We start from the raw sequence: 132,379 nt of genomic DNA, 5'->3' as shown, positions 1-132,379 counted from the left end.
CTGCAAATTCATGGCCAAAGCTGGCATCAGGCGGCTCAGCAACCAGGTCTGGCGTCCCTGAAGTTATCGGCTGGTGACCTTCTTTCTGAAATGAAGAGTGCTACAAGGGAGTGTAGGGGGAGAAGAAAGGCCAGGTGCAAAGGCTAATTTGTACGGAGTCAGAGAGTGATCAGCTTTGTGAAGGACAAGTCCAGCTACAAGTGTTTGTTAGTAGTAATAGCTAAAGAATAACCAAGATTACTTAACTCTTTCAGGCCTGTTTATATTGTTTCCCCAGCCTGTTCATTGTTTCCTTATTTTCCTTGTTTATCAGAAAATTCTCATGTCTATTTTTCCTGCAACAGGGTGAAGGGAGGAGGGGTGGCCTGCTTTCAGTCACCAGTGCTCAGGAGCTCCGGGAGGGAGGCCAACGTGGGTGGTGACGCCCCTCCCCCGCCATGGGAGCCACGACCCACGCTCCCTCCTACACTCCGGAGCCTGTCACTCTGCAGATGGGGAAACTGAGGCCCAGAGCTGGCGGCGAGGTGGGAGTAGGGGGATCCACCCCGGCACTCCGCGGGAGGCAGGGAACACAGCGGCTCGCACCGAAGGTAATCGATACCGCAAAGCTGGCTGGAGGGCTCCACCGGGTCTGCGCTCCACCGAGCCCCCGGCTGCTCCTACCCCCGCAGAAGCGGCGAGGCCGCCTCGTCGACCCGAGCCCGCTCCAGAAGGTGCCTCCACTGTTACCCGGGCCCGGGGACTCCGCTGACCCCCGGATTAGGCCTCCCGGATTAGGCCTCCAGACCCCATTTAGCCCTCCCAGGCCGCCCCCGCCAGTTGCCGGGATCCGTCCCCGCTGCCGAGACCGGCTCCGGCCGCGAGGGGGCGACAAAGCCCGCGCTTCGGGAGTTGGCGCGGCGGGTCGTCAGACCTCTCGGGGCTCCGCGGTGGCAGGGAAACCAAGAGGCCTGAGCCAGGGCCCCGCCAGGTGCGGGGAACTCCGGGGCGAGCTGCCCCCACGGTCCCTGGGCGCCGAGTCCTGGCCGATCCCGGGCGTCCCCTGTTCCACGAGCCCCAGGTGATTTCGTTTCCTTAGTCCTGCGCACCCAGACCGCGCCCCGCCGGGGGCCGGGTGGGGGGGGTAGAGCCTTGGTCGGGAGTTCGGCGGTCTGACACCCAGCCCACCCTGCCTCTGCCTCGCTGTGTGCCTCCCCTCTCTGCTCCATGAAGGGTGGGACAGGAGTCTGGATCGTGGCCTAACCCCTGGAGCCTGGGCTCAGGCTGGCCCCGATGGTCCCTGGTCTCTCCTTCAGCCCATCAGCTGGGCATCCATCACCGGGTGGGTGGTGGGTGGACTGACCTGCTTTGACCCGACTGCCTCCCCTCTGACCTCAGCGTCCTCATCTGTCAGCTGTGCTTTCCAGGAAGGGCTGGGGAGTGGTTCAAGGCCTTCCCTGTTCCTCCCACTTGGACTGGCAACTCTACTCTACACCAGGAGCCTCCCAAGGAGGCACTGGCTGGAGTTCAGAGGCCAGCTGACCTTGGGCACCAGGCTGTCAGGGTGGGCAGTGAGCCATCACCAAGCACAGCAGGCCGGCCACAGGCCTGGCTGCAGCTGATACCAATGCAGTCCCAACATGTACTTCCTCTCTCCAGGCTCCATTTGCTCACCTGTAAAATGGGGACATCATGACGACTGACCTGCCCCCTGCACAGGCACTGCACCCTCAGGCCCCAGGTGTGTCTGTTGACTGCCCGCACTGAGCATCCTAAGGGCAGGTACTGTGCCCTCTCTTGATCTCCAGACAGACCCTGCCTGTGGGTAGGTGAACATGAGGGGCTGCAGCCTGACTGAGTGTGGAGGGCAAGGCCTAGGGGCAGCCCCTGCAGGCTCTACCCCAAATCCAGCTTCTCCCTCCTCCTCAGAGCTGGCATCCACTCCAGTTCTGGGTCACATTTCCAACTTAACGATTCAAAACTAAGAAAGAAAGAAGAAACCCCAAGCAACAACCAGCCGAGCAGCCCCTCCTGGCCACCCTTTGATATCTGAGGACTGAACAGTAGAGCTGATTGCGGATAGGAGGTTTAAAGGCATCTTAATTAGAAGCAAAGAATGTCCTCGGGGTTGGCTGTTCTAAAAATACAGCTGTGCCCACATCTGGAGGGGAAGGGTGGGAGGCGGGGGTGGGGATGGCGGTTAGACAGAGTCTGAAGTGCTGACGCCTGCATTCCCTGGTGGGGGAGGCCCCCTCCCAGCAGGGCCCATGGTGGGGGAAGAGGGGAGGACACCAAAGTGGTGGCCAGTCCCCTGTGGCTGGGCCACCTGGTGCAGGTTTGGGATGGAGCTGAACAGGCAGCCCACCCCTTCCTGGGCCCACCCTCACCCCTTCCCCATGCCCTCCCCACACCCCAGCCTCAGTTTCCCCAGGGGCCTGGTTAACGCCCGCTGCTTCTTTCACCAGCCCCCGCCTGACACAGGCACAGCTTCTGACCGGGGAGGGGATTTTTCCTGGGTTTGATATTGAGTGCTACTTGTTACCTTTTGTGAACTTGTTGCTTGTTTTGTTCGTGTCCTCATTCTAAACAAATGAGGTACTTTTGTACCTAATCTTGGACTTGTAATTTTGCATTTGTTTTCTTAAAGAGGCCCTAATACCTCACACAGGTGAAGGGCATGCGAGGCTGGGAGAACATCTTGAGTGAAATGTGGAGGCGGGGCTTGTGGTGGTATCTGGGGCGGGGGGTGGGGTGGAGGGGTACAAGGACGCAGGGTTCCTGTCCCAGGGTCTGAGCGAGCACCTGGCCTGGGGCTCAACCTCCCCGGTATGTGAGCAGGGCCTGGGCTGCTTGGCAGGGGTGTCGGGGGTATAAGCCAGGTGGGAGATGGGGGAGCCCAGGGCCTTTCTGAGCTTCTCCATCCACCTGCTCTGAGCACTCAGTCACTTTCTGGGCAGGGCTCCCAGAGTGGTGGCCCCTGTCCTTCCAGGTCCTTGCCAGACCACAGATGGGAACTGCCTGATGATCTGGCAGGCAGGCTATGGGTAGGAAGACCGTGGGACAGTGTGGCCTCAGGTTCCACACGGACCGGATCCCACGTGCATCCCCGGGTGTGCAGGTGGGCAGCAGACCCGTGTGGGACCACACAGTCTTTTCACTGTATCTCCATGAACTCGCATCCCCGGCCCTGCCATTTGGCTGATTCAGCCAAGCAGATAATTTTCTTCCAAAACACAACCCCACAGCCACACTGAGCTCGAAAATAGCTGAGGTGGAGGGGGCGGGGGGGGGCACCGCCAGCTGCTCTGGGGCTCTGGCTGGAGGTGGCTTTGATGGTCAGGTAGTGGCCACAGCAGTGAGTGGAATGAGGGGCAACTGATGAGGGTCATGACAGCCGGGCATTGAAGGTCAGGCTGGTCTGGCAGCTGGGGCTGGGGAGGGACCATCTCATCCAGCCACTGAGGGTCAGAGATAGAGAAACTGGGGTCCAGGCGGGGAGTCCCACACCCCAGCTACTCAGCAGGGGAGCATCCAAGGAGCAGAGTCGCCTGTCAGAGACATGGCAGGAGCCCAGAGGTGGCAGAGAGGTTTTTGTCTCTGAACCACAGCTGGAGAAGGGTGAAGGAAAGGAGCTGGGAGGGCAGGGCTGGGGAGGCCAGGGAGGGCTTCCCTGAGCGGTCCTGTCCCCCCGGGACCCCTAACTCGGCCTGTCCCAAACCAACAGGGGCTCTCCCTCCCAAACCTGGCCCTCCCCTACATCTCAGCCCCCTCGCCAAGCACTCACTAAGGTCTATGCCTTCCGCCTCCTTGACCCTGTCACCCTTGCTGTCACGTGCCCACCACTGCAGGCCGCAGCCATCTTCCCCTCTGACCCCTGCTTTCTCCAAAGAGCCGCCATCTGATCCTAACCTCACCTGGGGCTCTTCACTGCCCTTGGGACAGAGACCATCACCTACAGGGCCTGTCAGCCAGTCTCTCATCATATGCAGCTCCTTCCCTGCCTCTGTCCCTCCATGCCATCTCAAGACATTTGCACAAGCTGCTCTCCTGTCGGGCCTGGCTAATGCTTACTCTTCCTCTATCCTGACTGCCTCCTCCCTCCCCAGCCCACCCAGAGACCCTCAAATTCCTGGAAAGTCGATTCTGCTACCAGGCTCAGAAGGCCAGGCCCAAGTCGCCCCCTCTGCCGGGCAGGCCTGACATAGCCCACCTGGATGGTTTGTTGTTCTTATGCTCCGGTCACGAGCAGCTGCTGCCGAGTGAGTTCCGGACTCAGTGCTAAAAATATCCCATGACCCAGACAGGAAGGGCCACCGGGGACACAGCTGCTCCTGGGGTCACTGGCTGGAGCTGCGGTGAGACCCACCCACAGCAGTTGGGGGCGTAGTCCATATGCTGGGAGGGGGTGGGCACTGAGCTCGCAGCCCCTGAGGAAAGGCCCCGCGAGGGGTGCCACATGTTATCCACAGGAAGACACAGTGCCTCCAGCACTCACCTTGTTTCTGCTTCTTGCCAGCTGTTACCATGGGCACGTGCTGCTTTCGGAATAAAATACATCTAAAATTTGAGTGTGTGGGGCCCTAACAGAAGGTAGGTGAGCTCTGGTCCCTTCAGGGAGGGCTTCCTGGAGTAGGGGGCATTTCTATCACCCTCTCTCCCTCTCCTTTTAACAGAACATCTAGGCTGGTAGGGAGGGAAATGAGTGACTGAGTAAGTCAGATCTGGGCTGTCCCAGGAGAGGGATGCTGAATAAGAGGTGGGGAAAGGACTGGAGGGTTCCCTGTGGGGCCGGGGAGTGGGAGTCAGGGTTGGCTCCAGGGTTTGGGGTTGTCATTGGGGTCTCATGAGGGTCTCTCCTGGTGTACGAGCCCTGTGAGGAAGAAGGCCAGCTTGATGGGCACGCAGCAGGTGCTGTCCTGCCTGTAGGCACTGGAGAGCCTGGACAGAGAAATCAGGGGTCTTCGGGTGTCCCCGGACCTGGGCACCTGTCCCCAGACCTGGGCTCCTTGCTCGGTAGCAGGCAGGGTCCTGAGGCCAGCGAGGTGGCTTGGAGAGCAGGCCCATCTTCACCTCGCCACAGGCCCGCCTCCTGCCATAGTCCTCAGCCCAGGAAAGAGGAGGCGGCCCCTCGGGCAGGCCTGCTGCCCTGCTGCTCAGGACAGACAGATGGCTACACAGCCATTAGCATCCAGCACCCCGCCTGCCTGGCTCACCCAGGCCTTCTCTCTGTAATTAACTGTCTGGAGGTGCCAGGGGTCGGAGCAGCGGGCCCGGTGCCTCTCGAGTGGCCTGTCCTGCGTCTGACACTGGATGTGAAAGCCTGGACTGGTGGTGACAGTCTGCCCCAGGCCCTGCTCTGCCTCCTAGGGGCCTCAATCCCCACCTGAGCGTACCCTGGGCCTGAGAAGGGAAGATGTGCAGTAGAACCCCGCAGCTGCTCCCAGCATGTCCCGCCCCCACCCTGGGCTCTGTCTCCCAGGAATGTGCTTCTCCAGCCCCAAACCCGGCTCCTGCCTTATCAGCCCCATCGAAGGGGAGAGACAGACACCCCTATCACATGACGGCCCCTCCGTTAGTCCCAGCCTGACCCTGAGCGGAGGGCCAGCCAGTGCCTGCTTGCTGAGGGCCCGGAGGCAGGAATGCCTCCCCTTCCCCGTGCAGACAGGAAACCCGACACCCTCGCTGGCTCCTTCAAGCCTGGCAGGCGCCCGCCCTGATGTCTGAGGCCCTGGATCCCAGCCCTGCAGCCGCACCTCCACCTGGGTGGGATCCCACCTGGGTGGGATCTGCTCCGACGGTGTCACCTCGAACGTGACCTAGATCTGCTTTGCTGGAAAATGGAGGCTGTCTGAGGGGGCCTTATCAGCTTGCTCCCACCAGCCTCTCAGCCCTTGGTCCAACTCCTGCTGTATCAGACTGACCTCTCCTCACTCCTGAACCCAATGCACACCTCCTTCGTGCTCCCAGCCTCTCCCTCCCCGCCCCTCCCAAGTGGGCCTCCAGGTGCCACTCCCCAGGGGACCCCTCTTAGCCCTCCTCGGATCCACCTGAAATGGAGTTTCTCTTTTCCACCAAAATAACAAGGTATCTCGGCTGGTTCTCCCCACTCCAGTCTCCCTGGGGGACTCAGGGTCCAGCGCAGGGCTTCCCTCACCTGCCACACTCGAGTCCAAAGTTGAGCTCCCGGTAAAGGTCCGGGCACCTTCCTCTCCCTCATGGCCGCCATTATCCAGGGACCTTGGCGTGGCTTCCCAGGCCACGACTCCCAGGGCTTCTCACTACCTTGTCCCTGCAGCCTTTTCCTGGTTCTGCTGCAGCCTCCCTGGTCTCCCTGCTTCCCTGGCTGTCTGCCTTCTCTCTCTAACTAATGAAGGTCGAGCTGCCCAGGCCTGGCCTCGCCCCTTGGGCATCTCACGCAGGCCCAAGGCTACAAATGTCATTGGTCTAATGAAGGCTGCTACCCACACTTGGACAGCCTGCCTGACATCTCCTCCAACACCACACTTGGGTTTTTCCACACGGATGTCATACAGATGCCCCAAACTCAGTGAGGCCAGAACAGGACTCTCCATCTGCCTGCCTTTCTCCCAAGCATTCTCCAGCTCAGTAAAGGCCACCGCCTTCCATCCACCCTGCAGCTCAGGCCTCAAAGTCACGCTTGACTCCTCTCTCACAGCTCTGTCTAGTCTGCTGGCAAACCACATCCCGCCCCTCCTGGCCTTCCAGGCTCCACCCTGCCCAAGCCACCAGCGTCCCTTGCATCATACCTTGCTCACCGATTCCTCTGGCAGTCTACCGTGCTCACAGCAGTGACAATCAAACATCACCTCTTCACAGAGGATTCCCAGATCACCCCACCTGGCATGGGGCACACTACCCAACCCTCCAGTCTCCACTTGGCTGATATTTCCGTTAGCGCGCTGTCCTGCAAACACTATCTCTCATCTTAGCACAAGACCATGACGGCCTGTCTCCTTGGCTACACCAGGAGGGCAGGAGGGAATGGCATCTTTTGTTGGCCTTTGTGTCTTCAGCATCCAGAACAGTGCCTGGCACATGGTCGGTGCTCAATAAATGATTGACTTTGTTCATTAGAATGAATAAATGGAGTTTCCCTTTTCCATCAAAATAACAAGGTCCTCTCCAGCCTGCCTCGTCACCGGGGCTGCAAGTCCCGAGCCTGGCCCCTCCTCCGGCGGCCTTCGTGGGGCTTCCCAAGGAGCCGGCAGTTTCAGCAGGGCCTGGACGTGCGGGGGGATTTGGACTCGCGGCTGAGCGCCTCCTTCGCTGCTCTTGTTCCCGAGGGAAGAAGGACGGCCCGGGTCGCCGGCCAAGCCAGGTGGATCGACATATCAGGGCGCCCGAGCTCCGGGTTCCGCCCCGCCCACGCCCCGCGTGGCCCCGCCCCTTTAGTCTCCCGGGGCCTCCTCGAGCAAGCACTCCTAGCCTCGCCCCCAGGGTGGCTCGTGGGTCCTCGCTATTGGTCCTCCCCTAGTTTGCCGCGAAGTGCCCTGTTCCTCATTGGCCACATATTCTCCCGCGCCGCAGCCGCAGTCACCACAACAAGCGCCACGTGCTCAACCGTGGGGCTTGCTCATTGGCCACGAGTCCCGACCCGCCCACGCCCCCATCCTGCCCCAGGCTTCCTGCTTCCTCCTCCTATTGGTTACCTGTCCCAACACCCCTCCCTCTAGCCCGGGCGCGCTGCACCTCAGATGAGGATTGGTCGAAGACAGGAAGGCGGGGTTTGGAGGCAGGTTAAGAGCGCTCGGCGGTGGGGCCACGCGTTCCTGAGAAGGTTCAATGGCGTGGCAGGGGATGGCGACCGAGTTCCTGCAGGTGCCGGCGGTGACGCGGACCTACACCGCAGCCTGCGTCCTCACCACCGCCGCCGTGGTGAGCCGGGCGGGCGGGTATCGCCATGGTTACAGCCCTGGGGTTGCCATGGTTACGGTTGGACCACCCCCCCCCCACCCCCACCCCCCCCGCCGGGGGGCAGTTCCTGACGCCCCCTGGTTCCGCAGCAGCTGGAACTCCTCAGCCCTTTCCAGCTCTACTTTAATCCGCACCTCGTCTTCCGGAAGTTCCAGGTGAGGCCGCCCCGCCCCTTGCACCTGCTAGCCCAGCCCCGCCCGCCCCGCGCCTGACCGCCCGCCCCCATGCAGGTCTGGAGGCTCGTCACCAACTTCCTCTTCTTCGGGCCCCTGGGATTCAGCTTCTTCTTCAACATGCTCTTCGTGTATCCTCCGCGGGCCTGGGAGGCGGGGGTGGGGGTGGGGCAGCGGGAGCGGGGAAACTGAGCTCCGCTGGGAGGCACTTCCTATACGGACGCCGCAGGTTTCGCTACTGCCGTCTGCTGGAGGAGGGTTCCTTCCGCGGCCGCACGGCCGACTTCGTCTTCATGTTTCTCTTCGGGGGTGTCCTTATGATCGTATCCTTCCGGGCTCTGGAACCTCTGGGCCCAGCCTGTGCTGGCCCTGGGGCCCGGCTTGAGCGCCGGCTGGAGAGGGACAGAGTCGCTTCCAACAGTTTAGGCTGTATTGAGCGTGCATCGCGTGCTCAGCTCCAGGTGCCAGGGCTAGGTCCAGTGCTGTACCCAAAATGCCACACGGTGGGGTACCCGGGGCTCTGAGCCCTGAATGCCAGTATCCAGGAGGAACTGGGGCCAGGAATGACCAGTAGTGGAGCCTGGGGTGAGGTGGAGAGGCAGTGCAGATCAGGTGGCCCCTGGAGGCCACAATGTGGCCTTAGATTGGGAAGAGAAACCAGCCAGCAGGAGGGTTCCAGGGGTTTAGGAAGTCAGAGGGGCCCTGGGCAGGGCATGAGGCCTTGACTCTGGCCCAGCTGCTGGGGCTCCTGGGCAGCCTCTTCTTCCTGGGCCAGGCCCTCACAGCCATGCTGGTATACGTATGGAGCCGCCGCAGCCCCCGGGTGAGGGTCAACTTCTTCGGCCTCCTCACCTTCCAGGCGCCATTCCTGCCCTGGGCGCTCATGGGCTTCTCAATGCTGCTGGGCAACTCAATCCTCGTGGACCTTCTGGGTGAGCCTGCTGTCCATCCAGCCTTCCCCAAGCAGGCTGTCAGGGACCTGAGGGTCTGCTTGGCCAGAGCCCCCCGTCCACCTGCCCTGGACCTCTCATCTGTCCCCACTGCCTCTTCCTGCCCTCACAGCTACCCTGTTCTTCCAGCCCCTCAAACAAGCCAGCCTATTGGTTTTACTTCTTCAGGCCTCAACTGCTTGCTGGTGCTTGTGTAGGTTCTGACCCCGGTGGGGATGGGTGGGTCAGGGTTCCTGCTTCATGGCTCCCATTCCTCCCATGTTCTCAGGCCTGACCCCCTCCCAGGACCTGCCCTCTTCTGGGCCAATCCTGGCCCCACCCTGGGCTGGCAGTCTGTGTAGGACATTGGTCACCCGTGCTCTGGGGCCTTCAGGGCTGCACTGGCCGTGGGCTCTGGGCTGTGGAGGGTGGCTTCAGCAGTTGGTGGCTCTCCCACAGGGATCGTTGTGGGCCACATCTACTATTTCCTGGAGGATGTCTTCCCCAACCAGCCTGGCGGCAAGAGGCTGCTGCTGACCCCTGGCTTCCTGTGAGTGCTAAGATGACAGCCCTCCCTACTCCCCCCCAGATGGTTCCCTACCCCATGGGGGAACCCCTGTTGGCTGAAGCTCAGCGTGGGCCCCTCCCCACAGGAAGCTGTTACTGGATGCCCCAGAGGAGGACCCCAATTACCTGCCCCTCCCTGAGGAGCAGCCAGGACCCCTGCAGCAGTGACCCCACCCAAGGCCAGGGCCAGTCCCAGGGGTCCATCTTCCTGGCCTCTGGCAGGACTGCATTCCCCCCACAACCCTGGCTTGTAGCACAGCTACCTGTCCTGGAGGCTGGGCCATGCCCAGGGCCCACCCGAATAAACAATGACCTGCATCCTCTTCACACACATCCTCCTGCCTCAGCCGGCCACACCTTTCCATGCAGGGTAGGTGCTGCTGGCCTTGACCAAGGGCCACCAAGCCTGACCTGCTCTCTCAGACCAAGAGCAGGTGGTAGGATGGGAGGCCCAGAGAGGGTCCAGAACCTACCCACAATTGCCCAGCAGAACTTTGAGCTCTCATCCCCACCCTGACTGTGCCTCAATCAGCCTTCAGTGAGGAGTGTCAGATCTTGGTGGCGGGGCCAGGACTGGGCTAGCTGGCCATGCTGAACCCATTCTGTGGTGGCTGCTGCCCGAGGGGCCCTCAAGCTGATGCCTCCCTAGGCCCCTCCTGTCCCTCACCAGCAACCCACAAGGGGAGCTTTGCCTCATTTTCCAGCTAAGCAGCTAAAGGACTGGCTAAGTACCCACAGGGCCAAATGCAGAAAGGGGGCAGGCCCTTTCTGTGACCCCAAAGCCTTAAGTGTCACCTTAGCAGAGTCCAACGGCTGAGGCAGAGACCTCTGGGAAGCTCTGCCCCTGCCATTTTCAACTGAGGACGCGGAAGCCTCCTCTGGCCCACAGCTCACTTGCATCAGATGACCAGTCCCCATGGTTTATTCCTGGATCGTCACCAGCACGAGGGCTCCTCCAGCCACCAGCTGTCACGTTCACAGATGACAGAAGTATTCGCCATAGAATTGGACCTTGACATTGTAGTGAAACCTTTGGAGCAGCAGTGGGCTCAGCAGTGGGCAGGTGGCCAGCCTGGCCAGTGGGCTGAGGCAGGCAGGGTGTGTTCCACCCACCAGCTGGGGGCTTGGGCCACCTCCCAAGCCTGAACACACACCTCAGCAGTGGAGCCCACTTGTCTCCAAAGCCAGCTGGGCCTGGAGCCTTCCTCTTTGTTCAGGGCCTTCCAGTGAAGCCCAGCTGTCTCCTTGCTTGGGGTCCAGCAAGTTCCACTCCTGGATGAAGGGCAGTGGCTGGAGTACAAATTCTTAGGACGTGCTCACGAGGCCCACCACCACCCCCGCCCCAGCCCAGACACCAGGCCCATCTCACCCCACATCTCACAGCAAGAACCTTCAGAGCTCTGCCCCTGCCCAGTATGGGGCTTGGGCTGGGTACCGGGTGCCATGGGGCCCCAGCCATGCTCCGGGGAGCAGAGCAGTCCTGACCCTCAGCCCTGCCAGCAACTGAAGGTGCAGGGTCTGGGTCCATGGTCTTCAGTTAGACTGTAGCTGTGCCTGGGTCACCCTGTGGTGCCTGGCCCAGTGAGGAGGCCCCCATGTGCCATCCTCCTGGGTCCCACATCCCAGGCAGAGTGGGGACCCTTCCACATTACAGAAGAGGATGCAGAGCTGCATCACTCTTCGAGTTGGTGCCAGGTTGGGTGTACTGCTCCTGTTACTCCTCACAACCTGCGCAGAGGGAGGGGCTGGCCTGGCCACAGCATCAGCTGGGGGTGGAGATGGGGCCCAGTCCACCTGTTATGTGTGAGGTGCTAGGAGGTGTGGCGAGAGCAGTGCACACCTGCTGGAGCTGAACAGCTGGGCACAGGCACCCGGGCTGGCAACACGCCCTCAACGACCACACAAGACGGGGCCTCTCCAAGGACCAGAGAAGCATGCGCCTGGCTGGGGGCGGGGCTGTGGCTGATGGGGCAAGCAGCCCTGCCTGCTGAGCCTCACCACCTCCTCATCCCTCTGGGACTGCAAGGACTTGCCGAGCACAGGTGGGTGGGATGCCGGGGCCAAGGGGAATCAAAACTGCTCTGAGTCAGGGCCTTGCAGGGCTGAGAATAGAGCCACGGTCCTGCTAAGGCTCAGCTGGGGACATGAGGCAGAGGAGGGTGAGGGTCCTGCCCGCAGCCTCGACCACATGTCCTGACCACATGTGGTCTCCCCCATTCTTGTTTTTATGCCACCACTTTGAAGAAACGAAACAGGACCTGACGCCTTTTATTTAAAAAATGTTGCTTGCCCTGCCTGGGGCTCCTATACAAAAACAAAACACAACCCAAAACGAGGCTTCTTCCTGACCAGAGACGGGCGGTAGGGACTGGAGCTCAGCAAAAGGAATGTGTACCCTGGGGTGGATGACCAGGAGGCCCCTGCCCCATGCTCCTCAGGATGGCCGGGCTGCCCCCTCCTTGCCAGAAGATGGAGGGGAGACGGTCCATTCTTCCAGATGCTCCGTGGGAGCCAAGCACCACTGGGTGGTTACCAGGCCGGGGCAGTGTTGGCCAGACGCCTCATCCGCCTGCAGGAGGGGAGAGGGCGGTGACCCTGGGCAGCTGCCCCTCCACCAGGGATCTCTAGGGCAGCCAGGGGAAGGGGCAGAGACAGGATGTGGTAGGTGGGATCCCCAGCCCCTCCCTCAGCCTTGGCCTGCTACTTGGGGCCCTGAAGCTGCCCTCTGTCCCACCCACCTCTCCAGGGGTCCCGAAACCTGGTCTAGGCTGTGGTCAGACCGACCCAAGGGCTACTCTTGTCCCCTGCAGGACTAGACTGGGACTCATCATCCAGGGGCCTGCTGGGTCTTGGGAAAGGCGACGGTCCTGTCCTGCCTGAAAATGGGGCTGGGGAGGCACCTTGTGTTCCTGTCCTGGTCGCGGATCTTCTTCTCCATCTCGGCATCTGTTAGGGTCTCCAGCAGCGGGCACCACTGATCAGCATCGCCTGTGTTCCGGATGGCAATCTCCACCGTGGGCAAGGGGTTCTCACTGTGGAAGACAGGAGGAAGTAGACAGTTCACAGAGCAGCAGCCGGAGAAGCTCCAGAAAGCACTGTCCACGCCCCACGGGCAGCTGGAACGCTGGAGCCTGGTGTCTGTGCCTGGCCCCCAACAGGGCGGTGGGGGTGCTGCGGCCCAGTGGACACCACGACAGCGACTCCAGGTCTGCATGCTGGGGAAGGGTCCATAGGACAGCGTTGCAGGGCCAGCTGTTCCCACTGCACCTGTGGGGAGGGGGAGGGCCATCACCTCGCTCAGCGTCCACGAAAAAGGAAACCAAAGGAGTCCACCCAGGAGTCCAGATGCCGCTCACTGAAGGCCACTGCCCCTGATGGTCCCACACACAGCTCCTCAGCCCGTCATGGGGCCCAGAACCCACGACCCCTGACTTCTCCACCTTGGGGTCCCTCAGAAACGTCTCCGACTCCAGCTGAGGGCCATCTGCACACCCTCTGGCTAAGTGGACTCAGCGGTTGGGGGGTCAGCCTCAGCGAGGCCACCAAGGCTGGGGGTGCCTGACCGAGCTGCCACCTTTGCCAGGAGGGCCAAGCCCAGGCTGCCCGGTGAGCCTCAGCACAGCCCGAGCCCTGCTCCCATCTACCCAGAGCCCTGTAGAGTCAGCTCTGGAGGAGGGAGAGCAGGGGGGCCCCAGGGAGGTGCCCGGTGGATGATGGCACAGAAGAAAACAGGCCCCTGGCCTTGGTCTAAACACCTCATCTCGAAAGTGGGGACAATGTCCTTGCTGTGAGGGCTTTTAGAGGATCACTATTACTAAACATCCAAAGTACGTCCACTATGTGAGGGCCGGGTGCCACTCCCACAGCCCCCGCCCACCCCCCTCATGCTGCCCCTCGGCCTGGAGTCTCAGGGACCGCAGGCGCACGGGGCACAGCCCAGGACTGCCCTGCTCCCCTGCAGAAGTGGGGCTCGCCTCTTGCTGCCACAGCTTGGCCCGTGGGGTCCATGCCCATGAGGCCCAGAGCTGGAGCTGGTGCTGGTGACTCAGAGGCCTGTGGCTGGGCCGCCCCTCCTCGGCTGCTCCTGACAGCTGCTCCCCAGCCGGGTGGCGGTTTGGCAATCCCAAAACCATCCGGCCAAAGACCCAAACATCATTCCTCACCTCGAGGGCTCCCAGCCGCCTTCCTCAGGAAGGGGCAACATGAAAGTCGCCAAGCCCACGCGGAGGGGAGCCAAACATGTTTTCCTCTTAAACAAGAGCTGGAGCGTGGGTCCTGGAGGCCCCTGTGTTTACCTCCCCGTGGCTCTGGGAAGATTCCACCCTAGTGGGTTTGTTCTAAAATAAGAACTGCTTGAGCCAGGCACGGAAGGATGGGCCTGGAGCCAGCAGGCCCCATAGGTGTTGCAGGAGACATGCAAGCAGAGCCGCCCTGACGCCCTCAGAATCCCCTCTGAGGGGACTGTGCTTCCCGGGCCTCAAGGCCACCTGGGACCCTGATGTTCCCACGACCTGCGGTGTCCAGGCAGGGAGGCCATGGCTGAGGAGGCAGAGGACCTGGACGTTCATCTTCGATGTGACCTCACTTTTATGACCTCACGAGGTACAAGAGGCCAGCTGAGAAGCATGACTGTGCCCGCTTGGTAGAGGAGAACAAGGCTGCGATGGTGAGCAACCTGCCCACAGCTCCTCAGCTGGGAGAAGGGGGCAAAACTCGACGTTGCCCTCCTGTTTATGATCAACTAACTTTGGATAAGGGGCCAAACCCACTCAATGGGGACAGAGCAGTCTTTCCAACAAATGGTGCTGGGACAGGAGCCTGGATCAGGCCACTGTTTCTTAGGTATGACACCAAAAGCACAAGCAACAAAAGAAAAAATAGATAAACTGGACATCATCAAAATTTAAAACTTTTGTGGGACTTCCCTTAACCCTTCCAGTGGTTAAGACTTCGCCTTCCAATGCAGTGGGTGCAGGTTCAATCCCTGGTCGGGGAGCTAAAATCCCACATGCCTCTCGCCAAAAAACCAAAACAAAACAGAAGCAATATTGTAATGAATTCAATAAAGACGTTAAAACAATGGTCCACATCAAAAAAAAAAGAATTTTAACTTTTGTGCCTGAAATGACACTGTCACGAAAGTGAAACATAAACCCACAAAAAGGGAGAGAATATTGCAAATCATGTATGTGATAAGGGACCTGTAGCTAGGATATATAATGAACTCTTACAACTAAATAATAAAACCAAATAACCCAATTAAAACTCAAAAGACTTGAATGACCTTTCGTCTAAAGAAGATATACACACGTCCAACAGCACATGAAAATATGCTCAACACCATCAGCCATTGGGAAATGCAAATCAAACCACACGGAGATGCCACTAGGGTGGCTAGGATCAAAGTCAGATAACAAAGGCTGGCGAGGATGTGGAGAAACTGGAGCCCTTGGTCCGCTGGAGAGAATGTAAAACCGCGCAGCTGCTTTGAAAACAAGTCTAGTGGTTCCTCCAAACGCTAAACAGAGCTACCACGTGACTCAGTAATTCCACCCCTAGGTACATACCCAAGAGAACTGAAAATAGGTGTTCAAACAAAACCTTGTGCACAAATGTTCACGGTAGCATTACTCTTAACAGCCAAAAGTTAACAAAACCCAAATGACCATCAACTGATGACTGGATAAATAAAGTATGGTCTGTCTATATGATGGAATATTATTCAGCCACAAAAAGGAATGAAGTTCTGATACAGGCTCCACATGGACGAACCCTGAAAACATTATGCTAAGAAGCTGGCCACAAAAAAACATATGTTATATGATTCTATTTACGTTAAGTATTCAGAACAGGCATATCTACAGACGGGAAGTAGATCAGCGGTTGCCCAGGACTGCGGAACTGTGCAAACACACAAAAACTCACTGAGTCGACACTCTAGGTGGTGAACGAAAACAAGCCGGCCAGCCCGGCCATGGGGCCAGCGCAGGGGCTGGAGCCCCAGGACTAACCTCTTCTGGTGGCTCTGGTCAGCCAGTCCACAACGACCCTGGTGCCTCCCAACCCTGAGGCTGTTCCAGTGACAATGCCTCTGTCCCCCACCGGGCACAGCTGCCAGGCTCTCTGACCCTTTGCCTGTCCCCAGCTTCCTCCAGCCGCTCCTGCCCTGGCCACCCGCTGCCTCCTCCCTGGCCCACACCCTCTGGCCTCGGTGGCCAGGCACTCGCACCTCCTCTGCTGGACAGCGCACTGGTTCTCCCCTGTGTCCCCAGCCAGGGCGGAGGGCTGGCCTGGAGGAGGTAGAGGAACTCTGCAGGATGCCACCCCCCTCATAGTCTCGGTGACCGTCTGACACCCTCACACCCTCTGCCCAGCCCTCCCCTGGGGAGCCCTGCCCCCTCGTCACTGACTCTTGTCTCCGTTCCGCTGGTTCCAAGACATCTGTATGTCCTTCTGGTTCAGCTCTATCCTCTAGCAGCCACACGCCCGCGTCCCCCTCATGCTCACTGCCTGCCTCTGCCCACATCAGGCTTGCCCGGCCCGCTGCCTGTTCTCCGCACTGGTGCCCCAGCTCACTAGCCTGTGACTAGCCTGCTCCACTGTCGCAGAGGAGGGCACTGCGGCCAGACACCAGGCTGGACTCAGTCTGGTGGAGACAGCCAGCACTGGCTCACAGGAATCCAGAGAGCTTCCAACAGGGGTGACGGGGCCCAGAGCTTAAAGTCCCCTTGAGGAGTCATGCGACTCAGCAGCTGCCAGGCTTCGCGTAGCAGAAACCAGGCTGGGGCTCCCCGTCCAGCTCTCTGTGGGCCAGGCAGGCCCTGGCCCCGGAGATGCAGCGAGCCCCTCTCCTTTCCCCAGGCAGAGGCTGGACAGCAGGGAAAGGCTGCTACTGGTCTCCCGGGGAGCTCCCGAGGTGTGGGGAGCGCAAGGGGAGAACGCGGGGTGGGGTCAGGAGGCAAAGTTCCAGGCCCCCTGCTAGCCGCAGTCCTGCCCCTGGATGATAAAGCCTGACCCCGCACTCCCCTTCCTGTCCTGCCAGCTCTCCGAGCACCCCACTGCCCAGCCCAGACCCAGCACACGCGAGCCCACGAAGCCTGGTTGGCTGGGGAAGTGCAGCAGCCCTCCTGATGCCAAAGGAGGCCTGTGGCCGCCTCCAGACCACCAGGCAGGCCGCACCCACCCAGCTGGCTGGGCCAGGCTGCTGTGGAGGGGGCATGCTTACCACAGTCCCCAGTGGGGCGGCCCTGCCTTTGATCCTGAGGATTTGAAAGCTGCATCCTCAGTACCAGAGTCATTCCCACCCACACAACGGAACGTGTTAACTAGCTGCTGAAATGGGAGCACTCCATTCCAGTCCTGACCTGCACCCCCCGGGGCCCCCGGGGGCCTGCTCTGGAGCTGCAGGTCGCACTGCCGACAGCCCGGAGCCCCGGCAATCAGAGCAGGAGGGATGCGGCCTCGTGTGTGGACACCCTCCAAGTCCCCCTGCTGCACACCAGTGAGATGTGGGCTCTGACTCAGCATTTGGTGATGAGGGACTCCCAGGACCTCAGGGTTGACTCTAGGAAGCAGGGCCACCCCAGACTGGCCCCAGTCCGGTCGGCCTCAGCTTGCATGCCGTCAGTGGACACACACCGCGACACCGTGAGCAGACCTCCCATGGGATGTGGAGTGTGGGCCTGTACCCACATCTGTGGAGCAGGATCCCCAGTTAGCGGGGCTGCTGGAGGTCATGGGAGGCCACGCATGTTATGTCAGCCGGGACGCCCAGGGCCTGAGGCCCTGCGGGTGTTGGTCATTCCTTCTCTCTTGCTCAGAGCTACAGGAAAACTGAGAAGGCTACCTCGTGGGATTTCTGGGGGAACCAGCTGATACAAACAGACTCATGCGCTCCCTTAGCTGTTTCGTCTCTTCAAGGCTCTTCATCTTTGCTCCTCTGCACCACCTTAAGGGGTGGTCCCTCAGTAATGGCCTCCAAATGTGGACGGTGACAGCTTGACGAGCAGAATAAATCCTAACATCCTATTTTGATGCAGAGATACTCAGCGCCGCCCCCGCTGGCACCCCATCCCGCAGAGGAAAAGGAGCTCAGGGGACAGGGCTGGATGTGACAAACAGTCCTGCTGGTGGGCGAGCTCTGCTATGTGGTTAACGCTCGCCGACTCCTGCCCCGGCCAGGCCCGCACGGCAGGGCCACCAGGAACAGGAAGGCCACATCTATGTCATGAGAAGCCCTGTCCCCCGGTCCACCCCCACCAGCACCCATGACACTGGACCAAATGCTATATTTACACTCCCTACCCCCCCCCGCCGCCCCGTCCCCAGCAGCCTGAACGCTACTCCCTCTTCCACAGCGGCACCCAGTACGGGTCCAGCCGGCAGGGGCGCCCACCACCTGCTCTCTGACTGAACAAGCAGCCTCTTGACTCCCCTCCAGGGAAGGCAGCATGGAGTAGGCCTTGTTTGAGATTCAGTGCCAGTCCATCAGACGACCCCGACCGAGGAAGGGTCTGGGTGAGTGCAGGGAGGAGGTGGCGTGTGAGGGCAGCAGGGGCTGTTGGCGGCAGAGTGGGTGAGGACAGAGGGGCAGACCCGCCGCCTCCTTAGATCCTCCTCTGTGATGGGGGATGGGAGAAGCCAACAGAGGCCGTTGAGCCCGCAAAGCTGCTCTCGGCCAGACGGCATCATGAGGCTCCAGAAAGTCCCAAAGGCATCACCACACACAGGGGGAAGCCTTGTCCCCAGAATGGTCTGCAGAAGGAGGAGGAGGCACCTGTCCAAGACCTACCTGAAGGCGTAGGTCTTCTGATGCCAGCTCAGCTGTCCCCGGATGCTGTACGCGATGGTGGTGACGAACTCCCCGCCCAGCCCCAGCTCGGAGCACAGCTTCAGGGCAAACTTCTCCGGCGAGTTCTCCTTCTCTGACATGTCCCACTCGAACTGGTCCACCAGGGAGATGTTTCCCACGTGGATGTTCAGCTGGGCCAGAACCAGGAACACAAGTCAGAGCAGGCAGAACTGCATCCCCCCTCCAGGCCCATAAGGAAGTGGGACGGCTGCCCTTATCCCTCTGGCTGCAACTCCCCATCCGCAAACGGGGCTGACCCCACAGACCTCCTGGGCGGCCAGAGAGACTGTGGTTCAGGGCCTGGCACTGTCACCCTCTAGGGAGGGCCCCGGGCACCTGAGTCCCGCCTTGCCCCTGTTCCCACCCCCTCGCTCCCTGCACTGGCCGATACCCTCTTCTCTGCCCTTCTACCGCACCGCTCTGGACCTTTACAACGTGATAAACACTGGTCACTCATCAGATACTATCCCCGAGCCCTCACCTGAGCCAGCGCCCACCCCCCTACTCTGTCTCTTCACGGAACATGCCCCGCTCTGAAATCATCTGCTATGTGCGCTCACAGACTCACAGCCCACATGGCACAGGCAGGGCCTGGGCGTGTGGGGGTGGGGGGCGGCGGGAGCGGAGGCCATGCTGGTTCCTGCGCCTCGCTCCCCAGAGGCATCTGTGAGACGTGCCACCTGCAGCCACAGCCTGTGCCCCAGGAGCTCCCCACCCTGACTTTTCACCCCACAGATGACCTGGGCCTGCTCTGAAACTGGGCATCAGAGACTCACAGGAAGGACAACTCGGGGTCTGGCGGCATTCACTGGGCATCGTGTGGAGACCCCTGCCCCTGCTGTCCAGCCCTCTACCAGCCAAGCAGGCCACGGTGCACCTGCCCCTTCATACTACTGTCCCCAGGCGCTCAGCTGGGCTTTTAAGATTCGGATCGGGACTCGTCCATGCCTTCAGAGAAATGTGAGGCCCTACCACCTGACCTGTGCATGAAGTCCTGCACGTCTGGGCCCCCTGCACGGCACTCCACTCTGCAGCCGAGGCCCCGCCACTCCCACCTCCAAGCCGCGCCCTTGCTGGGCGACCAACCAGGTCTGCGGGTGAGAATCGGAAGAGCCGGCCCTTCCCAGCAGGAACCACGTGTCTGGTGAGCCACGTCGGCACAGCAGGACTGGAAAGCGAAGCAGCAGCAGGCAGCCCGTGGACACATCACACGGGACCAAACCGCCCTGCGCACCACTCGGCCTGGCCATGAGGGGTGCCACGCAGACCGGTGCCTGTGTGTGCACTGCGCCGACTGCTCATCAACGCTATCGTTTATTAAGAAATACATACTCCTGCCGACCCAGGAGGCGCACAGGGGACGCACAGTGGGAAAAACAGACACAGAGTCATCTTCATGGGTTGACATCCAGTGCGGGGTTAAATACGTGAATGAGGGGACATCAGAGGTGTAGGTGCTGAGGGGAAGAGGGGGAGGGGCAGAAAGTGCAGTCAGCGGTTAGCCAGGAGCCCCAGGAAGGCCGCCCGGTGGAGGGGGCATTTTAGGAAGAACTGGACAAGCTGAGAGAGAGCAGGGTGGGTCTCCCAGGGGAGGGTCTGGGCAGAGCAGGGCCTGAGGCCTCCACAGAGGATGCAGGAAACTCACAGAATGGGGACTGGGAGCCGTCAGGGGGGTGGGGGGTGGTGAGGGGCGGCTGGACTGTGGGGCCAGGCCCCCCAAGCAGGCTCCCCAGCTTCAACCTGTATCACCCACATGCCATTCCCTCCCCCAGAAAGGGCCCACCAGCCCCCCAGAGTCTGACAGCTCCACCCTCAGCTGCACTGAGCCCCACGGCCCTGGAGGGCCAGGTGTCCTGGTCGCGGTGCCAGCCTAGGCTTTTGTTCCACCACTCCGGGAGCACCTGTGAGCGGCCGCCCTGAGCTAAGGCGCTGCTCTGTGAGGAGACATTGGTCAGATGTCATCCTTCACTGTGTCCCAGAAGCAGCCGGCTCCTCTGGAGTCTGTGACACATGGGAAACCCTGGATGTGGCCATCAGCGTGCTCGCCTACCAGGTGGCACGCTCCCCCAAGGTCACAGTGCCCACGAGGCTCTGCCTCCCCGGCAGCAGGCCTTCCCTGACCAGCTGTGTCCGGCCCCAATGCTGGCAGGCCCTCACGACCCCAACCAAGCAGGACCCCGACCTGGGGATGGTCTCCCAGCAGCCTACCAGCCGACACCATCCCATGGGTGGGGATTATAGGTGGGTGTGAGGGCCTGAACGGACCCCACGGCTGAGAGCTGTTTAGTCACCAAGAAAGCCTCTGATCAGGGAGCAGGTGACGGTCCCAGGTGGATTTTCAACTGCCTGACAACTTTCTGTATGGCTGCCCACAAGCCCCATCAGGAAAATAAAAAGATGACACTCAGTTACAAGAAAATGTCAGAGAAGCCAGCTGTCAGACTCACAAGGACCCTCCCTGTGGCTGATCTCGCCTATTTGGAACCATGCAGTTGGGTGTAGCCAACTCTGCAAGTCCACGTCCCCACCATGGTTACAGGACAAAGATGCAGCACAGAGCGGAGTAGGGACCACCCTCCAGGGGCCACAGGCTGCGCACAGGAACACAGGTGTTGGTCCCACAGCTGCAACCCACACATCCCCACTGCTTCTCTCCCAGGACATCCCCCTTCTTTCTCACCCGTGCCCTTTTTCTGCTAGTTGGCCATAATGAGAAACTGAAGCAGGTTAAGAAAAATAAATTCATATTTCTTTTAAAAGAAATTAACTAGCAAGGAGGTTGAATCAGTAATTAAAAACCTCCCTACAAAGAAAAGCCCTGGACCGGATGGCTTTACTGGTGAATCCTACTAAATGTTTAAAGAAGAACTAATACCAATCCTTATCAAATCCTGCCAAAAACAGGATGGACTTGAGGGGGAAGGGTAAGCTGGGACGAAGTGAGAGAGTGCACGGACTTATAAATACAACCACATGTAAAACAGATAGCTAGTGGGAAGCAGCCGCATAGCACAGGGAGATCAGCTCGTTGCTTTGTAACCATCCAGAGGGGTGGCAAGGAGATGCAAGAGGGAGGAGATATGGGGATATATGTATATGTATAGCTTATTCACTTCGTTATAAAGCAGAAACTAACACACCATTGTAAAGCAATTATGCTCCAATAAAGATGTTAAAAAAAAAAAATCCTGCCAAAAAACTGAAGAGCAAGGAACACTTCATAACTCATTGCCTTGATACCAAAGCCAGGCAAAGATACTACAAGAAAGGAAAACTATAGACCAATACTTCTTATGAACATTGATATGAAAATCCTCAACAGACTTCCCTGGTGGCACAGTGGTTAAGAATCCACCTGCCAATGCAAGAGACATGGGTTCGAGCCCAGGTCCGGGAAGATCCCACATGCCACAGAGCAACTAAGCCCATGCGCCACAACTACTGAGCCTGTGCTCTAGAGCCCAAGAGCCACACTACTGAAGCCCGTGAACCCAGAGCCTATGCTCTGCAACAAAGAGAAGCCACCACAATGAGAAGCCCGCACACCGCAATGAAAAGTAGCCCCCACTCGCTGCTACTAGAGAAAGCCCACACGCAGCAAGGAAGACCCAATGCAGCCATAAATAAATTTAAAAAACTAAATTCAACAAAATACTAGCAAAACTGAATTCAACAGCACATTAGAAGAATTACACATCATTATAAATGATAAAACAACATAAATCAATTATAAAAAGTGGAATCTATTATGGCAATGCAGGGATGGCTCAATAAGAAAACCGATCAATGCAATAAACCACTTGAACAGAATGAAGGACAAAAACCATATGATCGGGGCTTCCCTGGTGGCGCAGTGGTTGGGAGTCCACCTGCCGATGCAGGGGACATGGGTTCATGCCCCAGTCCAGGAAGATCCCACATGCCACCGAGCAGCTGGGCCCGTGAGCCATGGCCACTGGGCTTGGGCGTCCGGAACCTGTGCTCCGAAACGGGAGAGGCCACAACAGTGAGAGGCCCACGTACCGCAAAAAACAAACAAACCAAAAAAACCCATATCATGTCAACAGATGCAGAAAAAAGCATTTGACAAAATTCAACACGCTTTCGTGGTAAAAGCACTCAATAAACTAAGAATAAGTGGAAACTATGTCAACATAAAATTAATACACAAAAAAATCAATGTAAATATCACACTCAATGGTGAAAGAATGGTAACTTTTCCTCTAAGATCAGGAACTAGCCAAGGATACCCACTCTTGCCACTTTTATTCAACATAGCATTGGAATTTCTAGCCAGAGCAATTAGGCAAAAAAAAGAAATAGAAGGTATCCATTTGGAAAGGAAGAAGTAAAGTTATCTCTGTTCCCAGGTGATATGATCTTATTTGTAGAACACCTTAAAGATTCTACCAAAACACTATTAGAATAAATGAATTCAGCAAAGTAGGAGGATACAAAGTCAACACACAAAAATCGGTTGCATTTCTACACACTAACAATGAACAATCTGAAATTAAGAAAAAAATTCCAATTACAATAGCATCAAAAAGACTAAAATATTTAGAAATTAACTTAGCTAAGGAGATGAAAGACTTCTACAATGAAAACTATAAAACACACTGAAGGGACTTCCCTGGTGGTGTAGTGGTTAAGAATCCACCTGCCAATGCAGGGGACACGGGTTCTGAGCCCTGGTCTGGGAAGATCCCACATGCCATGGAGCAACTAAGCCCATGTGCCACAACTACTGAGCCTGCACTCTAGAGCCCGTGGGACACAACTACTGAAGCCCATGCACCTACAGCCCGTGCTCCACAACAAAGAGAAGCCACCACAATGAGAAGCCCGCGCACCACAACGAAGAGTAGCCCCCATTCTCACAACTGGAGAAAGCCTGTGTACAGCAGCAAAGGCCCAAGGCAGCCAAAAATAAATAAATAAATAAATAAATTTAAATTTTAAATTAATTAATTAATTTAAATACATGCTGGGGCAACCAGTGGTTGAAAGTCCATCTGCTGATGCAGGGGACGTGGGTTCGTGCCCCGGTCCAGGAAGATCCCACATGCCACGGAGAGGCTAGGCCTGTGAGCCATGGCCGCTGAGCCTGCGCGTCCGGAGCCTGTGCTCCGCAACGGGAGAGGCCACAACGGTGAGAGGCCCGCGTACCGCAAAAAAAAAAAAAAAAAAAAAAAAAAAAACACAAAAATCATGCTGAAGTAAATTAAACACATAAATAAATGGAAAAACATCCCACGTTCATGGATTGGGAGACAATATTATAAAGATGTGAAGATTGCCCAAAGCAGTCTACAAATCCAATGTAATACTTATCAAAATCCCAACAATAGAGGGCTTCCCTGGTGGTGCAGTGGTTGAGAGTCCACCTGCCGATGCAGGGGACACGGGTTTGTGCCCTGGTCCGGGAGGATCCTGTGTGCCATGGAGTGGCTAGGACCGTGAGCCATGGCCGCTGAGCTTGTGCGTCTGGAGCCTGTGCTCCGCAACGGGAGAGGCCACAATAGTGGGAGGCCCACGAACTGCCAAAAAAAAAAAAAAAAAATCCCAACAATATTTTTGCAGAAATAGAATAAAATCTATTTTAAAATTCATATGGAGGGACTTCCCTGGCAGATCAGTGGTTAACACTCTGTGCTTCCACTGCAGGGGGCCTGGGTTCGATCTCTGGCTGGGGAACTAAGATCCCACATGCACAGAGTTCAGCCAAGAAAAAAAAAATTCATATGGAATCTAAGAACAAAGGACGTCCAGCCAAAACAATGATGAAAAAGAACAAAACTGGAAGACTCACACTTCCTAATTTCTAAACTTACTGCAAAGCTACAATAATCAAAACAGTGTGTTACCAACATAAAAACAGACAATAGACCAGTGGGACAGCCCATAAATAAACCCTCAAATATGTGGTCAAAAGATTTTCAACAAAATTGACAAGACCATTCAATGAGGAAAGGATAGTCTTTTCAACAAATGGTTTTGGGAAAACAGGATATACATATGCAAAAAAAACGAAGCTGGACCCTTACCTAACACCATATGCAAAGATTAACTCAAAATGGATGGAACATATAAATGTAAGAGCTAAATCTATAAAACTCTTAGAAGAACACAGAGTGAAAGCTTTATGACATTGGATTTGGCAATGATTTCTCGGATATGCCACCAACGGCATACACAATAAATGAAAAAATAGACAAACTGGACTTTACCAAAATAAAAAAATTCTATGCATCAATGGGCACTATCAACAACATAAGAAGGCAACCCACAGAATAGAAGAAAATATTTGCAAATCACTTTATCTGAAAAGGGATTGCTATCTAGAAGACCCAGGGAACCGCTAAAGCTTAACAACAAAAACCTGATTCAAAAACACAAAGGACTTAAGCAGCCTTAGAGGATAAACAAATGGCCAATAAACACATGAAAAGATATTCAAGGTCACTAATCAACAGGGAAATGGGCTTCCCCGGTGGCGCAGTGGTTGAGAGTCCACCTGCCGATGCAGGGAACAGGGGTTTGTGCCCCGGTCCGGGAAGATCCCACATGCCGCGGAGCGGCTCGGCCCGTGAGCCATGGCCACTGAGCCTGCGCGTCCGGAGCCTGTGCTCCGCAATGGGAGAGGCTGCAACAGTGAAAAGGCCCGCGTACGGTAAAAAAACAAACAAACAGGGAAATGCAAATCAAAACCACAATGAGATTGCTTCATACCAAGCAGGCTCTGCAGCAGGCAGGCCTGGGCCCAAACCCCAGCTCTACCACTTCTCAGCAGGGCAGTTGGGGGTAGGTGGCCCCACCTCTTCACTTGTAACACAGCATCTTCCCCCAGGATGGTGGAGGTTACTGAGACAGTATGGGGTGTGCTTGGCGCAGCCTGCCCACAGGAAGAGTGTGGCAGTGTGCTCATCTTACTGTAGCCTTCCCTGCTCTACCTGTCAGCTGGCACAACCTCCTTTGTACCACCCAGGCTCTGCTCCACACCTGGCAAGGCCACAGCAGCACCCCAAATGCACCCAGAATGTGATACCTTACTCAGAAGCCAGCCCACACCTTTCCTGGGATAAGCTGCCTGAAGGACAGCTTTCCAGAAGCCCTGTCCCTCAGCATGAATCCCAGACAGGCTTCTGTTGAAGCCTCCACGTAGCTTCAGCACCCCATGACCCCCACCAGTATAAGGAAGGCCCTGGTGCAGGGCAGGGAGCTGCCTACCTTGATAATGACACGCTGGTCTGACTGGTCCTCCAGGATGCTGTCTGTGGGGTAGGACTCAATCTGCTGTCTGATGGCGGAGGCGATAGCTGGTACGAACGTCAGTGGGTTCAAATCCAGGTCATCACAGAGAATTTCTGAAAACATCTCAGGGGTCATCAGCTTCTCTGAAATGAGGTGAGAGGTATGGATTGCTGGTGGACTGCAGGGCCTAATGTCACCGTGCTCAGCCCTGACCTCCCCCAGCCTGTCCTCCTCTGCCAACCCACCTGGATGAAGATGAGCATAAAGATGAGGACGATGGATCCTCCCAGACACGGTAAGGAGAGGAAGCACAAGACGAACACCCCGCTTCTGGCCCTCAATCCATACACACACCCCCCCTACACCTCGGGAGGTGGTCAAGACCCTATGTGCTCCCCAACCCCAGGCTCCCCGCTCCCGGGCTTAGGACTGCACGGCTCTGTTAGTTCTAACCAGTGAGCTGTCTGGGGAGGGGGGAAGCAAAGGCACTTCAGAGCTGACGTGCCACTTCCTCACCTCTTCCAACCCAGGCAACCAGGGAAGCCCACGTGGAGACACAGGGCGAAGATGGCCTCAGAGGAAACCAACGTTGCCAACACCCTGACTCAAGAACTGGGAGGAGATAAAACCTGCTGTTATGCCCCCCAGGCTGTGGGACTTTGTCACCGCGGCCTGAGCTAACACAGGTTCCTTCTGGACAAGCCACTTGGAAGCCAGCATCCACTGGAAGACGGAGCAGGTGCACGTCTATCCACCACTTCCTCCACAGTGGAAATCCCCCAGAGATCACCTGGGGCTGCGTGTGGCTTTTTACAACCCCCCCACTGAGTTTCTGACTCTGTGGGCAGCACACACACTCAACAAGGCGACAGCGTGGGGGTGGGTACGGATCCTGGATCCTGGAGATCCAGGCCTCAGGGGTGAGCTTCATGGGGACTGTCCACTACTGGCCGGACTACAGCAAGGTCCTGTGCAGTCAACTGTTTTCCCCAGACCTGCCCTTTCTCATAACCCAAACTTCAATGACCACGTGCCAAACTGGGATGAGCCACAGAGAAGGGAAAAAAAAGAGTGAATTCCTGGGTTTCCCTGGTGGCGCAGTGGTTTAAGAATCCGCCTGCCAATGCAGGGGACACAGGTTCAAGCCCTGGTCCGGGAGGATCCCACGTGCCGTGGAGCAACTAAGCCTTGCGCCACAACTACTGAGCCTGCGCTCTAGAGCCCGCAAGCCACAACTACTGAGCCTGCATGCTACAACTACTGAGGCCCACACGCCTAGAGCCATGCTCCGCAACAAGATAAGCCACTGCAATGAGAAGCCTGTGCACTGCAACGAAGAGTAGACCCCGCTCTCTGCAACTAGAGAAAGCCTGCACGCAACAATGAAGACCCAATGCAGCCAAAAATAAAAATAAGTAAAATATATAAATTTATATATATATAAAAAAGGAATGAATTCCCTCACAAGCACTCGGCATGATTCCATCTTCAAGAACGGGGTCTGCTGGGACTTCCCTGATGGTGCAGTGGCTAAGAATCTGCCTGCCAATGCAGAGGACACAGGTTTGAGCCCTGGTCCGGGAAGATCCCACATGTGGCAGAGCAACTAAGCCCGTGCGCCACAACTACTGAGCCTAAGCTCTAGAGCCCATGAGCCAAAACTACTGAGCCTGTGTGCCACAACTACTGAAGCCCACATGCCTAGAGCCCGTGCTCTGCAATGAGAAGCCACCACAATGAGAAGCCCACACACTGCAGTGAAGAGTAGCCCCCGCTCACTGCAACTAGAGAAAGCCCGCACGCAACAAAGAAGGGAGGGAGGGAGGGAGGAAGAAAAGAAAGAAATAACTAAATAAATAAATAGAATGAGGTCTGTTTAACAGACAACTGACCCCACTATTTCACTAGCCCAGAAGAAGAGCTAGAGACCAACCCTCCTCACAGCACCATTGTGCCAGACCTGAACACTCAGCCAGCCTACTATTGATAACGCATACATCCAGTTTTGGAGAAGCAGCAGGAAGCTAAGGTGCTCAGGCCAAGCATCCTATGAGTATATTGTGCAGAGGATTTTAAAAGTTAACTTTTTTAGTCTATGATCGTTGTAGATTCAGATGCTGCCTTGATTACTGCAGCTCCACACCAAGTCTTGGGATTAGGAAGACTCATTCCTCCTACTTTCTTCTTTTCCAAAATTGCTTTAGCTACTCTAGTTCCTTTGCCTTTCCATTGAAATTTTAGAACAATTTTGTCTAAATCTACAAAATGTCTTGCTGGGATTTTCAAAGAAATTGCTTATAAACTTGCATATTAAAAGGGAAGAGATATGGAGATATATGTATATGTATAACTGACTCACTTTGTTACGAAGCAGAAACTAACACACCATTGTAAAGCAATTATACTCCAATAAAAATGAAAAAAAACTAAACTTGCATATTATTTTAGGGAGAATTAACATCTTGAATCTTCTGATCCATGAACATAGTTGTCTGTCCATTTATTCAGATCTCCTTTAATTACTTCCATCAGTGCTTTATAGTTTTCAGCATACAAAATGTTTCCTGAAACAAACTATATGTTTGTAAGATTTACATCTTTTTTCTTAACTGAGTAACTCTAAATAATAACATATTTTTATACTGGACATTTGAGTGTCCACGTGTTCACTGACAGTATATAATGTATAGAAATACAATTGACTTTTGCATGTCTATTTTGGGTCTTGTGACCTTGCTAAGACTCAGTTTTTAGTTCTAGCAGGTTTTCTTGGTAGGTCTCTTGAGATTTTCTATGTAGATAATCATGCCATCTACAAATAAAGACAGTTTCATTTCTTCCTTTCTGAAGCGTATGTTTTTTACATCATTTTCCTGCCTTATTACACTGGCTAGTACTTCCAGCACTATGTTGTCTATTCCCAATTTCCTGAGTTTTTATCAAGAACGAGTGCTGGATTTTGTTAAATGCTTTTTTTGTATCAAGTGATATAATCAAGGGATTTATTTATCTTTTCTAGTCTGTTAATATGATGGATCACACTGACTGATTTTCAAACAATGAACCAGGTTTGCATTCCAGGATTTGAACCCAAAGCCCACACCCTCTAAATCTACTCCACAGTGCTCTGAATGTCACAATCAGAGTCCAGGGTCCCCCTGACGGGCAGCAGGCAGGAAACAAGACTGTGTGCAAGATGGTGGGTTGGCCACCACATACCGTTCATGTTCCAGGTAAAGGCGTCCCGCAGCTTCTGCCCGTCTATCTCCATGTCCAGTCGGATGGGAACCAGCACCTCGGGCTGGGACGCGTTCTCATGGATCACAGCTGGGTCGTGGTCGTCAAAGCTGGAAGGGAGGCAGCAGCATGCTCAGCAAGGGGGACTGAGGTCCCTGCACCCAGGGCCTCCCTCTCTGCACCACTGGTCACTGTGACCTAACCAGAGGGGAAACCCTGCTTCTTACAGGGACTTGTCCACTATGGGCTGAGTCGGCAGAGACAGTGCCAGCAGGGGTCCACGGACACGTGGGATGGGAGGGGAGATGCTGACTTGGGCAGCAGGACAAGATGGAGATGTCCGAAGTAAGGGAGATTTAAGCCCCAAAGCATGTAGGACTTTCCCAGGAAACTGTAGGAAAGGAAGGGTACTCCCAAAAGTGGAAGCCCTTGAGCAAAGGCCGAGGGGCAGGAGAGTCAAGAGCTGCTGAGGGAAGGAGGGGTGCAGATGGGGCGGGGGAGCAGTGGGAGGATGCTGGGAAGCCACAGGGGTCCAAGTGCCCACAGTTCTCCATCTCCAGCCTCGAGCCCGAGGGAGCCCCAGGAAGACTGAGAGCAAGGCAGTTCTGTGCTCACACCTGCATTTTAGGAAGACGAAGCGGGAAGATATGGGGTGAGGGTGGGCGCAGGAAACCCAAGGATGGAAGACCGAGGGTTGAGAACTGTTCTCAGAGAGCTGGGGGCACAGATGACAAATAAACAAACAAATGAGGAAAACACCCCCCTCTCCCCGCCCAGACACGAATGCTCTAGGACAGAGTGGCCATTCTAAAAGGGGAGGACCACTCTGAGAAGTGACATTCAAACAGGGATGGGGAGGGAGAAAAAGGAAGGGGGAGGAGGGAAGGAGGAGGAAGAAAGGGATGAGCCTGCAGATGCTGGCAGGAAGTGAGGGAATTGCGAGGGCAGGAGTGCCTGGGCAGCTGAAGAGCGCTGAGGAGGCCACTGTGCCTGAGATGAAGGGCGTTAGGAGCCAGGGCCAGAGAGCGGCAGGCACCACCAGGACTCTGTCACGTGGATGCTGGTGTGACGGGGCATCTAGAGGACCCGCCCTGGTTGAAGGGGCACACGCCCAGTGGGGAGCTGGCCAAGGGTGGTCGGATTCTGGACACTTGGAGAGCTGAGCAAGTAGAATTTGTGGAGACTGGCTCTATGCTGTGAGAAGGAGGAAGGGTTCCAGGATTGTGGCCCAGGCACAGGAAGGACGGGATTGCTGTGTCCTGGGCTAGAGAAGCCTGCAGGCAGCCTGTGCTGGAGGTGCCTGGGGCGGCATTCAGAGGACAGCTTAGTGGGCAGGAGCTTGAAAAATGGCCCCCCAGAGACATCTATGTCCTAAGTCTTGGAACCTGTGACTGTCACTTTACAGAGCAAAAAAGGAGAGGGAGCCTTGTCCAAGTGGGCCCTAAATTACATCACAAGTGTCCTCACAAGAAAGAGAGGGAGAGGGAGTTCCCTGGTGGCCTAGTGGTTAGGATTCCAGGTTTTCACTGCAGTGGCCCAGGTTCAATCCCTGGTCAGGGAACTGATATCCTGCAAACCACGCGGCACGGCCAGAAAAAAAAAAGAGAGAGTGATAGAGAAAGAGAGGGAGATTTCACACACACAGAGGAGGCCATGTGACCAGGGAGGAAGAGACTGGAGTGATGCTGCCACGAGCCAAGGAACGTGGCAGCTGCCAGCAGCTGGAAGGGACCCTGGAGGGAGCAGGGCCTGGCAACACCTTGATTCCGGCCCAGTGAAACTCCCGGCCTCTGGAACTGTGTGAGAATAAACTTGTGTTGCTTCAAGCCACCCAGTTTGTGGCGTTCTGTTCTGGCACCACGGGCAACTAAGCATCGAGTCATGTGGATGGCAGAGAAAAGGTCCAGGGACTGCACCCAGGAACGTTACCTGAGGAGCCGGGGGTGAGCGCAGGCAGAGCCAGGCTGGACCATGCAGAGGCCAGTCATGCTGGACGCTGAGGGAGACCAGCCCCAAGGAGGAGCAGTGCAGAGTTTCTGGGACAGGAGGTCAAAGCAGAGCGTTTTTCTGGGGAGGAGGAAACTAAAACATGCTGGAGGACCTCAGTGGAGTCAGAGAGCGAGGCCCACTCACCACAGCGGGAACGTCCTCTTCTTGTCCCGGCCCATGCGGTTCCTGTTGATGGTGGTGGAGCAGGGCACGGCGTCCAGGTGGTGGGAGCTGTTGGGCAGGGTGGGCACCCACTGGCTGTTCCTCTTAGCCTTCTGTTCCCTGGGAGACATGGAAATACCTCCGCTCAGTCTACGAGCCGAAACTGCCCACCAGGCATCAGGTCGTGGTCAATGGATGCCCACTGCGCCCCTGCTGGGCCCCAGGTCCCAGTGGGGACCTCTGTGCACCCCAGACTCCGCGGGTGTCTATTCCCTAGGCTCCCACCAGCACCTGCTCCTGGGTTAGGGGAGGTGCAGAAGGGCCCCAGCCCAGTGCCTCAGCCATGACCCAACGTGCTACATGCTGACCCAACGTGCTACAGCCACACGGAAGCAAAGTCCCTTCTGCCAGGAGGGGACTGTACAAGAAGGCTGCCCAGTAGAGCAGCCCTGGAGCAAAGGCTTAAATGCTGATTCACGGTTCATGGGTGGAGGAGAGGAGAGCATTTCAGGAAGAACACAGAGGGCAGCAGGGCTGGAGACACAGAGAGGGTCCTGATTACAGGGGCTGGCGTGCTCTGCAGGAAACGGATGCACTCAGCAGGTGGCTGTGAGTCGCTGGAGGTTTGAAGCAGCCAGAGACTCAGACTGTTATTTTAGACATGCAGTCCAGGCTGAGACAGACTAGGCAACGGCTCTGGCCTCTGGGCCTTCAGACCAGTAGAAGTGAGAAGACACATTGATACATACTCTCTAGAAAATGATGCTCAAAGTAATCCAAGGAACCCATGTCCCAAAAGAGCTCACTCTTCTCTCCAAATTACAAGTTGCTTTTACTACTAGGAAAGTACCAAAAGCTGACCGACAGGAGTGGGTGGGCTCCCACATTGCTCTGCGAGCCCCTTCATCACCCTCGGGCCGTGTCCCTAGTAACCTGGGAGCAACGTGAGGGCAGCAACTGTACGTAACTGACCTTTCCATCCCCAACCTCTGTACCATGTCACCTTCATGATTTTCCGTAACCGCATCGCTTGAAACAATGGCCTGCCCCCCGCCTTAGTGCTCCCACCATCTCATGCACCTAAACGCATGTTTTCTTGAAAGCTGAAAGCGTCACGCAGGTATTCTGCACGTCTCGCTCATGTGAGCCAGGTTTCGGGTTGCTGCAGGGTCTACTTACCCACAACACATCGTGTAACCCCAGATTATTTGGGTGTCTGCATCTTCGCTCACACAGCCTTTCCCTGAGGCAGGACACTCAAGGGGCTCCCTAGTTCCCTTTATAATTCACATGCCACCAATAGCATCTCTGTACTTATAATGGTTTTTGTTTACGGTATAAATTATTTCCCTGGGACAAATTCCCAGGGGTGGAATTAATAGATCAGAGACCAACAAAAAACTTTGGGGCCGCAACGCCTGAGGCAGAGCCGCCACGGTGGGCGTGAGTGTGCCCACTCCATGACGCCCTCCCCGGTTCTTTATGTTGCTAGTTATTTTTTTATTCTGCATTTTTAAAATCACACCCAAGAACAAACATCATTCCCTGTGTTTGTTTACTCCTGTGCTTCAGTGTGGATCACACTTTACCTATTTGTCTACATAAAATAGAGAAATACTTGGGGTATCCAAGTTTTTCTTATAAATCTAAATGAACAAACTCTACAAGGTAGCAACTTCCCAATTTCTCCCGTTTAACTGTTAGTGTAAATGCTCTTTCAAAGGATCTACGTTGATACGTTCAAATCTATTGTTTGTGTTTTTTGTGAGTTGATCTGGGCCGCTAATTGTTCTGACAGATTAGTGAATCCCACTTTCAAAGCATTTCTTAATGACTCTCCAGAACCCAAGACTTGACTTATGTTTCTTAGAAATTCCAAAGTCAGAAAAAACTTCGAAGCCTGGCTAAGATGATCTGTAAACACAATGGGTAAATTGCTGAAAAGTATTTTGGCTCCAGGGCATGAGAAAAATACCCGTGGGTGTCCCGAGAGCGAGCCGAGCCTGGGGGTGCAGTACCTGAGGTAGGTGGGGGGTTCCGTGCTGATGGATACGGCCTTGTACTTCTCATCGTTGCCATCCAGAATCTCTTCCACCTCGGAGGCTTTTAACAGAGTTACGCTGGTGGCCAGGGTCGTGTATCCATGATCTGCAACCAGAGATGCGGCTGCGGTCACCCTGCGGGAGGGCAGTGAGCAGCAGCAGCCAGGAGATGCAGCGCACTGAGGTCCTCACATGCAGGAGGTGGGAAAGCGGGTGTCAACCTCACTACTGCCCAATGCTGGCCTCTTCCAAAGGGGCGGTCTGGACCCTGGCTTTCTCTAGAAGCCCTCCCAGGTCAGCACTCCCTGGATGGACGGGGACTAACGTGTCCCGGGAGGAGCACTGGCTCCAGGCACAGGGGACGCCCATGGGCAGCTCAGCCCACGGGGCCTCTCGGGGAAAGGAAGGCTCCAGAGTGACACCGCCAGTGGGAAGAGGTCTGACACCGCTGCAGTCCACGACACGAAGCAAGGTGGAGATGAAATGAGGGATGAGAAACATTTTTCTTTTAAAACAAGAGCCCAGAGAGTTGGAAAGAGCTGCTGTACACCAAACAGGAATTCCTGGCCCAGCGCCAGTGGATGCGAGCTGCCCGGGAGCGGGGAGTTCTAGGCAGTTCGACCACAGCTCACCTAGGAAGCCTGGTGGAGAGACAGATGGTTACAGGAAAGAGTCTCCCGAGTGCGAGGCCAAAGAGTCGCCAAGGCTTCCAAGGGGCAAGCGCAGCTGGGGACGCACTGGTTAGTGACTGGCGCTCCACTGGGGCGGAGGGAGGACCAGGGAGGCTTTGGAAAGCGCGGGAGGGAGTGAAAAGTTACAGCAGCGCATAGAAAAGCAGCTCCGGCTCCTGCATTAAAAGAACATGGTAGACGAGACCAACGCAGGGCCTACAGACATACCGGCACGGGACAGACTGTAAAGCGCACATGCACACACGCAGGGACGCAGGCACACGCACGCAAACGGGCACACGCACGCAAACGGGCGACGCGCACGCACGCAGGCACACGCACACGAGGCCCGGGCCAGCTCCGCCAGGCAACCCTGCCAAAGGGAAGGCAGCTTCGACCAAGCCCAGAGGCACAGGGCCTCGCCCCAGCTCAGAGGTGAGGAGCACCCTCTGCCCGCCCTCCCGGGTCGGGTGGCAGCGCCCCACAGCCCCAAGCGGGACATGCACACGAGCACCAGCGGACCGACTGCCAGAACCAAGTGCCACACGATGGATGTGCGCTGGGAAGCGAAGCGGTGAAAGCCCGAGGGGAGAGGGGGCTGGGGCGGCCCCCCGCCGCCCGGGCGCATGGAGGGTGACGATGGCAACACGCCCGCGGCATATGGTAGAGCATCACAGCATTCCTAAAACGTTTTCAGACCAGTGGTCTTCACAACACCCTCTCCGCCCTGGCCCCGCCCCCTCCACCTACTGCCCGCTGCCAACACCTGACCCTGACCGACCCTGACCGACCCTGACGGAGGACCACCCGCTCCAGGGGGCCCCCAGGACACTCCGCCACCCTAAGGTCAGGGCTGCCGTGAAGACGCTCCGGAGTGAAAACGTTTTATCTTCATGACATAAGCGAGTGGTTTTGAAACAGGTTTACAAACCCTCGTGAAGACGCACCCTTAGTGTTAGGTTTTGTTTTTTTACCATGTGACGATGCAACTATTTTCTTCCTCTCTTCCACAGTGGCTAGTCGCCTCCAGAGCGAGGGGTATCTCTTGTACAGAGAACCTCGGAACATACGGAGGTAGTTTCCCACCTATGAGTAAAGCGAGAAGGCTCATTATGAGGGTCGCAGCTCCTCGAGGAAGGGGAGGGCCCTGGCTCAGAGGCTCTGCTGGATGAGTGACAGACAAACACACCTCGACTTGGCCCCCAGGCCTCCAGGCGCCAGGCTTCCAGCAGCAGTAAAAATACATTCTGCTGACATCAGGGGTTCAACAGCAGTTCGTATCTGGCCTACATCTGTTCCTCTGGCAGGGGTAATAACATCTGCATCCTGACGACAGGACCAAATTCAGAAAGGCCTGACCAGACACTGGGGACGCAGGCCCCCCGAGCTCACTAAGCAGCTCGATGTGATTCTGATTTTGGACTAAGGATCTCTGGCACTTTCCAGAAATGCAAGGCCTCTCTGACTTTCTTTTATCTTAAGACTTTGATATTTTTACGATGTAATAAAGACCAAAAAGGTCTTTTAATTTTAGACAGATGCAGGATAATTTCCCCCATGGCCTTTGTTGCTTTGTTTAGTAACAAAACTCAAACCAGAAATACCAAAGGAATTTTCCAAAGAGTTTAAAATGCACTTATCAGCAGTCCTTAGATTGCTATATAAATCATTACTGCCCCAAACAATAGCTTCAGTTTGCCTGTACCAAATACTCGAAGTACGGCTTACTTGATGAAAAGAAATCTAGTCCTAAAGTTTTTATAGAGAAACTCCATTGTTTCACTGACTTTTCAAAAACGAACACTTGAGTCACATGGCCAGGGACAGCAGGTGGACTGGGTGCTGGCTCCACCTGTGACCAGGCATCACTTCCCTTTTCTGGGTCTCCCTGCTTCTCTGTCAGACGTTCATCAGCTGTGAGGTTCACCCACGAAGGACCACTTCTACTACTTTCCCACTTACCTACCCCATTATAGTATATTTATTTTTAAAAAGTTTCTCCATTTTCCATGAATCAAAGATTTACATGATGCCCAACCAGGGCTGCCGAACAGTGCAAGAGAAAGTGGCCACAGGGTCACTGGTGCTCCCCACTGCAGGCACAGACCCATGCGAGTTATTTGGCTTGAGTGTGGTTACCGTCCAAGGGTAAACACATAGTTTCCATTAGGTTTTTGAAAAGACACTGACTGTAATGCCCCCACTACTACTTTGCAGGTCCTGCAGACCTCCCACACTCCTAGGCCCTTCCCAAGGTCCCTTCAGAACTTAGGAGACCAGGCCTGCCTTCCTGGGTTTTCCCTGAACCAGCCTTTGCCACCTCTGGACTCGGGTTTCCCAAATGGAAAACCAAGCTGTGGTTATGAGGATTTCCTAGGATCCTCTTAGCAGTGACTCTGGCATGGTGACAACGGCTGCCTGCAGATGGCAGGAGAAGGGTGACACGCTCACTGCACCTGTGGATGCCCTCCCAAGGCTGCTACACCCAAGTGTGTGGGGGCGCTGAGGGTGTTGCTCTGGCGGGCCCACCTCTCTGAATATGGTGCCTGTTTGCCAAGGGCAAGGGGCCTGGGGGTCATCCACCCAATGCTGTCAGAGGAGCTGCTGCTTATCAGTAGACAGCACTCTGACCCTGAACCCTTCCCAGGCCTCCCAAGGCCTGATGATTGTTAAGCCAGGCCCCAGAAAGCAAACTGCCTCTCCCTTCTCCCATGTGGTCTCTATATACTGTATCTCAGGACAAACATTCTCACTCAACAGGGCTGAAAGAGAAGACTGCAGTTAGCTGTCTAGAATCTAAAATGTGCTAAGGGGAAGATCTTAGAGACCATCTAGTCTAAGCATCTCATTACATACATGAGAAAAGTGACACACAGGCAGAGCTGGAACCAGGCCTCCTGACGTTCTGCCCACCTGGCTGTGGGCTCCACCTAATAAACACAAGCTTGATTTTCAAAAGTACCACCGACTCAGGGTCAATGCTCAACTGACTGCTCTTCCTGCCCGTTAGATCAGGTAAAGGTTTCTTTCTTTCTTTTTTTTTCTTAAATTAACTACTAATTTATTTTTGGCTGCACTGGGTCTTCGCTGCTACGTGCAGGCTTTCTCTAGTGGCAGTGAGCAGGGCCTACTCTTCGTTGTGGTGCATGGACTTCTCATTGCGGTGGCTTCTCTTGTTGCAGAGCACAGGCTCTAGGCGCACGGGCTTCAGTATTTTGCAGCACACGAGCTCAGTAATTGTGGCTCGCAGGCTCTAGATCGCAGGCTCAGTAGTTGTGGCTCATGGGCTTAGTTGCTCCGCAGCATGTGGGATATTCCTGGACCAGGGCTCAAACCCATGTCCCCTGCACTGGCAGGCGAATTCTTAACCACAGCGCCACCAGGGAAGTCCCAGGTAAAGGTTTCTTTAAACAATCTGTCCATCATCACAAACTGAAACTCCTCCACTGCCTTTGTGCCCACCAGCCAATGAGGACCATTCTGAGCTATGGCAGATGGCAGGCACTGGCTCCTCTCCTCAGCACAGCTAGCTTTGAAGAGTATTTTTGTGATGACATGAAAAATGTGTTGCATCCTGCCCCTTGTGTTTTACAAAAACTGGTGAAAAAAGGAAACACTAAGGTTCTGATGCTACTGAAAACACTGGTCTCATAACTCAATACAACTCAGACAAGTCAGGAATCACAGGGAGTCCTGGAAGCCTCAGTGTGACCATCATGAGGCTTAATTCATTCACACTATGTTCAATTGTGATGGAAAAAAAAAACATTGTGGGGGAAAAAAAGAAAAAAAAAAGGAATGAAATGTCTAATACTGAAAACTGCTACAAGGAGAAGCAACCGCTGGCATTTGTAACTGCTTTAACTCTCCAAGATCTGCACTTAGCTCATTACATGAGGAAGACACTACTGCTTGGTGTTTGCACATCTAAATTGCATATCCATAATTGAAAAATATATGTGTATGTGCATGTACACACACAGACCTGGGACTGCCAAAAAGCCTAGTTTGAGGCAATCTGGAAAAACTTAATATACTTGGTATAAACTACCAGTGAAGAACCAGTTGTAGGGTTTTCCTAAAGTCAGTTAACCACATGATTCAACAAAGTGCTGAAAAGTTACTTTTAGTTAAGGATTAAAGCATAAGGCTCTTTCCCCTGTACTAACTCAGAGTTAGTTCAAGATATCCGAAGTGTCAAGCGCTTCCGAATTGCTGATAGATCTAACTCGGGGGCTGCGGCCTTAGCCATCCAAAAGCAAGTATCCTCCTCCCAACCTGTTTCCTCACTGGTAATCAAAGGTCAGAACAACTCCCCGCCCACCTCAAAGTTCACGAACACGAAGGGAGTGAGCCCTCACTAAGCCCCGTGTTTCGAACATACGATTTCAGGATCCCAGCTCCAGCAGTGTGGGACAGGTGCGCGTGAGGGGTACAACATCTCCCCCCACGTGTCGCAAGAGATAACACCCCGTTTCTATGTGTCCGGCTGGAGCAGTGAAACTCAGCGTGGCCCCGTGGCCCCGGGACGCCGCAGCCCTGGCAGCCGGGGGAGTCCGCGACTCCGCAACACCGGTGGGTGAACCGAGCGCGGGGCTGGGGACTGCTCAACCACGCCCCGGTCAAACCGCGCCCCCAGACACAGACAGACCACGCCCCACTGGCCGGCCGCGCACGCGCGCGCCCGCCCGTCCGCCGCGATGAATGGAGACGCGCGTTCCCGGCGCGCAGACCCGCCCCGAGGCTCCCGCGGGGACCAGGCCGGCCCGGGGCCCGAAGAGAGAGGACGCGCCGCGGGCTACCTCAGAGCCGATCATGTAGAACTCGCCGTCATCTTCCAGCTGGAACTTGACAGGCTTCTGCCCGAAGGTCTTGCTCAGCGCCATCATCATCATTGCGGCGGCAGAGTCGGGCGGCCACGATCGGGCTGCGAGGGTCAGGAGGGCTGAGGCGGGGCCGGGGCGCGCCGAGCCCAGGGAAGCCGAAGCCGGAGGCGAAGGGCTGGCCGAGCCGGGCCAGGTGCTTGCGCCGCCGCCGGGCTCCTCCACCGCCGCAGCAGACGACGACCAGGCCGCACTCAGTGCGCAGGCGCGGGCGTTGACGCTGACGCGCGCGCCGCTGCCGCCCAAACAAAAGGCCGAGCGCGCCTCCGCGTGCCCCTTAAAGGAGTCTCGACACGTTTCTCTTCCTCCCAGGCCGCCTCCGAACTGGAGGTACCAGGGAAAATTTCTCACGGACAGAAATAGCAACCGCGGCCCTGACTCAGGCGGTGGTCTTCCCAGTCTCACAGCTGGGACTGTAACTCAGCCCAGTGAGGAGGAACGAGGCGAGGCCTGAAGGCCTGGAGGAGGCCAGAAGCACATATGCCTCAGTTTCCTCGGCCCAAGAACTCAGTGCAGCTGAGAGGATAGGAGGGCTCAGGGACCGCTATCCCAGCTCCGGGCCCACACTGTTCCTGTGGCTTTGGGGATGGGGTTGGCAGGATTTCAAGGCCCAGGTGGTGTTTGGTTTGGCTGGTGCATCCTCTGAGTGCTGGGGTTGGTGGGGGCGGGGGGACCGTCTCCATTCCCTCCTTAACTCTGCGCTTTATGCTTACCACAAGCCGGGTGCACTGAAGCCAGACAGCCCTGCCCTGGGGCGCTTACAGCTGGAGCGGGGCCTGACACACTGGAAAGCATCAAAGCATCCGTGTATCCGGTTGAACAATTGCAGTAGGTCAAAAACGGCCCACTGCTGACAATTTCCTATGGTTCCATCTGATAAATGGCAGCCGTGGTAGGTGCCACTCCGAAGAACATTCGCGTGGGGCTGGGTGGCAGGCGAGGAGACCCTGGAGAGTTAGGAATGGTTGGCGGTGGTAACCATGAGTTTTGTTCTGTGTCTTGACAGCGGCAGGATAGGGGCTGGAACGTGGCATGATCAGAAAGAGTGACCACCACTTGGTGGATGAGGGTATGAGGGGCCATTGTGGAGGCAGGGAACAGATTATAAAGCCACTCCAGGCATCCAGCAAGATGAGGAGGAGCCCTAAGCAGGGCACCCGGCCCCGAGGACCAGGGGCTTGGGGGTGGGGTGGGCTGCAACCCTGGCTCCCAGGGCAGAGCAGGTTCCCAGCCAGTCCTCCCACCTCCCTGGCCCAGCTCTCCCCCCATCCTGGCCTTGCAGTCACAGAGACACCCCAGGCAGGCAGGTAGAAAATGACCATGTTTAATGACAGTCCTCAGTAAAAAAAAAAAGAAAAGCCTTTATACACACTGTACACATTTACATGGCTTTGGAGGGCTTGGTGTGGGGTGAGGGCTGGAGAGGATCTGACCCGTGATAGGATTGAGGTATGTTGGGGCCTCCAGGTCCCAGGGTCTCTGGCAGGAAGCACCCCCCTCCCCAGCTGCCTGGCCCTTGTGCCCTGGATCCTGGGGAACAGGTCTCCAGAACCACCAACTGGAAGGCAGCCAGTTCCAAGCACCTACCAGAGCTGACTTCTCAGGAAAAGACAGAAGGCACAGTGCCCTGGGACCCACATGCCAGCACCCTGTGTTACCCCACAGCCAGGACAGTGAGGGCTCCAACTCCCCCAGCCCTGCTGAGGTGCTACTCTGAAGAATGGGGACAGAGACCCAAGGCAGCTGGGTTTGACTGTGACCAGCACAGGTTGGGTGGAACTGGCCTGAGGCCACCCTCACCCTTAATGCCGGAGCCTCCCTGCCCAGTCTGAGGCAGTCACTGGCAGTGGCCACGACCCGCGCGGCCCTTCCTGCAGTCCTGATGGCAGTGCCCGCCTCCCCCCCCACCCCCGAGTAGGCACGGCTCCGTGCCGCACCAAGTGCCCACAGCCACAAAGATGGCCAGCGTCTCCAGCCGATGTCAGTGTCCTGGCAGGGGTTAGGGGCCCTGAGGACATCCAAGCCATGGTTAGCGGAAAGTATTGGCAGGCTCGGTACACCCAAAGAAGTCGGGGCCCACGAGGCGGGGGAAGCCCTCCAGGGCCTTCACCTTCACAGGGTCAAACTTCCAGTAGAGGCGGCCGCGCAGGAAGTAGGCATAGCCTGAGGAGACAGGAGGGTCAGGCGGGGCGGGTGGACACAGGGGCAAGTCCCAGTGGGCAGACCTTGGCCACTGCTGAGTTCCTTGAAACCTGTAGACCCCAGGGTGTCCCTTCCAAAACCTCCCTTTGGGCAAGCCCTTCTGCCTGCCCCAGGGTCTGATCTGAGCTACCACCCAGACTGACAGAGGCCAGAGCCTCGGAGGCCCAACTCCTGCCCCTCAGGAAAGCAAATCCCGCCCCTCTCACCACCTCTCCTGTGCCTTGAGTCAGATGGGGGACACTGGCGACCTGGAGCCCAGGAGCCCGAGACCACTACAGGACAGCTCTCCCGGCAGGTCCCGATGTGGGGGAGCACAGAAGCAAAGGGGGGACACGGGAGAGAGCGCTGGACTGTGAGTCCCAGATCTAGTGCTTCAAGATCACAGGAGGCAGGTGGCTCTTGGCTAGAAGCAGGGACTGCCTGGGTGGAGGTCCTGGTTCTGTCCACCTTGGTGGACCCGGTTAGGTACCTCACCACCTGAATCTCTGTTTGCTCTTCTGGAAACTGGGTTCATAACAGATGCTACATCGGGAAATCGCATGAGACATGTACAGAGCTCAGCACTGTGCCCAGAGCCTCATTGGCCCTCAGCAAGCAGCAGTTATTACTTCAACAGGCACGACCAAGGGACCTCGGCAAGTCCTTGTACCTCTCTGGCCCTCAGTCTCCTCATCTGCAGCACAGGGGTCTAGTACTGCCCTGGCACGAGGAGGGGGTGGAGAAGGAGTTCGCCAGGCAGAGGACCCGCAATGAGAGCTAATGCCCAGCCACCACCGGTGGGAGATGCAGCCACCACCCCGCTTCCCCCAGCCACCCCACCCCCAGCGCACCGTCAGCATCCTGGAAGGCAGCGTCGATCTCAGAGGGCACCCCTCGCCAGTCGGTGGCCCGGCGGGGCACAGGGCTGTCCACACGGCGGGTGCTGGGGTGGAAGCGCCAGTAGTCTCCGCCTCGGAAGAAGTAGATCTTGTTCTTCTCGGGGCCCCAGACCAGGGCGGCGTGGACCAGGGACCCCAGTAGGCCCAGCTCAGAGAGGGGCGCGGGGCCCAGGACTGGCTTCTCACCATCGTATACCCAGTATTGAGCTCCTGTTAGAGAGTGGAGGCTGCAACAAGCTGCCCAACTGCCACATCCAGCCACTGTGGACCCGCCCAGCCACCACCATGGCCACGGACTTTCCCAGCCTCAGTTTCCTTGTCCATAAAACATGAAGGCCAGCAATGCCTGCTTGGCACCCCCCACCCCCAAGTAGGACATTGGGCAATGCAGGCACTGGGAGGTACACGTGGGGAAGTTTACTAGAGGCCGCCTGGGCTCCTGCTCCTTCCCTGCACTTGGCTGCCCTGGACAGGCACCTGCTGCCCATCCCTGGGCCCAGCCCTGCCACAGCAGGCCCTAGCTGGGCCTTTGTGAAGTCCCTGCTGCCCGCAATGCTCCAGGCTCTCGTCTCTGCCAGACCCAGATCACATCCCTCTCTGCCTTTTCCAAGCTGTGCCCTCATGCAGGTCACTTCACCACCTCTGAGCCCCGGAGCCTCATCTCTAGACCAGGGGTAATGATCACACATGCTCCATGGGGTGTGATACCTTCAATTCTACTCCAACCTCGAGAGCCACTTCCTCTAGGAAGCCTCCCAGCTGTGCCCAGAGGAGTGAGCCATACTCTTCCTTGGCCCCAAGAGTTCGAGGCACACTCCATCTGTTCATCATGTCTGCCGTCTGTCCCTACCCTTGACCATGATATTCCTGAAGTGTGACCTCCAGCCCCCACTCACCTTGGAAGAACCAGATGTGGCCCTGGGCATCCTCGAAGGCTGCATCCACGGAGGTGGGCAGCCCCTGCCAGTGGCGCGAGGCCAGCGCAGGGTAGCCGGGCTGCAGCTGGCCCCCGCGCAGCCGCCATACAAAGCCTGCCTTGAAGAAGAAGAGTTCGCCGCGGATGGTGGCGACCGCATCAAAGGAGACCTGGCAGGCATCTGGTGGGGCATCTGGCTGGGGTAGGAGAGAAGGGTCAAAAAGAGCCTGCACTGGAGCCACAGAGGCCAGCAGTGGGGGTCGGGGCTGGAAGCAGGGCCTCACCTCCTGCCTCCCCACCCTCCTGGGCCTCACCTCCAGTGGTGCAATCTCGTTGGTGTCCACCCCGGCCCCGGGGCCCAGGTCTGGGGGCCTAGAGGTGGGGGCTAGTCGAGGCCGGCCGTAGAGGTGCTGGATGCCCCTGCGGTCATCCGGGCTGAGGCTCAGCGGGTATCGGAAGGTGTAGAAAGGGGACATGAGGGCCTTAGCAGCTGTCGTGTGCTGCAGCCCGAGCACATGGCCAAATTCATGGGCTGCCACCTGCAGGAGGTCTGTGCCTGGAAAAGGGAGATAGCCCAGCAATCCCCGAGCTCCTGCAGCAAGACACTGAGCTGCGGGCCCAGCTCAGGGACCTCGGCAAGTCCCCATTCTCTATGATGTTCAGTAGCCCCATCTGGAAAGTGGGTCCCCAGCCCATACCCTGGTTGTCCCCGATTGTCCAGGTCTCGTCATAGTCGAAGTGGACATCCCCTTCTCGGTGGGTCTTGGGGAAGAAGGCGTGGGCCAGGATGCCCCCAGGTCCATCAAATGGCAGGTTGTCCCCATGCCAGTACCTGCAGGGGAGTGGGGGCAGAGTCAGTGGCTGCTGATGGGTGGGGCTCATTCCTAGAGGGGTCCCCGGCCACTGGCTCACCTGGTGAAGTCGATCATGATGTCAGCGTGGCCCTCGTGCACCTCGGTAAAGGTGAGTGGCGTCACATCACTCCATACCTGTAGGGCCTCTGCCACCGTCTGCCGCACCTGTTCCCGCACCAGCTGCCATGGGAACCGGAGGATCCTGGGGGAGGAGCAGGGGCCTGGACCTGGCTCATGGGGCAGCATCAGCCCCTGATGGCTGTTGGGCCAGGAGTTGCCCCTGGATGCTGCTCAGTGGGGGAGCAGGCATGCACGACACAGGCCAGGTGTGCCCTGGGCCTCAGGTGTGGCACACCAGTCCCTCTGCCACATGGGCACATCTTTGTGTGGGTTTGTGTCCTCAGGTGCCCATGAGTATCTGCATTGGGTGGAAAGAACACAGGACCAGGAGCCCCGAGGCCCACCTTCTAGACCTGACTATACCGCTCACTGTGGGGAGACCTTGGGCCCTAAACCTGCCCCCTCCTGGTTCCCAGCTCCCCACCCAGGACATTTCCGGAGCCCCCAGCAGTCTCGGCTCCAATGCCTCGGGGCACCACACCAGTATTCACACCTTCTCTCCCAGGATGAGCCCCGCTGCATCACCCTGAGGGGCCTCAGGTCACCTGAGCTATTACCTGTCCTGCCACTGTTGCTCCCTACCTGCTCGGATCCCAAGTTGCAGCGATAGATATGAACCCGGTGTGGATAACACCTAGCTCGCTGAGAGGAGGGGCCGTGTCTGCCTCATTCACCACAGAATCCCAGGACCTGGCCCTTAGTGCATCCCCACAGAGGCTGCCTGGCTGACTGAAGGCTGTGTCCCCACATGTCTACGGTGTGACCAGGCATGTGCTGAGACTCCTCTGCTGAGGGAGGGCATGGGTACAGGGGGTACCATCTGTGTGGGCATCTAAGTGTGGGTTTGGGGTGTTGACCCAGGGGGCTCAGAGGCCAGTGGATACACCAGCCTGTTACCATGGGGATCTGGCACAAGTGTGTCTCAAGAAGCAGGGTGAGGGCGGTAGGTGGAGGGCGAGAGCCTGCTTGCAGCCCCTGGCCCTACCTGTAGGTGAGGTCCGTCTTTTCCCAGCGCCCGCCCGACAGCACGAACCGCTTTTGTCGGTTGTGGGCACTCGGCCCATCCAGCGGGTCAGGCACGCCGCAGCGGGGAGGTCTGGGGCCGGCGGCAGGCTGAGGGGCCTCCTGGGCAGTCGGGGCAGATGCCGGGCTGCTGGGAGGAGCTTCACGCCAGGGCTGTGGACCCCTTCTCACCGGGTGGCGGCGGTGGGCATCCTGTGCAGGAGAGAGGATGCAGGGACCCGCTCAAGCCTTGGGTCCTGGTGGCCTATGGTCAGAGGTGTGGACGGTCAGCGCACCCTCACTTGACCCCAGCCGGCCGTGTCGATGGCCAAGCTGAGGCCGTCACGCAGCAGGGCCCTTTGGCACAGGCTGACTGGCATCCAGATGCTGATTCCAAGGCCTCCTACCGCCTCCTGCCCCCTTGTGGAGGGCCTGGGCTGCCAGGCACCTACTCCCGCCATTTGGGCTGGTGAGGACTGGGTCGGGGTGCAGCCCTGACTGTACTCTTCACACACACCCAGGAAGGGACCCCACAAAGCTTCCAAGGAAAGGCTAGGCCCTTGTGCTCTCCACCCCCCCAGCAGATACCTTTCCACCTACCTTTCTTCCTGGGTGCCCCCGGCCCCCACTCTGCCCTCTCCAGTTACGTGAGCTGGCTCCTGCCCAGGACAGCCACTGCAGCCACTCCCCAGCGTGGAGGGGCTGCAGTCCTGCCTCAATCTGCTCACCTGACAAATGGGGACGATACTTCCCCAGAGCGTGCATCTGAGGATGAACCAGGCAGTGCACACAAAGTGCGAAGGGCACCGGGAACTGAGGTCTGATTGCTGGGGGCAGTCTTGCTCACGCCCTGCCAGGGCTGGGTACACGGTGGGGCTAGATGTGCTCTGTTTGCCCCCTCCCCGGGGGTATGTGGGGCAGACAGTTACCAGACACCCAGCCCCACCGTGCCAGAGCCCATGGACCACAAACAGTGATTCTGACCTGGAGCTCCCACCCTCCAAGAGTCCCAGGATGGAGGTCGCAGTTCTCATGCATGGAAAAAACAGAAGCTCAGAGAGGTAGAGAGACCCAGCGGGGTCACCCAGCAAGGGCATGGCCGGGCCAGGTGAGGACTCTAGCATCCCAGGCAGGGGGCAAAGGCCCGGCTTGGGACACAGTAAAGCTGGGGGAGAGGCAAAGCAGTGCCGTCTGCTGAGAGACTCAGCGCCTGTCTAGTCTGGGCCTGTCTGGTCAGGGCCGCTGTGGCCTCCCCACAGCCATATTTGGGGCGGGAGCTGGGCCACCCAGGCCCCACCCTCGGCCTCAGCCTCTGGCGGCTCTCCCAGGCCCTGGGTGCCCCAGAGCTCTGGTGAGCATCCTAACCCCCCCAGCTCCCGATTCCAGAGCCACCAAGAACTCAACAGCCTGGAGCCACTCAACCCCCAAGGACTCCCCATGATGTAGGGGTCCTCTAGACACCTGGAGCTTCTGGGGTGTGAGGCCCTGGGCCAGTTTTCCCCATTTCAGAGTTGCTTCTTTTTTTTTTTTTTTTTTTTTTTTTTGTGGTATGCGGGCCTCTCACTGTTGTGGCCTCTTCCGTGTGCTCTGGACGCGCAGGCTCAGCGGCCATGGCTCACGGGCCCAGCCGCTCCGAGGCATGTGGGATCTTCCCGGACTGGGGCACGAACCCGTGTGCCCTGCATCTGCAGGCGGACTCTCAACCACTGCGCCACCAGGGGAGCCCCAGAGTTGCTTCTTGAATGGCTGATCACCTGACAGAGCCCAGCCATACCGAGTGTGCCAGTGCTAAGTACTGATGGCTGTCGCAGCTCACCCGTATCTAGGCTAGGACGCTGCCAACTGCTCCACGGACACGCTCTCAGCCCCTGATGGGACCTCCCACCATCTCTGCAGTCATCATCCCCATTTCTCAGGTGAGGACCCGGAGCCCAGAGAAGTTAAACAACTTGTGGGGGACACAGCTGGCAGGTGGCGGGCTGTCTGCACTCACAGCCCACCCGCTACTTGCTACTCTGCTCTGCTCTTCAGGCTGGGGTCACCCTACCCCTGGAGGAGGGACACATGCTGGCCTCACCTTGGTGACAGAAGAGAAGGAAGGGGAAATGATTAAGTACCTGCCACTTCCCAGGCACTCTGGAGGCAGGTTCACTGAACCTCCCCACCCCCATCCCCGGCATAAGTTGGGGAGGATACGCATGCCAGGTCTCACATCAAGGATGTGGACCCCAGACTTATGTGACGAGCCATGACGGCCTGCACCTTCCCCTCCCCAGGAAGGTCTAGCCCACAGACCTCCAGGATAAATAGATTCCTTCCCCCCAACCCTGGCCAGGATCTGAGGACCCTCCCCAGAAAGGCCAGGGCTGCGTCGTTCCTGGGAGCCCCAAACAGCCCAGAGCCCAGCCTGAAAGCTCTGTTTATGCCCGTGAGCAGAAATTGCTCCTCTCCTCTGCCCCACCAGTGAGGCCTGAGCAGCCAGCCACAGAGGGAGGGTGGGTGTGCCTTCCTTTCCTGCTCCCACGAGGCACCAACTCCTCATGGATCCCCCATGAGGACCCCTGGATCATGGGACTGTCAGTGCAGCAGAAAGAGCCACGGGCTGAGATTCAGAAGGCCCAGTTCTGTGCTGTGGAGACCCTGGATGGAGTGACCCTGGGCAAGTCACTGTCCTCTCTTAGCCTCGACTCTCCTATCTGTCAAATGGGAATGGTGCCATGGCAAAGGGCTAAATGACCTCCATCTGCAATGCCCGCTGCAGCATCTGGCGCAGAGAAGAGCCTCTTCCTGGTCTGGCTTCTTGCCCCGTGGGCCCTCCCCTCCCACACCTGGGAATCTGCTCCACCCAATTCCCTACAGCTCCCCTGAAGTTTCCAGACTTTAAATCGTAACAAAGGAGTTGCAGCTAGAAGGGAGCTCTCAGGCCTAGAGAGGAAAAGTGACTCGTGCTGGGTCCACCCACGAGCCAGGGGCCTCTTGCTCCCCGCCCACATCACGTTCATTGGTACTGGAGAGCGAATGAGCAGGAGGCACTAGGATCAAGGCCCCTGGGCAGTGGGGTCTTTTTCTTGGAGCCCACCATTTAAGGGCTCTTGGCCTCAGTTTCCCATTGCTGGGATAGGACACATGCTCCCTGCCCTGCCGACATCCCGCACTCTCTTCCCCAGTCCTTTCCGGCCTGGGGCCAGGGGCCCTCCCTAGCCGCAAGGCCTGGCAGGCAGCAACCTGATTCCTCAGATGGGTGTGCCAGTGCCCCCAGGGCAGCTGGGAGGCAGTGAGGCAGGGGGGGGGGCCATAGACCACGCCTGGCCTCATCTACAGCCCTGGGGGATTGGGGAGCAGGTGTCACCCCATTTCCCAGGGGAAGAAACAGAGCCCAGAGAGGTCAAGGTCTTGGCTCAGGGTCACACAGCAAGTCAGCCAAGAGCTGAGCCTAGACCTGGGGTTCATGCCTCCCCACCCATAGCCCCCATCCCCCCAGCTCTGGCCTGTCTCCAAAATCCACATTCCTGAGAAATGCGCCTCTTTGGAGAAGGTCTGCCTCCTCCTCGGCCAGCTGCCTCCCTCAGCCTGCCCTGGGGAGGGTGCCCAGCTCCTTCACCCCACCCTTCTCTGGCGGGCACCAAACCACAGCCTCAAACATACTCGAGGAATTTCTTGGGGAACTCAGCCTCCTGGCTGAGCTAGAGGCTTGGGGTCAGCCCCTGGGTCAACCTCCAATTAGGAAAATGGGAGGTACCTAGCAGAGGGGAAGTGAGGGAAGACCCCAGACTGGAAAGTGCTGGGTCTGTTTGCTGTTGGTCCAGCGGGACAGTTACTCATAGCTACTCTCTCTACTGTGGGCAGGAGGTGACCCTGAGGGGAGGGCATTTGGTTAGACTGTGAGGAAGGCAGGGAGCATCACCACGCCATCCTACGCCCCTCTGAGGCTCAGAGAGATCAAGCAACCTGCCCAAGTCACACCGCTAGTGGGGAGGCAGGTCCATCTCCCCCCACCTCCCCCGCTGGCTCCAGAAGGGAAGGCAGCGTCCACCCCACTGGGCGGCGGGTCTTTCATCAACCCTGAAGGCTGTGAACTGGGATGGATAAATATTTACAGAGCTTTTCTGGCCCTGCCAACAGCAGTCCGGGGATAAACACATCGGAGGCGACCCCAAATGCTCCCTGCATATCTGCAGCGTGACAGACAACGGCCCAGCTCAGACCCAGACCCAACTGACACCGCACGAGCGGCAAAGTAGCAGCTGCAGGTGACGTCTCCAGTGTGCCTGGCTGAGCCCTCTCCTGGCCTCACCTCATATACTCTTCAGCCCAGCAGCGGGCACTCTTGCCTCCCACCCACCCAGACAAGACTGGGGTCGGGGGTGCTGAGGCTCCAGAGGGCTCACCTAGGGTCACGTGGTTCAAACCCAGGTCTCTCCTATACCCGAACCCCATGGATTCAACAGCTACCCAGTGTGATTTCTGACTCTGCCCCAAGGTCTAGGGGACCAGGAGGGGCTGGGAAAGAGGCAGGGTCCCTGGACTGGGGTGCCCACCACCCCTTCTGTCCTCTCCTGCTCCTATAGCCAGGGCAGGGGAGGGCAGAGCTGGCGTGGCTGGACAGAGGGGCCCAGACTGGCCAGACCTCCCTCCTCACTGGACTCTACCTGCCACCTCCCTAATGCTCCCATCCCTGCCTGGGCTGGCTGGATGCTCAGCTGGGCATCTGAGTGGGCTGGGTACCCAGCGGGCTCTGGGCCTGCAGTTGCCCAGGCTGTGACACCAGGCCCACCTGGCCGCCCCTGGGACTGGTCCCCCCAAGCGCCAGCCGGAGGGGAGGGTGCAGTTTTCCCAGGCACACACAGGCTGTCACACATGCCGGGCCCTCCTTCCTCTCCAGATCACACCTTCCTCTCCCTTCCCTGTCTGACCCTACGCCCTGCTCTCTGAGGGTCTCGACTCCCTGCTCTCGGCCCCTTCTTTCTCACCCAACTCATATAACACACACTAGCTCTCACACTCATGCTGCCTCCTGGCTCCACGCTCCCCAATATCACCACTCTCAGGTGCCAGGCGGTGGCGCCTCCTCCAGGCTCAGTCCCCATTTCCCCGGCAAAGGCTGCCCTCCCCAGCGCTTCCTTAACCCTCCAGCCTGGAGGTGTGCTCACGGAGGCCACACATCTGGAGGCTGACGCCAGTCTGAGACCTGCTGGGCTTTGTCCCTGCAGTGAATAGGGGGCCCTGTAGCCACTCCCGCTGTACCTCCCCCAACACACACCCCAGTATCTCGGCCGGGCCGCCGAGGAGCAGGTCCCAGAGCTGGGAGGGGGGTGCGGAGTCCCGCTCACCAGCCTGAGCGATCCCGGCGCAGGCTCCACTTGCACACCTCCAGGGACGGGAAACTCACTATCTATCACGCCCCCAGGGACCCAGACAACTTTTCGGGTAACAGGCCGCGCCGGGCCACCCCGGGCATCCCCGTGGGTCCAGCTCGGCCACCGGGCCCAGCCCGCGTGCCCGGCGCCCCTCGGTGGGGGGTGGCCAGCCGGCGGCGGGCACTCACCGGCGACCGCGGGGCCCGGGCCAGCAGCGGCGGCGGCGGGAGCAGCAGCAGCAGCAGCGGGAGCAGGAGGGCGCGCGGGGCCGCGCCGCGGAGCCGGGCGGCCCAAGCCATCCGCCCCGGGGCTGCTGGGCCTGCTGGGCCGCGCCGGCCGCCGCCCCTTATAGCCTCCGCCCCGCCCCCGCCCGCCCGGCCCCGCCCCCGCGTCTTTTGTTCTGCACTCGCCCCGTGCTGGCGGCCAGGGTGGGGGAGGTGGGCGGGGAGGGCTGGCCAGGCGGGGGCCGGCCCGCGGACCCAGTCCTTCCCGGGCGGGCCGGCCCTGCGGTCTCAGGGGCCTGGTGCTGGGGGACCCTGGCCAGCCGGTGCTGCTCCGGGCCTCAGTTTCCCCGATGCGGTGGAGAGTCTGAGAGGCGCCGCGTTTCACTCCTCCCCCTCCTGACCAGGCCACCTTTGGAAGGCGCATCCCTAGCTGGTCTCCCTGGGGGCCTGACCTCTGACCTCCTGTTAGCCTGTGACAGGTGGCGGTACCCACGGGCAAGTTCTGCCACTCCTCAGAGCCTCAGCTGATCCATCTGGAAGATGGCACTATAGCCCCTGTGAGGAAAGGGATATTAAAGTGTGCCCCAGAGGAAACTGAGGCATATGGAGGCGGCTGGCCAGGACCCCAGCTTGGCGCAGAACCATAGACAATTATAGATGGGGAAACTGAAGCCCTAAGAGGGAGGGACGAGATCAGGCTTTTCCAAACCAGCAGGCAGGCAGAGGGGTCAGAAGGCCCTCTAGCTGGTCAGCTGGAGGGAGGGTACGGTCAGAAAGCCATGGGGGGCAGTGTCTGAGTGGGGCACTGGGGGCCCAGGCTGCCCCTTGGTCAGGGACTAACAGGCTCCTCTGGCCCCCTCCGGCCCAGCTTCCTGAGACCGAGGATAAGTAGGTGAGAATCAGAGGAGGGGGTGATGACCACACTCTGGAAGGGATCCTCCAGGCTCATATACTCTCTGTGATGACCAGGGACCTCACCAGCTTGCCAGGCAATCCGCTCCATCATGGGCAATGCTGGGGAGCCAGGACACAGGCGGTGGCTCCCGTCCTGGCGGGCGGGGTGCTGAGCTGCCTCAGTGTGAGGCTGTGGGCACCCGTCCTGGGCCTAGGAGGCGGTGTGGGGAGGGGGAGGAGAGGGACACTGGCTGACTCAGTCCTCCCTCCGGGTTCCAATCCGGGGAGCCTTCACAGCTTCTCCAGAGAGGCTCTACAGAGACCCCTAGAGGGCAAGGAGAGGAAAGACAGCAGTGATTTTTACTACCTGGGCTGTTTGCCATCTTTTTCTTTAAAGTGATCTACTTTTAAAAATTGAAATGCCTACTTCAGCCTCATTTTAGCCACATTGGTCAAGAAGTCATAGATTTAACGCAGAGCGGTTTGGTCGTTAGTCGGAGGAGCTTCTTCCATTAGTTCGGAGACTGCGGCTCTTCATTGGGCAGCAGGAGCGGTGCGGCTGTCGGAGAAGCGGCGAACTTAGGCATTGGGTGAAAGAAATTGGCCCGAACCAAGCAGACTGCTCGTAAGTCCACGGGTGGCAAAGCGCCCCGCAAACAGCTGGCCACTAAAGCGGCCAGGAAAAGCGCCCCCTCTACCGGCGGGGTGAAAAAACCTCATCGCTACAGGCCCGGGACTCTTGCGCTTCGAGAAATCCGTTGTTACCAGAAATCCACCGAGCTTCTGATCCGGAAGCTGCCTTTCCAGAGGTTGGTGAGGGAGATCGCCCAGGATTTCAAAACCAACTTGAGGTTCCTGAGTGTCGCCATTGGTGCGCTTCAGGAGGCTAGTGAAGTGTACCTGGTGGGTTTATTTGAAGATAGTAATTTGTGTGCCATCCACGCTAAGAGAGTCACCATCATGCCCAAAGACATCCAGTTGGCTCGCCGGATACGGGGAGAGAGAGCTTAAGTGAAGGCAGTTTTTATGGTGTTTTGTAGTAAATTCTGTAAAATACTTTGTTTAATTTGTGACTTTTTTTGTAAAAATTGTTTATAATATGTTGCATTTGTACTTAACTCATTCCGTCTTTCACTCAGGATGAATGCAAAAAGTGACTGTTCACAGATCTCAGTGATGTGAGCACTGTTGCTCAGGAGTGACAAGTTGCTAGTATGTAGAAGGGATGGGTGATATTTCTTGCTTCTCATGATGCATGTTTCTGTATGTTAATGACTTGTTGGGTAGCTATTAAGGTACTAGAATTGATAAATATGTACAGGGTCCTTTTGCAATAAAACTGGTTATGACTTGAAAAAACTCATAGATTTGATGAGCTAATTGTATGTTTTTTTCCGATACACATGAAAATATAGACAGTAAAAATATTTGTGTAAAAAAAAAATATATATATATATATATTTGTGTAACTACCTTAAGTGGTCTTGAGTGCCTCCAGGGGAGCATGGCCTTGCTTTGCGGAACCACAGTCCACCTGTCATGGGAGCTCAAGTAACAACCTCCCACGTTGTAGGCCGCAGTGGAGAGCCATGGTTACAGCAAGCTGGGCTGGTCACAGAGGGCTTCCTACAGGAGGAGGACCCTGATCAGCCTAGGAGGGCCAGTTTGGCAATAGGAACAAGTGGTCAGTGGCTGCATGAGCAAAGCGGTGGAGGCTGGACCAGGCCTGGCATGTCTATGAGGAGAGAGCAGCCACCCTTCACATGCTTCCCTCACCTCGAGGCCAATGGTCACCCCTACTGCAGAGAGGAGAAAATTTTGGCCCAGGCCCAGATGAGGGTCAGGGGAGGGCCCTGCTTCCCAGGCTGGCTGACAGGACTGTGTGGTTGGGACACAGTAGAGACATTCTGAGCCTGCCAGGCACTGCCCATGTCCCCTGCGTCCCTTCTGCCCCTTCCTCACAGAGGGGACTCCTCTCCCCACCTGGGACCCCTCCCCCACGATTTTGCTGTGGGCGATTTCATCCTCCCCACAGTCCTGGTGCTGGGAGGACTCCCTCGGGCATAGGGGACAGTGATGATGGGGTGGTAAAGAGGTCAGGACCTCTCCCCGCTAAGGGTAGCAATAAAAGACTATGAAAACCTCCAGTTCCCGAAGGGCTGGGAAGCGTCTTAAATTCGGCATTGCCCTGCCCTGGGCCTGGAACCAAGGTGGTAAAATTCGAGGCCACAGGATTCAAACCCGCACAAACACCTCTAGGTTACGGCCTTTGGGAGGGACACGCTGCATAAACGCTGTAGGGGTCTGGCGCTGCATCCGTGGGGCAGGGGGTCGGGTTGGGTGGAGGGCCACGCAGGGGGCCTCGTCGCACCCCAGCGGGGGCTGCCCGCGCCCCGCAGTGATTTTGCCGGGAAGGAGTCCGAGAGCGGTCCGGACGCCCCCTGGCGGGAGCTCTGGGGACCTTCGAGGAGGGTGGGTGCTTCTTCCCCTGCCCAGTCCACCCGCGACCCTGAGGCCACGCCGGAGCCAGCGAGCCCGGTCCGATAGGAGGGGGAGGAGCAGGGACCGGCCTCCTGGTGCCCCACTTTCCGAGCGCGGGAGAGCCCCTAGCTCCACTCCCAGAGCTCCGCGGTGGTCTTTGAAGGGCCAGGCTTCGCTCCTGCGTACGCCCTCGGCGCCCTGCGACAGCGGCCCGTGTCCCCAGGGCGCACATAGCTCGGGCCAGGAGCTGGGAGGGAGCAGGGTCACCGGCAACGGGTGCTGCCTGGAGAGGCCGGGTGACCCGCGAGGGTGCAGCCTGGCCCCGGGTCCCGAGCCTCCGGCCGGGGGCGTGTCCCCGCGGCCCCGCCCCGGCCCCGCCCAGCAGCGCCGGCCGTGACAGGCGCCGCCGCCTTCGTCCCCGAACCGGAGCAGCAGTCACCGTTGCTGTCTCCGACTCGGTTCAGCCGGTCCCACCGCCGCCACCATGCCCCGGGGGAGCCGCAGCATGGGCGCCCGGGCAGCCAGGTGGGAGCGGGACGAGGGCCCGCAGGGTGGGGTCTGGGGAAGCGCGGCCCCCAAGGACGTGACAGCGTGACCTTGGCGGCTGCTGCGCCATCTTGGCGGGGGAGGGGCGGGGGTACCGCAATCAGGCGTCTAAGACGGTGGTCGTCCACCCTCCGGGAGGAGGAGAGGGTGGCTCTCCGGAGCTGCGGGCCCCTGGGGCCGCCGGCCTGGAGTCCGGCCGGGATTAACCCAGCTTCTTCCCATCCCGCAGCCGCAGCGCCGCGCCCCCTGCCCACCCGCCCGCGCACCCGCCGCCCTCGGCCGTGGCCCCGGCCCCCGCCCCGTCGGGCCAGCCCGGCCTGATGGCGCAGATGGCGACCACGGCCGCCGGAGTGGCCGTGGGCTCGGCTGTGGGACACGTCATGGGCAGCGCCCTGACCGGAGCCTTGAGCGGGGGGAGCTCAGAGCCCGCCCAGGCTGCTGCCCAGCAGGTGAGCAAGGGTTCAGGGGAAACTGAGGCCGCCTTCTCTCAAGGCCACTGAGCGGGGAGCTGCTGGAACGTCCAGCGAGGAGTGTCCAGGGTGTCCAGAGCTGCCTCGGCCAGGGACTGTGCCCAAGAAGGGTCCTATTAGTCGCTCTGCTGTTGGTCTCTGGTCACAGGACGGCTCTCCCTGCCCCTCCCCTGACGCCAAGGTCCCTAGACCCCGTGGACAGACACCAACCAGCCCTTTAAAGATGGGGAAACTGAGGCCCTTAGGGTCTCAGAGACTGGCCCAAGGTCACCTAAACCTAGTAGAAGGGAGGGATGTTGAAGTTCCTGAGTCCGTGTTCTCTCTCCCAGGTAGACCCTTCCTGTAGCCCCTGCACCCAAGGGTGAAGGGTAGCCAGTGACTCTGGATCTGTTCCCTGCTGGCCTGTCCCCCACTGGGCACCCCACCAGTCCTGAACCAAATTCTGGCTTAGTGGTGGGGTCGGGGGTAATGAGGATCAGTGTTGCTGAGCAGGAAGGTGCTAGAACTTGTGGGGGTGGGGCTCATACTCTAGCAGAGCACTGGGCTTTTCTAGAACCTTCTCTCACCTCCCACCCCCACCTGCCAGCATACCTGTTATGAGGCAGCTGGGAATGCTGTCTGTACCAGCACCAACTGGGTGGCTTTGAGAGGGCTGTGGGCTCACCCTGTTTCAGGGATGGAGCAGCTGAGGCTACACAGGGCAGGCTGGGCCTGGAAGGGCTGGGGGCGTTAGGAGGGGCAGCTGGCACCCCCGGCTCTGGAGTCCTCTTCTGGGTGCCAACCCCAAGCTGACCTTGCTGCTTCCTGTGCTGTAACCTCAGGCCCCGGCCCGCGCTGCCCCGCAGCCCCAGCAGATGGGGCCCTGCGCCTATGAGATCAGGCAGTTCCTGGACTGCTCCACCACTCAGAGCGACCTGACCCTGTGTGAGGGCTTCAGCGAGGCCCTGAAGCAGTGCAAGTACAACCACGGTGAGCTGGGAGGCCCTGACCCCTGCTGGGGCGGGAGCGTGGTCTCTCCTCCTGTACCTTCGGCCTGACCTCCACCTGTGCCGGCCCTCCCTCTGCAGGTCTGATCTCCCTGCCCTGAAGAGACCGGTGCAGATTCAGGGGCCAGCCCTGCAGCCACTTTCACACCTTCACCGACAGCAAGACCATGACATCAGATTGTACCCACGTAGCTGAGACTGGGAGTGAGGAGAGGGTTTCTCACCCCACAGATGATCCAAGACGAAAATGTGCAATTAATAGTTTATGTTAGATCCGAGCCTGCTGTGTCCACTCTCATTGGACTTTCTGCGGGTGGGGGAGGATGAATGGATGTCTCACTGTGGACTGGGATGCTTCACCTTCAGCTGGTGTCCTGGGTGGGGAGGGTGACCTTGTAATCCTGTGTAATCTGACAGCCTCGGGCAGTCCAGACTGGGTGGTGAGGCATTAGCAGGTGACCATAAGCCTCAAGGGCGTCTGACTCCTGGGGCTGGAATCCCTGGAGGAGCGTGCTGTCTCCTCTCAGGGACCCCTGCCCCTCCACCCTTCTCATCTCTGCCTCTGGATCCCTTTCTCCGCACCCACACCTTAGGGGCCCCGCGGCGGCCTCATGTTCTGTCAGTGACCTTGCAATTTCCCAGAAATTCCAGATTCTGCAAGAGGAATACTGCTGGGCCTTTGCACCTGATCACACCAGGCAGAGGTCACGGCCAACCCCCTTGGATCTGAGTCCAGCTCGGCCGCTTGGCCGTGATGTGCCAGGTCACGGGGCCTGCCGGAACAGAGGTGCTGGCCCTTCGGACGCCATCGCACACTCTGAGCTGCTGCCTTCACTGAGCTCATGCAGCAGCTCTGCACTGAGCACCTGCGGTGCGCCAGGCCCTACTCCACATCTCCCCGCCCTTGTGCAGGCATTTAGCCTCCAGCGGATGGTGGGGACCTGTCGCTGGATATAGTGTCTTCCATCGTGTGGGTGTATGTGTGTCTCTGAGGGGGTTGGCATTGGGGTCCACCTCTCAGCGCACACATCTGTCCCCTGGGAAGGGGTCCCATATCTGGGTATGAGCATCCCCCCAGGGATCCATGTCTCCTCCTTACCTGGCTCTCGGCCCCAGCTAGTGGGTCCCAGGCGGCAGGAAGCCCACCCTTCGGGGCCGTGAAGGAGGGCCTTGCTCCTGGTGGCCACGCAGAGTGCCGGCACGCCTTCTCCAGCCATCGCCCGGGGGAGGGGAAGGCCCGACAGCCAGCGCAGCTCTTCTGGAAGGCCCCAGAAGCCCTGCCTGTGGGGGACTGGTGGGAAGGCACATCCTCCCCCTGGGGCTCTCCTGTGACACTCACCTGCCAGCTCTGGACACCGCTCATCCAGGTTCTCCAGGAGGGACTCATAGCAGGTGGGGGCCCCGCCCTCACCCTCTGCGGAGGGAAGAAGGCTGATTCCTGGCTGGCCTGGTGGTCCACACCCCCACCTCTCACTCTGGACCTGTTTGCTGGCCCACAGTGGGGTCAGGACAGGGCATTGGATGGGAAGTTCAGGGCTAGGTCCTGGCCAAAGCAGGGGCTCGGCAGGGCTTGGGTGGTCTGTGGCTGCTCTTCCCCATCTTATATTCCAGCATAGCTGCACAGGGGGAATCTGGGGCCCCACTTACTGATGATCTGCACTAGGACATAGATCCCACGCTCCTGCAGCAGGGGGCTGCCCATGGAGGGCGCCAGGGAAGGCCCCTCCTCCAGTCCCTCAGCCAGGTTCCAGGTGCCCATCCTCAGCCAGGAGGGCTATGGTCACTGGGGGAGCAGAGAGGGAGGCAGGGCAGGGCTGGAATCCCTACCTGGGGGCCCTCAGAGGTTCTCCCAGCACCCCTCCCTGCCCCCTCACCATCTGGGGGCATCTGCCCCCTCTGCCTCAGGTGGGTGATGAGGAGCACCAGGCTGCACTAGGGGTTCACCAGCTCCCAGCAGCCAGCTGTGGGAGAGGAGCAGAGGTGAACGAATGGCACCCTCTACTCCCCCCAAACTGGGACCCTCTGCCTCCCTCCCGTCTCTTCCCTACAGAGCAGGGAATGGGGCTATGAGATTAGGGGCTATGAAATTAGGAACGTACCCCCTTCCATCTCCCAAGATGTCGGTGACCGGGGTGCACAACTTCTGTCTTTCTCACGCGACCCTCCCCTCCCACTTCAGCCCCACCTCCGGCACCTGACAGCCCCTCACCCCCTACCCCGCACCAGCCCCGCCTCCACCAGAAGGTCAGGAATCTGCAGCTGGGGCTAGAGCTTTAGGTGCCTCATGCCCCCTGAAGCTGGAGGACCACTGACCAGCTAAGGGATGGAGCAGTTTGAGCATTTGCTCCACGGCAGCGGCTTGGTGGCTGCGTGGCCCGTGCGCTCCTAGAGGAGCCCACATGCATTTCCCAGGACCCAGCCGGGGTTTCCCCTCAAGGGACTCTCCGCGGACGCTCCCATCCCTTCCCATGTGTACCCCTTCCCCACGCCGCCTCCCCACTCTCCCTCAAGGCAGAGGGAATGTACCCCCACCAGTCTTCCGGGACAGGGGACCCTCCCTTACCTCCAGACATCACCGTGATAAACATGGCTGCGGGGGGAGGAGACAGATGTGGGGGCTTTGATCCCCCAACCCCCAACTTCCTAAGGAAGGAGCTGGGGCTGAGATCTACCCCATGTGGCGCCCTGTGGGAGATGTGTGTGTCGGGGATGGGGGAGTGATGGGTGGGTGGGTGGGTCCAAGTGCAGCTCCCCGCTCAGCTGCCCTTGGGGCTGGGCTCCACCAGCCCAGGGGGTCCTTGCAGCTAGTCCAGGAGACTTGGCCTCCTCTTCCTCCCGCTAGCTAGATCAGAGTACAGAGAAGACTCAGGTCCTCCCAGCTTCCAAGCTGGTCTCCATGGGAGTGGGAGCTGCCAAGAGGTCTAGGCAGGAAATGCCTTCCCCCCAGTATCCCGGTAACGGGCTCTGGGGAGGGTCCAGACATTCCCTGACGCAGGGCTCTAGTGGGGGCTGGAGCCTCAGCGCCCAGGGATGTCCAGAGACCACATCCCCTCACCAGTAGAGACAGAGCTTCCAGGCTGAAAGCAGGGGAGATTCCTAGGGGTGGGGTGCTGGCGTGGCTGTAGCAGAAGCGGGATCCTCACCAACCTCACAGGCTCCCTATCAACTCAAGGCCCCCTGCCCTGGGCTCACTCCCAGCCTCCCTCTCTTCTGTCCTTGTTTCTTTCCCTTCTTAGTCAAGTTTATTGAGTTATGGTTTACAGACAGTAAAATTCACTTTTGAGTGAACAAAACACTTTTGAGTGTTTTCCAGTTGTGACAAGTCTCACAGAACCACCACCAGTCTGGATACACAACATTTCCATCACTCTCCCAAATTCCTTCATGCCCCTTTGTGGTCACCCCAGCCCCTGGCAAGCGCTGCAGTGTTCCCTGCCCCCACCTCTTCCAGACTGTCGCGTCCCAGAGAGGGAAGCAGCAGACAGTGCGGAGCCTTTCAGGTGCGGCTGCTTTCACCTAGCTCCATGCGTGCAGGATTCACGGGGTAGTCAACCGGTGTCAATGGGTCCTTCCTTTCATCACCCGGGAGGGTCCCACTGCCTGGAGGTGCCGCGGTCTGTGGATCCACTCACCTGCTGCTGTTTGGATTGTTTCCCGTTTTGGGTGATTATGAGTAAAGCCAGTACAGACACTCACCAGCAGGTCTCTGGGTGAAGAGACGTTTCCATTTCTCTACTGTAAACCTCAGCAAGAGGGATTGCTGGGTCCTCTGGGGAGAGTATGTTTAACTTTGTAAGAAACTGCCATTGTTTTCCAGCGTGGGCAGCGTTTGCATTGCCCCTCTTTCCGTCTGGTTGTGGTTGGGCCTCTGGACTCATGGCGGGTCAGGATACCTCCTTCTTAGCTGCCCTGCCACTGCTCCCCGGTGATTACACTATTCATCCACCCTCTGCAGGCAGAGCTCAAGGCAGGAGGCAGGAGGAGGCCCAGATCCTCCCCGCAGCTCATCAGCATCACTCTGCCTCTGGACAGGACTTGCCTCAGTGCTCACACCTGTAAAGCAGTGAGAGGCACCGCTCACGGCACCACTCGCACCGCTCACAGCACCACGGGCAAGTTAGCGTGAGGACGGAACGCAATTAACCCTTTTGAGTGCTACCTGGGTGCTCAGCCTGCAGCAGGCGCTCAGAGGCAGCACTGGGGAAAGCCCTGGGGCAGCGTTTCCCAAACTTACAGGCAGGGCACTTTCTTCCAAAATCTGGGGACCCGTGTCCTGCAGAACACAGCCCAGGAGTGGCTGCAGCCAGATTCTGGAAGGAATGGAACTCCCGGCCTGGACCCTCAGCTCCAATGACCACCCCTCTTTTCCGAGGGGTTTGTCTTTAGTGCCACTGAGGAGGGATCTTTTGTCTTGAGTGTCATGGAGGTGCTCTAAGGAGGTGTTAGGACTGGAGTGGGACCCACAGTGGGAGCTTTGTAACCTTCCCCAAGCGAGCTCTCAAGGCTACAAAGTAATGTGAGCACACTGCTTTAACTTGTTTTATTATTTTTTAGGTATTTGGTAAGGCCAGCAGATCAGGAGATGATTGCCATTGAGAAGCTGGTTTGTTACAGTTCCCAAGTGGAGGAGGCATGACACCCCATGGTGCGGGAGGCCACATGGGAAAGCACCAGGGCTGGTCAGGAGGCAGAGAGAGAGGGGGAACTCTGGGCGGGAGCCTCTATCGTGGTTTCTGAGGGAAGGAACAGTGAGGTGGGGTGAGCAGGCTCAGGGTTGGCTGTTTGGAATAACTTCATGCTCTGGGGCACAGGAACCGTCCCTGGTTGTCTGGTACTTACTTGTCCTGGGTGACAGGGCAGGAGGGCAGTGGCCCAATGAGAGAGCCCCGTAGGGGAGGTGGTCAGGGGAGTGTGGACTCAGGAATGGTTGGTTTGCATTTGAAAAGTGTTACTGTCTCTAGGAACTGGCTGACCCTGGGAAGGCCTGTCCCTCCAAGGTCAGCAAGGCCCCAGATGTCAAAGCATCAGGATAGAGAATATAAAAGGCATGATTAATACACACAAAGTCCTATCTATGTTTTTGTTTTTGTTTTTCTTTTCTTTTTCTGGCTGCAACATGCAGCTTGTGGGATCTCAGTTCCCTTACCAGGGGTTGAACCCAGGCCACGCAATGAAAGCCCAGAATCCTAACCACTAGGCAACCAAGGAACTCCCACAAAGTCCTATCTTTGCATCTTCACAACACTTGGACTGGCACAATGCTCGTCTTTTGTTTCCAGATGAGGAAACTGAGGCACAGAGAGGGGAACTTGGCTGAAGTTGTGTAGTCAAGAGGAGGAGGATCTGGGATTCAGGTTTGAATCCCAACGCGGGTTGAATCCCAACCAAAGTCAGCTCCCCTCGGTTTGGCAAACTCTCTTGCCCACAACAGGAGTGCAGATAGGTACAACCATGTCGGGAACCCTGGTGGTATCTACTAAAACTAAACAGAAAGGGGACTTCCCTGGTGGTCCAGTGGTTAGGACTCTGCGCTTCCACTGCAGGGAGCACGGGTTCGATCCCTGGTTGGGGAACTAAGATCCCGCATGCTGCGTGGTGCGATGCGGCCAAAAAAAACACAACACTAAACGGAAACGTTCCCTGTCCTGGGTGTCTGTCCAGCAGAAACCAGAGCTCAGGTGCACCAACGACACAGGCAGGAATGCTCGCAGCAGTTCTCCTTGAAATAGCCAAAGATGAAAGCACCCGAATGGCTAGTAACAGGAGATGGATAAACTAACTGTGGCTATCCACACAGTGGCTTACACACAGCTGTGACAACGAATTAAACATTGCTGCACACACGGATGACTCATAATGTTTAACAAAAGAAGCAGAAACAAAAGAGGACACACTATCACTCCATTTATAGCTGACGTTCTACAGCAAAACTGATTAACCACAGAGTCCCACTTGGTTACTGTTGGGGGCTAAGAGGGTGTTACTGGCAGGGGAGGCGAATGAGGGAGCCTTCTGGGGTGATGGAAATGTTCTAAATCTTGGTCTGGGTAGAGGCTGCAGGGATATATATATATAAAATCATTGAGCCATACATGTAAGATTTGTGCACTTGACCGTATGAGTTATACCTCAGTGAAGAGCAGCCACCTGCTCTAACTGCACATGTGGATTTCCGGGCTTCTGTTCTCAAGAAGGCCCTGTGCGGCTGGGATGCTGACGTTTGGGAAGATAAGGTCTGGCTGCTGGGCCCCAGCACCACCCTCCCACCGTGTCAGTGGGCTGATTTGCATGCCCTGTCGTGGTCCAGCAGCCTCCCCAGTGTGCCCTGAAGCACCTGGAGCACGCCCAGCGCAAGCCCAACAAGCGACTCCCACCTGCCTCCCTGCCTCTGGCCATGGCCTGTCAGCATCTGGCCCTCCTTCTGACTGGGGTCCTCCTAGCAGGTGAGCCCTCCCTGGGCCTTGCTCACCCAGGGGTGGAGTGGGAAACAGCACACTGGCTCTGGAAGCCCCCTGTAAGGAAGCAAATCCATGTGGTCAGTGGGGAAGGTTTTGGAAGGGTCCTTGAGGTGGAGAGGAGAACCGGCCACAGGTGGCCCTGCCCCAGACTTGAGGCAAGTCACTTCTCTATGTGGGCCTCAGTTTCCCCATTTGTGAATGACCAGATTGCTAGGGTCCCTTTGGACTCTGACTCTTGGGGGTCTCAGAGACTCATCACCTTTTGAGTTTTTCAGAGGGGAAGCTGGTGTGGGCTGGTTCCTACCCCACAGGGCCTCAGGGACAAGCTAACCCTGAGAAGGTTCTTCAGCAGCCAGTGGCCGGAGGCTGAGCCAATGGGTAGTAACAGCTCAGGAGGCTTCTTGGGGGGTCATCAGTCTGTAGCCAGGGTTTGGACAAGCCAGTGTGACCAAAGTGATAGGGGTCTGAAGGGCAAGGGACGAGGGTGGGCAGCCCAGAGACCACCAGCACACCCTCTGAACTCTAGATCCTTAGCTGAACATGGCTCCTTGGGAACATGACACTAATGGGGGCTTAGGGGTCGCCAGCTCTGTGCCCCACCCAGTGATGATCCCATGGCACCGGGCTGTGAGCTTTTGGGAGAGGATTCTCCTGGGAGTCTGACCAAGACTTTGTGGGGCAGGGGCAGGAAGGAAGGGGCCCAGGCAAGACCTGAGTGTGTCTGTCTCTCTCAGCCTCCCAGCCAACCCTCACCCAGCCGGACACACTGCTGGTCTTCCCAGGCCAAGTGGCCCAACTCTCCTGCATGCTCAGCCCCCGCTATGCCACGGTCGGGGACTACGGCGTGTCTTGGTATCAGCAGCGGGCAGGCAGCGCCCCCCGCTTGCTCCTCCACTACCGCTCAGAGGAGGACAACCACCGCCCCCCTGACATCCCTGACCGCTTCTCGGCAGCCACGGATGCAGCCCATAATGCCTGCATCCTGACCATCAGCCCCGTGCAGCCTGAAGACGCTGCGGATTATTACTGCTCCGTGGGCTACATACCCTAGGGGTGGGGTGTGGGATGAGTGCCTTCTGTCTGCCTCCCACTTATGCTCCTGACCTTGGGACCCTCCCTTTCTCTGAGCCTTGATTTTCCTCCTTTGTAAAATGGGTTAATAATCAACATGTCAACAGTAACTATTCTGAGGGCCATGAGATCCTGGCTGAAAAAGTGACTGTGAGATGCAAGAGGGAAGAGATATGGGAACATATGTATATGTATAACTGATTCACTTCGTTATAAAGCAGAAACTAACACACCATTGTAAAGCAATTATACCCCAATAAAGATGTTAAAAAAAAAAAAGCTCAATAAAAAAATAAAAAGAAAAAGTGACTGTGGTTGGTCTGGGAGTGTGGGGGTAGGGATTCTGGGGATTTTTGCAGAAGGGGAAGCACCTGAGACCCTTGGGTGGGGCCCCACCTCCCTACCAGCCCCCAGGGGGCTCAGAATGGTGGCTCTTGCCTTCCTGTGACTGGAGGAGCTGGAGTGAGAGAAAAAATAACCAGCCCTTGCTGGTCCCAGCTCTGCATGGCTGGTTGTGGTCCAACACACACAGGGTCAGTGGACTGGGTCCCTAGGAGCCCCTGCCTACTCCTGGATGGGGCTAGGAGGCACATGAGGGCCAGGACGGAAGGTGCTGAAGACAGGTGGGCAGATGGCAGGGGGAGAATGGGCAGCAGCCATCCTTGGGTAGAGGGGCAAGTCTTGCCACCAGAAGCAGAAGTGAGCTCTGGGAGCGGGGTCGGGGGCTGAAGAACACACCCCGCTTCCCTCCCGGTTCCCCTAAGAGGCGCCACCTGAACGGAGGCCATCCCTCAGATGCAGAGGTGGGGTCCACAGAGGGTCCCGCCTAGGCTCCCAGCCATCTCCTGGGCCCTCTCCGGGCTCTCCTCATTTGTCTCTGCGGGGACGAGGTGAGCAAGCAGGACCAGAGCTCCCCAGGAAGGGAGGGGGAATTGCAGCAGGACCCCGGGCCTGCGCGGGATAACGGGCTCCGCAACCCTGAGCGCACCTGCCCTTCTCCCGGCGACACAGCCGCCTCAAGGCCTCTGGCCGGCCCCACCCCCAGGACAGGTGCCCAGGAGCCGGCCGCCCCTCCCGGCCTCAGTTTCCTCCTCTGCGCTCCCGCCAACGCCCGCCCAGCCGGGACGCGCTCGGGGACGGCCCGGAGCCCTGAGTCGACTGGACGACCCCTCCCGACCCCAGTCCTGCGACCCGGATCCCGGCGTCCAGGCGGAGACACGTACTGCGTGGCGGGACCAGCGAGACACTGGCCTCCGCGCGGCCTAGAGCGGTCCCGGAAGTGCCGGGGAGGGGGCGGGGCTCGGGCGCTCGGGCAGCCGCGGGCTCCGCGTCAGCAGCCGCAGCCGAGCGAGGCCACGGCCGCGGGCAGGAGCAGCTCAGGTGCGGCCCCGCCCTGCTCGCCCGCGGCCCCGCCCCCGCTCAGGTGAGCGGCCCCGCCCCGGCCTAGGTGAGTGGCTCCGCGGCAGCCAGTGTGGCCACCTCTCCCTCCGGTGGCGTAGGTGGGGGCGGCCCCCGTCCGTGGAAGCAGGTGCGGGTCCGCGGCCGCTCGCTGGCCTCCAGCCAGGAGGCCCTGACTGGCCCGAGGGTCGGCCGGGTGCCCAGGCCCTGGGGGTCTCAGGAGGATGGAGTGACGGAGGCAGGAGGAGCCGGGGAAGGCCAGAGAGAGGTGGGAAGTGTGGGGTTCCAGACCTTTGGATTTTCGGTCCCAAAATATTTAAAACATCGTTGGTCACAGATAAAGTATCGCTAACTTTTTCAACACAGTGGAGACTTCAGCGTGTAGCTGGTACATAGTGGGAATGGAAAACCCCCGAGGAGGGAACCTCGGAAACACCAGGATTTAGCAGGTGGGTGGAGGCACAATATCCAGATACAGAGAAAGAGGGGTCAGAGGGCATGAAAATTTGGGGGGGAAAAGAAACCAAGGGGATGAAGTGGGGCGTGGGAGTGGGGTAGGTTGGCCAGCAACGTGGGTTAGTGAAGGGTGGGCTCGTATTGTCACATCGTCCAGTTTTTCATGAGAAAACCTACTGAGTTTTAAATATTGGCAGCTAAGTCAAACAAAAAGGAAAAGCCTGACTCTTTGAGAGTCAAACACAATGTGTCTGTGGCAGGATCCCCAGAGTGCCAATTTGCAGTCTCTGAAATGAAGGGTTTTGAGAGGGATGTCTTGGGGAGGCCTTCCAGAGGGGAGAGGAAGTGAGGACCCAGAAGAGAGGGCTTGGCTGTAAGGAGGTCATTAGATGCTGGAGCTGAAGTCCCAGCTGAAACTGGAAACTTGAAGTTTGTCTCCGTGCCAGACACAGTCGTATGATTTTCCTTGGCAACATTCAGCATCTTAGGAGGAGCTGGCAGAGGAGGTGGGTAGTTAGTGGCAGGGCAGGGAGGTGAGGAATGTGATGCTGGTCAGCGAGCTGGTTGAAGTGATGCCCATAGTTAGACCCACTGTAGTCTAAGCTAGATGGGGAAGGGGTGGACCAGGGTGAAAATGGGACGTGAGGTTTGAGGAGGTCGGGTGAGGCGGGGGGGAGTGGAGACTGTGGTTGTGAAGAGGAGTGGGAGTGATCACAGGCTTTTTTTAAAAAAAAATAAATTTATTTATTTATTTATTTATGGCTGCATTGGGTCTTTGTTGCTGTGCACGGGCTTTCTCTAGTTGCCGCGAGTGGGGGCTACTCTTCGTTGAGGTGCACTGACCTCTCATTGCGGTGGCTTCTTTTGTTGCGGAGCACGGGCTCTAGGCACGCGCGCTTCAGTAGTTGTGGCGTGGGGGCTTCAGTAGTTGTGGCACACGGGCTTAGTTGCTCCGCGGCATGTGGGATCTTCCCGGACCAGGGCTTGAACCTACGACCCCTGCATTGGCAGGTGGATTCTCAACCACTGCACCACCAGGGCAGTCCGACACAGGCTTCTTGAGGATATTGCAGTTCTGTGCTTTTTTTCACACCTGGCCTTTCTACTGGCTGAAAATTCATTAAAAAAAAAATTCTAAATAGGAATGATTTCCATCATGACTATTCTGATTAATTTAGTATGTCTTTTTGAGGCAGTTCCTCTCTGACTTCAGTGTAAGGATGATAGTACCTTTGTATGGAGTCCTGAGGAGTACATGAGATATGCTTGTAAAAGGTCTAGCTGTGCCTTGCACACAGTAGTTGCTCAATAAACTCGAGTTGTCATCATTATGGTACCTGAAGAGTTTCCCTGGAGGTTGCATAGCAGTTTGTGGATGGGGTCCTGCGGGGCTCCCTCTGGGCCCCCACAGTGGGTTGGGGGGCTGAGTGGGGTGTTCTAGCCTCCTTCCTTGTCCCTCTGAAAATACCCCCTTCGACCGGAGCAGCTCTGCTTTTGTATGTTTCATTTATTCATATCTCCCAGGTAATTGACTTATTTGAATAAAGAGTACTTTTGGCAAAATAAAATAAAAGTGTGGGGCTTCCCTGGTGGCGCAGTGGTTGAGAATCTGCCTGCCGATGCAGGGGACATGGGTTCGAGCCCTGGTCTGGGAAAATCCCACATGCCGCGGAGCAACTAGGCCCGTGAGCCACAACTACTGAGCCTGCGCGTCTGGAGCCTGTGCTCTGCAACAAGAGAGGCCGCGACAGTGAGAGGCCTGCGCACCGCAATGAAGAGTGGCCCCCACTCGCCGCAACTAGAGAAAGCCCTCACACAGAAATGAAGACCCAACACAGCCAAAAATAATAAATAAATACATAAATAAAAATTTAAAAAAAATCCTTTAAAAAAAAAAAGTGTGGTAAGCAGTTCTAACACAAACACAAATAACTTTTCCTCCATTCAATCATTTATTTATTCAATAAATGTGTGTGTAATGATTGAGTGGCTGTGCTGGGAGCTGGGGATTCCAATATGGCGGAGCCCCGGATTTGCCCTTGGGGAGCTCGCAGGCGGTGGTGGGGAAAGTCCTGCCATGACATTTGCCTTCCAGGTGGTGAGTGCTGTGATGGACATATGCCCCGTGCTCCACGGTCACCAAGGCCACGTGCCCAAGATTGTCAGAGTCTGAGGGTGCAGGGAAGAGGGGACATTTGAACTGAGTCTGGAAGGATGAGCAAGTGGCCATGTGAGAAGAGTGGGGACCAGTCAGGAGGAAGAAACAGCAGCATGTGTGAGCGGTGGAGCTGGAAGTTTGGGGATGTGTGGAAGGAGAAGCAGGTGACAGGGCCACATGGCCGGGTGTGGAGGACTTGGGCTGCTGCAAGCTCCTGAGAAGGGGGATGCCATGATCAGGACTGTGTTTTGGGCGTTTGACCTTGGCATCCACGTAGAGAACAGGCTGGGGGGAGGGGGGAAGCTGGAGGTAGGCAGCCAGTGGGGAGGTGAGTCACACGGAGGCCTGAGCTGCCCAGTGGCAGCGAGGAGAGAGGGAGAGACCCCTTCAGTAAAAATGGGAAGTGGACAGGACGGGGTGTGCCGGCGGGAATGAGAAGGGCTGACTCCCAGGGCTCTGGCTGGGGCTCTGGGCTGGAGGCCTGCAGCCGACCGACCGTAGGAGTGTGTTCTCTCTTTCCCAACAAGACCCCAGCCCCAACCTCCTCTGGTAGCTGGAGTCTTGCCCCTTTTTCAGAATGTCTCCACTTCCTGTCCTTGCCCACCTTTCTGGACACCCTGAGCCTTTAGAGTCTGGACACCACAGTGTGTCATTGTCTGTCTGTCTTCCTTGCAGTTGTTTCTGGTAAGTCAGACTTGTCTCTTAACTCAGTAAGGACCATCTCAAGGGCAAGATTGTGTCTTTGGTTATATCTGCCTTAGACTCTGGCACCTACTAGGTGCTTGACTTGCTGACTTGACAGTGTCTCTTGTTTTCTTTTCAGAATCTGAGAGCAGTAAGTGTGTCCCAAAGAGAAACAGTCACTAGGGGTGAGCCCGGACCCACAATGGATATTCCCCCGGCAGCCAAGCTGGGTGAGGCCTTCGTGTTTGAGGATGGGTTGGAGATGCAGACAAACCTTTTCCCGGAGGAGGACCCGGGGGACCCTTTTCTTCAGGAAAGGGGTTTAGCACAGATGGCTGTCATCTACAAGGAGATCCCTCTGGGGGAGCAGGACGATTATGAGGGGAATATCAGTCTGTGCTCAAGCCCCATCCAGCATCAGAGCATCCCCCCAGGAGACAGACCCCAGGACGATGAGCCGTCCAGCCCAACCTTCCTCCAGAAATCAGACCTGAGTATGTGCCAGATAACCCACAGCGAGGAAGCGTCTGGTAAGCCCGATGGGGAGACGGCGGGCAGGGGGGACTCGGGACCCGAGGGGCCTCACAGGACTGCACAGCCAGCCAAGCCCTACGCGTGTCGCGAGTGCGGCAAGGCCTTCAGCCAGAGCTCACACCTGCTCAGGCACCTGGTGATCCACACGGGGGAGAAGCCCTACGAGTGCTGTGAGTGCGGCAAGGCCTTCAGCCAGAGCTCGCACCTGCTGCGGCACCAGGCCATCCACACGGGGGAGAAGCCCTACGAGTGCAGGGAGTGCGGCAAGGCCTTCCGCCAGAGCTCTGCACTCGCGCAACACCAGAAGACCCACACCGGGAAGAGGCCGTACGCGTGCAGGGAGTGCGGCAAGGACTTCAGTCGGAGCTCGAGCCTCCGGAAGCACGAGCGCATCCACACCGGGGAGAAGCCCTATCAATGTAAGGAGTGCGGGAAATCCTTCAACCAGAGTTCGGGCCTGAGCCAGCACCGGAAGATCCACACGCTGAAGAAACCGCACGAGTGCGAGCTCTGTGGGAAGGCCTTCTGCCACCGGTCCCACCTCATCCGGCACCAGAGGATCCACACAGGCAAGAAGCCGTATGCATGCGAGGAGTGCGGGAAGGCCTTCAGCCAGAGCTCCAACCTCATCGAGCACCGCAAGACGCACACGGGCGAGAAGCCTTACAAGTGCCACAAGTGCGGCAAGGCCTTCAGCCAGAGCTCCTCGCTCATCGAGCACCAGCGCATCCACACCGGCGAAAAGCCCTACGAGTGTGGCCAGTGCGGCAAGGCCTTCTGCCATAGCTCGGCCCTCATCCAGCACCAGCGCATCCACACGGGCCGGAAGCCCTACGTGTGTAATGAGTGCGGCAAGGCCTTCCGGCACCGCTCGGCCCTCATCGAGCACTACAAGACCCACACGCGGGAGAGGCCCTACGAGTGCAACCGCTGCGGCAAGGCCTTCCGGGGCAGCTCGCACCTCATCCGCCACCAGAAGGTCCATGCGGGGGACAAGCTCTAGAGGAGGGGCTGGTGCCACGGCCCGTGCCTCTGCCAGCTGGAGCCTGGCCCCCCGCTCATCTGTGAGGCCTGCCCGCCTCCCCAGACCAGTGCCTCCTGGAAATGCCCGCCCACCCTGGTGGCAGGGTCCGGCCCCCCGTCTGCGGCCCTGGCCCAGCAGGGGGACTGGGTAGGGTGGGGAGGGAGGCCAAGGGCCGGGGCACCAGGGCAGAGCTGGCTCTCAGTTGTCTCGTGCTCACCTGTGACCCAATGGGGTTTAGTTTTGCCCTCTATTCGCTTTTTCCAGAATCCAGAAGAAGAATAAACGTCAGAGGGAGAAAGTGGAGTTAAACCCATGAAAATGTCAGATGAGCTCTAACATCAGGCACTTTTAGAAGAAGTAACCGTGTTCGCGGTCCAATCAACTGAAGGAAAATGGATCCAAAGTAGACGCGTCAGCAGCCCACCTCGGGCACTGGTGGGGACGGCCAGCTCAGGTGACAGAGCAGAGGGAGGGTCTGGAGGACTCATCTTGGGTGTGGGGGTAAGGCCCCCTTGTGCTCTCTCAGCCCTTGACGTGGGTTAGCTGAGGGCGGTTCTGGCCGGCAGCTCTTCCAGGAGGTGGAGGCGTGGTCCTGGAGGCCGGCGGAAGGTGCAGCCTGGCTCTGGCTCTGGCTCAGCCCGGGCAAAGGCTCACTGCCCACCCGGGGGTAACCCTCCACCAGACCTAGGGCCCCAACCACAGTGTGCCTTGGACATCATCGGGGCCCGTCTCTGGTCGGTGCTTTGCAGCCTCCCCTCCACCCTCCAGTGCAAGGGGATAGAAGGTGATTCGGTCAGGTCTGGGTTCAAGTTCCAGTTCTGGCCCCTCCCTCACCTTGGTGACCCCTTCCGTGAGGTGGGCATATTGGGACTGGCCACATTCCCCTAAGGGCTGGCGCAAGGCTCCTGTTCAGAGTGGGACCACGCATGAACGTGCTTTGTCGGCTGGCGATTGAGGATGGAGACCCACAGTGACCGCTGCCCCACCTGCAGGGGAGGTGCATCCCTGTCTGGTTCCTGACATGGCAGGGACCCCCACTTCAGCCAGGCTTTCCCTCCCTCCCTCCCTCCAGCTCGTGTCCTGGGTGCGGCGCCCTGGGCACGGTGCCCTGGGCAGGACACTTCCTGCACGCCATCCCCGCAGCGGCAGTGTGTCTGCGTCCTGTCCTTCTCTCTGTCCTCCCCACTGGGGGTTGTTTAATGGGGACCATTGTCTGCGTCCTGCCCTGACCAGTTCAGTTGGGCATCCCCAGAGGTGGGGCTCCGACAGTGGCATGTTTTTAAAGCTCCCCAGGTGATTAGAAGGTTCCCCTGCATAGCAGGCTGTGAGCCCATGCTGGCTCCCAGGCAGCCCCAGCATCTCCCAGATGGCATCGTCCAGAGCAGAGCTTGAAGGTGGCCATCCTGTCTCAGATCTCTGCCCACCACCCCAGGGATGGGCTCAGGCAGTGCCGTGTCTGGTTGGTTGGTAAGCGTTTGTCCCAGGCCTTTGTGTGTCCACGAGGATCTTTAGTTCTGGCTCCCCGGGCTCCTCAGAGCTAGTGTGGGGAGTTCGCAGTCAGAGCTATTTTGAAGCTTTCTGAGTCTCTGGCTGAAATCGCACGAACCCATCATGGTCACACTAGTTATTTCAGCTTATGAGAAGCTCAGCTGGGCAGCTGTGTATAGTTTAGATGAATGAAAATGGGAAAGCCATAGTGGTTACTTCTTAAGTGGAACTTGGTAGGCCAGAGATGGTAAAACGACAGGTCTGTTGGGCTGGGAAGATCGGCTCTGTCCAGCTCCTCTCTGCTGTGTGAGTCTGTGGAGCATTGAACCAGCTCTCCAGGCCCCAGCAGAGCCTCTGCATGAGCAGGTGGACCAGCCCGACCGGGCAGTGCCAGGCACTGTCTGCAGGCAGCCTGCACGGATGGTCTTCGGTCACCAGTGAGAGTACTGACACCCCTGCTCAGTGCAGGTGGGACATTATCCCCCCAAGATCTACCTCCTCACCCCCTGCTGTCCCCGCATTCAGCCTCAGCCTTGCCAGTTGTCTGCTTCCTACCTTTGATGTCTGTCCCTGCACACTGTGCACCAGCCAAATTTTTTTTTTCAGGCATCACTTTGCACATGTCACCACTCTCCTTAAAACCAACCTTCAGGGGTCTTCTGCACGTAAACCCCCATTTTAGCCAGCCTGGGTTACCCGCGCGAGCAAGCGTCTCGGTGTTCCCACCACGCCCAGATGCACCCCACTCACGCCCAGCTTCTCAGCTCATTTATGCTGTTCTCACATTTTTGAATATGCACTTTTTCTCTTCCTCCCCCACATTCCCCTTTCTTCCTTTTGACTATGTAACATGGAGATTAAGACCCCCTTTCTGAAGGGTTGACAGACTCTCACAAAACCATGGTCAGACCAGGCAGGTACTTTCTTTGTAGGAAGTGTGAGCAGAACCTTGTTCTTTCAGTTCAAATTCTTTCACTGATTTCTTATGTATTTTTATTTTTTAATTTTTTTAATTTTTATTTTTTGCGGTATACGGGCCTCTCACTGTTGTGGCCTCTCCCGTTGCGGAACACAGGCTCCGGACACTCAGGCTCAGCGGCCATGGCTCACGGGCCCAGCCGCTCCGCGGCATGTGGGATCTTCCTGGACCGGGGCACGAACCTGCGTCCCCTGCATCGGCAGGCAGACTCTCAACCATTGCGCCACCAGGGAAGCCCTGTATTTTTAAATCTTTTCATTTATTTAGGTTCTCAAACAGTGTGATGTTATAAGAGATCATCTTGGTAATATTTTAATCATCCTTGAGTTTAGTTGTTTGTTTTTGTTGTATTGTCTTACATTTTTTCCTTCTTCTAGTTGTTGAGTGTCGAGCTCCAGTTCTTGGTTCTGTTTACTAATTGAATTGTTTGTCAAAGTACATGTATTCTGCTCTTTTCTTTCTTTTTTTTTTTTGACTTAATACTTTACATTTCTTAAGATTATTTAGATACAGTTAATCATTTTTAATATTTCTAGTAAATGGGGGTACTTTAGCCTATGATTTTTTTCTTACAGTTAGAGCTTTTTCTGCATTCCGTAATGTTGACATGTGTTGTCTTTTGCTGTTGTCCTTAGGACTTTCCCTTTGGCCCAACTATTATTATTGTTATTGTTATTATTAATTTAATATTTCCCAGTGATGACTGCTGAGGTTATGGCTTTTACTTCTTATGGTACGTAGTGGTGTCAGCATTTCTAAGTGTCCATAGAACTTCTCTGGGCCTGAATATATTATCAGTTTTTATAAGACATTTGTGTACTCTCAAGAAACGTGTTTTTACTCCATCAGTTCTATTTGTTAAATCAGTTTTTATGTTACTTTATTCAAATCCATACTCTCTCTAACTTTACTTCAGAGTTCTTAACCTGGGGTCCAAGGACTGCCTGGGAGTCCATGAGCATGCAGGGGTTTCAGAGGTCATGGAAGCCGGGCATTGAACAAAGCTGTGTGGATATGTGCGTGCATAAATTATTCTGGGAGGGGGGTCTGTAGCACTCACTACATTTTGGAAGGGCTCTGTGACCCCAGAGTAGGTAAGAACACTCATTTACCTAGTCAAATCACAGTCTGATTTTGTGTGTTTTTTTCTTTACGTATTTCTATTTTGCTTTAATTTCTGTTTCTTTTTTATGTATGTTGTTGCTTTGTGAGTCGTGCAGTTATCTTCTTAAGAAATAGGCAGGGTACAAATGATCAAGTAATTACCATGTTTGGGGCATATATGTTTAATAGTGACATATCGAAAAACTGTGCCTTTTAGTGCCCTCTTTGCCTCTTTTAATGCTTCTAGCTTCAACTTCTCTTTTCCAAATATCATAATGGAAGCCCCTTGCTTTTTTTGAATTTGCATTTGCATGAGAGTTTATTTAGCTCGGCATTTTATTTTTAAAATTTGTGTACATATTTTGCTATATATCTGTAACTTATAAACAGCAAATTGTTGGATTTTGTTTTCTGATTCTTTCTGTAATTCTCATATAAGTTCTATTATTAACATTATTGTTTAGAGTAAGGCATAAATTATCTTCATCTTAATATTTTAATATATATTAACTCATATAACCCAAAAAGGTCATGCTCATCTCCCCCCCACCGCCGTCTCTGTGAGTTATTATCCACGTGTAGAGCATCACTTCTGGGTAGACTAGAGGTCTGCCATTGGGCACACCTGCTCCTCCTGGTCTTCATCAGTGCCAGGCTCTGTCCTGAGCCCCTCTTGCAGCCACATCCTCTCGCTTCAGTGTCCTTGGCTGTGATGTGGAGGAATGATGTTACCTCACAGCCCCGTGGGGCTTGGAAGACTGAGGAGTGCAAACCTGTGTGGAAAACTGAAGGTGTAGGTGATTATTACACTCTCAGTATTGTGAAATATTCCTTTGATTTTCTGTTCTTCTTAATCCGAAAGTTTGTTCAACATAACTTAGAACACTACATTGTGCTTTACTTCTTAGAAATAATAGGGGATGCAGCAAAGAGCTAGACGTCAGGCCCACCCTCCCTGAGGGAACCCACACAGTCATGTGGAAGAGAGGTGGGGACCCTGATCTTGTGCCCCTCTCCCCATCACCTGTCTGTCCCAGGATAGTCCCCTCAACTTTCCCCTTTCTCCCCTGACTCCTCCCGTGGTAGAGGCAGAGGCTCCAGAAGATGGTCACTCTGGCCACTCCTGTTGCAGGTGGGAACCCGGGGCCAGTGGTTTACCACAGGTGCAGTGGTTTAGTGTCAGATCTACCGGCAGCCATGGGGAGGAACAGTTCAGATGTGATGCTGGAGCCCCAGCCTGCTGCTGCCGGGACTTCTTAGAGGCCACAGTGGGTTCAGTCACCACGGGCCAAGGTGGAAACCAAATGGCCTCTCTGCTCAGAGTCGCTCTGCTCTTGGGGCCAAGTGGATGCTCACCAGCATCACACATGTCTGGATGTATTTGCCATCGACTGACACCCACCTTACAGGGGGTGGGGAAAGGCAACCCCCTTCTTTTGGGGGAACCCCCTCTTCAGTATCTGATAACCAGGAAACCCAGTCAGGAGGTGGCCTGGGGAGTGTGGAGTGGGGTGTCTTGAGATGGACCATCCCTCCTGCACCACAGGCCAGACGCTCTCCCAGTGGCCAGGATGCCGGTGGGGCCGTGTGCTGGAGACCCTCCCATGTCCCACCCCCCGCCCCCATCTGCCCTGGTGGGCATCTTTCTCTGTCACTCACCTTCCTCGGCTCCTGCTCGCTGGGAGGTCTCTGCCCTCTGGGGTCCAGAGCACCAGCTTGAAAGGCTCTCCCCACACCTTTCAATCCCTGCTCCCTGTGCTGCCACCCTCAGCCAGGCCAGCTCTTCTCGCAGAGATGACAGGAGCACCTCTGTCCTCCCCAGCCCTCACTTGGGTCTTCCAGCTCCTGGACCCCAGAACTGAGAGGGGGTCGTGAGCCACAAACGAATGCGCTCCCTACATAATCCTCACGTGGCCTCATCTGGAAGAGGGAGCAGCAGCACTGCATGGCTCTGGACTGGTCTTCTCCCGGGACCACAGGCACCCCCAGAGCGAAGAGCTGTCCTGGGCACGTGGTCGGAGGTGGTGAGGGGGCCAGTTCCCCTCCTGGAGGCTGGTGGGGCCTCATGGGGTTTTATGAACTGGAGCCTCTACCTCCTGCCGGCGGCCCATCCGCATTCCCAATGTGGGCCTCGCTCCCGCCATCCTCCCTTCTACCCGCTGTGCCCTGGAGGGGAGTGGCCTGCAGGTGTCATGGGCAGCTGCGTCCCCCGCTCCACCAGCACTGCCTCGTGAGCTGGCAGCTTCTTCCTGAGTGTCAGCCGCGCTCTTCAGCCTCTTTCTGTCGCCCGTTGTTTTCTCTGGTCTCGCTGATCACAACCAGGGTCTGGAGACCCCTCCTTCTCTACCTTCTCATACACCTATCCCCCCAAGTCCTGCCCACAATGTCCCTAATGCCACTCCCTCCTCTTATCTCACTGCACGGCCCCCTCCCTGGCCACCCACCCCCGGCCTTTCTCTCCACCTCAGCGGGAGTGATCCTTCTGCCCTGCAGCCTGATGGGGTCAGCCTCTTCCACAAACACCCACCCTGGTTTCCATGGAAACTGGTGTCAAGATGCTTCCCGATGATCGGACACCTCCTCCCCACCAGGAGCTCCTGTGTTCCGAGCAGGCCGTCATCCTCAGGGGACCCTTTCTCATCTGTAGAAAGAGCCTGAGCCAAAGACGGTGGGGTTCTCGCCCAGGGTCAGCAATTCTGAGAGGGCCAGGCCCCCTGATCCAACCTGCCCCAGCCCTGTGCTGCGTCCTGGGTGTCAGATGCAGTAGAGCTGGGGAAGGAGGCTGAGTTTAGGGTCAGGGCCAGCACTTCAGTTAGTGGAGACTGAGAAGAGAGAAAGGGTCCAGGAGAGGGTCACCCTCTTTTTTTTTTTAATCAACATATAGTTGATTTATAATGTTGTGTTCGTTTCAGGTGTACAGCAAAGTGATTCAGATAGATAGGTATAGATAGATTCTCATTCAGATTCTTTTCCATTATAGATTATTACAAGATATTGAATTTAGTTCCCTGTGCTCTACAGTAGGTCCTTGTTGTTTATCTATTTTATATATAATAGTGTGTACCTCTTAATCCCAAATTCCCAATTTATCCCTCCCCGCCTTTCCCCTTTGGTAACTATAAGTTTGTTTTCTATGTCTGTGAGTCTATTTCTGTTTTGTAAATAAGTTCATTTGTATCATTTTCTTGACCGCATATAAGTGATATCATATGGTATTTGTCTTTCTCATTCTGAATTACTTCACTTAGCATGATCATCTCTAGGTCTGTCCACATTGCTGCAAATGGCATTATTTCATTCTTTTTATGGCTAATATTCCATTATGTATATACACCACATCTTCTTTATCCATTCAGTTATCTTCAACCATTGCCTTCCAGCAGGGGGGCATCCAGTGGGGTTGATCTAATTGAAGGTTTCCTACCACTCCAGCCCTTTGCTGGGTGTCAGGCCAAATGACCTGAGTTTGTGACCAACGGTTGAGAAGCCTATTGTCCTGTGGCCACTCAGAAGCTGTGACCCACACTCCTGGGCTGCATCCTGTGCCCCACTGAGCTTAATTAGCTAAACTGGGACTCCTGTTCCTTATCTTACATGTGGAAAATCACCTCGAAAAAGCCAAATCCAACCTCCTTGGTAATAGTTTGTCCGGGAATGTTGGTTTTAACTACTGCAGGCCACACCTCCACTGCCACCTCACCTCCCATGAGATTTCTCCTATGAAAAGCCCTCAAACAGACTGAGGGGTGGTCATTTTTGAAAAACATGACATTGGGGTCACCCTTGGGAGGCCACCCCGAAGCAGTAGTTCTGCCCTTTAAGCTGTCGTGAGGCGGGTGGGGAGAGGACAGGATTTCGTCCCCTCCTGACACTTGGAAGCAGGAAATGTTTGGGGGGACAGAGAGTTGAGTGTCCAGCCTCACTCTCACCAGATGTGGGCTCTGGGAGAGGTGAGGGTAAAGGAAAACTGGTTCCCTCCTTGCTGACGTGTAACACAGCCTGTACATGCCTGCGGTGTTTGCAAGAGTGTTTGTATTTAGTCCTAAGCGGTCACAGCTTCTGGGTCCTTCGGAAATTGATTTCTTTTATACATCCCTGGACAGGCTTCTCTAGCTTCACTGTCCTGGGAGCAAATCTCACTAATCCTGGGAGACCTTGCCCTGCAGGTTGCTGGTTGGAGGGGAGAACTTCTGCATCCTTCTGTGTCACCTCTCCCCAGCAGCCATCCCAAAGGAGCTGCCTGTGTTCTCACTGCTGATCCACCCCTCTGGTTTCACCCCAGTGTGGATGGGGCCGACCTGTTGGGTCCCCACCTCCTCCTGCTGTTCCCTGTGGCCGCTGGCTGTTAGCATGTGCAGGACCGGGACCTGGAGCATCACCCATCAGAGCCCAGAGGATGGGGAGTGGAGACGAGGAGTGAGCCCAGGAGTTTCGAGGGACCAGAGGCAGAATACTGGACTGTGTTCTCCAGGGAAGGCAGTTTTCTCAAAAAATCGTCAATAAGGCCAACCCAAACCATCAGCCTTATCTGTTGCAGAGGAGTGGATTTCTCCCTTTGGCTAATGGTGGTTGATTTCTACCTGGACCAGGGTATTTATGTTTGAATTACAATCTTACCCCCCTTTGCGCCTCCAGGGATCTGGAAAACAGGCCTGGGCTAGACAGAAGCTTTCTAGAAGATTCACTATTGAAGGGATTCAAAGAAAAACCTTTGGTGGTCAGCGATCTGTGGGGTATTGGGGGGGGGGTCAAGTGCTAAGTGTAATGGCTTAGCTATTTTTACGGGACCAGATTCTTTGTGTCCATAGCGCAGCTGGCCAAAAGGCTTAAACAACCAGAGGTTTGCAGCAAAGAGAGGGTTTATCCGCAAGGCAGCCAATGAGGAGATCAGAGAACACTCTCAAATCTGCCTCCCTGAAAGCAAGGGGGCTGGGTGTTTACGGGATGGAGAATCAAGCAGCAGGGCGGTCTGAGGTGTGGGGAGCGCGGGGGAAAATGATTAGAAAAAGGAGTAGGGACTGTGGTTCTGCGCAGGTGTAACCAACTCCCGGCCTCTGCACGCTCACAGCACGATCTGGGGGCGGACTTTTCACGGAGCGGACCCTCGCGCACGCCCAGTGGGAGGGTCAGGGGTCCCATCCAGTCTTAGCCAGTTCAGCTCCAACTAGATGCAGCTGACGACTCTGAGTTTCTAGAAAACAACCCGGAAGATATTTTATCATTTGGGCTACGTGCTTGGAGTACATGCAGGTCTTAAAACGGCCTTGATTAGTGACGGCAGGTGGAATGGATTTGACTAATCATGACCCACAGTTTCGCTATCTCAGGGGCTGCCCTCATCCCCCACCTATCCTACCATAGGTGGGGGCATAGGACGCTGAGATCTGGGACATACTTACGCTAAACAGTCAGTCAGGGTTGCTGAGCAGACCCGGGGCCATCCTCACGCCAATCATTGGCTCCTGTGCCCAATAAAAGGGAAAGAATGCGGGAAAACAGGGAGGCGGTTTCTGGGCCTTGAGCTTTCCTCCAGCACCCTCTTCTGGCAGAGCCAGGCATTGCACGCGCTGACCAAACCTCGGTGTCCGGCTCGGAGGCCCCATCCTTGTCCCAGAGATCTCACCCTCTCCCCAAAATGAGGGACACCTGCTCCCAAGAGTCGTATGCACAGCCAACTGTGTTAATTCCTCCTGAAATTCAGTCACAGTTCCACTGAATATTCTGCTAACCTCCAACAACTCCTACATAAAGTAACGCTGAGAAGAAAAGAGAACGTGGTTGATAAATACACAATAAGGAGCAAAGAAAAAAGACGCAAAGTCACCGCCGTTCTCCTTTTTCATCGCTTATGAATAGGGTTGCCAGATAAAATACAGGATGCCCGCACAGTGAATAATTTTTTAGTATAAGTATGTCTCCAATATTACAGGGGACGTACTTAAACTACTACTTGTTGTTTTCTGAAATTCAAACCTAATCTACCTTTTTTACAAGTTTTGTGGGGCAGTCCGCAGCCTGGATGGGATCGGGCGGTCTCTGGCGTCCTCTAGCGTTGAAAGGTCTCAGCCTGGTGTTTTGGGGTAGCTGGCATTTGTGATGATGTGACCAGGTGAATATGATCGTCCTTTATGAGGAAGCACGCTTGGAGCTTGTTAGCTGAGGGACCAGAGCAATCAGCCTGCACCCGTGCCCCCAGCCATCCATTTCTCCTTGGAAAATAGGAAGATGTCACGTAGACCTGGAGCTGGGTGGAGAGGGTGCCCTGTGTTCTTGCTGCACCTACTTGGAGTGGAGGTGCCATCAAGTTGTGCTGGGCGCGTGGGGGAAGGGAGGAAACAGGTCATTTCATGGGTGAAATGTTACAGACTCTCACTGCTCTTGCCAAGTTTTGGTAGACTTCCTTGAATAAATATTTCATTTTTTGTATGCCCTTAGGTCCATTTCCAGAGACTTTAAAGATATAGAGGTTTAAAGATATTTAAAGACTTTAAATATTTATATACAAAGATAATATTATTTCTTAAAATTTATACATAAATTTAAAATTAATATATAAAACATATGCATATATAATTATAAATACACAATTATAAATATATAACTATATTTATATATTATTATAAATTCATAATAGAAAACAAACATAAATATATAATTATAAACATAAATAAATATATTATTATAAGTATATAATTATAAACACAAACATATTTGTATATTATAAATATATGATTATAAACATATATTTAAATATTATTATAAATATGTAAATTAAAAAATAATTTTCACCACTTTTGCTAGAGGCGGGTCTGTGGAACTCTTTGTGTTGCTGTTCCAGAAGTGGAACTCTCCCTCTCCAAACTGGCTTTTGAAATGACCAGGAAAGAAGTGAAATGTATAAGAATTGGGAAGATAGCAGCAAAATTGTCATTCTTCACAGATGATATGTTTAAGTATGTAGCAAGTCCCACAGAATGTAGATAAATTAACAGAATCTATAAAAAAGTGTAGCAAATTTCATATGCAAAAACTTACTGTATCTCTGTTAACAGCAAATGGAGAATAACATTTAAGGATACATTTTACAATTCATTAAAAATATCAGTTTCCTAGGGATGAATCTAAAGAGATGCCCAAGTCATTTGTTTATGGGGAAAACTCTACATACAACTTTATTGAGAATATTAAAACCTATTAATGGGAGGGAGAGAGAGAAAGGATATCCATGGATTGAAAGTTCAATGTGGTAAAGATGCCAGTTTCCCCCAAATTGATTGCTAAATTCCCCCAGAACTGGTTCAAGGTGCAGAATTCCTGTACCTTTTTTAGGGAGCAGAAGCCAAAGAGCCGATTCTAATTAAGAGACGCTCAGATCCTCTTGACAGAGAGGAGCGCTCTCCTTCGTCCTGGCCACCTGGGCAGTTTCAAGGTCATGGCCAGAAGGACTTGGTTCGCTGCGTCACCCACTCAGAATTCTCCCTCTCTGTCTGAAGAGGCGACCTTGGTGGGGGGGGGGGGTCCCCCCCATGGGCACACCCGTCCCCATGTATGGGTATGGGTAAATACACTGTGTAATCCAGTCAATGGAATATTATTCAGCAATAAAAATAAATGAGCTTAAGTCATAAAAAGATATAGAGGAACATGTAATATGTATTAATAAATGAAAGAAGCCAATCTGAAAATGCTACCAACTGTCTGATTCCAACTATATGACATTCTGAAAAAGGCAAAATTATGGAGACAATAAAAAGGTCATTGGTTGCCGGGGTTTGGGGGTAAGGAGGGAAATACTCTGTATGATACTCAAGGATAAATACATGTCATTATACATTTGTCCAAACCCATAGAATGTAAACTATGAATTCTGGATGATTATGATGTGTCAATGTAGGTCCATCAGTTGTAATAAATGCAGGAGAGATTGATAATAAAGGAGGTTATGCACGTGTGGGGGCAGGGCACATGTGGGGGCAGTATGTGGGAAATCTCCATGTCTTCTGCTCAATTTTGCTGTGAACCTAAAACTGCTCTAAAAAATAGTGTTTTTTAAAAAATCAATTGACCATGGATGTATGTTTTTATTTCTCACTCTCAGTGCTGTTGCATTGATCCATATGTTTATCCTTATTCCAATACCACACTGTTTTGGTTACTGTTGCTCTTGGTAAATTGGGAACTGTGCTTCTTATAATTAGGATCTACCCACCCACCCAACTATTCAACCATCCATTCACCCATCCAACTACTAACCTACCCTCAAACACACCAATCCACCTACTCAAATACCCATCCATCAATCAACCACCCCTCTCTCCATCCATTTACCCACCCACCCAACTATCCATCTATACATCCATCCATCCATCCATCTCTTCCTTCCTTCCTTCATTCAAACTGTTTACTGAGAACCTTGAAGTTACCACGCACTACACTGGGGATGAGATTCAGAGCCTGCAGACCCAGGAAGAGGCCACATCCCTTGGGAGCAGCAGCTTTTCCTTTGTCAATGAGGGTCCTGGAAGGAGGAGGTGAGATCCCATGGGATCGGGCCCTCCAGGATTCCAGGACCCCGGATGGAGCTTGGGGAGGATGTGGGGAGGCAGCCATGGGGCAGCATCAAGCCCAGGTGGGGCTGGGAAGGGGAGAGGGCTGGGAGGGGTGGGGGCCTCTGCTACCCGCTCCTGCGAGCTGCACAAACATCTGACTACAGCCCTGAAACTGCCCTGTCCCATCGTCCTGGGCCACACCTGGCCCTGTTTGTCACCAGTCCCACGCCCCATTGACCATGGGCTAAGCTTCTCTTCCCCTTACTTCTCCCCTTTTGTCACCCTGAGTTCTGTTTAGGTCAAAGTTAGGGTTAGCTTTGCCTGGGGATTTCCAGGGTTGACCAGCAGGGCCACCAGAGCTGGGGAGGTGACCTACTCCATCCCCTTTCCACCTCGGGCCTCACTGCCCCCAGGCCTGGGGCCTCCCTGCTCAGCCCCTTCATCCAGGAATCCGACAGTTTTCTTATAGTTTCTGGCCCGCAGGGCCCCTCACCCAGCACTCCCTGAGCAGAGGGAAAGGCTGGGGCCCAGAGAGGGGAATCATCTTGCCCAAGGTCACACAGCATGTCAGAGGCAGGCCCCAGGCAAGATCCCAGGAGGTGACAGCAGTGGCTGGGGTGGGTGAGGGTCACCATGGTCCAGGCACCTCACAGGCATCGTCTCCTTTAATCCCCAGGCCCACCCTTTGGGAGAGAGACTTGTTATCACTTCCTGTACAGATGGGATGAGGAAACAGCCCACAGAAGGAAGCAAATGGCCCAAGGTCAAAGGCTGAGAAGGACTGCAGGTGAGGGGGACCCTCCTTGTCCACCCTGGGGTCTGGGCTCCCCCAGGCCCTTTGCCTCCAGCCCTCCCTCCTTCCAGCCATGGGGTGGGGGTGGCCACTGGGTCCACTCTCGGGCCTCCTTCCTGTTCCCCTGACTCGGGTCGGGGCTGGGGGGTGATGGGGGAAAGTTGCCCACGGGAGGGGTCTGGGGCCCGGCAGAGGGCAGCTCTCCATCCGGGTGCCCCTGTGTGGCCTATTTCCTGTCCCTCAGAGGGGAGGCCCCAGGTTGGGAGGGGGAACACCGGGGGCTGGCTCTGTCTCGCTCTCTGGGCTGTTAATCATTTTGGGCCTCGGTTTTCCTACCTGTGAATGGGACGGTGATGCTGGCTGTGAGCCCCACGGAATGTGGAAGTGGCTCAGCTGGGTAACTCGTGTTGCATGTTTCGTAAATGGTTCGGGACAGTAGGCCCTCAGTAGCCTCAGGGCGCAGCTGCCTTTTGGAATCTCAGATCTGGTCAGGACTGAGGCCTTCAGGGCCTCTGCCCCCTGCCTCACCTCTTCTGAGCCCCGTCCCTGTCCCTCTGCTGGGCTCCGGGGCTCGGGACACTCCGGCTGGCCTCACTGTGTGCGGCACAGAGAACCGTCCCCCCTGGAGAACTCCCGGCCCACCACCCCCGGTCCCTCCCTGGGCCTGCTCCCCGCACCCTCTGCTCGTCCCTTTCTGCCTGGCGTCCAGTCTGTGTCTGATTCCTCTTCCTCCCCAGGGCAGGGCCCCGCCGTGTGACACCGAATGCAAGGGCTTGCTGGGCGGTGAGCAGGGTGGTGGGCCAGGCGGTGCGGGAGACAGGAGTCTGGAGTCTCCGAGGTGGAGGGGTCAGGGTGCTTCACTGGGGACCTGTGTGCGCCAGCTGCGGGCTGCTGCGGCCCGCCCCCCCACTCCCGCTCTGTGCCTTTGCTCGTGCCGACACCCCGGGAGGCCCTTCCTCCCTCTGCCCCTCAGCGCTGGGGGTCCAGCTCCCAGGCCCTGTTCTGAGGTGGCTGAAGCTGCTGCTGCTCCCCTCGGCTGAACCCCCAGGACCCCGGGATCCGCCGTCCTTGTCTCCCCGCTAATGTGTGCTGGTGGGGGAGGATCTCTCGGCGCCATGGGCTCTGGGCTGGGCAGGGGCGAGTTTCCCTGTCTTAGCTTCACTTCCAGGACGCGACCTGGGCCCACAGGGGTGGTGAGGGGCGATGGGAGTGAACACTGGCTGATGAGCTGACTGATCAGTGCTGGGGTGAGGGCCATACTCCCCCAGGCTCTCGCGCGGGGGCATTCGGCCCCCGGGTACTGCACGGCTCATGTGTCAGGGGATGCGATGTTATGGCTGTGGCCTGTGGCCTGGCTCCCGACGTCCCTGGGCTGGGGGACCTACTGGCAGTGTCCCCTGAGAACGAGCTGGTGGAGTCAACCCTGTGGAAGTGATTCGCTGTCTTTGAGGGTGAACTCAGGAAACTGGCTGGGTGCTTGTCCCCCATCTCCACTCCCATCAGGACCTTGGAGCCCTGGAATGTCCTGGGAAACTCTCTGATTGGAGAAGGACAGGGGAGGAGAGGAGAGAATGGGAGGGTCAGCCTGGAGGGTGGATCAGGGAGGCCTGTAACTGTGGGTGGGGGTGAGGTGGGGAGTCAGGCCACCCACAGGGCAGGAGGCAGCTGGCCTCACCACGCTGGCCCATCTGTCACACCTCTTGCCCTCTCTTTGACCTCAGCGTATCGACCAAGCACAGGGCAGACTGGGCAGGGAACAGGGCACCCAGTGTCCAAAGGCCCCTCCTTCCATGGTGAAGCAGGCACGTTCCAGGTCTGACTTTGGCCTTGACTGGGCCAGGCCTGCCTTGCCTGGGACATGAGTAGCTGAGAGCCCCACACAGGCCAGGCCCCCAGGAGGCCCGACGGAGGCTTTTTGGATGGATGGATTGATGGATGATGGGTAGATGGATGGATGGGTGGATGGCTGGGTGGACAGACAGATGGACAGATAGATGGACAGACAGATGGATGAGTGACTGACCAATCTGAGGTCCTGTCCATTGGGGAAGGACTGCAGGAGGCCTCTTGGGGGACATCTGTGCTCTGGGCTCCTCGTTATTACCCCAGACCCAGGGCTCCCAGTGCAGTGATTGTGAGGGTCCCCATTTCTCCCCCCTTCCCCGTCCTTGGCCCAGTCCCTCCCCCAGAAGAGTCCCAGGTGTGGGGACAGCAGGGAAGGTGTGACTGCAGTGCCCCATGTCCAGCCCTGGCCAGCCCTGCCCCCCGGGCTCCTCTGAGCCCCGAGTGTCTGGCTGTGTCCTACGTCAGCCGCAGCTGCACGCCCGGCGTTTAGAGAGGTCCCTGGGGACCCTGAGGAGGGGGTACGACCTGCACAGACACAGATTCTGGAACAGAAGATGCCCCTTCTGATGGTTGATTGACGTGATCTCTGCCCGGCTCAGGCCTGGGCGCAGGGGCTTGGGCAGCCTGGGTGCTGTGACGCAGGTCTCTTCTCCAAGAGAGTTGGTGGAAGCTTCCAGAACTGGAGCCACTCCTCCCCCCAGCCTGGGGAGAGGGAGGCACCTGCTTCCCCGGGCTGGGCCGGTCGGCGTTTCCTGGCTATTTCGGGCGTCAGGGCCTCTTGGTTTCACCAGGCCAGCTGCGCAGGGGTGAGGGTGGGGCCCATGGGGAGCCCAGGGGTGCTGGCCTGAGGCCGGCTGGGCCCGAACAGGCCGATGCTAATGGCAGCAACAGTCACCCTCAGAGACCAGTAAACGTCCATTTTCCATGTGACCGTCCCTCCTGGACCCCAGGGAGCGAGTTTCCACTATCACCAGCCCGGCTGCATGGCGGGGACACAGGCCCCAAGCCGCCAACCCAGAGTCAGGGCTGTCCTGCCCCCTGGCCACCTCCAGGCTCGGCCATGGCCCCTTGTGAGGCCCAGTCGGGCACCCTCAGCCCTCACCCTGGTTGGTTTTTCCAGGGCACGAGCCCGTCCTGCACGACACCACTCCCTCTCTATAGGCTGCTTCCCTGTGCCCACAGGAGGCCCAGCAGAGCTGAGTTGCCACCGCCGAGGTCCCCACACATCGTAGGTGCTCAGGAAAGGGCTGCTGAGTGGTGGCTTTGCCCCGGGCAGTGACCACAGCGGGCCTCATCCACGAAGGGCCTTGGTCCACACTAGTGCTGAGCTGGAGGCCCTGTGTGACCAGAGACCCTGCGGGTGGGCTCACCAGGCTGCTCTGGGGTCCCACCTTCCCTCGGAGAGCCGCTCTCGGCCGGCCCACCGCAGCCTTTCCGTCCTCCTTAGGGAGCCTGTTTGGGGTCTGGCTGAGGCTTCCTCCTTCCTCCTGGCACAATCTGGAGGCCCCAGCATGTCCCCAGGAGGCCGGGCCCTGGGCGGGCAGGGATTGTCCATCCTGGTGAGGACCGGAAGGGGATCCAGACTCTGGTGCCCAGCACAGCCCCGGGCACAGAGAATGCTCAGTGGACGCCAGCTCTGACGTGACATGTCCCCAGGCCAGGTGCTGAGGAGCAGAAGGGACCTGGGGGGTTGAGTGGCCACAGGAAGAGAGTGTCACCCTGACCTGTGTGGAAACACACGCATTGCGGTGCCCTGGTGAGTTGTGCTGACCATTAACTACTCTGTCCCCGGAGTGGACAGAGGGTGTCTGATGACCCAGCCCCTCCCCTGGCCTCTGTCCTGGTTACCCCAGACAGTCTCCCTGATTCTTGCCTGTCACCTCCTCTCCCCTCCCCCAGGGCCCCAGCAGTCACCTTCCCTCCCCTCCCCCAGGGCTATTCCTGGCTCTGCTGTGAAGGAACCACAACCCCCCTCCCCCATCAGTCAGCTCCTCCAGCCTTGGCCTCCCACAAGGAAGCCCCTGATAGAGAGCACTGCCCAGGGTCGCACAGCAGGCAGGGCAGGGCCAGGACAAGCCCCCTCCCCTGACCTGACACTCTTTTCTATTAGACCAGGGGTCCGCCCAACATGCCCCCATCCCCCTGCCACCCAGTGCCCTGGGGCCACCAGTCCACAGGGGCTGTCCCTGCTCGGAGCTGAGCAGGGCAGGCCTGGTGCATCCCTCATGGTCAGTGTCGCCTCTGTGAAGTGGGCAATGGCAGCCCTGATGGGGACTTTAAGGCTCCCTGAGGGGCTCTGATGAGCCTCGAGACGTGCTCAGTGCCGGCTGCTGGAGGATCCGCCTTGTGGGGCCAGGCAGTGGATGAAATCTTATCTCAGGTGTGCGGGGAGATGCTCCCCGGGTGGGGAGCTGACCTGGGTGATTGAGGACACGGTGGGGTCAGCGGTGGGCTCTACGGGTGTCCCCCCAATGCATGAGCTGTTCCAGGGCAGGTGGTCCTGTCTCCTTGCTCCCAGCACCAGCCCACAGCAGTGCTCACTGACGGTTTGCTGAATGAATGAGTGAGTGAATGGATGAATGACATGTCAAGCAGGGCTGAGGAGCTGTGGAAAGAGCTGGGGGTGGTGGGGGCAGGTCAGCCAGCAGCTCACCCTGTAACCCTGGGCAGGTCCCCCAACCCCCATCCCGCTGACAGAGCCTCAGTTCTCTCCTCTGTGAATTGGGCCCACAATACCCAAACTGCTTTGCTGTATGGACTCAGAGGGTCCATGAACCCCCTCCTGCCTGCCCCTACCTGCACCGAGTCAGTATAGATTGAGGAGCCAGGGTTCCCCCACCCCACAGAGCCTTAGGATGCCTCTGACGTCCAGAGGCTGTGGGGTCATGTGCTCAGCACCGTCTCCCGGCTGGCACAGCACAGCCTCCTCGGGGGGGAAGGTGACCTCATGAGGGGGGCCCGGGTGCCCACCGTGTGTGTGGCCCTGAGTGCCTGCGGGACCTGGGCAGCTGCCTCAGCTCTGGGAACCTCTGTCTCCTCATCCATGAGGTGAGGGGGTGGTTAGCACTCACCTCCTGGGGAGGTCTGGGGGTCACAGGAGGTAGGCAGCACCCAGCTGGGGCTCCAGCCTCGTGGAAAAGAGATGACACCTGCAGCAGAGCTGGGGACGGTCAGTCCCACGACCGGGCAGAGGTGGGGTACGGAGGAGGGTGAAGCCGGGTCCCCGTGGACACCCTATTGCCAGCAAGCCTGTTACCAGCTGCGCTGAGCAGGTCTGTGGCTGGCAGCTCTGTCCTAGGCGCCCAGGCACAGGTCTCATTCCTTACCCTGACGGGAGGTGTGAGAAGCTGCTTCCTGCTGCCCCTGGGGGTCGGGAGTGGGTGGGAGATGCCTGGCCAATCTGAGATTGGTCAGCCAATCTCAGATTGGTCAGCTCCTCTCAGCCCCCACGTGCTCAGCCCAGACTGGCTGAGGTTCAAGCATTGCCCACGTGAAGGTCACGAGTGGAGAGCTGAGTGCGGGTTATCAGGGAGTGGCAGGCCTCTGTCAGGTGGATGGGGACAGGGACTGTCATGCCAGCAAAGGGAGCAGCGGGAGCAAACTGCAGAGGCGTGAAGCAGTGTGGCCTTTGGTGACAGAAGCCCTTGGGCTTAGAGTAGGTGTTGGTGGGACACAGAGGCAGCAGAAAACGAGTCTGGGAGTGTGGGAGGAGCAGATGCCAAAGGGACCTGTACTGGGGGCTTGGTGTTTGAACTTTACCCTCAAGATGCTGCTACTGGGCCAGTCTGGCCCTGGGCCAGACTGACCCTTCCGGTGGCAGGGCACAGTGAGCCCTCACCTCCAGGAACTAGGACCGAGGCGGGGCCTCCAAGAAGACAACACCCTTTCTCGGCCCCTCCCCCAGTGCCCTGACCCAGATTTCTGACCCAGAGGAGGGGAAGGGCAAGAGGAAGCCAGCCCCTCCAACCCAAGACCCCTGACCCCCATGGTCCCTCTTTGGCCCTAACAACTCTGTCGCCTTAGGCCATGGGTCCCAGGGCCAGGGACCTGGGTCCAGGTGGGCTCAGAACTCTCCAGGTGGTTTGATGCCTGGCTGGTAAGGCCTGGAGAACATTTAACCGGGGCGGGAGGGAAGCAGTGCCCCAGAGCAGAAGCTAAGATCAAAGTCCCCTCCCCATGAGCCCAGGAGGAGAAGGGGCCGCAGGAGGCCAGGGAGGAAGGAGGCGGAGCCTGGGCTGGGAGGCCCCCAGGAGTGGCCCAGCCCAGGGACCAGGCAGGACACAGAGGGAGAGGAATGTGGGCGAAGGTTCCCGAGTCAGTTATGCTAACAGCCATACTGGAAAGAAAGGACAAGCCGGGGGCAGGGAGGTGTGGAGGGTCCCCACCAGGGCAGGGAGGGAGGGCTCATCTGGAGGTCACCAGCCATGGGCAGCTCCGGCCAGGAAGGTGGCAGGGGGTGGGCACGGCCTTGTGCTGGAGGAGGAGTGGGAAGAAGGAGAGGGCAGATGGGTGATGTGTCCTGGCTGGTTGCCTGGGAGATGCCCCCACCCAGGAGACTGTGAGCCTCTCCCTTTAGTTACTTTCTCACTGGCGCCTAGGATTCCCCACCCCACCCCCAGAATTCTGGAGAGTGCAAATTAAATAAGAGACAAAAAAAAAAGAAATGAGCAGAGGGCTTCCCTGGTGGCGCAGTGGTTGAGAGTCCGCCTGCCGATGCAGGGGACACGGGTTCGTGCCCCGGTCCGGGAAGATCCCACATGCCGCGGAGCAGCTGGGCCTGTGAGCCATGGCCGCTGAGCCTGCGCGTCTGGAGGCTGTGCTCCGCAACGGGAGAGGCCACAACAGTGAGAGGCCCGCGTACGACCAAAAAAAAAAAAGGAAAGAAAGAAATGAGCAGAGATTTCTGAATAACGATGAAAACATTCTATTGAGAGTTGATTGGGTGCAGGAGGAAGGGCTGGGGGGACCAGGATGGGAGGGGGGACCAGGATGGGAGGGGAGTCCCCCCCAGGGGACCCGTGGCTCCAGGCCCCGGAGGGTGGGGGGTCCAGGGACCTAAGGGCACCCTGAGGACGCCACTGTCTTCTCCACGGTGCTCCCCTCATGCGTGACCTGGCAGCTGACCCTGTCATAAGATCTCCACTCGCTGGCCGTCAGGGCCAGGTAGCTGCTGGCCACGTACTTGTTGTTGCTCTGTTTCAAGGGCTGGGCGGTCTCCACGCCCCTGGTGATGGTGGTGCTGCCTGCCTTCCAGGCCACCGTCACGCTGCCTGGGTAGAAGCCGTTGATGAGACACACCAGGGTGGCCTTGTTGGCCTTGAGCTCCTCAGTGGAGGGCGCGAACAGAGTGACCGAGGGTGCAGACTTGGGCTGACCTGTGTGACAGAGGAGGGGGTGTGAGATGCAGGGGCGGGTCTGGGGTTGCCCACCCCCGTCATGGCCTCTGTGAGTGTCCCCATGGTGGCCCTGCTTGCCTTCTCTGTCCCCCCTCCCACTCAGCCCCTGGACAGCAGACAGCCCCCAAGAAGCTGTTCCACATCACTCTTCCGGGTGACCCGGCCAAGCTGTCCCATGTGCAGCCTCAGTGTCCCCGTGTGTAACCAAAGCAGCTCTCCTCCCTCCTTACGATCCCTGTCGGACTTTGGAGGTGGCTGCTCCTGCTGTTGGGGTCCTTCCTGCCGGTTACCCCAAGACCAATCTGCCTCCCCAGGCCCCAAGGAGAAAGGTGGGGGTCGGTCCTTAAGCTGGGAGGGCAGAGGGGAAGCAGCCCCCAGAGAGAAAAAACTGACTTTCCCAAGACAGCCGAGGGTGGGACAGGCTGGGAAAGCTGTGAGAGCCACTTACCTAGGACGGTGAGCTGGGTCCCGCCGCCAAAGACGTACCACGGTGACTGAGACTCGGACCAAAACCCGCCAGGCCAGCACCTGGGGCCTGTCCCCCGGGGGCCAGGATGGAGCAGGGAACTGCTGGGCATGACGGGAACAGGGCTGTAGCAGGCAGGGCTGTGTCCTCAGGTTGGGGGGGGTGGGCAGCCAGCCCCCACCGCGAGGCTGGGGCACTCCTGGGTGTCCCCATGCCCAGCCCCCTGTCTGAGGAAGGAGCCACTCTCACCTTGTCACCCAGTGTGTCCCCCTAACTCTGAGGCTGTCCTGTGACCACTGAATCCTCAGTGCTGATGGTGCTGCTGAGTGCCGAGTCCCCTCGGGTGGCCATGTGGTGTGGCAGAGTGAGTCCTGAGCTGGCTTGGACCTGCCTGACCTCTTCTGGCCTCATTTTAGGGCTTCTGGGTGTTCCTTCCCCCATAATTTCCCACAGTCCAGCCAGGCAGCTTTCTTCCTGGGCCTGTGGACACCAGGTCATGTGGGGCCCCCCTGCCCTGTTATCTCCACTCACTGAGACGCAGTTCAGTTCCTCCTCTTTCATGAAGCCTTCTTGGATCTTTCAGATCATTGTCTTTCTGTCCATCTGTTTTTCCATCCATCATCCATCCATCCATCCATCATCCATCCATCCATCCATCATCTATCATCCATCCATCCGTCCATCATCCATCCATCTATCTATCAACCATCCATCCATCATCCATCCATCATCCATCCATCCATCATCCATCCATTCATCCATCATCCATCCATCCATTCATCCATCTATCATCCATCCATCCATCCATCCATCCATCATCTATCATCCATCCATCCATCTATCTATCAACCATCCATCCAACATCCATCCATCATTCATCCATCCATCATCCATCCATCCATCCATCATCCATCCATCCATCCATCCATCATTCATCCATCCATCCATCCATCCATCCATCATCCATCCATCATCCATCCATCCATCCATCAATTATCCATCCATCATCCATCCATCCATCCATCCATCATCCATCCATCCATCCATCATCTATCATCCATCTATCCATCCATTATCCATCCATCATTCATCCATCCATCATCCATCCATCCATCCATCATCCATCCATCATCCATCCATCATCATCTATCCATCATCCATCCATCCATCCATCCATCATCCATCCATCCATCCATCCATCCATCCATCATCCATCCATCATCCATCCATTCATCCATCATCCATCCATCCATTCATCCATCTATCATCTATCCATCCATCCATCCATCCATCATCCATCCATCATCCATCCATTCATCCATCATCCATCCATCCATTCATCCATCTATCATCCATCCATCCATCCATCCATCATCCATCCATCATCCATCCATTCATCCATCATCCATCCATCCATTCATCCATCTATCATCCATCCATCCATCCATCCATCCATCATCCATCCATCATCCATCCAACATCCATCCATCATTCATCCATCCATCATCCATCCATCCATCCATTCATCCACCCATCCATCCATCCATCCATCCATCCAACCAACAATGGCTCCCGAACACTTGCCTGACAAGCAGTGTTTTACATTCTGGGACATGCCAGGGCCCTTCTGGCTCTCACCCCATCTCTCCCTGAAATCTCTCAGGTGATGGACAACAGGGCCCTCATCTGGGTCAAGTCTAAGGTCCCTCTCCAGTTCCTGTTGTACCTAATGTCTCTGCAGGATGTAACATAGGGTTGGCTCCTCTTTCCAGTGACTTGGTTCTCCTTGATGTCTGTGACCCCCACTTTCTTCCTTCTTTGTTTTCCCTTTCCCCTGACCCATGCATAGCTACGGATCCCCAGACTGCCTCCCTGGGTCCTCCTTCTTTGCCATCTTCCCACAATGTGCCCACATGATGAGGCTCGAGTCCATTCCAGCTCCAAACCCTTTCCTCATCTCTACTTAAGTTGCCTACTGATCATCTCCAGCTGGTTGCCCAACAGGAAACTCTAACTCACCACTTCCACATGAGACTCACCACTTTTCTCCTATTCCAGTTCTTTTTCTGTCTTTACCTTGTCACAGGTGACCATGAGTGCTCTCACTCCCAGGCCAAAAAATTTTGTCCTTAGATTCTGCATCTAAATACTTCTTCTTAAATTTAAAACAAGGCCCAAAATAATTAAGAAACAACAGAACCACCCTCAGAGACTCCAAAGCCACAAGAAGTTCCAGGTTTTGCCTTTGCTGATTTAAATTCCCAACTCATACAAAGATGCAGCATTGAGTTGGGGCTCGTTGGATGCAAGAATCTCTGCCAGAGGATCAGACCAGTGTGCTTTCCACCTGCTAAGCTGGCCCAGTTAGCTGTGGTTGGTTTTGTGACGCAAATATAGATCTTTTGCTTTAAATTTTTAATTGTTTTAAAATTATAAGAATATTAGATATATAACACAAGTAAGCAATCTAGAAGTGCATTTAAAAAGTGCAATGAGGGCTTCCCTGGTGGCACAGTGGTTGAGAGTCTGCCTGCCGATGCAGGGGACACGGGTTCGTGCCCCGGTCAGGGAAGATCCCACATGCCGCAGAGCAGCTAGGCCTGTGAGCCATGGCCGCTGAGCCTGAGCATCCGGAGCCTGTGCTCCGCAATGGGAGAGGCCACAGCAGTGAGAGGCCCGCGTACCACAAAAAAAAAAAAAAAAAAAGTGCAATGAAAGGATACTGGGGACTTCCCTGGTGGTCCAGTGGGTAAGACTCCGCACTCCCAATGCAGGGGGTCCGGGTTCATTCCCTGGTCAGGGAACTAGATCCCACATGCATGCCGCAACTAAGAGCCCTCATGCTGCAACTAAGAAGTCTGTGTGCCACTACTAAAGATCCTGCTTGCCACAACGAAGATCCCACGTGCCAAAACTAAGACCCGGTGCAGCCAAAATTAATTAATTAATTAAAAAAAAAGGATACTAGACAGTAACTCAAAGTCTCTATTCACAGATGACATGATCTTATATACAGAGCAAATAAATTCCGCAGGTGCGTGATCAACACACTAGCAGTGAACAATTCAAAAAGCGAAATTAAGAAAACAATTCCATTTGCAATGGTATCGATTAAGAATAAATTTAACCAATGAGGTGAAAGACTGTACACTGAAAGCTGCAAGATGTTGTTCAAAGAAGTTAGAGAAGACCTAAATAAATGAAAAGATGTCCTGCGTTCATGGATTGGAAGAGTTAATATTTGAAAGAGGACAATACTAACCAAAGTGATCCACAGATCCAATGCAGTCCCCATCAAAATCTCAGTGGGTGATCATACAGAGATGGAAAAGCTGATCCTAAAATTCACATGGAATTGCAAAGGACTCCCATAGGCAAAACAGTCTTGAAAAAGAACAGGGAATTCCCTGGCGGTCCAGTGGTTAGGGCTCCATGCCTCCACTGCAGGGGATACCCTGTTCAGGGAACTAAGATCCTGCAAGCCCTGCGGTGTGGGAAAGAAAGAAAGAAAGAGAGAGAGAGAGAGAGAAAGAGAGAGGAAGGAAGGAAGAAAGGAAGAATCTCCTCAGCAAATGGTGTTGGGACAACTGGACATCCACATGCAAAAGAATGAAGTTGGACCCCTACCTCATACCATACACAAAAACTCAAAATTGATTGAAGACCTAAGTGTAAAAGCTAAAACTATCTCTTAGAATAAAGCATAGGTGTAGATCTTCATGACCTTGGATTAGGCAGCAGATTCTTAGATATGACACTAAAAGTACAAGCAATAAATGAAAGAATAGATAAGTTGGACTTCATCAAAATTCAAAACTTTTGTGCCTCCAGGTACATTATCAAGAAAGTGAAAAGACAACTCACAGAATGGAAGAAATAATTTGAAAATCATATATCTGATAAGGGTCTAGTATCCAGAATATATAAAGAAATCTTATGACTCAACAAAGCAACAAAAAGACAACTGATTTAAAAGCTGGGCAAAGGACTTGAGACATTTCCCTAAAGAAGATATAAAAATGACGGACAAGCACTTGAAAAGACCCTTAACATCATTAATAATTATAGAAGTGCAAATTAAAACCACAATGAGATACCATTTCACAGCCAGTGGGATGGATATAAAAAAAACAATAATAAAAAAAGGAAATAACGAGTGTTGGTGAGGATATGGAGAACTGTAACCCTTGTGCATTGCTGGTAGGATTGTAAAATGGTGCAGCCACTGTGGAAAACAGTTTGGCCAATCTCAAAAGTTAAACATAAAGCTACCATGTGACCCAGCAATTCCACTGTTAGGCATTTACCCAAAAGAATTGAAGACAGATACTCAGAAAAACACTTGACATGAATGTACATAACAGCACTATTTACAATAACCCAAAGGTGGAAATAGCACATTAACTAATGAACAGATAAACAAAATGTGGTATATCCATAAAATGGAATATTGGGACTTCCCTGGTGGCGCAGTGGTTAAGAATCCGCCTGTCAACGCAGGGGACACGGATTCAAGCCCTGGTCCGGGAAGATCCCACAAGCCTCGGAGCAACTAAGCCCGTGCGCCACAACTACTGAGCCCGCGCTCTAGAGCCCGTGCTCTGCAACAAGAGAAGCCAGCGCAACCCAATGAAGAGTAGCCCCCACTAGCTGCAATGAGAAGCCCGCGCAACCCAATGAAGAGTAGCCCCCACTAGCTGCAACTAAAGAAAGCCAGCACACAGCAACAAAGACCCAACGCAGCCAAAAATAAATACATAAATAAATTAAAAAACAAAAAAAGGAATATTATTTGGCCTTAAAAAGAATGACGTACTGACTCCTGCTACAACATGGATGAACCTTGAAAACATGATGCTAGGTGAAATAAGCCAGACACTAGGGTCTTATATTGTATGATTTCATTCATATGAAATACCCAGAATAGGCAGATTCATAGAGACAGAAAGCAGGTTACTGGTTGCCAGGGGCTGGGGAATTGGGGGAATGCAGAGGGACTGCTTTGGGGTTTCCTTTGGGGTGATTAATAGACTCAGGAAAAAGATAGTGGTGATGGTCGCAAAACATAGTGAACGCACTAAATGTCACCGAATTGTGTATTTTAAAATAGTTAAAATAGTGAATTTTGGGAATTCCCTGGTGGTCCACTCGTTAGGACTTGGTGCTTTCACTGCTGGGGGCCGGGTTTGATCCCTGGTCAGGGAACTAAGGTCCCACAAGCTACACGGCCAAAAAAAAACAAGTGAATTTTATTTTAAGAGGATTTTATCTCAATTTCTTAAAACACTGACAGTACCGAGTGCTGGGGAGAATACAGAGCAACTGTAACTCGTACACATTGCTTGTGTGAATGTAAAAAGTTTTAGCCACTCTGGAAAGCTGTTTGGTAGTTTTATATAAACATACACTTACCCTCTGATCAATCAAATCCTACTGCTAGGTATTTAACCAAGGAATGAAAACTCATGTTCAAACAAAGACGTGTATGCAAATGTACATACTGTCTTTATTTATCATTGCCCAAACTGGAAACAACCCAAATGTTCCTCTATTGGTGAATAGTTAATAAACTCTGATACGTTCATAGATGGAATCCTACTCAGCAATAGAAAGGAACAAACTCTAGATAAAGGGGTAATTGGATAATTGCAAAGGTGTTATACTGAACTAAAGAAGCCAGACTCATATGGTTACGTACTTGGAATATATTGAGCAATAAAAAGGAGCGAAGTGTGTACAACCAACAGTCTGGATGAACAGCCAGAAAACTATGCTGAGTAAAGAAAGTCGCTTCCAGGGCATATATCCAGAGAAAACCATAATTCGAAAAGACACATGCACCCCAATGTTCATTGCAGCACTATTTACAGTAGCCAGGACATGGAAGCAACCTAAATGTCCAACACAGAGGAATGCATAAAGAACGGTGACAAAGCGATAAAGAGGCACGGACATATATACACTACCAAACGTAAGGTAGATAGCTAGTGGGAAGCAGCCGCATAGCACAGGGAGATCAGCTCGGTGCTTTGTGACCGCCTGGAGGGCTGGGATAGGGAGGGTGGGAGGGAGGGAGACGCAAGCGGGAAGAGATATGGGAACATATGTATATATATAACTGATTCATTTTGTTGTGAAGCTGAAACCAACATACCATTGTAAAGCAATTATACTCCAATAAAGATAAAAAAAAAAAAAAAGGTGTGGTACATACATACAATGGAACATTACTCAGCCATAAAAAAGAATGAAATAATGCCATTTGCAGCAACAGGGATGGACCTAGAGATTGTCATACTGAGTGAAATAAGTCAGAGAAAGACAAATACCATATGATATCGCTTATATGTGGAATCTAAAAAAATGGTACAAATGAACCTATTTACAAAACAGAAATAGAGTCACAGATGTAGAGAACAAACATGGTTACCAAGGGGCAAATGGGGGGAGAGATAAACTGGGAGATTGGGATTGACATATACACTCTACTAAATATAAAATAAATAACTAATGATAACCTACTGTATAGCACAGGGAACTCTACTCAATACTCTGTAATGGTCTATAAGGGAAAAGAATCTAAAAAAGGGTGGACCTATATATATCTATAACTGATTCACTTTGCTGTCCACCTGAAATTAACAACACTGTAAATCAATTATACTCCAATAAAAATTTTTTAAAAAAAGAAAAAGAAAGAAAGTCGGTCCCAAACGGGTACATGCAGTATGATTCCATTTATAGAACAATCTTGAAAGGACAAAATTAGAAAAGAAGACCAAATTAGTAGTTGCCAGAGTTAGCAGGGGCTTGGGAGGGAGAGAAGTGGGTGTGGCTAGAAAGGAATCTTTGTGGCCATGGAAATGTTCTGTACCTTAACTGTGTCCATGTCAATATCCTGGTTGTGATTTTTTATTTTACAAGACATTACCCTTGGGAGAAACTAGGTGAAGGGTAGATGGGATCCCTCTGTATTATTTCTTACAGCTGCATGTGAACCTACAATTATCCCAAAATAAGAAGTTTAATTTAAAAAAAGATTACATACTGCATGATGCCGTTTATATCTCGAAAAGGCAAAACTATAGGATCAGAAAGAGATCAGTGGTTTCCATGGTTGGGGCAGAGAAAGGGATTGACTACACAGAGGGCGCAGGGAAATTTTGGTGGGGGGTGGAAGTGTTCTGTATCTTGATTGTTGTGAGGGTCACACAACTCTACAGTTTTATTAAAATTTATACAACTGCTAATACCAAAAAGGATGAATTTTACTCTGTAAATCGAAATAAAACAAAAGCAGTGTGCTAGTATGACATATTGCAACCTGTTTATAAAAATCTTTATTATGTCATTACAGTTGTCCAAAAAACCGTATCAAATGACTGTGTAATACTCCCTACCATGAATGTACCATAGTTTACTTTACCTTCCCTTATCATTGGACATTTAGGTTTCCACTTCTTCCCCAGGAACACACTTACAGTATTTAGCTGAAGTTCTGATTATATCATCAAGATAAATTTCTAGAGGTGGAATTGCTTGATTAAAAGGAATGTATGGGGCTTCCCTGGTGGCGCAGTGGTTGGGAGTCCGCCTGCTGATGCGGGGGGCGCGGGTTCGTGCCCCGGTCCGGGAGGATCCCGCGTGCTGCAGGGCGGCTGGGCCCGTGGGCCGTGGCCGCTGGGCCTGCGCGTCTGGAGCTTGTGCTCCGCGACGGGAGAGGCCGCGGCAGTGAGAGGCCCACGTACAGCAAAAATAATAATAATAATAAAAAGGAATGTATGTTTTTATGAGTCTTGGTATGTTATTCCAGAAATTGTTTGTTCCAGAAATTCAGCCTCCCGCTGACAGTCCACGACTGTGCCCGTTCCTCCCCATCAGCACTCTGATAACGTCACTTTAAATTCACTTGGGAATTTCATAGGAGATCTTGGTACCTGGTTACCGTGGACCTCCTCCCTATCCCCAAGGCACAGGCTTTGGCCAAAGCCCCTTCTCCACGTCTCTTCTCCATCCTCTAATCTGCCCTCACAGTGGTCTCTGATCTGGAGCCATTTTTCCAAAACACAAACCTGATTCTGACAGCTCCCCACTTAAATCCCTCAATGACTCCTCATGGACCCCAGTATAAAGGACTGGGTTACAAGACCCCCATGGTCTGCACCCCGCTCTCCCTGGCTCTGGATGCTCCCTGCGGGTCTGTGCACCTCAACTCTCCTCCTCAGCACCCCTTGCTCCCTTTGCCTGGAGCCCCCGCATCATGGGTCAGCGCCCTGGATCTGTGAGACCAGCTCGGGCATCCCCCCCCAACATCTTACTTCTCCTAAAATGGTCCATGGGTCTGCCCTATGCCTGGACATGACCCCCTTGGTTCGGGCCCACCCTGAGGACCCTGAGTGGTCTGTCGGGTGAGTGGATGTCCTCGGGGAAGACCAACTTCTTGCAGACCATCCCTTCTCTTGGACCATTTTTTTTTAAATACAGGACACAGCATTCTCTTAACTTGCAGCAAAAAAGCCAAGGGGGCATCCTGGCTCCTCCCTCTCCTGGTCCTCTCACCTCCTGTCTCTGTCCAGCTCTCTGTCCACTCTGCCCATGACAACACCCACCTCCCTGAGGCCTCTCTAGTTCTGATTTCCCGCCCCCTCCCACCCACCCAACTCCAGTCACATTTCCTTGCAAACATTCCCCAGGACCCCCCAGATGAAGTCTATCCTCCGGGGACAGGTCCTCCACATCTGGGCCTGGCCGCCCCTCTAGCCTCTTCTCAGACCCACGTGCCGCAGCCCTGTGGACCCCCGGGCGCTTCCTGAGGGTTCTGTGCCTGTGCTGCCTTGCCCAGGTGGACCCCTTGACCTGAACTCCAACCCCAGTGGGGCCCCCTCTGTCCTGCAGGCAGCGCGCTGCATGTGGTGCTTGTCGCCGGGCCCCTCTTCCCTGGACCTTGAGCTGGGGCCTGACCTGATGGAGGTCCGTCTCTCCTCGTGTTCTCCTGGATCCTGCCCTGGCTGTGCAGTCCCTACCGGACGCTGCGGTGCCGGCCCTGACCTGACACTCACAGACACCCACCCACCTCCATGGCTGTGCTGCTGGTGCCGCAGACTCCACTCCTCCTGTCCCAGACCTTCACCACCGCGGCCCCAGCATCCCTGGGGCAGGCGTCAGGCTGCAAGGCCCTCATCCAACTAGGACCCCTCACTTTGCAGAGGGGGAAACTGAGGCTCAGAGAGGCGGACTTGTCAGCCGGGTCTGTTTAGGGGATAGGGATGGGGACAGCTGGAGGCTTGGGCGTTGGAGTCAGAACCAGCTGTGTGACCTTGGGCAGTTGCCTCACCTCTCTGGGCCTCTATCCCTGTAAATTGGGGGTGACAGAGGGACCTGCCTTGTGGGGCCACTGAGAGGGAGGTTCTGCCCCTAAATGGTCAGTGCCCACGATGAATGTGCTGCTGTGTCACTGATCATCACAAATGGTCCCAGATGCTCAGCAGTTTGTCCAGGGACCTCCCACCACAAGCAGAGAGGAGGGGGTTGGGGTCACACAGCAGCAGCAGGGGCAGACTGCGGCCCCCACGGACCCTCGCCCAGGCCTCTCTCACGGAGGTGCCTGCACCCTGGTGGGCTTGGTCTCCCAGGGACCAGTCGCAGGAGGTGGTCCTTGGCTGGGGGACCCGGGGACACCAGGGAAGGTCCCCTCACCACACAGCCTCAGCCAGAGCTTGCGCCCTGGTGCTCCAGGGACCAGAGCCTGCCCAGCCAGGGGAAGGGCGAGGAGGTGGCTCACCAGCTAAGAGGAGCCCCAGGGATCCCAGGATGACAGCAGCCACTGCCCCCTCCTGCCCCTGCCTCCCTGTTCCTGCTCTACCCTGAGGACCAGAGCGAGGTGGGCGAGGCACTAATCTTGGGTACAGAATGTAAGGGGCACCAAAAAACTCAGTAATTCAGATAAATATTTTAATACAATATAAAAAAATAAAAATTAACGCAAACAAATGCACACTGGACAAAATGTCAACCCTTCAAATAAAGCCACCGTCTGCCCAGGCCCCTCCTCTCCAGCTGATGCTCCCTTCTCGCCCCTCTCCCCTCACCCGCTCTCTGTCCCCACTCCCAGTTCTGCCTGCAGGAACCCTCATGTCCCCCCATGATTCCCTCGGCCCCTTACCTGTGCCACAGGCTCCAAGGGCTGCTTCCTGCCGGGGTTTCCTTGCGGGGGGCCGTGCTCTGCGGTGCTGGCGTCGGGGGCAGCAGGCCATGGGCGCCCACGGCCAGGCCCAGCACTATTAGAGGCCAGTTGTGCCTGGGGACACAGCTCTGACCCCTGCGGGCCTCACAGCCCAACTGGCCTGTCCTGGGCCTCATGTGCCCTCAGGTCAAAGGCACCTCTGGCCGATCCGCTGGCGTGGGCTCCCTGGAGGGGTGTCGGCAGGTGCCCCCGGCTCCCCTCTCTGGCAGTAGCCGTCCCGGTGCGTCCTGGCCCACATGGCCCTGGCCTCTGCTTGGGCCTTCTCTGTCCCTGCCCCCAGCACCCGGCCCCCTCCAGGGCCCATGGCCGTTGCTCCTGGGGGCCTCTCCCAAGAGGGGCACCCGCCAACTGCTCTGCTGTGGTCGGAATCCAGGGCTCAACCGCCTCACACTGCAGCCCCTGCCGGCCCCACCCCTGGGACCCTGGGTGGGACACATCTGCTCCTGCCCTAGTTCCCAAGGGCGCCTGTGTAGCATCTCCCTGGGGCCTGGAGAGGCCCAGGAAGGCGGCCGAGTGCCAGCGGAAGAGGAGCAGCCGAGGCCTGAGTTCAGCAGGGTGAGGCTGGGGCTTCTCTTCTGACCAGCCTTGGGCGGGGGTGGTGAGAGGGGAGGAAACAGGTGCAGGTTTAGCAAGAAGCCGGTTTCAAGTCAGGGAATCGTGATTTCATTATAAAATGGTGTGTTTAATGAACTGTGTTCAACACCTCATGGTCTCACTCCCCCCGCCCCGTCGTGTCTCACACACAAACACACACACACGCTCATAGATTTTATCCAGAGGTCACCACCACGAGCAGAGTGTCTGGTGCACAGTGGGGACTTCTGTGAGGCTCCCCTTTCCCTCTCCCGTCCAGGGGAGCCTGCCTGCCTCCCCAACATCTGGATGCATCATTGCCCAGGGACCCTGTGCTTTGGGGTGGGGTGGGCGGTGGGCAGAAAAGAGGCACTGAGCCCACCTTGGGTAGCGAGGGCCTGGCTCTATGCTGGTGCTGCCAGCAGTGATGCCTCAGGTATATTATACATAACATAAAATTTACCATTTTAGCCACTGTTAAGTGTACAATTCAGTGGCATTAAGTCCCTTCTCATGGTTGTGCAACCACCATCCACATCCAGAACTTTCACACCTTCCCAAACTGACACTCTGTCCCCATTAAACACGATCTTCCCATCCGCCTCCCCAGCCCCTGGGAATCACCTTTCTGCTTTTTTTTTTTTTTTTGCCATCCTACACAGCCTACGAGATCTTAGTTCCCCGACTGGGGATCGAACCTGAACTCCCTGCAGTGCAAGCAGACTCTTAACCACTGGACCACCAGGGAATTCCCCACCACCATTCTGCTTTCTGTCTCTATGATTTTGACCCCTCTAGGGACTAAGTGGAATCAGACGGGATTTGTACTTTCAACGTACTTTTTAAACTGGGAAGTGCTCCACGCACAACACAGATGGAGGATGACTATAATTATATTTCTTATTATCATCATGGGGAGCTGGCCCATCTGGTGTGGCTTGGGAAAACCATCAGCCATCAAAAAACAAACGAATCCCTGATGCTATCCAACTGCCACTTTTCAAATTTTGTGTTGCAACTCCCAGAGGTTGTGGAACCAATTCAGTCAGGTGCAGCCAGAGTCCTGCAACAGTGAGGTCATCCAGAGCAGACGGAGAACAGAGGACGTCCACGTGAGGGGGGGGCAGCTGGTTCGTGGGGTCCTGCCTCAGTTATCCGAAAACATAGAAACACACTGGATAGTGATGGGAAATGCATTTCTTACTGGGGCCTTTGATAGAAAAACCTTTGGAAAACGCAGTCCTGGTCCAGTTGTGTGTAGGAGATGGAGCTCCTTGTCAAATCTGCCCTTGCACATCAAGTTTGTGTTTGAACTTGAGTTCAAGTTCAAACTGGATGGAGTTCGTGTTTGAAACCACTCTTTGCTTCAGGTCCTGATGGTTTGTCCATCTCTGTGAGGTTCTCCCCAGGGGCCCCCAGAGTGAATTTCATGGATGCCACGTGCCCTAGTGGAGTTGGGCCATTCCAGACATCCTGTTGGCATCTGTCCTACCGTGGTCATGGGATGCGTAGCAGACAGACTGATTTCCCCATATCACGGGGAGTTCAAGAAGGCCACCGTGAGGTCAGACTCCGTGGACCGATGTGACTTTGCTTAGATCCTCATGTCCCACACACGCTGACCGGGCATCCCCGAGGCCAGGTACTGCATCCCAAGACCTCACGGTCCTTGGGAAGATGGGCCAGCACTGAACGGTAACTGGGTGTGGGTGCCCTGACACGTGACATGGGGTATAGGGGAGTCCCTGGGAGGCCCTGATCCAGTCCAGCTTCTCCCCATTGTGGTGCTTGGCCCACTCCAGCCTCATACCTGGGTTCCTTGTACCTTGGGGCCTGGGGTGGGGTTCCTGCCAGGGTCCAGGCTGAATCTGCTCCCTCCCCGCACCCCTGTGTGGGTGTGACACTCACCCACTGCCCGGGGCCCAGAAGCTGCGGTTCCCCCGAGGATAGCCCCAGGTCTCGGGGAGAAGAAGGGGCTGTCCCTGAATTCAGTGACCCCAGCTACTCCCCATAACCTGCCCTGCACCTGCTGTTGCTACAAACCACATCCTCCTGTGGTGGCCATGGTTGGAAATCCGGGTCTGGCTGGTCCCTGGAGACCCTCGGGGGATAGGCAGGGCCTTCCCAGCTGGTGCAGCTGCAGCTCTGGTCTCCTGGGCCTGTCCCCACCCCGTCCCTGGACCGAGAATGGCCGAGGGCTGGATTCAGGCCGAGCCAGAGAGGTCTGGGTCCAGATGTCCTGCTCAGCAGACCCCCTGCTCAGGGTCCCTGGCTCCTCTGTGCCCCGCCCCCACCCGTCTCCCCTGGAGCAGAGGAGTGTGTCATGTCCAGTCACTTCTGCCCTGCTCCCGTGTCAGAGGGCACCCCCTGCCTCCTCCTGGTCAGCCCCCTGCCCATTCTCCATCCCACAGTCCCCAGAGACTCCTCCTGTGGCCACCAGGATTCCTCTCTCCCAAGTCGTCTCCAGAGCAGACACGTGGGTCCATCTTCTCCAAGTCCCAGGTGTGAACGTTCTAGAAAATTCCAGGTTCTTGGGATCACTAGATCTGCTGTATGACTCCCAAGCCCTTCTCTGGGGGTGGTCTCCGCTACTGTGGAAGGTTGAAAACATTCTCCAAAGCCCAGAGGTCTGGAGGTTTCATTCGATGTGAGAGTGACACTGTAGTCACCCTTGTTTATTTAAGGCCAGTGTGAGAGTTAATTTTATGTGTCAACTTGGCTGGGCCACAGTGCCCAGATATTTGGTCAAGCATTATTCTGGATGTTTCTGTGAGGGTTTATTTGGATGAGATTGACACTGAAATCAGTGGATTAACATGAAATTGATGCTTTGAGTAAAGCAGATTACCTCCCTAATATGGGTGGGCCTCACCCAATCATCTGAAGGCCTGAGGAGAACAAAGACTGACCTCCCCAGAGCTAGAAGGAATTTTGCAGCAGATGGATTCACTGCCCCTTTTCCCTGGGTCTCCAGCCTGCCGGTCCATCCTGCAGATTTTGGACTCACATCTCCACAACCATGTAAGCAATTCCTTAAAATAAATCTCTATTTATAGACACACACATCCTGCTGGTTCCGTTTCTCTAGAGAACCCTGGCTCACACAGCTCACCCCATGGTTGGTCATTATGATTCCTGTTTCCCAGACGAGGACACTGGAAGTTAGGGCCTTGTTTAGGTGCAGTGATGTGACTTTGGGTGGAGAAGGAGTAGAACCTTCTTGGTCCAGGGTGGAGGTGGCAGGGGAGGAGTGGGCGTGGACTGTGAGCACCAGGCCGGGGTGGCTGGGGGGGGGCAGTTTCGTGCCTTGAGTCCCCGTCTGTCACGTCACCATGAGTCACGGCTCCCACTGCCATGGTAGATGGCACTGTAATAGCCTCGGCCTCGGCCCAGTCCCCGCTGATGATCAGGATGGCTGTGTTCCCTGAATGGAGCCAGAGAATTGGTCAGGGATCCCTGAGGGCCGGTTGCTATTGTCATAGATGAACAACACAGGGGCCTGGCCCGGCTTCTGCTGGTACCAAGATGCATGTTTATGCATGACGTTACCTCCTGAGCAGGTGATCCTGACCTTGTTCCGGGGGCTATTGACACTGAGGGTGGCTGGGTCAGTTCATAGGAGGCCGTGGAGCCTGTAAGAGAGGAGGAGAGGGGACTTCCCTGGTGGTCCAGTGGCTAAGACTCTGCGCTCCCCATGCAGGGGGCCAGAGTTTGATCCCTGGTCAGGGAACTAGATTTCACACGCCACAACTAAGGAGCCCACATGCTGCAACTAAGACCCGGTGCATCTTAGTTAAATAAATAAATATTTTTTAAAATGAGAGAGAGAGAGGAGGGGAGAGGGGACTTGAAGATGAAGGCCCATTCGCAGGGGCTCCCACCCTCAGGCTGATCCTGTAGCAGCTGCTGGGGGGGGGGGGGGGGGCGGGCCGTGCGCAGCACCTGTGCAGAGAGTGAGGAGGGGAGCAGGAGAGGGGTCCAGTCCATGGTGGAGATGCCCCGAGCTCTGTCTTCTGCACCTGGAGCTGGGCAGGACCTCCCAGACCCTCTCATTGTGGCTCATGCAAACCTGACCCCTCCTGTCTTTGCTGTGGCTCCCTGTGCATCTGAGGCGCTGGTCCCAGTTAGGGGCGCGGCCATCTCGCTGGGCTCCCCACACCCCGCAGGGGTTCTCCCTCTGCCCTCCTGCCTCAGGGAAGGCTGGCTCTGCCTTTGGGTCTGAGATGTGGTAAGGGCCCCAGAACTGGCCCCATACGTGCCTCCCGCCGTGGGCGCCCCCTTCAGGCGGCTCAGAGCAGAAACAGGAGCAGAGCCCCCTCCTTCCTGTTGCTCTCCGATGCCTGCAGCACTGCCGCCTGGCCCTGGTCACACCTCCCAGGGAACATTCATCCCTTTTATGGAGGGTCGTTTGCATTTCAGGCATCTCTCAGGCCTGGGTCTACACAGATTCACAAGAAACAAATCAGTAGTCCCACTCATCCAGTAGTCCTTGCGGCAGGCGGTTTTGACGGAGAGAGAGGTGCTGCTGGCAGCGCCATATCCCTGTTTCCCTGGGCGGCAAAGCTCAGAGTGAGGGGTGGTCCGTGGGATTGAGGAAACCAAGGCCGCAGCAATAGCCCCTCCAGGGAGAGGCCTCCAGTTTCCGTCGGGAGAGGGCTGAGAAAGTGGACGCGGGGTGTGGGGCGTGGGGCTGCCAGGAGGGCAGCTGCAATCCGGGAGTCAGGGCTGCGAAGCCACAGCTGGAGGGTGGTCGAAATGTCCAAACATCCGGGTCTGAGTGGGAGGGAAGGGCCTGCGCTTCTGAGCCAGAAGGAGCCAGAGGTCAACCGTGGGAGGTGAGCGTGCTCTGTGCGTACAGGCACACCTGTTACGTTGCTTCTGGTTTCCAGGTGCTCCTGAGAAGCATCTCCAGAGCATCACCTGCTTGCCCACATGGGTGAGAGTGCCTTAGTGAGGTTGAACCAGATGACAAGGGCGCAGGAAGTGCTCTGAGACTTTCACGTGCGTGGAACCACCAGGGATCTTGTGAAAATGCGAGTTCAGACTCAGCAGGTCTGGGGTGACCGGGAGACATGGCATTTTTTACAAGCTCCCGGGTGATGCTGCCGCTGCCAGCCTGTGGACCCACATGGCGTAACGGGGTGTAAAGGGCACTCTGCACTGCCCCCTGGCGGCCTTGGTCGCGGTGTCTGCACTTGTCCAGTGGGTGATGGAGGCCGTCGGTGGTCACCGCGGCCGGAGGGGCGATTCCCAGGGACAGCTCTGACGTCCGCTGAACTGAAGCTGAGGTTGAATTGGATTGTCGGAGGGTAGAACCCCGGGAAGCCGCGTTTCTGGGTCAAGGACGTACCGATGAGATGCAGGAAATGAGAGAAGGGTTCGGGTTTGAGGGGCTTTTGCAGACTCCCCAGGTGGACGGCAGTCACTGGAAGTGGAGGGAGGGAGAGGAGCGGTCGTGGTCGGCCTGTGAGGACGACCACCCTCCCAGCACCACCTCCTTCAGCTGCAGTCCAAATAGTCCTGCGGAGGAGAACCCTGCTCCCAACTCCCGGCCTCCGGCACCATTATGCCTTGAGGGCATGAAACAGAGCTTTAACTTTATTTATTTTTTATTTTTATTTCTTTAATTTTGAGAGAGTGGTGTAAGGTGGGTACTGTTATCCTGAACTTATCCTTAATTTTTCTTCTTTTGGGTGAGTAAACTATTTGGGATCCTGGCTTAGTAACTACCAGTATCACATGGAGGATTTCAAAATTTTCACATTCTTGTGCTCTTTCTCCATTTAGGGTGTAATAATAATTGTCCTTTTAAGGAAGATGTGATGTGTGTGTGTATATATATACATATACACACAAGAGAATATTACTCAGCCATAAAAAGGAATGAAATAATTCCATTTGCAGCAACATGGATGGACCTAGAGAATATCATACTAAGTGAAGTCAGACAGAGAAAGATAAATATCATATGATATCACTTACATGTGGAATCTAAAAAAACCCAACACAGGTGGGCTTGTATACAAAACAGAAACAGACTCAGGAGCAGAAACATCGAGAGCAGACTTAACGTTTATCAAGGGAGAAATGTTGGGGGGAGTGATAAATTGAGAGTTTGGTATTGACGTATACACACTGCTGTTTGTAGAATAGATGATCCATGTGGACCTACTGTATAGCACAGGGAAATCTACTCAGTATTCTGCAATAACCTAAATGGGAAAAGAATCTGAAAAAGAATGGATATATGTATATGTATAACTGAATCATTTGGCTGTACACCTGAAGCTGACACAACACTGTGAATCAATTATACTCCAATATAAAATAAAAATTAAATTAATAAAAAATGAATGGGAAAATTTTTTTAAAAGAAAACAACAACAACAATAATAAAGATCCACACGCCAAAAAAAAAAAAAAATCATCATCCTTTAGAGAATTAGCTGGAGTGAAGGTACCTTGGCACAAATTTTTTAAAGACAAACGTAAATGGACTGTTTTTGACACATTGTCATGTTCCTGGTTAGACACCAATTTGAATGGGCTTGTGCTGCCCAAAGACAGAACAACTTACCATAATTGCAATGGATTTAAACACCTCAAATATCTTGTGCCCACGAGCCTGGAAGATGCTGGCACACTGACTTGTGATTTCTATGACTGGTAAATAAAGGGAAAAAAGATCAAACATTTATCCTGCCTTTACTATGTGAACAGTCCCTTGGGTGCCTAAATCATTGAGGAGGGGACGTTTTCTTCATAGTTTTGCTAGAATGAAAATATCCTCGTTTTACATCCCGTCGTGAATGAATGAATTTGGTCATTGGGCGTGCATCACAAAATTTTTGTGATGCAACTTAGAATAAGACACAAGGGCCCTTCATACCCTAAAGGGCGTCTCAGTGTTAATCCCACCCCCCTCTTTATGTGGGGCCACTTGCCCCAGCTCATCGTGACAATCCCATCACAACCACACCGGCCTCTGTGTGCACAGAGAGCCCTTGCATTTTCACTCTGTCTGACTGGCACGTTCCATCCCCCAAGACCCCTGGGCCTTCCTCAGATCCTCTCCACTGAGGATTTGGAGGTCTAACCCAGGTCAGAATTTCAGGCCTCTGGTCTTCAGTACCGCTGGTGACATGTCCAAGCCTGCTGGGTTCTGTGTTTCTGGGTCAGACTTGGGAGCAGCGTCAAGCATTTCTGTGCACAGACCACAGCTCTCAGCATCCCTGCACCCCTGTTCTGTATCACAGTCAGGAACCCTGCTGTGATACTTGGGGGTGGGGAAGCTCTTTGGGTACCAGGCAGCAAATCCCAACAATCTGGGCACCCCACCCTTTCCAACATCTCTCACCTCCATTAACAATTCAGAAAGTTTCCCAAATGTTCCCTTCCCTGCATTGACGTTTTTCAATCTTTTCCTTCCACATCACTCCTGATTACTGGATATGATCACTGGATTTGCAAGTTTTCCCTTCTTAGGGAATCGCAATGACCCCAGCTGTCTAATGGGGTCCCGGAATGATGAAGTCTTTGGGACCCAAGAATTCATTCAGTCGTGCATTCGTCTATACATCCATTTACTCAACTCTGTTATCAGTGTATATCAGACCCAGAAAATGAGATGAAGAGGTCCTTCCCACTGAGAATTTACGGATTAGTAGAGGAGAGAGACTTGCAAACTAAGTTCAGAGCTGCGCAGCAGGTGCTAAATATAGTTAGGAAAACACGATGTTTGCACATCGCAGGAAGTTATTAACTGCATAAAGAGGTCAAGGAAGTCTTGCACAAGGAGTGACAGTGGAGACAACTGCGGACCCCAGAGTCAGTGCAGCCAGCTGGGGGTCATGGCAAAGGGACAGGAAGTCCACTGGCAAGTAGATGGCTTGGACAGAGGTTTGGAAGCAACCGAGAGCATCAGCAGAAACAGATGGTGAGGGCAGCGCACAAGAAATGGGACTTGGGACAGAATCTGGGCCAGTCTCCAGAGGCTGTGTCACAACATGGAGTCAATTTTACCCCTTCAACCTGTACTGTCCTGTCACAGCCAAGGCAACCGTGGACCACTTGGAATGTGGCCGGTCCAAATTGAGATGAGCCCCGAGTATAAAATACACACTGGGTTTTGAAGATATAGTATGAAAAAAGAGTTAACCATCTCATAACTAATTGTACATTGCATGTTTAAATGATAATATTTGAAATGCATTGGTTTAAATAAAATATGCTATTAAACATCATTTCATCTGTTTCTTTTTATCTTTTTTTAAAAAATGTAGCCACCAGAAAATTGGAAATGGCAGATGGGGCTTGCATCCGTACCTTTGAGGGTGGGAGACAATCGAGGCTAGAGCGGAGGAGTGCAGGCAAGGCTGGATCTGGGAGTAATAAAGATGAGGAATGGAGGATCCAGGCTGCAGCAGGATGATGGGCAGGAGGTCAGATTTTGGCCGGGTAAGAAATGACTCAGACTAAAGGAAAGGTTTAGACAAGGGGGAGGCCAGGCCTGGTGACTGATGAGGAAATGATACCACTACTTTGTTGAGCACACGTTACAGTCAAGTGCAGGTTAAGCATTTTATAGAAATTAATTGGTGCTATTATTGTCCTCTTTACAAACAACACTGGAAATGTTGGCCTAGCATCCAAATGACCCTTCTGAGGCTGACCAGAGCTAAGACTCATGCTCTGCCTGGCCCGAGGCCTGGGTCCAAGGTCCCATCCTCCAGGAATATGGTGAGGCAGGCGTGCTGGGATGATGGAGGAGCTGACCTGACTCCCTGCTCTCTGGGTTTCTTGTCGTGGCTTGGAATCCCAGAATCACAAAGGATGAAAGCAAGGGAAGAACAGGTTACAAGCAGGTGACAGAGTTCTTTGGGGACCACCTAGATGGCCTTTGGAAACCAGGGGCTCAGGGTGCAGATGTGGGCCAGGGTAGCAAGAACCCACTGTTCCCTCTTTACCCAACAAGCTCATTGGCAAGGCCACGCACACGCCTTGTATCCCTCCTGCCCCCGGGTCTTCCAAGGGTCCAGAGGGTTAGTATCCTGGAGTCCTCAGGCAGGAGGAGTGACCTTGATCACCCCACCGAGTGTGGTTTGGCTGAAACCTAGAGGCAGGAACCGGGTGTTTCTCTGGAGCAGGGGTCAGCAAAGTATGGCCTGAGTGCCACATCCAGCCCAGCCCTGTCTGTTTCTCTAAATAAAGTTTAATAGGAAACAGCCATGCCCGCGTGTCCACATATTGTCTGTGGATGCTTTTGAGCCATAAGGACAGAAATGAGTAGTTGCTACAAAGATCACATGGCCCAGAAAGCCAAAAATATTTACTACATGGCTCTTTACAGAAAATATTTTCCAGCCCTGCCGCTTTCCTGCACAGAAGAGGAAACGTCTTTCTCTCTCCTAGACCAGTGTTTCTCAGGTGGGGTGGTTTTGCCACCCTGGGGGCCTTTGGTGATGCCTGGAGACATTTTTGGTTGTCATAACGAGGGGCAGGAGGTTGTTTGGTGGGTATAGGCCAGGGATGCTGCTCGACATTCTGCAGTGCACAGGACAGCCCCTCTACAGCAGAGCAATCTGGCCCAGTGGAGGACCTAGACCACCCCTATCACTGGGCACAGCTCTCCTCCCCAGAGGCCCAATGAAGGCATTTTCTAAGCTGCTTACCCTGTGCACAATCAGGTGACAAAAGGGGGTCCTGTCCCTGGCAGGGGCATCCCCCAAGATGCTATGGCAGCCCCCTGCCTCCCAGGACCCACAAGACCAGGGGCTCCGGCCAAGCAGACCGTGACCGGCCAGGTCTCCTGAGACCTTCACCCTGGTTGGGTCTTGGGTGTGTCCCACTCATTCTGACTGTTCGCAGAACATCTGGGGCCTCCCTGGAACAAATTCAGACCACCCAGCAAAACAAATTCCCAAGACACAAGCAGATTTAATTCCCGAATCCAGCCTCCAAAGGGGTTTCCAGGAGCTTCTCCTCACCTGGGGCAGCCCAAGACCCCACCCTCCTCGCCACACCGCCCTCTCCTCGGGGAGGCGTGCCCTTCTGCCTTTGGTTCAAGGTAAGCGTGTCCTATGGTGCCTGGGAGGCTGGAGCAGCAGGCTCCCTTTCCTCCCTCCTCTCTCTCTGCATCTCCGGCCCCTGCTCCATGTCCCCGGCCCCCACGGCGCAGAAATACACAGCCTCATCCTCCGGCTGAAGATCAGAGATGCTCAAATACCCTGTGTTCTTAGCCAGGTCTTTGGAGCCAGAGAAACGAGGGGGGACCTTGGGGCCCTGGTTCTTGTCCGAGTGGGAGAAATATCTCAGCAGGAACCTTGGGGGGTGGCCGGCCCTCTGCTGGTACCAGTAGATGCTGTGAACACCGACATCATGGTCGCTGCTCAGCGTGCAGGCCAGGCGGATCGTGGTTCCAAGGGACGAGGACACGGATGGCGGCTGATTCAGCACCGGCTGAGGGCCACAAGCTGGAGACACAGAAGCATGTCGGCATCCAGGGCAAAGCAGGGCAAGGGAAGGGGCCGGGGGCCTTGAGCTCTGGGGGTCCTCACCTGTGCAGTGGGCCAGGAGCGCCAGCAGGACAGGGGTCCAGGACATGGTGCAGCCGAGCAGAGCTCTGCCTCCAGTGTGCACTGGGGCCCCGGGCCCTCGCGGGGCTGCGCCAGCACCCTCCTCCGCCCTCCCAGGGGTGGGGCCGTTGCACGCCCAGTTCCCAGTGGCCATCCCAGACTTCTTGGGTTTGCATTGTTGGTTAGGGGGACGGCCCCGTGGTGGCCTTTGCAGCTCCTGCCTTGGCCCCATGGAAGCGTTTAGGGAGGAAGCACCTGCTTGGAGCTCGCGGGCCAGTGCCCAGGAGGCCAGGCTTGAGTCCCTGAGGGGGTAACTTCAACATCCCCCTGAAGAAGATGAGCCCCACAGAATAAGGTTCTTGTGCACATTCATGTGCCTGGTGAACCGGGAAGAGAGGACAGGTACTCAGGGTGGAAAATACCTGCTTAGTGCTGCAGAAAGTGTAAGGGGCCCTGGGGGGAGGGGGCCACTCTGTCCACTCCCATGTCCCTAGCGCGCCCTCCACCCAAACCCAGCCCCTTTCCTCCTGGAGTAAAGCTGGAGTGACTAGCAGCTCCCTAGAAGGGAGCATCTTGGCGGGGGGGCCCAGGGCAGGTGGAAATGGAGGTAGAGTACCCTTACCCACTTCAGCCCTGCCCTGGCCCTCTGCCCCCTCCTCCTCATGATGATCTCCCCAGGGATCGGGGGAGGAGGCGTAAGTGAGCTCAGTGGTCCTGGGGGCCCACTCCTTGGCCAGACCTGCACGTGCATCCTCAGGTCCATAAATAAGACGCTGTGTGGGGAATGAGGGGTTGTACAGAAAAGAACTGGCTGCTCTTTGTCCCTGGCACTTGGAAGGGAGTCTCTCTAAATCCTTGGAATTTCCCGAGTGATAGGAGTGTCTTAGTTATTCATGGGGGACCCTGAGTTTAAGCTAATGGGTGATTCAGGATGGGGGCTGGCCATGAAGAAAGCCCCACCGTGTGATTCAAAGCTTAGGGCTTTAGGCCATGAGATACCAGCACAATCCCCAGGGCGGGGAGGGGGGCCCGAGGCTGAGTGCAAGCACAGAGCCAGTGGTCCCAGCAATTGTCCTGAGTAATGAAACCCCAGTGGAAACTGTGGACACAGAGGTTCCGAGGAACCTCCCAGGCTGGTGCACTGTGGGCGTGCAGGAGGGCAATGCATGCTGAGAACACAGCAGCCCCGCATCTGGGACCCCGTCGCCCCTCATGCATCTCTTCATTTGACTGCTTCTGGTTTGTAGCCTTTGCAACAAAACTGGAATCATAAGGATGGAGCTTTCTTGAGTTCTGTATTTCTACTAAGTCATGCAGCCTGAGGGGGCTTGGGGACCCCCCAAATCTTTGGCCAATTGGTCAGAAATATAGGTGGCCTGGGACTATCTGAGTTTGCAATCTGAAATGAGCAGTGTTATTTTGGGGGGGAGGGGGCTGTGCCCTTAACTTGTGACAGTTTACCTAACTCCATGTAGCTGATGTCAGAATTGCATTGCAAAGGGCACTCAGCACTGTCTGCTCCCCATTCTCCAGCTCACTAAGCAGGCACTTTGGCCCAGTTATGGACTGGATTGTGTTCCCCCAAATCCATATGTTGAAGCCCTAACCCCCAATGTGACTCTATTTGAAGGTAGAGCCTTTAAGGGAGTAATTAAGGTTAAATGAAGTCATAAGGGTTGGGCCCTAATCCTATATGACTAATGTCCTTATAAGAAGAGAAAGAGACCCAGAGCTCACTCTGTCTGTCTATCTGTCTGTTTACCTATTATCTAGCTACCTAACTATCCATCTATCATCTATTAATCTATCTGTATCTCTTATCTAATTTTTATTTTTTAATCTTACTTTATTTTTTAAAATATTTATTTATTTATTTGGCTTTCCTGGTCTTAGTTGCTGCATGTGGGATCCAGTTCCCTGATCAGGGATCAAACCAGGGCCCCCTTCATTGGGAACGTGGAGTCCTAACCACTAGACCACCAGGGACTTCCCATATCTATCTGTCTATCTATCTATCTATCTATCTATCTATCTATCTATCTATCTATCTCTGCACATACACGAAAAGGCCACGTATGTGAGGACACAGCAAGAAGGCAGTCATCTACAAGCCGGGAAGAGTGGGCTCACCAGAAACCCACCCTAAAGACACCTTGATCTTGGACCTCTCGCCTCCAGACTGTGAGAAATGAATTTCTGTTGTGTTAAGCCCCCCAGTCGGTGCGACGTCGTTACGGAAGCCCCAACAGGCTAACACAGGCCCAACATTCTTTCCTATAACTCCACTCCTATATTTCTCCAGAGGCACTTAGGAGGCATCCATACGGACCCGGAAACAGAGGAAGTGCACAAACAGAAACCAAGCCACTGAGGGAAACAAAGTTTTCTCTGCAAAAAGGGGCGTGAGCCCAAAATCCTGGGGGAAATCATTGTTTCCCCATCTGTTCAACACATAACCACCCTGCTCCTGCTCTGCCAGGCACTGCAGATGCCATGGCAGATGTGAGGGCAAGATCCTTGTCCTCACAGGGCCTACACTCTCTTGGAGAGTCAGGCTGGTGGACCTGTTGGAGAGGCAACGGCCCTGAAGGTGGCTGTACTGCAGTCCCCGAGCCTGGGCCCGCGATGTCCCCCGTCATCCTGTAAAGCCCTGTCCTTCTCCGGCCGCCATCTTGGCAGACTGCTGACAGATGCTCCACGTCCCCCAGAATCCTAACCGTTGAGGGAAAAGGAGTTGATTTCTAGCGTTCCCCAGAGATAAGGATTGAAAGGAAATGTTAGCTGGGCTCAAGGAAGAGGTGAGACTGCATCTTACTTCTCATCAGCCAGCGGATCAGTCAGCATCTTGCAGGAAACAGGACACAGCCATTGGAGGGTGTTAAGGGTTGAATTGTGTTCCCCCCAAATTCATGTAGAAGTTCTAACCCTCCCCCCAGTACCCCAGAGTGTGACCTTCCTGTGACATAGGATCTTCACTGAGGTAATTAAGTTAAAGTGAAGTCATTAGGGTGGGCCCTAATGCAAAAAGACTGGAGTCCTTACAAGAAGGGGAAATTTGTGACTTCCCCGGCAGTCCAGTGGTTGGGACTCCACTCTTTCACTGCTTAGGGTATGGGGGTTTTTTTGTTTGGTTTGGTTTGGTTTTGGTTTTTATTTCACTTATTTATTTTTGGCTGTGTTGGGTCCTCGCCACTGTGCCTGGGCTCTCTCTAGTTGTGGCGAGCAGGGGCCACACTTAGTTGTGGTGCGTGGTCTACTCATTGTGGTGTCTTCTCTTGTTGTGGAGCACAGGGTCTAGTCATGCGGGCTTCAGTAGCTGTGGCACGTGGGCTCAGTAGTTGTGGCACACGGGCCTAGTTGCTCTGAGGCACGTGGGATCTTTCTGGACCAGGGCTCGAACCTGTGTCCCCTGCATTGGCAGGCGGATTCTTAACCACTGCACAACCAGGGAAGGCCAAGGGCCTGGGTTTGATCCCTGGTCGGGCAACTGAGATCCCACAAGTCATACGGCTTGGCCAAAAACATAAATAAATAAAAAGAAGGGGAAATGTGGGCAGAGACAGACACTCAGAGAGGGAGACCGTCTGAAGTGACAGAGAGAGAAGACAGAGATCCCTTGAATAGATCCGTCCCTCAGAGCTCTCAGAAGGAACCAACCCTGCCCACACCTTGATGCTGGACTTCCAGCCTCCAGAGCTTTGAGGCAATAAATTTCTGTTGTTTAAGCCACCCCGTCTGTGACAACTTGTTGCTGCAGCCCTAGCAAACGAATCCAGAGACTGTTCCAAGATGGCCCCACAAGGCCCCTTGTCATACGGGCTTGTCCTCTCACCAGAAGCTGGAGTCTATGTTTCCTCCCCTTGGCTCTGCACAGGTCTGTGACTATGGCTGAAGTGACCCGTGTGAACTGGGTGGCCCTGAGCAGCTGGGTGCGCACTGGGGCTCTTGTCTCACAAACACAGAATGGAGCAAACATGCCTCTGGCTCCCATGAACCCCTGCGTGGCCTCAAGCTGCTCTACGTCCAATCTCCTTGTCCTCTCAGAACTAGCCTCCTTCCTTTAGTGCTAATTTCAATGTCACCTCCTCTGTAGTCTTACCTGACTGCCCCAGGTAAGCAGGCTCACCCCATCTTGCTCTACTACTTTCATTTTTGACATGAAAGTATACACTACTTTCATTTTTGTCAAAGCGTTTATCCAGGTTTATCCATGTGCATCTGTGCGAGGACCACAATCTGTGCGAGGACAAGGACCGTTTCTCTGTATTCATCACTGAATGTACAACCCTTAGGTAATACAGTTCCCCTATAGATTCACTATTGTGTAACAACGTGAATGAATGAATGAATGAATGGTGTTTCTCTCATGGGGGTGATGGCCCACACAGCAGCTGGTGGGCACACAGGGTGTGGGCAGCAAGTGGCACCCATGAGCAGCTCATGCTCTTCAGCCTCTCGCTCTGGGTGACCAGCTGGAAATTCTAACACAGCCAATTGTGTTCCTAGCCCCACTGAATGCATGTCGCCCACATTGAGGCCCCAGTCTATTGAGAGGGGACCAGACTCACGCCAGCTGCCCTGCCTCTAACTAGAACCACTAAAAATCTACCTTCTGCCCCTGCTGAAATCACACAGGACTATACTATCAACCAAACATCATCAAACATCTTCCTAAGAGTAGAAGTGACCCACAGCTGAGCCCCAAGAGTCTCAGGGTGGAGGAAGTGGGGTTAGAAGGGCAGAGGGGTCCCCCCTCCCATCTGACATGTGGGGGCAGGGAAGGGACGGGAGGAATGTTCTCTTAGTGTAAAATCATGGTGGGGGCATGCTTTGTTTCACTTTATTTTTGGAAAAAGTACCAACTACCGTGCAAAGACCGGGTGGAGAGGAAACAGCAGGGGAAGGATTTTACAATAAATGGATCGACATTTGCGTGGATCTACATTTGTAAGCAGTCATTTTCCATCATAAAATAAGTAAAATGAGGTAGTTTCTCATTTCAAATCAGTGAACAATGAATTATCAAAGTAAAAATAGGTCAGTGCTTCCTTTTTAAGATTTTTCCACTTTGCCTTTTAAACAATCATCATCAGAGATATTTTTGTTTGTTGTATGTCCACACTGTAGATGAATAAACAAATTTCAGTAAGTTTCTGGTGGTTAGTTTAGTTTTGGGACTTTTTTGGTGTTTTGTTTCTGCATTGAGCCATATTTGGTCATTTACAGCTTCCCCTAACCTGTGTGGGCATTTGGGTGTGTGACTCTCAGCACAGGGTGACCTTATTTGCTTTTTAACATGGTCATTCCGATATTTTGATGGTACCAAGAAGAAACACTTTTGAGTGTTTATCTTTTTTAAAACAATTACTTTTCTTCTTGAATGAATGAAATAATCAATCCCTCAAACATTTGAACTAAGCCCCCAAATCCAATCAGGCTTAGCTCTGGGCAAAGAATATGAAAGTGCTGAAACTTTCTCTTCTTTTTAACAATTTACTTAATCAGATTAATCTAATTAGGGCATTTAACAGAGCTCTGGAAGGGAGAGATTCTCTCACTCCCTTGGGAGGGATGGAGGTCCAGACACACCAGAACTCCAAGCTTGTGTGTTGCCTGACCAGCTGAAGGTGGGATACTCCAAGTTTACTTAACGTTCTGTTTTCCATAAGGAATTGAGTTGGCCAAATTCCTGTGCCCAAGATGCCATTTTCCCAGTGTATAGTTACCAACGGGGATTCCCTTGGAATCTCCCTCTCTCTGAAGTCATTACTAAGAGTCAGATCAACTCTTCCTGTCTACTGACAATTGAGGGAGCAGAATTCTGAGCTGAGGACCAAATCTCAGAGGCTGGAGACTGAAGGAGACTGTGGCCATCCTGACTGAAGGAGCTGTGGCCCCGGCTCGACCCCCACCCCCACCCCCACCCCCATTCATCCAGATGTTTGCCAAGCATCAGGTCCTGGAAGCTGAGGGATGGGTGAGGGAGATTGGTAGAGACTGGGGGATTTCTCTAACCCCTTTATAACATAGGATTTACAAACTCAGATGACGCTTAGAGCATTCAGGTGAGCCTGGGGCAGAAATTCTGCTCTGCACACTGATGTGGTTGGACCCCTGGGGCTCCACATCCTGGGGAAGGATCCATATTGTTGGCCCCCCTATCCTGGGAAGCCCAGGGCACAGTTACAGGGTGCAATGCCCCAGGGGCCAGAGGAGCGGGAGATAACAGGATCACTTGGTTGCACAGAGCGTGTGGGGAGCAGGTTTCTGCCCCACTTGCCCGTGGCCCTGGAGCTCTGGTGGTGCGCTGAGGCTGTGGTCACGTGTGCCACAGTAATAAGTAGCCTCGTCCTCGGGCTGGAGACTGGAGATGGTCAAGGAGGCCGCGCTGTTGGACCTAGAGACTTAGAAGCGGGGAGGGACCCCCGTGGGCCGACTGCTATCTGCAAAGACCACCAGCGTGGGGTCCCCGCCCAGCACCCTCTGGAGCCACCTGGCATAGCTCCTGCCAAGGTTGTTGTTGCCCCCAGAGCACTGGATGATGACCGTCTGTCACAGAGTCCCCGAAACCGAGGCCAGCTGGGTCAGCACTGACTGTGACCAGGACCATGGAAGGAGAGAGACAGAAAGCAGTCACCCTGAGCTGAGAGCCGGCACTGAACCCAGGAGGAAGGCAGGAGAGGAGCCCACGTGCCCTGCCGGGCTGTGTCCTGAGACCGCATCAGCCGGTCACCTGGGAAAAGGGTGAGGAGGGTGAGGGGAAGCAGAGTGGTCCAGGCCATGGTGGAGGGGCCCACAGAGCTCCAGTCCTGAGACCACAGCGGAGGCTGGGTTCCCGGGTCCCTCTAATACCCGCTGACACCTTCGTGGGGCAGAAATGCAGGAGGATGCTGCTTCCTGATTGGCCCCTGCCGGCCCAGGGCCCTGCTCTGGGCATTGACTGCATGGGGTTGGGGAGTGCTGGCCTCCTGGAGCCGCCTCTCTGGGGCGGAGGGGGCGCCTGGTCCCATCGGGACCCCGCGGGTCCTGGCAGAGCACGGCTGCAGTCAGTCACACCCGGGTGAAGGCCCTGTTGGCGCAACTACCTTAGAGTCCCCTTGGGGGTTCCCCGTTGGGAGGTCGCCACCAGCTGTCCCTTTCGGACAGCTCCACAGCGCCTCCTGCCGGCTGCAGATGCGCGAGCCCCAGCACAGGGATGAACTTGGGGGCGATAAAATATATATCGTTATTACAGCTGACCTCTAAAATTCATCATTTCCTTCATTTGTGAATACAGGCAAAAAACCTCCACAGTACTGGCCATACCTGTTTGTCACCAACAGAAGTAGCAGCTCTTTTCAGATCACCAACCTCCAAATACAGTTTACACTTATCACTGCATCCGAATTCTGGTAGCTATTAGATCACACCTGCTGCTACACTATCATAGACTTGTTAATTCTACCATCGTGATGAGTGTGCTTCAGGACAATTGGATTTGTTTGTAATCCTGTGCATTTGTCAGTGTTCTCCAGACAAAGACATCCAGGACACACCTGCAGGCAAGCGAAGCTGGGTTTCTGGATTCACTGCACTGTGGGAGCCGTGGGGTGTCTCTATAGGAGGGTGTTAGGAAAGAATTATTAGGGGATTTGGACTTATGTTAGGGAATTTCGGGGAAGGTACAAGGAAGCGGGGCTTTGCTGGTGGTTGGATGCTGTCAGGAAGCCGGGTGATCCTATCACTGGGTACTGTCCTCATTCTAACCCCAGAGGAGGGAGCCCAGAGGAGGAAGCCCAGAGGGGGGCCGAAGCTGTAGCTGGGAGAAAAGTAGCACTTACTCACAAAAGCCAGCATGGGGGGATGTTTGGTCATTTTGTGGTTTGAACAATGCTCACGTTTTCCTGTGTTCATATATGACTGTGGAGTGGTCTTATTTTGTCTTGATCCAGCAGGGTCCCAGACTGGCCTTGTCTGAGGCTGGCTTTCTGTGAAATTATGCATGTTCAGAGGAGCTGTAGGTGCCAGGCCAGCTCCCGGCAACCCAAGACCTGGCTGCTCCGACCAGCAGGCTCCCAGCTGTCAAACGCCATCTTCCCTCTCTCACATACATATCTTAAGAAAGTGATAGTGGTTTTATGAGTATTTTTTTTTTAACATGCGTCAGTTTAATTGTTCTGCAGTGCCCAAACTATTCCTCACTTTCTTTTGCTTTATAACATGTGTGGAGATCTCTGTGTTTACAGCTGCATACTACTCCATCACCTGCATGGCACATTTTGCTTATTAATTCCTGACTGTATTGGTTTCCAAACTTGGTTGCACATTAGAATCACCTGGATGCCTGGGTCTCACCCATACCTATGAAACCATAACATCGGGGGCAGGGCATCAGAGCCAGGAATCAGTGCTTTTTTAAAGATTCCAGGTGGTTCCAATATGCTGCCAAGTTTGGAAACCCCTGCTCTTTGCAATAGTTCCGGAAATCCTGCTGCTTGTTAGAATCACCTGTGGGGCTCTTTCTGTTGTCCAAGAAGTGGAACATTGTTTGTGTTCTATTTCTTTATCTGGGTGTTAGTCACTCAAGAGTGTCTGCCTTGTGAAAACTCATCAAGCTGTATGCTTGTGGTTTGTGCACTTCTCTGTACAGTAAACCTTCTCTGTCCCCTCTGAAGATGTCAGCACAACACGTTACACCTGAAGACTTTTTTTTTGAATTCTATTTTATTTATTTTTTTATATAGCAGGTTCTTATTAGTTATCCATTTTATACATATTAGCGTATATATGTCAATCCCAATCTCCCAACTCATCACACCACCACCACCACCCCCGCCACTTTCCCCCCTTGGTGTCCATACGTTTGTTCTCTACATCTGTGTCTCTATTTCTGCCCTGCAAACCCCTTCATCTGTACCATTTTTCTTGGTTCCACATATATACACCTAAAGACTTCTGACACTGGATTTTCTTCAGTGTAGGGGATGGGATTGGAGTTCTGGGCAAGAGCCATGGTCAGAGGAGGGTGCGTTAGCCTCATGCTACAAATTCGGAGGTCACCACAGGCTGCTTCCTGCAGTCCATGGAAGTTTCATCTCTTCTGCAGAGAGTAGGAGGATGGTACTCAGAAAGGGTCCCTCTGTATCTTCACCCAAGATGTTTCTTGCACCTTAAAGTCTAAACATTTACTATTTCTGTGGCCTGACATGCTACGGTTGGCGCTCTGTTGAGCTCAGTGGGAAAAGGGATGTTAACTCTGAAACAGAGTGATTCAGGATCTCTGAGGCCAGCAAGAAACCAAAATGAAACCCAGAGTTGCCTGGGCACATATCTGCAGAAGATAAAAACTCTAATTTCAAGAGATACATGCAACCCAATGTTCATAGTAGCAGTACTTACAATATCCAAGACATGGAAGCAACCTAAATGTTCATCGACAGATGAAGGGATAAATAAGATGTGATACACACACACACACAAATATTACTCAGTCATAAAAAAGAATGAAATGGAGGCACAAGAGAGAGGGGTCCCTGCCACAGCTGCCAGTGCAGGAGTGGGGGCCCTGGTCCTGAGACCCAGATCCGATGAGTAGCCTGATCCTAGACCCTGAGAGGAGGGAGGAACATTCCTGAGACCTCACAGATGTGTGAATGGGGTGGCGGTACCCCACTGCCTTTCCACCCTTGCTCAGGATAGGGGAGGGGTTTTCATGTCAATTGGTTCCCTGATCCTTGACTGCAGTCCTGCCTCAGGCCCAGGCCTTGGAACCCTGGAACCCAAGGCCCACAGCCACCTTCGTGCCTGCGCTGCGAAGGCCACCTCAGGTGGAGAGTGGACAAAGGGAAAACACCCGCTCACGTTCCCGTGGCGAGGCGCGCCCCGCCCTGCCGCCCACGTGATCTCCCCTGAGAGCAGCAGGCCCCGCCCATCTGCCGCGTGTGAGGCGAGAGGCTTCTCTCATCCGCGTCAATCGCTGAGCTCTTCGCGCCCGGCCTGGTACGTGAAGCGTGGAGAGTCGTGCAGTCGCGCGGGCCTCAGGAGGCCTTGGGCTGCTCAGGTCAGGGCCTCTCCTCCTTCCCCGAGGTTTCTTCCCTCAGCTGCCCCGCGGGGTTTGGGGACGTTCAGGCCTAAGGGCTGGCGCGGCCGAGGCCTCAGAGCGTGGCCCCGGCTTCCCGTGCTCCCGGTCGGCCCTGACTGGGGCCCAGAGAGGTTCTGAAAGGAAAGCTGGAAGCGCGGCGTGGGGGAGTGAGGACTCCGGGGGGCGAGACCTCGTTGAGCTCAGGCACGGGCCGTCGTTAGGCCCTCAGGCCGCGGACGGTGCTGGGGACGCCGTCTGCTGGGCTGAAGCGAAGGCTCGAGGAGACGCAGGCAGGCTCTCCGGGGCAGCCGGGGAGCGCGGGCCGGGGCCGGACCCCCGAGCAGTAGGTCCGAAGGCGGTGGACTCCCCCCGCCCGGGCCCCAAATAATCTGAAATCCGCGTTCTCTGTTGGGCTCTGAGGCCCCACTCAGAGCTGGACGCCCTTCCTTGAACGACCTGCCGAGGCTGCTCGCCTTCCTCGTGCTCCCGGAGTTGCCCTCCAGGCCTCTGACTGGCTCATCCCGGCAGCGCTGGCAGCGCGCGGTGGCTGTGCTCAGGCTGGGGGTGGGGGGGTGGGGGAGGCACTGCGCCCCGAAGGTGCTGCCGGGCCTGGCCAGGGGGTGCCCGTCGGGGGATGTGGGGGGCTGCGGTATGCGGGTGCTCCGTGAAGGGGCCCAGACATTGAGATTGGGGGGTGGATTTGCTGATTTGTGGGCATCCTTCAGAGGTAGAACGTTTAGCATCCTGTCAGGGACCTAAACAAGTATAAGTGAACCTGCTACAAGGATGGCTTCTGGAAGTGTGCAAAGAGCAACAGCCAGTGCTAAGTGAGGTGGAAACTCCAGGATTGTTGGGACAGGTGGCAGCGGAAGGGGAAGGGGCTCAGGGAAGGTGGCAGGCTGGCATAGATGCACTTTCTGCGTAACATCAGAAAAGCCAACCAAATGGTTACGCTGCACGGGAAGCCCCAGCAAACACACCAGTTACCAAGGCCCTCGGAATATGCCGATGACAGGGCCAGCAGCCTCACTTGACAGCTCGGTGGTAGTGCTCCTCTGTAGGCCAGGGCTGACAGATGCAAAGAGCGGCTGTTACAGGTTTAGACTCACTAATAAAAATGGGGATGATAGGACCCTGAAGCAGTTGGGGTCAGGTGATGGCATTTCACATCAGAAGCTGAGTGGACTCAATTACTGTAATGAGCCATATGGTTGGAGTGGCAGCCAAGGCACCTGACCCACAAAGAGTTATGGACGTGGTTTAAAGAACACAGCGTCCTGTGCATCAGAACGAAGAGTAGGCCCTGCTCACAGCAACTAGAGAAAGCCCACGTGCAGCAACAACGACCCAACGCAGCCGGAAAAAAAAAAAAAGAACAGTGTCCTTAAGTGCAAGATATCAATAGAAGGGCCACCACCAAGGGTAATACTCTTACTATCAAAAGAAATCAAGGATGAATGATCGGGAGGCTGAGGGCAGTCAGCCCCACAAAAAGGCATACTCCCTTGCCAAGTTTCTAGATCTGAGTCAGTTTTCAGGCCTGAAACCCTTTGGTTGAAGAAAGGGACTGTAATAATTTCCTCAAAGGAATCTACATACATTTATTCAGCACATTAGTTACCTGTTTCTGTACAACAAATTACCCCAAAACTTGGCAGTGTAATTTGCTATTATCTCGTACGGTTTCCGAAAGTCAAGAACTTGTTTGCAGCTTAGCTGGATGGTGCTGGCTCACAGTCTCTCATAAGGATGAAGTCAAGATGTCGTCTGGGGCTGGAGTGTACGCTTCCAAGGTAGCTACCCTCATGCCTGGCAAGTTTTTGACAGGAAGCCTCAGTTGTTTGCCACATGGACCTTTCCATAGGGCTGCTTGAGTGTCTCCATGACACCAAAGGAAATGATCCAAGAGAGAACAAAGTGGAAGTCACAGTATCTTTTATGACCTAACTTTGGAAGTCACACCCTGTAACTTCCACCATATCCTATTGGTTAGCACAGACCTGGCTTATTTAGTGTGGCAGGGGACTTCACAAGAGCATGAATACCAGGAGGAAGAATCATTGCAGCCATTTTGGAGGCTGGCTACCACACTCGGGTAAGTGTAAATAAGGGGAATTGGAATATACAAGCAATTTGAGGATTGGACCAGGGAAAGGGGAATATACAAACAATTTGAATATTGCTGGACGTAGTGTCAGAGTTGACGTTGATATCTGGAGATCCAGAACATCATTGTGGCCCACTGTTAGAATGGAGAGCCAGGTAATAAATAGAATCCTGGCCGAGATCAGCTCACAATGGGTATACTGTGTCGTTTCCCAGTTTGCAAATGTGTAATTGGAATAGAACATTTGGAAGTTGATGCTATACTCACATTGGGTCTTTCTTCTGTGGGGTAAGAACTATTGTGATGGGGAAGGCCAAGTGGAGGCCTCTGTAATTGTTCCCACTCCTGGTCAAGATAGTAAATAAAAAGCAGTACCACATCCTAAGAGGAATGATGGAAAAAAATTGTCCTTAGGATGTAAAGGACTCATGGGTGGTGGTCCTTGTCATAGTTCCATATAATTCACCAATCTGTCCCTGCAGAAACCAGATTCATCCTGAAGGTTGGCTGAGACTTCTATAAACTTACCCAACTAGAAGCCCCAGTTGGGCTGCTGTGCCAGATGTGCTCCCTTTCCTTGAGCCGATTAGTGGCGCCTTAGGTATATGGGATACAAACATTCATTGGTGATGTGTTCTGTTCTATCCCTATCAGATACCATTTGCATTCACATGGAACAGACGACAGTATGCATTTAATTTTGCCCCAGGATTATACCCGTCCACCCTCTGTCATAGTCCAAAGACAGCTGGACCATCTGTCATCTGGGCATCCACAGAATGTGGCACTGATTCACTTTGATGACATGCTAATCGAGTTAGATTAGCAAGAACTGGCTGGCGTGTTGGACGTCTTGGTAAGAAACATGCACTGCAGCGTAGGAGCTGATCCACATGAGGAGTCAAGCACCTGCCATATGAGAACAATTTTGAATGCCCCCAGGTGTCGAGGGCATGCTAGGTCATATCATCCAAAATGAAAGATGAATGATCACATCTTGCACCTCCTGCGGCAAAGAAGGAAGCATGATGCCTGATAGAACACTACAGGTTTTGGAGACTGCATGTTCCACGTCTGAGAACACTTCTCTGACCAATATATGGGGTGACACAAAAGACCACCACCTTTGAGTGCAACCCGGAGTAGGAAAGTTCTCTGCAGAGTAGCAGAGTCCAGACTGCCGTGAATGCAGCCCTGTGCTTGAGCCATGAGACTCAGCAGAACATAGGAGATTGGAGGTATCAGTGGTAGGAAAATGTGCCATGTAGAATTTGTGGCAAGCTCCAGCAGGAGAGTCACAGTGCTGGCTTCCAGGGGTCTGGGGCAAGGCTTTGCGGTCTGCAGTGGTGAATTATATGTGTTTTGTAAAACAACTCCTTTAGCGCTGCTGGGCCCTGGCGGAGGACCATGGGACATGGGGTGACCGCATGTCCAGAACTGCCTGTCGTGAGGTAAGCTTTGTCAAACCCACCAAGTCATAAAGTTGGTTAGACCCAGCAACAGAAGAGTGCCAGCTGAATGCTTTATCCTCTTTGTGTCAGGCACCCGTGACAAGGAAAGGAGCCCCCGCATCATGAGGAGATAGGGCTGCTTTTAAACAAGGGGGTGGAAAGGAATATGTTTGACTCCTAAGTGATCCTTTTGGTCCCTCTATCAAGGCACCAGTATTCCATTGCCCAGTTGTGACAGTCAAAAGACAAGTGCAGCCAGAGAAGGCATAGTGAAGAGGGGCTCAGACCCCTCAGACCACCTGGCAAGCTACCAAGGACAACAGAGGTGGCAGCTCATTGTGAGGAGAAACAAGACCAGCTGCAGTGGCCAAGACTTTAGTTGATCTCACTAGCTTTCCTCCTCTGTCTCCTCCAGGATTAGAGGCCACTGGAATCCCAGGAGAACCCCTTTCCAAACAGGTGACGTGCATTCAGCCGTGTACCTGGTGGGAGTAGGCCAGCTGTAAATCCTGGTTTTCACGGACAAGAAAAGGAGCATCTGAGATCATTGGCTGCTCACAGGAACCAGAGGCCTCAGCTCCTTACATCCTACTGGATGGAGATTCACGGTCCTTGGGCTGAAAATCCCAGTGGGGAGGAGAAGCTGCCTTGGAATCTAGCAGGAGGCCCTGAGGAAATCTGGGTGACAGGTGAAACATGGGCTACTTACAACACCCACCTCAACTAGAGAGGGATAGTGAGGATGCCTCAGGTGCTGAGCAGGGAGATGCTTCAGGCTTTAGTCGGGAGAAGCTGGAGGTGTGAATGGCTCCTCATAAGAAAGGCATCTGGGGGGAAGGAGCCTGTCCAGGCCAAAAGGCTTCGGGAGGGGAGGGGGAAGGAGGTTGTCTCACGGGGAGTGTGCTGAGCGCTTACTGTACTGTGTCCTGGGAACCTCTTCTCTGGCCCCTATGATCCCTCATGGAGAGTTTGGTAGTTGAGTGATGGAGGCATGGAGCTCTGCCCTCAGAGGAGGGTCAAGGGTAGAGATGCCCCTGAGGGTGCCAGGCATGTGGCTTCCTGTGGGCTATTCCTTCAGAGAAATGGGACGTTTCAGAAGAAGCAAAGAGAGGAGGATTCAAACTTGTCATAGCCACCTCTTTGGCAAGGGCTCTAGCTGCTTCAGAGGATCTCTGCCTTCAGAACAATTGGTGGATTGTGACAGGGGCCTGGTGCTTCCCTCTCCTGCCCTGCTTGCTCCACAGGCTGCCCCTAGGCCTGAGCCTCCCTCAGCAGGTGCCCCTTCTCAGGCATACAGAAGTGGGAAATGCTCCAACAGAGAAGGTTCCATCAGCTCAGAACCTAGCGTTTTGGTTGTTAAAATGATCATTTGCCAAGCCTGCCCTAGCGCACCCCCTGTGTCCCCCACGGAAGAGCAGCCTGCTATGGGGTGAGAGCTGAGGGCTGCTCCAGGGAGCAGCAGAGCAGAGTCAAGGTAGGAAGTGGAGGAAGGTTGGGCCCACGGTGTGACTTGCTGGCCGGGCTGGTAGCAGAAGTAAGTGCATGCGCTGTAGAGACTCCCCGAGTGCCCCATTGCTGGCCAGGTCTCTGGTTCCTGCCCAGGGCTGTACTTAGGTGTCTCACACTTGAGGCCTTTGCAGGTCCTGACTTCGCCACTCCCCTGGGTTTAGGTTTTGGCTTCTGTGGTCTGTGTACTAGTTCCTCTAATTCACCTTTTTCCAGAATCCAAAACTGCTTTTTCTGGAGGAGTGGGGATATCTAATTCATCCTCTGTTGGCTTCCTGGTTTTAGATCTTCCTTTACTTTGTTTGGGTTTCCAGGTGGCAGCTCAGAGTACGGATGCTCACTTGTCCAGTGTAATCAGAAGTTCACTGACAGGTGCTCTAACATGCACTCTCCTTTCATTCCTGGAAGAAACCCTTTGTGATCCTGCTTCTTTAAAAAACACTGTTCCACTTGGTAATGTTTTACTCAAGACTTTTAAGAATCTATACTTATGTATGGGATTGTACTATAATTTTCCTTTTTCTTGTCTTTTTCTGACATTTTGTGTCAAAATTTTACTAGCCCCGTAAGAAGAGTTTTATATCTTGTTGATGTTTTTGAAAGTTTTCTCATCTCTGAACTGCACTGAAGCCTGGTGGAATGTGAGTTAGCAATTCACTCCATAGAATGGGACAGAGGAGAGGTGAGAACATGTGGAAAGCTGTGGTCACTATTTTAGAAGCCCTGCTTGCCAGAGAAGGCAGACAAAACTTCAGGATCTGACCTCTTACCACTGGCCTACGGTAAGAGACTGGGTGTTCAGTCGTGTTCCTTAAAATCACCTTGGAGGTGGTGGTGATCCTGGGGAAAGCTCAAGAAATTAAGTTTGGCAACTTATACTCTCTGAAGCCCAATGAGGGACAGAGATAAAACCCTAATTATTCTCATTTCAGCCAGCTGCTGTCAGGGCCAGGGAACCCTGGGCTGACACCAGCAGAGAAAGGGCTGGAGGTTTATGACTAGAAATTGCAGGATGGAAGGAGGGGTCTGGGACAACCTGGGGTTCCTGTTGTTGTGGGTGATTGAGGCCTGGGTTGTTCTGGCCGGAAAGAAGGAGGCTCAGTGCTGTGAAAACCCATTCAGGGCCTTCCCTTCCCTGCTTCAGGTCCGTGGAGATGAGCAGACAGGACCCTCTCAGCCTCTTGGCTCTTGCAGCACAGAGCCTGCTGAGTGACAAAGACTCAGCCATATGCGCCCTGGAGGAGCTTCCTGTGGGCCTCTTCCCAATACTATCCACTGCAGCCTTTGATGGGGGCCACACGAAGACTGTGACAGCAATGGTGCAGGCCTGGCCCTTCCCCTGCCTCCGTCTGGTATCGCTAAGTGATCAGTCAGTAACTCAGGACCTGTTGGAAGCCGTCCTAGATGGACTGGAACTGGGTCCTGCCAACATTGCTTGCCCCAGGTGACTGCACAGGTCGGTTGCTGGTAAGGGCACCATGAGTTGAGGAAGGGGGAGCTGGGTCCAGTGATGTGGGGTCCAAGGATGTGCCAGAATCTCCTGCTGGTGCAGCATCAGTCACTGGGAGTCCTTGAGGCCATCATTCAGAGTACCTGGCGTGTTTCAGAGCTGATCATGCTGTGAGGTGGTTGAGAGTGTGGTTAGGTTCCTGGGTGTCTAAGAGGCGGGGACTGAGCAGGATCTGAGGGTGGATGAGGATGGTGGACCCACTTAGAAGGCATGGCTGACTGCTGGCTGGCATGGAGGCCCCTTCCCCTGCCGCTGCCCATACCAGCCCTGCTGTGCTATCTTCAAAGTCACAGTCTCAGCTCTCTGCCTCGTTCCCCACAGGAGATCGAAGCTAAAGGTGCTGGATTTTACCCATGACTTTGAGCACTGCAACTGAGAGGAATGCTCTGAGACGTTGCCTCTGCCCTCTGTCATCACACAGATGCTGTAAGAGCCAGAGGTGGACCAGCTCACGCCCAGCTCCAGAGAACAGCCTCCACGTGACCGAGACCCTGTGGAGATACACACAGACTTTTTTTTTGCGGTACACGGGCCTCTCACTGCTGTGGCCTCTCCTGCTGTGGAGCACAGGCTTGGGACGCGCAGGCTCAGCGGCCATGGCTCACGGGCCCAGCCGCTCCGTGGCATGTGGTATCCTCCTGGACCGGGGCACGAACCCGTGTCCCCTGCATCGGCAGGCAGACTCTCAACCAGTGCGCCACCAGGGAAGCCCCACACAGACTTTTTCTTAGGTTGCATGTTTGGTTTCTTCCATCTGTCTGGGTTCCCCTCGTACATACTGCAGAGAGTCAAGAAGAGCCATGGCTGTCTGCGCCTCTGCTGCCAGACACTTGTCATTAACCAGGTGCCATTCCGCAGCCTCGTGGAGATCCTGGGGTTGCTGGAGCTGGAGGCCATCCAAGAGGTGAGGCTTCATCACAGGAGCAGGTTCTGCCTCCAGTCAGACCTAATCTGGTTTTTCACCCAGGTCGGGCAGATAAGCAACCTGGGCAACCTCATCATGAGCCCCATCCCCTGGGAGTTCCCTGCTTATGGCTTCTCCCTGCTCAGCCCTCTGGGCCACCTCCAGAAGCTCCACCTCATCTTTGGTTGTCTCTCAGACCGGCTACAGAAGATGCCCAGGTGAGTGCGTGGAGAGTCCCTCTGAAGGTACAAAGGTCACGGTCCCTGGACACTTACTCCTCTGAGTGTTTCTGTCAGAGCAGAGGCAAGCTTGGACTTCCCCTTCCACAAGTTCCTGCAGAGGCACCGATGGACAGACTCCAAGGCCAGTGTCCTGGGCCAGCTAGTGACTGTTGGCTGTTGTAGAAGAGAAAGATATATGTCTGAAATTGGCATCTCTCCACTCATTCATTTGTTCATTCATTCATTCAAGCACTTGGTCCATGACATACATAGACCTAAGAATGGATATAAAACCCTGAGAAGAATCCCACTACTGGGCATATACCCTGAGAAAACCATAATTCAAAAAGAGTCATGTACCACAGTGTTCATTGCAGCTCTATTTACAATAGCCAGGACATGGAACCAACCTAAGTGTCCATCGACAGATGAATGGATAAAGAAGATGTGGTGCATATATACAATGGAATATTACTCAGCCATAAAAAGACCTGAAATTGAGTTATTTGTAGTGAGGTAGATGGACCTAGAGTCTGTCATATAGAGTGAAGTAAGTCAAAAAGAGAAAAATAAATACCGTATGCTAACACATATATATGGAATCTAAAAAAAAAAATTGGTTCTGAAGAACCTAGGGACAGGACAGGAATATAAACTATGAACTTTCTCACTTTTTATATGTTAATATTAACATATATATGTATATGTATATATATATGAACTTTAAGTAGAATTGAATTGTGACTCAAGACTTAATTCTTTAAGGCTTAAATCACCATTTTTGGGTCTAAAAATAAAGTTAAACTTTTCTTTTGACAAGTCAAAAAAAAAACCCTGAGAAGGGTCACACAGGTGCTCATGTTCCAGGAGCTTATAGGAGCTTTCACAGAGAAGGGTGAATAAGGGTGTGAAGTTGTGCGGGTGGTATGTGAGGGAGATAGGTGCTCCCACGCCATCTAAGCCCAGCTGATTTGGTCAGTGATGCCTCAGTTATGTCTCACAGACCTTTCTGCGGCATTCCCTGGAACAGGGAGCTGTCCTGGGACCTGGTCTTTGAGTGAAAAGAAACACGGGAACCACCTTCCCAAACCTTACACCCAGTAGAAACCTAGCCCTTACCATGGAAGGAGCCATTTCTGAATTTCATTAATTCCTACAACAACTCATGCAGCATGAGTGATGCTTGTGTTTACACAGTTTGTTAGGAAGCCTGAGGCTAAGAGGTCAGTGTGCCCGACACCACGCTCTAAACATGGAAGAGGTCCTGATGGGAATGGTGAAATGATTGTCTCTGAGCTCTGTTCTTCACCAGTGCAGAAGACTGGCGCTCAACACTGGCATCTAGACTGAGGTAGGGGCAGTGCAGATTTCTCAGGCCAGATTTCTGGAGAGAGCTGGGGCTCATTCATGAAATCAACAGGCACTGGTCAAAAATCTATACTGTGCAAGTGTTCTAATGCTGGGGATAAAAAGACAACCTCTCCCAGCACTTGTCCCTCTGGTCTGTTTACCAAATTTCCCTTCCATTTGCTTCACTGTCCGCACTTTGAACAACAAGCAATGGGGTGAGTTTCTTAAAATAGTCGTTTATAAAGTGGGATCATTGAAATAATAATCAAGGAATAGAGAAGTAAGGTGCTCCACACAGAGTTTTCATTCGCTTGTTTGTTTAACAAATAGTGACGTCCTGCTTGGTACAAAAACTGGTCTCACTGGGGCATACAAAGGTAAACATTCATGATATCTGCTTTCAAAGAACTTAACTTTGAAAGAGGGATGGGGACCACGAAACAAGTTAACAAACCAATCAGAAAGCTGATTTCAAAGGACTCCATGAGAACAACAGAATACCAATATGATGGGAGTTACTGGAGTTGGAGGTGGGTGGCTGTGAGGTAATAGGAAATATATATAGTCATCCCTCAGTATCTGATGGGAACTGGTTCCAGGACCCCCCAGCTCAAATACCAAAATCCGTGGATGCTCAAGTCCTTTATGTAAAATGGCAGAGTATTTGCATATAACCTCTGCACATCCTCCTGTATACTTTAAATCATCTCTAGATTACTGATAATAATGTAAATGCCATGTAAATAGTTGTTATACTGTATTTAGGGAATAACGGCAAGAAAAGTCTGTACATGTTCAGTATAGAGGCAGCCATCCAATGGTTGCATTTGTTGGCAACAACGTAACATTTTCTTTGTTTCAACACTTACAGATTGCTTTCATTTAATGACCTGAAAGAGAAATACATGGATTAAAACACAGAATATTTAAAATACAAGAACATGTAGAAAATAAACAAGAAATGTAAATTCATTCTTTCTCTCACCCACGGTGTTAACACTCACCAAAACCCTGGTTCTTCTCTCTTGATATCCTTCATATGATGATGATGATGGTGCGACTACCTGATGACTATTATGTGATGATGATCCTCAGATGATGGTGATGATAATGACCCTCAGATGATGAGGAGGGAGGAGGAGGATGACAACGGTGATGATTGATATATGGTGCCTACAGTGCCCGTGTGGTGAGGCCATGAAATGTGTGGCACTGTAGGTAAGCAGTGAGGATGTCTCACCGCTAACTTGGACCTTTTCACAGGACATCAGAGGATCATCTGTGTCAGAAGAACCAGATTTCAATTGCAGACATTGATGCTCCGGTGGAGGTTCAATAATACTAATATCAGGATCTGTGGAGTCTGAGGGCTGAGGATCTTCAAGCAAAGGTGGAGGCTTCACAATTGCAGATGCTTTAGTTAGAAGCATTGTTATAGGAAGTTGTTAATTCTTTTTCTTTGCATCATCAAACAAATCTTGCAGTGGTTATAGGCATGTTGCTATCCCTTGAAAGACACGGAGTCTTCATTCCATCGAGGGACACTGCTCGAGGATCATATTCACTTGTGCCCGTTGGAAAAACTGCAGCAAATTTTTCAAGTGTCCAAGGTGATGGCTCTGCCTCCTCTAATCTTCTGCATCATCATCATCTATATGGGATTTTAGCAGATCTTCGCGTTCCTTGTTGGTAAGGGTTTCTCTGTGATCTTCCACATGTTCCTCAACATTGTCCTTGGTCGTGTCAGAGAAGCCTCCCCTACCAACTTCCCTTGCACCATTCAAGATATGCTTGACTTCTGTTTCAGTAATGGGGAATCCCCTGAGATGGTTGACTTACCTTTCTCCACCATGGATCGCAATATGCATTGGCTGT

General features: G+C 54.8%; 10 protein-coding genes and 1 long non-coding RNA gene across 17 annotated transcripts; 6 read left to right on the top strand and 5 right to left on the bottom strand.

Annotated features, from left to right (window-relative positions):
* Window positions 1–7,646: 7,646 nt before the first annotated feature.
* On the top strand, window positions 7,647–9,910 carry DERL3 (derlin 3). Of its 2 annotated transcripts, none has more exons than XM_067700046.1 (7): window positions 7,647–7,875; window positions 8,007–8,069; window positions 8,145–8,218; window positions 8,317–8,410; window positions 8,824–9,019; window positions 9,476–9,566; window positions 9,670–9,910. In XM_067700046.1, the coding sequence occupies exons 1-7, from the start codon at window positions 7,783–7,785 to the stop codon at window positions 9,749–9,751; spliced, it is 693 nt and encodes a 230-aa protein (XP_067556147.1). In that variant the 5' UTR covers window positions 7,647–7,782; the 3' UTR covers window positions 9,752–9,910. The 2 variants fall into 2 exon arrangements, with proteins under 2 accessions (XP_067556147.1, XP_067556146.1); XM_067700045.1 differs by having other exon boundaries at window positions 7,653–7,875; window positions 8,004–8,069.
* Window positions 9,911–11,820: 1,910 nt separating this feature from the next.
* On the bottom strand, window positions 11,821–38,851 carry SMARCB1 (SWI/SNF related, matrix associated, actin dependent regulator of chromatin, subfamily b, member 1). 3 transcript variants are annotated; one of them, XM_067700042.1, is made up of 9 exons: window positions 38,592–38,841; window positions 34,737–34,875; window positions 33,095–33,224; window positions 31,059–31,196; window positions 28,908–29,035; window positions 25,665–25,831; window positions 18,375–18,565; window positions 12,484–12,615; window positions 11,821–12,152 (listed from the first exon to the last, which is right to left on the bottom strand). In XM_067700042.1, the coding sequence occupies exons 1-9, from the start codon at window positions 38,682–38,684 to the stop codon at window positions 12,113–12,115; spliced, it is 1,158 nt and encodes a 385-aa protein (XP_067556143.1). In that variant the 5' UTR covers window positions 38,685–38,841; the 3' UTR covers window positions 11,821–12,112. The 3 variants fall into 3 exon arrangements, with proteins under 3 accessions (XP_067556143.1, XP_067556144.1, XP_067556145.1); XM_067700043.1 differs by having other exon boundaries at window positions 34,764–34,875; XM_067700044.1 differs by lacking the exons at window positions 11,821–12,152; window positions 12,484–12,615; window positions 18,375–18,565 and adding an exon at window positions 21,607–23,974 and having other exon boundaries at window positions 38,592–38,851.
* Window positions 38,852–38,860: 9 nt separating this feature from the next.
* LOC137203596 (uncharacterized) lies at window positions 38,861–40,037 on the top strand. Its single transcript, XR_010933182.1, has 2 exons — window positions 38,861–39,002; window positions 39,392–40,037. It is a non-coding gene; the product is annotated as an uncharacterized lncRNA (long non-coding RNA).
* On the bottom strand, window positions 39,981–50,321 carry MMP11 (matrix metallopeptidase 11). Of its 2 annotated transcripts, none has more exons than XM_067700040.1 (8): window positions 50,190–50,321; window positions 44,628–44,857; window positions 43,581–43,724; window positions 43,367–43,500; window positions 42,983–43,224; window positions 42,649–42,865; window positions 41,705–41,962; window positions 39,981–40,835 (listed from the first exon to the last, which is right to left on the bottom strand). In XM_067700040.1, exons 1-8 carry the CDS (start codon window positions 50,298–50,300, stop codon window positions 40,702–40,704), a joined length of 1,470 nt encoding a protein of 489 aa, XP_067556141.1. In that variant the 5' UTR covers window positions 50,301–50,321; the 3' UTR covers window positions 39,981–40,701. The 2 variants fall into 2 exon arrangements, with proteins under 2 accessions (XP_067556141.1, XP_067556142.1); XM_067700041.1 differs by having other exon boundaries at window positions 42,649–42,861.
* Window positions 50,322–51,713: 1,392 nt separating this feature from the next.
* On the top strand, window positions 51,714–52,478 carry LOC137203595 (histone H3.3A-like; the record flags this gene model as incomplete). The annotated part of the gene is made up of 1 exon (XM_067700047.1): window positions 51,714–52,478. A coding segment is annotated over one exon (417 nt), but the record flags the coding sequence as incomplete, so codon positions are not given.
* Window positions 52,479–53,967: 1,489 nt separating this feature from the next.
* On the top strand, window positions 53,968–55,880 carry CHCHD10 (coiled-coil-helix-coiled-coil-helix domain containing 10). The gene is made up of 4 exons (XM_067700038.1): window positions 53,968–54,125; window positions 54,376–54,595; window positions 55,438–55,585; window positions 55,684–55,880. The coding sequence occupies exons 1-4, from the start codon at window positions 54,085–54,087 to the stop codon at window positions 55,701–55,703; spliced, it is 429 nt and encodes a 142-aa protein (XP_067556139.1). The 5' UTR covers window positions 53,968–54,084; the 3' UTR covers window positions 55,704–55,880.
* Window positions 55,881–56,610: 730 nt separating this feature from the next.
* C12H22orf15 (chromosome 12 C22orf15 homolog) lies at window positions 56,611–58,190 on the bottom strand. Its single transcript, XM_067701383.1, is given in 6 exon segments — window positions 56,611–56,832; window positions 56,835–56,860; window positions 56,942–57,016; window positions 57,250–57,350; window positions 57,352–57,385; window positions 58,166–58,190. Coding segments are annotated over 6 exon segments (375 nt in total). The 3' UTR covers window positions 56,611–56,718.
* Window positions 58,191–61,053: 2,863 nt separating this feature from the next.
* Window positions 61,054–63,387, top strand: VPREB3 (V-set pre-B cell surrogate light chain 3). The gene is made up of 3 exons (XM_067701382.1): window positions 61,054–61,071; window positions 61,910–62,045; window positions 62,795–63,387. Exons 1-3 carry the CDS (start codon window positions 61,054–61,056, stop codon window positions 63,109–63,111), a joined length of 471 nt encoding a protein of 156 aa, XP_067557483.1. The 3' UTR covers window positions 63,112–63,387.
* A 1,079-nt stretch (window positions 63,388–64,466) lies between these two features.
* Window positions 64,467–76,136, top strand: ZNF70 (zinc finger protein 70). Of its 3 annotated transcripts, XM_067700035.1 has the most exons (4): window positions 64,467–64,578; window positions 64,896–64,978; window positions 67,081–67,260; window positions 67,967–76,136. In XM_067700035.1, the coding sequence occupies exon 4, from the start codon at window positions 68,030–68,032 to the stop codon at window positions 69,362–69,364; it is 1,335 nt and encodes a 444-aa protein (XP_067556136.1). In that variant the 5' UTR covers window positions 64,467–64,578; window positions 64,896–64,978; window positions 67,081–67,260; window positions 67,967–68,029; the 3' UTR covers window positions 69,365–76,136. The 3 variants fall into 3 exon arrangements, with proteins under 3 accessions (XP_067556136.1, XP_067556138.1, XP_067556137.1); XM_067700037.1 differs by lacking the exon at window positions 67,081–67,260; XM_067700036.1 differs by lacking the exons at window positions 64,896–64,978; window positions 67,081–67,260.
* A 12,937-nt stretch (window positions 76,137–89,073) lies between these two features.
* On the bottom strand, window positions 89,074–100,623 carry LOC137203587 (immunoglobulin lambda-like polypeptide 5). The gene is made up of 3 exons (XM_067700033.1): window positions 100,168–100,623; window positions 89,988–90,106; window positions 89,074–89,518 (listed from the first exon to the last, which is right to left on the bottom strand). The coding sequence occupies exons 1-3, from the start codon at window positions 100,362–100,364 to the stop codon at window positions 89,199–89,201; spliced, it is 636 nt and encodes a 211-aa protein (XP_067556134.1). The 5' UTR covers window positions 100,365–100,623; the 3' UTR covers window positions 89,074–89,198.
* Window positions 100,624–110,898: 10,275 nt separating this feature from the next.
* Window positions 110,899–111,423, bottom strand: VPREB1 (V-set pre-B cell surrogate light chain 1). Its single transcript, XM_067700034.1, has 2 exons — window positions 111,378–111,423; window positions 110,899–111,293 (listed from the first exon to the last, which is right to left on the bottom strand). The coding sequence occupies exons 1-2, from the start codon at window positions 111,421–111,423 to the stop codon at window positions 110,899–110,901; spliced, it is 441 nt and encodes a 146-aa protein (XP_067556135.1).
* Between the last annotated feature and the right edge of the window lie 20,956 nt (window positions 111,424–132,379).

The sequence above is a fragment of the Pseudorca crassidens genome, chromosome 12 (genome assembly GCF_039906515.1).
Source record: "Pseudorca crassidens isolate mPseCra1 chromosome 12, mPseCra1.hap1, whole genome shotgun sequence".
Taxonomy (NCBI): Eukaryota; Metazoa; Chordata; class Mammalia; order Artiodactyla; family Delphinidae; genus Pseudorca; species Pseudorca crassidens.
Note: the sequence above shows the minus strand (reverse complement) of the source record. Positions and strands in the feature narration are given on the sequence as shown.

Coding starts and splice junctions, on each gene's coding strand:
- DERL3 (XM_067700045.1), top strand. CDS start 7,783: ATGGCGTGGCAGGGGATGGCGACCGAGTTCCTGCAGGTGCCGGCGGTG. Junction 8,070..8,144: donor TCGTCTTCCGGAAGTTCCAG/GTGAGGCCGCCC, acceptor GCCCCCATGCAG/GTCTGGAGGCTCGTCACCAA. Junction 8,411..8,823: donor TCGGGGGTGTCCTTATGATC/GTATCCTTCCGG, acceptor ACTCTGGCCCAG/CTGCTGGGGCTCCTGGGCAG.
- SMARCB1 (XM_067700042.1), bottom strand. CDS start 38,684: ATGATGATGATGGCGCTGAGCAAGACCTTCGGGCAGAAGCCTGTCAAG. Junction 34,876..38,591: donor TCTACATGATCGGCTCTGAG/GTAGCCCGCGGC, acceptor CTTTACTCATAG/GTGGGAAACTACCTCCGTAT. Junction 25,832..28,907: donor CTTTACCTGGAACATGAACG/GTATGTGGTGGC, acceptor ACCTCATTTCAG/AGAAGCTGATGACCCCTGAG.
- MMP11 (XM_067700040.1), bottom strand. CDS start 50,300: ATGGCTTGGGCCGCCCGGCTCCGCGGCGCGGCCCCGCGCGCCCTCCTG. Junction 44,858..50,189: donor CCCGGGCCCCGCGGTCGCCG/GTGAGTGCCCGC, acceptor TCTCCTGCACAG/GATGCCCACCGCCGCCACCC. Junction 42,866..42,982: donor ACGAGATTGCACCACTGGAG/GTGAGGCCCAGG, acceptor CTCCTACCCCAG/CCAGATGCCCCACCAGATGC.
- CHCHD10 (XM_067700038.1), top strand. CDS start 54,085: ATGCCCCGGGGGAGCCGCAGCATGGGCGCCCGGGCAGCCAG. Junction 54,596..55,437: donor CCCAGGCTGCTGCCCAGCAG/GTGAGCAAGGGT, acceptor CTGTAACCTCAG/GCCCCGGCCCGCGCTGCCCC. Junction 55,586..55,683: donor GCAGTGCAAGTACAACCACG/GTGAGCTGGGAG, acceptor CTCCCTCTGCAG/GTCTGATCTCCCTGCCCTGA.
- VPREB3 (XM_067701382.1), top strand. Junction 62,046..62,794: donor GACTGGGGTCCTCCTAGCAG/GTGAGCCCTCCC, acceptor TGTCTCTCTCAG/CCTCCCAGCCAACCCTCACC.
- ZNF70 (XM_067700036.1), top strand. CDS start 68,030: ATGGATATTCCCCCGGCAGCCAAGCTGGGTGAGGCCTTCGTGTTTGAG.
- LOC137203587 (XM_067700033.1), bottom strand. CDS start 100,364: ATGAGGCCCAGGACAGGCCAGTTGGGCTGTGAGGCCCGCAGGGGTCAG. Junction 90,107..100,167: donor CCTTGGAGCCTGTGGCACAG/GTAAGGGGCCGA, acceptor CATGCCCAGCAG/TTCCCTGCTCCATCCTGGCC. Junction 89,519..89,987: donor GACCCAGCTCACCGTCCTAG/GTAAGTGGCTCT, acceptor TCTGTCACACAG/GTCAGCCCAAGTCTGCACCC.
- VPREB1 (XM_067700034.1), bottom strand. CDS start 111,423: ATGTCCTGGACCCCTGTCCTGCTGGCGCTCCTGGCCCACTGCACAG. Junction 111,294..111,377: donor GCTCCTGGCCCACTGCACAG/GTGAGGACCCCC, acceptor CTGTGTCTCCAG/CTTGTGGCCCTCAGCCGGTG.